This window comes from Anopheles ziemanni, chromosome 3 (assembly GCF_943734765.1).
Source record: "Anopheles ziemanni chromosome 3, idAnoZiCoDA_A2_x.2, whole genome shotgun sequence".
Taxonomy (NCBI): domain Eukaryota; kingdom Metazoa; phylum Arthropoda; class Insecta; order Diptera; family Culicidae; genus Anopheles; species Anopheles ziemanni.
Genome location: NC_080706.1, coordinates 40,331,956 through 40,444,577, shown reverse-complemented (window position 1 = coordinate 40,444,577; position 112,622 = coordinate 40,331,956). Strand labels below are relative to the sequence as shown.

Genomic DNA, 112,622 nt, shown 5'->3' with positions numbered 1-112,622 from the left:
CAAAACGTTTACCACCCGCTGCGACGCGAAAACTGTGAACCCTTAGGGGGGGACGGGGTGGTAGTTTAAAACACGGTCAACCGTCGAAATACAAGCAAAATCAATTAAAATTAGACCGAAAGCGGAAAGAAAATTGGACTGTTCGCTGTCGAAATAGTAGTTCCCGGTTGCCAGATCATGAGCCTGTCAAGGGAACCAGTCCGCACTCACACACACACAGACACAGGCTCGACAGAAGTGCATCTAATTAAATGGAAAAATAAAATAAATAATCCGAGCGACAAGCAGCACCGTGCGGATCGCCACCATTCTGTTGGCCAACGACGGTTGGCCTCGGGGCAACGACGAACCCGGGGACGAGCCCGAGCGCTAAAAGGCAACCCGGGGCTGCCAGGAAGTGCTGCCGTAGTGCGGACGGGATACCGTATCGGTTGGCTGCCATACAAGGCGAAAACAAGTGTGCTTCGAGTCCGAGCGTACTTGCGTCAAAGGGTGAGACCAGGCGGAGGCAAGCCTTATCTATGGACTGAAGCAGTCCGTCCGTCCGTCCGGTTTGCGGTCCGGACACCCGGAAAGAAGCGGCAGTTCGTAAAATGAAATGAAAAGTGCACCGTCCGGACGGAATGGACCGAAGCGCGCAGACATTTGCGACTGGCCCGGTGGACGGATTTTGTGCGGAGGATTGTTTAATTTGTGTACCACCCTCGGAGGCCTTCGCTCTTGGCGTCGCGTTTGCGTACGGTGTTCGTACTGCTGCCAAACCAGTCAACATTTTATCCAGCAGGGCACGTTGGGTACGATTCGCACTGACACTCTCCACTCCCGTGCGTGAAGTGAAAGATCTTGGATCTTATCGCAAACGACGACGTCGGGGTGGTTTTTTGGTGGGACGATCGCACCGATCCGATCGCAAACGCTCGGAAACATCCTTGATGGGAAACGAGGTGATCAACACATGCAACACACACACACACTCACACGCACACACAGCCGGTCGCGCATCAACCCACTGGATTTTGGACCGGTGGGGGTCGATTATGTTTCGTTTTTACATTTTGACTCGATTGGGCATAACTCCATTTTATCTCCCCCCGACCCCTTCGGCTTCCTAGTGCCAACCGAGAGGTCCTGAAACCCATCGAATGCACCCCGTCGTGCACGAGGCTTTCGATCGGGCGAACGAAGTGAAAACGAGTTTTAATTGATTTAACAAGTTGTTGTCGTTTGATTTTTCCTATGCATAATTTATGGGTCGTAAGCGTGGAGGCATAAAGACTTATTGAAAACCGAAAAATAAAAAAAAACATAACTAAGGGAACCTATAACGGGGACCAAGACACATTCACGCAACGCCTATGAGAGGTTTGCGTGGATAGAGAAAATTATTGCGGCGCATCTATCTCGTATCAGGTGAAAAGCAACCGAACCGACTCACACCGAGTGGTTGGATAGAAAAATCACACGTCTTCTCCAAACCCACCCCGCGGTTCGACGCAGCCGATTGGGAATTGGGAGAAGCAGCTCAATTTGCACCTCGCAACCGAAGCGTTTCACCTGTATTTTGCAAAAACCGGCCAGAGGCAGAAAGGAAACCTGTTCGGTGCCGAAGTCAAGTAGCTATTCGTGTTAGGGGTTGGATTTTTTGGGAAAGTTTCGGCAGGCGTATGTTTTGCAAACACATGCCCCCATGCACGCCTCGGACGCGTGGTGTCAGATTACCGCTTTATAAATGTGCGTTCAATTTTATTATACTTGTTCCTGCCCGTGCGCCATTCATGGTGTGCCTTTTCCTATCGAGCGTTGTTTTTTGAAAAGTAATTTGATTATAACACATTCGAACGAGTGCATACAAAACACAAGGGAGAGAAAAAACACAGATAGCTCGTAAAACATATTCCTTCCCATGTGAGGTTTTGCTGTTTTTTTCTGAACATGTCATGGGGGTTTCGTTCGTACCGCTGAGATGATTAATGGTCCTTCAGAACTGACACCGCTCGGCCAAGGGTGTTTTGTGCATCGGTCGGTGATCTTATCTTTTTGTCTAATGTTCAATCATTTTTTTTGTCGACCTTATCGCGACCCCGCCGCCACTGCCACTTCCACCGCCGTCAAGACAAAACTCTCGCCGTGTCATAATTGCTAATGATCGAGCGGCTGCAATTATGGCCGCCGCGATTATGTCCTCACACTGGCACGTCTGGCGAATGCATCATCGAACACGATCGATCCTAATCGCCCGCCGGCTCGTGAGGACATTCCTCGTGTTGCCAGTCTCTTGTCGAGTGCTGCGAAGGTAGTCAGTTATCAACGCACACGCAAACACTTTCACACTTTCCGGTTTCCATCCCCCTCCCGAAAGGGGCACTAAATCAAAAATCACCGAATGGAACCACCCCACCATCGGTAACATCCGAACATCCGAGGCCCGCGCCGCCGCCGACAGGACCAATAAATAAATGTCACAATTTATGTCCATTCGCACAAATGATGCATCGCCGGTGGACGGCCCGAAAGAACATCGAAACCGGTGGTGGAAAACCACTCCGATCGCTCCCTTCCCGTGGAATCTTGGTCACCTTCGTTCCATCGTCCCCATCGTTGGCGGTAGTGGACGTGGTAGAATCGGGAAAAATCGCCAAACATGATCACAACCGGTTCCGGTGGAAGGGCTTCAACACCCCGGATCGATGCGCATGCGCACCCGGGAGGTGAAAATGTACGCGCATCTTCTCGCGCCTGCGCATCGTTCGCGGACCCCGGTCCGGTTCCCGCGCATGATAAATGGCCGATCGATCCGCCCGGGCCCGGTTGTGCGAGATCGAGATCGAGTGGCGTTGCATTTACAACTGCACTTTGGGGTAACAGCACCACAGCCATGGACACGCCACCTGCCCTCCCACCTGCATTCGCGTTCGGTGCAATTTCGGTTGCTTTGTTTAACTTCTTTCATCTTCCGATTATTGCGATGTTGCTTCGCGTGTGCAGTTCTCTCGCCACAACTAGACGATAACGAATTCGACAGCGCCCACCGGACAGGTTTCCGTTGCGTGGTTCGAGAATGTTTTTGCAATTAATCATCATCATAATCATCATTATCCGCATTATCGGACGCACTTTTAATGGTACTCGTCGGTGGTGGAAAAAGGAGGCTCATGTTGCGAGTCGAAGGTGTTTGCCCGAAGAGTGCGATTTGTTTGAAGATGAATATACGTTCCATTCGTGGAATCCTTTTACACACACCCACATACATACGCACTGTGTGGCCTTTCGTCCTCCAAAATTGTCCCCACCCGCCGGAGAACCCGAAAAGTGGAGACAGTATAATTTAATCAAGAGCTTTTTATTCTCATGTTTCCCATCTCAATGTTTTACATTTTGCCCATCGCAAGCGATTGCTTTTAACCGTTGAACGGTTTTAACTTTACCCCCGGGGGAGGAGGGAATGTGATAAATATACAACATTTATACGCAAAATACCCACCACCACCACTACAGCAGCATCCTTGATGAAGTCGTCAAAGCAGGCCTCCTACCAGAACGGTGCACCAGAACAAATTTGCAGCTCATAACACGGCCCCAAAACGTCGGCAATCTTCGGGTACACCTTCTCTCGGGCTCGAATCCGGGAATCGGGGGGTCCCGGCCCGGGCCCGAGAGAAAATAATTTACGAGGTATTATTATGAACGACGATCGGGCAAAATTGGGCCATAAATAATGGCCACGCAGCATAGGCATATAAAGTAAAATAACCGAGCCGCGTAAGATATCTGGGGCTCTGCGAAAGGTTACACCGCGAGCCCTCCGGGGGCCGTCCGGAGCCTGGTCCAGAGCGAGAATCGCCCGTGCACGAAAGTTCAAAGCGAAGCTGCGTAGGGGCCAAGAGTTTAGGGCAAGCATAATGAGCCCCCAAACGGCTGCTGCTGCGAACGCCGCAAAGCGACACCAAACGGTGAGGACGACGACGACGAACGACGGGGACGCTCGTTAAACGCGTCCGGATAGATTACGATACCGGGATACACTTTCGCCCGGGATCTCATTTCCAACCCGGGTACGTTTTCCACGGCCTGCGCTCGGAGGCAAATCAGTTTTCCAGTGGACCCGCGTCGTTTCTTCTCCATTCTGGAACCCTGTACCACATTCCTGTGGTGCAGCGGAATGCAATCCAACACTGATCCCAGTGCGCAAAATCATCGTGCTTTCTCGTTCTGTCTAATTGACAATTGTTAACAACAAAACGAGATAGCATGACGATTTTGCACGCTGGGGATGTGCTGCGAGGAAAACTACCGCTGCACTTGTTGCGCCGGAGCGGATATATCGGAGAAAATATCTTTCCACACCGGGCACAAACGCCACGGTGTCGAATCGGGTCGCCCGATCGAACACAACCACGATCGGCCCGCGTTGCGTAAGACGCTGCAACTGGACGCAAATGCAAAATTTATGTTCAATTTCTCCAAGCAGGAGGCAGACCAAGCAAGTGACGCTCGGTACAAGTGTGCTTTATCTTCATGCCGAGTTTGGAGGAAAACACGGTGTGTGTACGAGCGCGCGCGCGCAATCTATCATCGCGTATCGTTGGCCCGGTGGTGGAGAAATCACATACACTCGATTGCGTTATGTTTAGCTGGCATGCTGCAGAAATTATCCTACACAGTGTCAGGGTTCGGCAAACGCCATTTCAGGTGCATTTCCTTGGAGTTCTTAATATAATGAAAGGGACACTTGAAAATTTGGTTGATCTATAAAGAAGTGCAAGAAAAATAACAAAACTAAATATTTAACAGTTTTAAAATTCAAGATCCTTTATGTCAAATTAGAATTCAAATAAAAACATTTAGTAACCCCGACTTACTCGGACGCACAGAAACGGGCACTAATGTTACAGATGAATGCGAAAAATCGAAGCCACGTAAGGTCCGGCAAATATGGCTCCAAATCCAGTATCAGCCACACCATCCATCCACCCCGAAAACGTCCGTCCTGAGGCCCCAGGGCACAACAGGTGTAATTTTATCTTCTCATGAACGTCCACGACGACGTGCAATGTGCGGTGCGTTGTTTTTCCGCTCGTTCTTCCTTGGCTCATGCACATTCACGACATTTTGACTACGATTTTACGTCTCAGGCATTTCATTTGAATATTTAATTAATGCAATCGAGTGCGGTTTTTTTGCGCTATTTTTAAGCTCAGAGGATCGTATGAATGGTGGCCGGGTAAAACTAGACCATTAATCTTGTGGGCAGATCAGGTGGTTTCGTTTCTTTTTCGAGGCACAAAATCGTGCACCGGTCGGTCGGTAGTCGCACATGAAAAATTAGATCGCTCTGTGATCAACCGTGCAACATCGTTCGACCTGAGGAGATCGATAAACCGAGGCCCTTACCCTGTGTGCTCCACCGGGTATGATGTTCGTACCTTGCGCATGCTCGTTACAACAAAAAAGTATCTTTTTTGATCATTTCCAAAACACCGAACGAAAGATATGCGCGAAAGAAACATGGCATGGGAAAACCCATTAAGAAAGAGTGGAATGTGGTTTTGTTTTTTGCGTAGAAATCAATCTGCACACGGTGTTTGCAAAACGAACGCGAATTGTTTTAGCGGACATTTCGGGCCACTCCGGAGTGATCGGCTTGTCGGTTCCATGCTTCAACTCCTAGTGGATGCCAGCTCTTTTGCCCCCACCCGAGCGAAAATCGGCGAAAATCCCTACACCAGAGCTCGCGTGAATGACTAATCTATGCGATACGCGCGGTGACTGTTGGCGGAAATGGAATTACCATTTTCTTCGCGCGCTATTAATCTTCTAATCGGTTTCGATACGGACAGGGCCACTTCCCCGTTTCCCGTTCCTACCGCCCGCCTTTATGGAAATTGCGTCAACCGATCGGGTCGCACGCTGGAGCGTGTAGAAACCTAGACCACTTTCGGGAGGGAACCCGTGACACAAACACACAATGCACGGCTACCGGAGTGTTGGTTCTAGTTAGTATGTTAATTGATTAAAAGTATCACTAATTGTTGGTGGTATGTGCACTTTTCTTCGTTGACCTCGGGTGGTCTTATTGATTTCCTAAGGCTTGACACAGGTGAAACTCCACCCGGCTTTGTTGGTTAATGAAGCACTTGGTGGGCGTGCAACAACTCACTCACTCCGGTGGCATTCTCGTATCGCTGGGTGGGAGAATATTGATTTTTTGTAAACCCCGACTGGCGTGACACACGCACCGACCCACATGTCAAACCTACTACTTAATCCCACCATTGATCATGCGATGCGATGTCTTTAATTAATTCGCCGTTCTGACCTCCCGTCTCTTGCGTTCTCTATTTCATTCCAGACAAACTGGCTACGGACAAAGCTACCAGCACACACCGACGATAGTGCAGCGAGCGTGGAACCTGTCCACGACTTTATCGTGACACTGCCACCGGACGCGTCCGCAGCGGAAATGACAGTCAGCGGCCGTACGACCATTCGAGCGAACGTGGATTCAAACGTCACGAAACGGGATCAACAGCAGCAACACAACAGCGGCGACAGACAGCGACCGAAACGGCGGACGAAAGCAACGCACCCGGTCATGATGGTGACCAGCTTTCTGTCCAAACCGTCCGCAATTCTGCCGTCCGCAATGGCGCACGGCACGCTGCTACTGCTCATGGCGCTTCTGCTGCTCGGGACGCACTTGACCCCGGGGGTCGAGGGGAAACTGCAGCTGTGCGAGGTGGAAACGGGACAGTCCAGCATCATTCTCGACATCGAGGAAAGCCGGGGCAGCTGTAAGTGTCTCCGATCGATTCTTTCGCTACATTCCTAGGCCCGACGTCCTTTTAAATCATCCCTTCCGGGAGGGGGCGCCCTGTCACACGGTACCTTTTATTTCTCTCCGTGGCCGGTGTTAGTGCAGGTTTAATACATGCCCGGCGGGGGACGTAAACCCGAACGGGAGAATAAACATTATCTGCGTTCTGCGGTCCCGATGGTTCACGTTCTACCGCACCCAAACCGAAAGGAAACAGTCAAAGCGGAGCCCAATTTTACTACCGTCGTGCGAGCGGCCTCATCCGGCCATTAATTGCACTGGGGGTTGGTGAGCCATGGACTAAAAAATAAAAACCTCAATCAATTAAAACCCACCCCGTAGGCAGGAAATGTAATAATAGTACACTTACTTGAGAACACAGTACGTCGTGACCAAGCGACGGCGCCGGGATCGATTGGGCCCCCTGTCGGCGGGCGACCGAACTAGAGCTTCCTACTGGGGTGTAATGTTTCAACCGTAACATAATCTGCGCCCAACCTGCGCGAGTGCAGCGTGCATTCCTTTTATTCGAAACCGACCCAGGGTTTGGCCACTAGTGCTATCAATTAAAACAATTCCTTCGCTGTGCAGCAAGTGGCGCTTTGACCGCACGCCTTATATGGCATTGATTCGTGTTTGCAAATCGTAGGACTAAGGTGCCCCATTTGTTCGTCGGGGTCGGGAACCAAACTTGACCCAAATTGCTTCGGCATGCAGGGACTTGCAGCTGTAAATAAAATGTACCAAAGCAACCAATTAGAAGGCATATTATGTCTCTTCCCAATTTGATTACCTTAGGTTTGGTCCAAGCAAGCCTGGTTTGAATTATTGTGAATGTAAATCTGTTTACTGATCATCTTTTCGTTACCTCATTCCACCGAACAGCAATTACCCAGCAGACAAGCCCACCGGAGCTACCGATATCTGGTGACCCGACCGACGACATTACGCTGGAGCTAGTGTTCCCGAAAGGCAAACCGACGTTCCTGCTCGATGGCAAGTCCTTGCGGCTGATCCATCCACTAGATCGCGACGAAGAGAACCTCAGCCACATTGTGTTCCAGGTAGGTTCACCCTCTGTCCACTGTTGTGTACTACCGTTGGCATTACCGACCCATGCTGACCGCTTTCTGCCTGTTGATCTAGATTACCTGCATGGTGCGGTCGACGCGTCGCAAGCGCAACATTCCGATCATCGTGCGAGTGTCGGATGTCAACGATAATCCGCCGATGTTTATCAACACGCCCTACGAAACAACTGTCCCCGAGGTAAGTCCGGCAATCACCTTACAACCGCCAGCGGTCGAGATGTCCAGATTTGTCCAGCTTCTAACACCCACCCAGTCTGACACTGCCCGGCGAGTTCGATGAATCATAGTTATACACACTCGGTGGTGGTGGTGGTGGTGATGCTCTTCGCTCGTGCATTATTTATGGCGCAGCGCCGTTCGGAGGCGTCCGAGCCTTGTTTGGTTGTGCGATTCGACCTCGGGATTGTCGGGCTGGCGTTCGATTCCTGAATTGGCACAAAGGAGAAGCATGGCACCGTCGAGTGCACCATACGATACAATCCGATCCGGGCTCCCAGGGCTGGGCTATATAATTTTACCGGCCTGCAAAAACTAACTCACCGTTTGCACTCGCTGCAATCGGGTGAGGCAAGGCCCGTGTTCATCCCGTAATTCGTTACGCATAATAATTGCCCTTCTCATTGTGGTGGTGGTTGAAGAAAGAGTTCTGCACGTACATAACAGTCGCCGGTCCTGCTTGGTATGGACTCCTGGTCGCCACCCGGCGCAATCGTTGCGATGTTCCCGATCTTCCATTTGACCTGCCTCGGTGCGGAGCGATGATATCATTTCATTTTTACAAAAATCCTCTCACTCAGCTTACCACCCTGGTGCATCGTTGTTGCTTAGGAGAACGCCAGTATCATTATCCTGGTGGAAATTGTATTCAATGCACAATTTACCTGAGAGTGGATGATGGAGGGATGGGGAGAACCGTACCCCACCCTTTCAGCAACGCCAAAGTTGCAGTGGGAACTTGTCACTGAGCCTGGGAATGGAGAGAAACATTAAAATGGAAGCCACTTCCACCATGCTTGTAAGGCTAACTAGATTTATGAAAGCATTGAACCCACGGCGAAGGAATGCGCGTGGCCCATTGCGAGTCCCAACAAACACCCAACGACGCGTTGGCTCGCAGTTTCTGTACCTTGCCGAGCTCGGACCGAATGCGATGATCTTGCGGTGTGCTTGCTGTTCTTGGTTTAATGAGAAGTATCGCCAATCGCCAGGTATCGTAACCTACTTATGAAATTGCATAATAATCCTTCGCGCCAATCAGTGCCAACGGTAATGGCCGTCGGTTGTGAGATTCATCCGTATCACCATTACCCTTCCCGCGGGGTGTCGTCAGTGAGCTGCCTGGGAGTTTGCAGTCGCATCGGTTTATTAATTTTACAAATGTCTTTATGCCATGCCGATGTGATCACGAGCCCGTAGAGCGCATTATTCTGCGCTATCTTTCCGCGTTCGTTCTCTCACTTTTTGTTCTGTAAAGAAGATTCCTTTCGCGCGTTTGAACTAGTTCCTGGTGGCTAACGTTTTCTCACCGCCCTTGCCCCCCTCCTTCCGCCTAGATGCCCCACCGACTAGCGCTCGGGTGCCTTCGGTCGCGCGTCAGAAGGTGGTATTTTATCGATCTTATCGATGCTTAATTCTTTGTTTGTGCAGCACAAATGGAGCTGAAACAGTTCGTGACTTATTTATTACCCCCAACCCCCAGCACCCCCGCGGGTTGCGTTCTAGATCGAGAGTTTGGTTTCGCCCGACCATTTTCTGAAGATGGGCACCATTTCACGATGGGGCCATTTTTGCCGGTGGGTAGATTTAATCGCTGGCCCTAGAGCCACCCTGGCGTCGCTGCGCCCGCGGGAGAAATTTAACAAGGTTCATCCCTCTCACGATTCAGTAGCGCATCTCTCCCCGCTGTCGATCAGCCGGCAACGTGGGTTTTTGTGTTTGTTTCACTACGCGGCTAAACAGACGAGATACGAACATCAGGGCCGCAATTAAAGCGCGTGACGTTTGCTTTTTCCTCCCCGGGCCAAGCATAAGATAAGCCACCCCCGGAATCGATATCGTTGGCGGAATGGCTCTCGGGGGCTGTGATTAGATTTTTAATTAATTCCACGCTAAATTATGCGTTGCCAGCGGTTGATCCTTCGTGCGCTTCTGATACTCCCCTTCGACCAGCGGAGTTCCACTTTTCGTGGGCGTACTAAACAACTTTGTTGTCTTAACATGGCTGAGGAGGGGGTGCACGAAAGCGGGCCAAGTGGGTCGATGCTTTGCAAAACAGTCAAACACGGACTTTCTCCGGTTCTTTGCCATTTATTCGTTTCCGAGGCGCTAGGCGTAGAATGAAAGCACTGCCACGGGGGGATCGCCGATCGCGTACGGATGAGGCAAAACCGGTCCAACACGCTGTTGGTCATCGCCGACATGGCTCACACCTCACCGTCCCAGGACAGGGCAAATAAATTAATCCGAAAAGCTTTTAGCGAAATTATTAGCACTCTCCGCGCAGCGCGTGTCCTCCAGCGTCACTCGAGCGATCCGTTAACTTTTCCCCTCCATTTGTGGCTCTTGGCGTCGGTGTTACTCCAGTCGCGATATTTCTGAGGCAGACTTGAGGCGACGGGAAGTTCTCATATACCCATACGCCGCCGAGAGTCGCCGATCTGCGAGGTGGAAGTGAACCGAGACACAAACAAAACTCCAAATGGTTCATCTAATGTCGCCGGAATTAATTGGGCACCCTTCTTCCGGGAAGAAAGTGTTTCAGGAAGAGAAGAAATTCCAGATCGATCCCTCGCGCGCGCGCGAGAAGACGATAAATTTTATTACCCATGACCACACTGGGCGACTAATTTATGTGACTTTGATCGCGACCATCTCCGCGAGTTGTGTGTTCGTTGGTGCTGTGAAAAGAAAAAAAACCTTTTATAATCCCAGTGTGTTCGCTTCACGCAACGGTATAAGATTTGGTCGTTCATACATTAATTTCTTTTTTTGTCATTTGATCAAACGCCCATCAACAATGTCTAATCGAGCAGGAAACACAAGCGGGAAGAAAGTGAGCACCAGGAACTAACGCGCTCGTTCGATGGGGTCAATTCAATTTGACCCCCACCTTTCTCCTATTGGTTATCCCTCTCTCTTTCTCTCTCTTCATCCCAACGTTTCCAGGTTCACATGCCCTAGCCTGCCCTATCATATTTTACGTCACTCCGGCAACAACTTGCACCAGCGAAGTGCGTACTGCCCGACGGCACAATTTAATTCGAAATTAAGTCCCGACCGACGCCGAAGCGGGCGCACGATAGTTTCACTGGAGATAATTAGAAAGTCGCCAGGCGGGATATATAATTGCGGGACGATGATATTAAGGTTAAAGATGCCCTGGAGGGAGTCTTACGGGTTCGCACTTTCGGCCGGGATCGGGTGAGAGAACGTATGAATCATCCATCCCGAAAGCGTTGCGGAAACCGGTGACATTTTAATTCAAACTCTTTGATCTTGGCGATGAGGAGTAATGTTTCAAATCAGCAGGCGGCGAACCCTTTGTGACCGAAGCTGTTAGTTGTTCACATATTTACCGACATGTCGAACATTGTTGGCAATTATGTAATTACAGCTTCAGTATTAAATAATTGTTTTCATTATCATACCCGTTTATCATACGTGTGTGATCGTACTAATCGGGGAGGTAGTCACTGCCAGTCACCGCTAGATCTCACCGTTTGTCTCAACCTCAGCGACACGGGATTGAAATTGATAACCCCCGGTGCCTTCGGTCGGCAACTCCCTTCACCCGATCTATTTAAGGTATCGCCTTATGGGTGCATTCGATACTTCAGCTTCATTTCAGTGCTCGACTTCAACGACTGTCAAATGGATCGTTGCCAACGGAAACCACCGAGGGTACTCGACCCGTCTCCGTGCAACGCCCTCGATGCGACACCCGTAGCAAACGTATCGATCACGCCTCCTCCTCCGACCGAACTCACTGATTTATGGGTGGTTAATTAATTGAAGCAAACTGTCAAACGCAGTACGATTAAAATTCAATAATATTACCGAGCTGATGCCGGAAACCGGGACACCCCTAAACGACACCGAGAGGGTCCAGCACTCCAGCCGAGTCTGCCGAGTCGGAAGAAAAACCAACCAACCAACTAACGGGCGGGTGACTTGCGCCGAACGCGCGTTGCCAACAAGAGACGAACCTGTTCTGCCACTCGTTGTTGGCGATCGGAATGATATAATTAACGTGAAATAAGCAATTCGCGATAGGCAGGAAAAGCCCACCGAAGGAATGAGGAAGCTTCGGCTTGGGCCCGCGACATCGCCGCACGACGACGCAGGTCTTGGCCGGTCCTGGACGGGGCCCGAGACGGAGCGTCCACTATGGGACAAAAAAGTGCCCCAGGAATTAGTTTCTAATGAGGGAGAAATTTTCTTCTGAATTGCATTATTTTCTTTTCGCTCCGGTGTGTGCACCCAGCGATGTGCGCGATTCGATGTCGACGTCGGCAGGGCCCTAGAACTGGATTAATCGATAACCATATTTGTGCAAATGTGATGGCCTACATGTTCGTACCGGTTTAGGGTTTTTGCTTGCAGAGGACGACTTTAAACAAAAACATACACAGGCACACAAGCCGATCCATCCACGTAACGATCAACGTATCTTGTCTCGGACGTGTAAGACCATTCTTTCTGGAATGTGATTAAATTGTGCATCCCAGGGACGCCAGCGAGAAGCCGACAGTAGTAGATTGAATCCGCCCAAACCATGTTCGCGCTAGTAATCGTGTGCTTCCTTTGCATATTACATGGGCCCTTAGCCAATTTTCTAAGCAAAAAGAAAAACGAACAGCAGAATAAAATGACCGTTAGGGATGCGAGGGAATGTGTTTACGAAAAATTAGCATGGAAATTGTTTCGTTTCGCGAAGAACACGACCAAATTTTGATCAAAAGGGTGTTTATTATTTCTACTCCCTAAGCAATGCGCAATTTACCACCATCCGAGGGTATGTTTCTTATCGAACAAGAGGAATTTTCGTAATTTCATCCTAATGGTAGCCGGACCACCTCGAAGGTTCGTCTCCTGAGGATCAACTGTGATAAGCTTTTTATTTTCCATTCGCTTCCAACGCTTACATTATCTGCTTATTATTTCTTCTTTTCGCTTTTGATGGAAAGCAGGATCGCAAAAGCGGAAGAAGCGAATCCACCACGATCGATCGCTTACGTTGGGATATGCACGTCGTCGTTTAACGACGGTGTTTATTTTGCCCCGGTTTGCCCGCGCTCATATTATTAGGCAAAGGAGGATGTGATTTCTGTTCCATCTTAAACTTCATCAACAAAAGGCCACGGCGCGCGTGGAGCGCGTTGAACACGCAAGTCAGCGAGGAAGCGCAATTTCATCACGACGAAAATATCACAAAATGTGTAAACGTTTATTACGGCGATCGGTTTCGTCGACGACACCGAAGACGACGACGACGACGACGATGATGATGATGATGATGATAATGTTCATAAAATTTGATGAGAATACTCGCTAATTATATTGTTGAAATCGAAAATCACTATAGTCTTCTTTAATGCGGCCTTTTGCGACCGTGCCAAACGACATTGGAAAGGTTGGTCGCTTAAAAATAATCCATTCGGTGGTAAAAACAGCAAGATTGCGGGGATGATTATGCTTCTTCGGCTCGGGCACACATGGAGCCGTTAAATTAAAAACCTAAACACACCTGGAACGGCAACGTAACGATGTGTGATATCAATTTCCTATTTGCATTTAACCACTGATCAAAGCGTCTACCATTTGGTGAGGTTTAATATCTACCTTTATTATGGCCAACAAATTGGATCGGTCCATTGACAGGCCGTATCATTTATCATGCCATCGTATTTCAGGGTCGGGCGTGTTGACTTAAAAGTAGCACTGCAGCGCCCGGTTTCCTTGAGTTTGAACAGTTCTTGAACGTCAGTTAGAACGGTGACGATAGGAAGCAAATATTTCAATCACGTCACAAACGACAACCGAACGGACAGAATGCAATCACTTTCCGCCCATTCGTAACAATAGCGGCACTTTATGGTGCACGAGTTAAAGTCTCAAATGAACCTGTCAAAAATCATAAACGGTTCGTGACACACCGAAATCGGTTGAAACTACAATTTGGCCCTCAGGAAACGGTAGACTCAGCGGTGCACAATACTGCGAACTGGGAATAAATACTTCCAACTCCAACGCAATACAAACAATGAAAACGATCGCCGACGGTCAAATCTTTGTATGCTCACATACTCAAAATTTGCCGACGGATCGGAGATTCGGAATATTTTGTAAACAAATTAGTTGGTATTTTATTCCATCCCTCTCGAGTCGAGTGTGTTTTATTTAGTTTACAAGAACAAGCGCCCACCCAAAAGCAAGCGGTGCCACTTGAAACCTGACGGATCGTGAGCGACAATTGCTTCATACCACCAAGACACCATGCATGCATTCCGATGTTCCTCTGTGTTTTTTTTCCTCCTCTGATGATCATTTACCGATCGATCAACGATCTGCAGCAGCCCGATTGACAGTTTAACCTTCAGACCGGCATCGCTTTCAGTGAGCGCTCGGCGAATCCGTTTCGAATCGACATTCAATCGATGGAAGTTTTGTCATACTTTGTACCGCTTGCCATACGTGCGTGTGCACCCTGCCATGGGCAGGAATTGAAGAATCTTTCTCAAGCCGCAATTGGCATACGGAGCACCAACCGGCTCGCTGGTGACGGTTTCATACCGAGGGCACTGATTTTCTCACGACTTTGCCATTAAACGGTGCGCTTGGCTGCTCTGGGAAGTTGCCTTTTTTCCCCCGCGTACCGGAATGCCGAAAAAGCTAATATTATTAATTCAAATTATCTGCTCCTAATTGATCACAGCCCGGCTGCCGATCGGATGCGATGCGTCTGATGCAAGCGACAGACTGTCGAAAATGGCGAGCAAACGGCGGGAACGTGTTGACAAACGTGGCAACCGCAGCCAACCGTCGACTGGCAGGCCGATCTCCGCCTCCGGTAGCCCTCCCCCCCCACCCGCTTTTCAAGGTCTCGCCGCGTCAGAAGACTTAAAATATTTGCAAGACGTGCCTACTGCAAGATGATGATGGTGGCTGTGTGTAAATTAGTGCGCATATTGAGCAGGTCCCATCGCCGGTTTGCACCGCGTTGCGGCCGGGGTGCAAAACCGCAATTATGAATCGTAATCATTTTTTGCCATCTCTTAATTCGTACCGTCGACAATGAAGTAATCGGTGGTCGTTTCAAAATTTTTTTATTGCTTTGTTTGAGAACGATGTTTGCGAATAAAAATACCTACAAGATACCCAAAAAGAGGATGGAAAAAAAAGAACGAACAAGCAAACCGCGCACACAAAAATCGAATGTACACCGTTTTTTGTTCCGTCTTGTTCGTCCCAGAAATCAAAGAAGAATCTTAAAACACACACTCCATTCGGTGACGTCTTAACTCGGTCGGAATCTCGAGATGCAGCACCATTCGTACCCGTTCGGGATGTTGCATCTCGGCGCACCATCTTTGATGCACCAATCGCAAACACACATCCGACAGCCAACGCATTTGAATACCGATCGGAGTCGTTGTATAATTTGCTTCCAGGAAGAAAAATGAAGAAAAAAAACCAAACGCGAATCGAATTCGCTTTCATCAATCCACCAAATTCCATCGATTGTGCCCGGTGGCGAAACAATCCTCGAACGTAATCGCTGAGAACTTGTATCGAGTTGTTTTAGTGTTTGATTTTTTGTTTTGTGTCTGTAAAATGCTACCTACCAATGGCGTTAGAATGTACGGTTTTTATTCGTTCTGGAAACCAGAAGGATTAATATCTGTGGTCGAACAAGTTTCACAATATTATTTTTGGCTCGATGTAATCATTATGTTGGATATGCTTACATACTAGAGTTGTGTCTTTCTTCGAGTTTGTAAACTGATCCAATTAAACAAAAAAAGTATTATGTAAACAAATCAAATTTAAAATAAATATCCAAACATTCCTGAACCTTTAAGATTCTTCAAAAATATATGTCCAAATATGCACCTGTAGACCTTTAGATAAACACGATAAAACCACAAACGCATACACCTTTTAAAACTTCATAAATCCCCAAACTTGTATCAATTAATTCTTCCAGACTTTCAGGACTCGCGATGTATTTATACATGTGGGAAGGAGGATAGCATCACCCAGCATTTAATTAGTTTTTTGGCTGAAATGTTATGAAAATTAAAAAATGTCGTAGAAAACGGGGTGATGTAATTTTTTTTCCAGGATTGTAAATCTGTTGATAAATCCCTGATTTGAATAAAAAGGCTCATTCATTCCTTTAAAATTCATTCAAATTCATGAATCTAAATACACCTTTTGTACCCGTCTCCTTTTCATATCGTAGAAATTTTCGACGGAGATTGATTTTCATTAAAACAATTTTAGAAAAACCTTCTTAACTACCGGATAAGATTCAGTCACGCTCCTGGGTGACCGCGGTGGTGAATAATAAAGCCCGTTGATTGCTTACAATCTCCGCTCCCTAGCACCTTGCATTTTATTCTTCATGCCCACCTCTTGTGTGTCAGTAATCCTGCACAATGCACGTCGTTGCCGTCGTCGTCGTCTCTCGTTGAAAAGGTTTAATTGCACTTGGCGATTCAACGCTCCCAAATTTGCTCGGGCTCTGGGCGGCACAAAACATTACCGGCCCCGTGCTCGGTAAGGTTTTTTTTGCACATTCGCCACGGTTTCAATAACGACCGCCAAACTTGGACACACGGGCACCGTGAAAGAAACTCCTATCTGGTTGTAATTTTTGCATGCTCTTTTCGCGCACAAGCAGGACTTGTAACAAACCTCGCCTCCTCCCCCATTGGACCGTGTGGCCACAGGGCGCCGAAGGTTAGGGTTTGTTTGATCGACGGCGATAGCTAATTGGCCGTGCAACGGTTTCGCCCGCTCCCTCACCTCCGGGATAAAAGCGAGAGCGAGAGGTGCGGGGCTATAAACTGCAGCGGCGTGATGTATGTAAACACACCGCGGGTTTAGCGACAATTTTTAGCCGCTCCCGGCAGCGAGCCATAATGAAGCCATCGAGCGTCGGTCGTAAAGCCCGCCGAATGAGCCACCGGCATATCATAAAACGAGTGATTTGAGCAGCGATTCGCAGCGACGAACCCCGCGACAATTGCGCGCGGTTCAATCCGCCGACCCTCGCGTATCCAGCAGGACACGCCGCGGATTGACAGGAATCCGTCCGTCGGCCAGCCGGCGGACAGCCAAACGCAGTGTGACATTTAATACCGGATCGCGCAACGAGGTCAACAGCAAGAGAAGTACTACTACTTAAATTGGAAATAAAACAAACTTAAACATAAAACAAAATCCCATCAAAAGGGTGAAGAACTACAGCAAAAGGACTAATGCAACTCAAAGAACAACGTCTCGGAGCCACCGACCGAAATGTTAATGAAATCGAGTATGGCAAGTGCTGGAGGTACGGCAATTATCCAACCCGGTCATCGCCATATTGGGAGCACTTTTGCCCGGTCACAACCAAAGCCCTTTCAGTGCGTCCTGTTTCGCTCTGGTTTCGCACTGCACTATGTACCTCTTTGCTAAATGAGGCCACGGGAGCGACGAAAAATTGAGTCACCACGGTCAGCACGAACCGCGGAAAGCGTGTAGCCGGCAGACTGACAGCTGGCACGTTTCGGTGAAACATTTCGCGAACAGAATACTGAAAAAAAAGCGAATCGGACACAGTTTTAACAACAAACAGCACACAACCGTGTCAGTACATCCGAAAGTGCATGTAGAAAGGGTCTCCGGAAAACAAAACCCCAGTTGGGCGGGGGTTCTAAATCACGATTCTTAGCTTCCCCTGGGATCGACCCCTAATGGATTGTCGGTGTCGCGACTTATCCGTTGTTCGAGGCCGGTGTTTCGCCGTCAATACCGGTAGCGTTGTATTCGGGCCCGGCAAAACGGAGTGCCAACCAGACGGCAAACCATTTGGTCACTCGCCAAAGATGGACATGAATTTCAGACATGCCGTTAGGTACGTCAGAAAAAACAAAACCGAAACAGAAGCAAACTCCAGTACGACGGACGAAATATCTGCCAGAATGTAGGAACAAAAACCAACCCCAACGCCACCAGTCAAAAGCGTGTGTTTGGGCAAGGCACGTTCGCGAGTGCTTTCTGTTCTTCCGTGTTCCAACCATTCTTTACGCGACCGAGCGAGATAACAACTTCAATGTCCGCCCTTGCCCTCTGTCGCTTTCTCCAAACGCCACTGACGCGGTTAAGAGAATGCATACCTATGGCATAAGCTTTTTTTTTCTTACACGATTCCCTCTTTTTGCATCGCTTCCGACATAATCCTCGCGTGGATTAATGGTCACCACGGCCCCGGCCTCTACGTGGAAACCTTCGATAGCAACCCGCTTGGACGCTCTATCGAAAATCTCGGCGGACAAAAAATAAAACCCCCGGTGGATCGGTGCAATCCGCGCGATCCGCGTGACCACGAACTGCACCGCACGTTGCATGGCCGGTTTGCCAGAACAAACTGGTAACCTAAACCCACCGGGCCGAACCTCCGGCCGGGGCGGGAGCGCTTCCGATGGAAGGAAATAGGAAAACAAACTTCCCAGGAACGGGATACCGACCAACGGTACACGCGGAAATGGCACCGACACTCTGAGAACATAACAATTTCATCTGACCGCAATTGTGATGTCGCGTTTTCCGATTCGTTTCCCGGTTCCTCCGCTCCGCAAGAACCGAGAACGTTGTAGGCAAGAATTTCCACTTCCATTTTCACCGCAGTGCGGGACGATCTGAGGATGATTTTCGAATTGATTTTCAATGGGTCTGTCGAGGGTGGTGCCGAGCCAGTTTTTCAATAACTGAACGAAGCACACGGCATAACGGATCGGCGGCGCGAAGATTCGATATTCTCTTCCGGGTTACAGAACACGAAAACGCTCCTGCATGAAGGTAGCACATTCAGATAGATACCGACAGACCGAGAAACTCTTTACCACACCCACCACACTACTAGGCATGTTTATTTCTTTTTGGGAGCTAGAATTAAGAATGATATTTCTTTTTATTTCACCACAAGGAGCGTCAACTTATTTTTCATTCGCCCAACCAACCTAGAGTGCATTAATCTTTTGACGCTCTAAACACCAAATAAAATAGAGGTTTCCCCCAGCCGCTCGCGAGCGACATGATTTGCCAAAATCTTTACGACCGTATGGCCAATAATAATAATGACTAACTAGCCCGACTTTGAAGGACAACACATTGGCCAGCTGAGGTTGGTGTCGCTGGAGCTCGAAACGAGACGGCCCACTATTAATCTACGCCATCGTGGCCAGCAAAAACCCCCAACTCACACACACGCATTCGGGAGTACAAAAAAATAGACTCCTTTCCAAAAGTGCTAAAGCTTAAAAACCCTGGTCCGACACAGCACTACGCGGATTTTTGCGGTCAATCGCTCTTTTGCTTGAACTATTTTCGTTACTTTTTTTTTCGCCCTAGCCAAGCCAACCCACGGACGGAACGGTAAGAAACCGTACCCGTAAAAGAGATTAGCCATTACGCAAAACGATTCGGCGGCGGCGACGACGGCGTTGGTAGGCTTGACATATGAGTTTGTGGTTCACCGAAGGCGAGGGTTTCTGTTACCCTTATGCCGCTGGTCGCGGTTTTTTTTCCACTCCCCCCATCGGACTCCCGCCTCCTTGTCAGTGTTTGCAAAGTTCTCTCGAGCACACACACACACAGTACCTGTACGTGGCTTTTCAGCGTCCATTCAAACGCGTCCAAAATTGACCATGAAATGTCACAACAGATTAACTGGTAGCTACCAACAAACATTCGCACCGAGCGAAGGATTTAGAGGTCAACGGGAGGGCGCGAGTGTGGGATCGTAATCAGATGATACGAATCTAGCTTCGAATCGCACGGGTTACTTTTCGAACAGGGAAATTTTCTTTACTTCGCTCTGCAGTTGTCAAGTGAAGAATGTTAAATCGTGCGCCCATTATTATAAAGTGAGCCCGATTGAAGATCTTATCATGAACCTTAATTTGACATGTTTATTGCCATTTTTAAAACCATCTTCAGAACGGATGGATGGTACCCTTGGAGGAATACACGCGACTATGTAAACACAAAACCAACCTAATTTTAACGTCAAACGTGCATCAGCTCGCCAGCATAACTCACCGAACTGATCGATCGTTGGCGAATAAATTACGGTGATTTATGCACTGCATGTGCGGCACGAACTCCATGCATCGCCACGGTTTGAACTTGAACTAATTTCGTGCTCCGAGCGGCGTCAAAAGGGACGTCGACGTGACGGTGCCCGAACGGTGGTATCCCGCTGATTTTGGGCAAAGGCCCTGACATGGGACTGACTCGTCAGGTGGGTTCAAATCACGCAACGGAACGAAGGTCAGTACGATACGGATCTTTGACGAGTGGCTCCCCATCGTCACCCACACCATCGTTGGGTTAGGCGTTGGATCGGGCAGTATGGGCGAACTTTGTCTTTGTTTTGCACGCAGCCAAACTATTACGACAGAGCATAAAAGTAAAAGTCAAAAGCATGTCAAACAAATTACCCCGTGCACATATCATTTTGCAAACCCCCTGCGAAACATGATCTACTAGCGCGATCAATCTTTGTAGAGCTTTTTGCATACTATCTGAAGAATCGCACAGGTTATAAGCTGGAGTGCAATCCAACCAACGAGGGAGGGAAGCGGAAAGGCGAAAAGTGAGGGGGGAAGAAAAATTACCATCCTTAACCACCCACCCGCGCGTTCCGAGCGCCCCGTGATCGGGATGATGGCGCAAACATTATCAACATTGTTGCAATTATATAGCGCTCACCGGCTCGGAAACCCGGTGACTCCGGCTTTTGCCGTAAAACAGAGAATTAAGATCATATTTCCCATTACCCCGACCTTCCTCCTCCTCCTTCTGTTGCACTCTCGATCGATGGCCGTCCGCGCGAGCTGTTCTAGCGCTTTCAGCATTGACGAGTGTTGATCCGTTTGCCCTCATCGATCGTTGGTAGATAAAATGTCGGATTAGCTGTCGGAAATGGCGCACGCTGCTTAAAAAGCCACGAGCTCGGACACACCCGCCGACTGAATGCGACGATCCTGTAGAAGCACGCTTGAGCCGGGAGGAGAGGAAGGGGACTAGAAACTAGTCGCGCGATCGTGTAATTTAACACTTAACACAAATAACGAAAACGCGCCATCTTGGAGTGGGACGCGAAACTACGGTGGACCACGCACGACGGTGCTCCTACAATGTACACTACCCGCAAATTAGTGCCGCGAATCGGTTGCGATAAATATAATCGCCCCGTTTGATAATGACTAATTTCTCACCGTTTCCCCATGGCCAACCCCGATGTTGTGGGTTCGGTTGAAGAAAACCGCGCACAGTTTGACGTTTGCGATCCGATCCGATCCGGGGTCGGTTTGCGCTCGAACGCACCATAACAACGTGCCCATTCCGATGGACATTCAGAGGCAGCAGAAATGGGCGCGCTCGTTGGACGTCCCAGGAGGCATTGCTGCCCGCGATGCCCTAGGACGGGGCAAACAATGCCCCGGATGGCCTTATTAGAGCGCTATAATTGATCGAAAAGGCGTTAGGCGCTTTTGTCACTCGGCTGCTGACAAATTGCCAAACGGGATCAACATCGCAGCCATTCGACGACGACGGCTTCGGTTTTTCTCTCTTCTCCGAGCACCTTGCTGTGGAAGAGCACAGAGATGGGAGATCGGCGATAAGCCTAGAATCGGCCGGCCATCGCTCCATTCTCGGAGCGATCGATATTCGACCGTAATTGGACCGATCGCGACAGGGATCGGCCATCATGTGGCTCTGGTTTTGTGTAACCGCACACAAAACAAGTGGTCTAACGGAGTGGGTCCCGTTGAGTTCCCCGCAACCGCAGTGATGGATTTCTGCAAGAACTCACGTCCACGCAGACGACTGAAGATGATGGTCGTGAAGAATGTTAATCAAGGCCCGCTTGCCCGAGTTTGTTTCATTTTCCATTAGGGAAACCTGGCAGGGCGTGAACATTTGATTGATCGTCCGGGAGTCTCGTCTTACCGCCGGGAGTACTACTGGTGGTTCCTCATTAACGTTTCGCCTCGGAACCCGTCGTGAAGTTTGCGCCTCCCAAAACAGCTGACGGCGGGTTCTGCGAAACACCTGAGACTTCGTTCGCGATCGTGCGATCGCGGGACATTATCTATCGAACCTCGCAAAACCGCACCTTGCAGATAGCTCCTACCACGGGCTTCCCGGTTTTGGCATGTAGATTTTTATAGGTCACACGCCATCTCCCCCAGTCGGTCCCCCGTTAGGTTTTCGCCATATTCCGCCCACCGAAATCAAAACCGCGCGCACGGAATCGATCAACCAGGTCGGAGCGGAGCCGTATCATAAATAATTCATTTTCCCTTCGCGTTGGCGCACGGTCGAGCCGTTTCGCGTGTCGGTATATAAACGGTCGGGGTGATTGGGCACAAACGCCGGCCTGACACCGGCGCTGTCCCCAAAACCCGACCGAGGGAACATCTCGCGCAAAAATCGGTTTATGTTTACGTTCTTTTCGTTTCCCAACCAGCTTACCCCTTTTTTCCCGAACCGTTTTTTCGCCTCCAGTCATAGTGGGTCATGTTTGTTTTGAACCGTTTGGAATTAAAATAAACTAACACCATGGGGATCCCGTGCGAACCATCCCTCCCTGCACGGTTCTAACACCTCCCCAGGGAGGGGTAAAGGGGACAGTGCCCGTTGTTGGTGGTCGCCCGTTGATTGCACTCCCGTGTCTTCGCCCGTGCAAACTTGACAGTCTAACCACCGAACGGGGAGCGTCTTCGGATTCGCCTCGACCGGAGCAGCCACTCCTTCCCGACCCAGTGGTCGATCATCGCAAACAGGCCGAGCGTTTCCCTCTCTTTTCCAGCAGCATTTCGGCAGGTGACTTATGGCAAACGATCCGCCTGACTATCATTTCGTGTAAAACAACTAACGACAGCGCGCTCCGGTCGCGTTCTGGAAGATAAATCTCGCTCCGGCTCGTTGATGGTTCGAGTGCGCGCGCCATCTTGCTCCCGCTCAATGGTGCCCTACAACAACATTGCCAGAGTTGTTTGCAGGGTGATGCACTCAAAGGCATTGAGACACGATCCACATCTCGGTGAGTGGAAGGAAACGGGAGGTCGTGTAAAGGCACAACGACAAGCCACGCGAATCGTGAGGGAGGTTTTTGTTTTAGGCAAATGCCTTTCGGCAACAAGTGCACCCTCTTTTCCCTTGTTTCCACCCTTACCACCTGGCTTGATGGAGATGCTTTTAAGGTGCTCATCCCTGGATCCGACCCGTCGAACGCTTTCATTAGAAATTCGCTAATCGACATGCAGACCGAAACGTAAATTCACGTACCTCTCGCCGCCTGCGAACCGGTTTGTTTCCTTTTGCTTTTCAACCGGTTGACGGTATTAATAAAGCAATAAAACCCATTATCCCCGTTCGACCCCCGTTCGGGAGGGTACATATTACTCTTGCCGAGCGGAACCGCGCAAAAGGTGACGACAGTCCCCCGGGTTCGCGAAGCGTTAATGTCTGCGCTCGCTCGCAGAATAGTGTCGTTCTGTCTAGTCTAGGTTTGAGCCGAGGGTTTCTTTTTCCCTCCTTTAAAAGCACCCACCTGTAAGGGTGCGGATGGTAAACCGCCTCATCCCCTACCCAGGAATCAGGAGGCCCGACAGGCGATAGTGCTAATTTTGAGGTTATTTATTGCCCGCACTTAAGTGCCAAGATCCTCGTGTGTGTGCGCGTGTACACCGAAAAGGTTGGGACGCGATCTTGCGTGTCGTCAGCTGGTCAACCCCGCGAGGTAACCCCCTTCACACGACGTGTATGTGTAGCCGTAATGTTCCCATGTGTGTGCCCCCGTTCGAAAATGTCGGTCGAGATAAATGGCCAACACCACGGCGCGTGCACTTTGGCTAGAAGTAACGGGCCGATTCTTACCGTTTCGTGCGTGTTCCACCACACTCGTGCTCGGAAAAGCAGGATAAGTAAAACGAGACTCCTTTACCAGCCAGTCCGGCCTGTAAACTCGTCGATATAAATGAGCGGGAGTAACAAGCCTGGAGAATGCGATTTTTCAATTACCGGCACACCGGACCTGGGGTCCCGGTTTCGGCGCGGCCAGCACTCTTCTGTCCGGGCTGACCTGACCTTTCAGGCCATCCGAGGTGCGCATAAATAACGTCAACACACCAATATCCCTCCCAGGTGACCCGCGTTCGATCGTTCGGAAATAAAAAGCACTCACTCTATCCACCTTTTTTGCCAAGACGCGGACTTTGTCCGTGTTCCCGGGCTGGAGGATCCTCGAAAGGATCGCGCAGAATCTCGGGAATGTTTGCCGAACGAATGGAGGCCGATGGAAGATGGAGACTGCACATTTTGTAACGCAAGAGAAAGTCGCTGGTATTAAAATCGATCGATCGCTCGATCGAACGGTTGCGTCGAACGGTACCGGACCATCCCTCCCGTATCACTCGTCACAATCTCATTTATGACGATTTACGATAATGGACGTAATCGAAGGAAGATTATGAGGGCTGATTCCACGCGATCCAAGCAACTTTGTAGCTGCGCTTAAAAGCCGCTTCAGCTTTTTTTAATCCTTTAAAAACCCCGTAATGGCGATTAAAGAACCCGCCACCGCAAACGGGCAACACACATTACACGCCGTCTTCACGGCCGGTGGCCTTCCTCTACCCACCCCTATTACACACACACACACACCCTTCTTGCCCCCGGGGATACGGTAGGAAACATGCTAACGTTTGCCGCACAATTCATTAGAGTGTCAACCGCAAAAAGCTCTTTCGACAGCAATTAACCCATCCGCAGCATAGGTCAGACCCCTCGAGGGGGTCGGGGGAACGAGTCATGCCTCCGTCTCTCACCTGGCAAGCAACAACTGGGTGCATTAATCTTCGTCCCGGGCGTGATGCGAACGGCGAGCCGACTGTCATCATCGTTCTAAACGTTCGTGACAGGAGCGTCGGAAGGGATCGGGACTTGCGACGTCTGCTTCCCCGTGGCGCTTTCGGCCATGATCCGAACGTTCTCGCATCTCGGCGGAATTCGGAGTGCCACGAGGTAGATGAACCGGTGTTCTTCTCCACCTCCAGAACTTGTTCTCACGCCGGTTCTGTAAACTTAATTTTCTTTTTTCCGCCTGATGATGATGATGATTCTGGAGCAGTCGGGGAGTGCGTCAAAAGAACACTTACTCCGCTGTCAAAGGAACGTGAGTTTCCTGGTTCATTTTTGCATACCGACCACCGACTCGTGCTCGTGTGTTCACGAGCTGGCAAAAGGTCGCTATGGATTCGCCTTTATGCCTTTGGGACTTTTGTGCCTTTTGCCTACGATCTACTTCAGCGCCATGAATCTTCAGCTCCCAAAGACCCTCGGACTCGTTCCTCGCGACGGTTCAGTCACGTACGCTTTCTTCGGCCCGTCGCGGGTTTGCCGGTTTGACGGATGAAAAAGAACCGGCCCGTCAGAAGAATGGGTGTACCGGGCGGAAATCGTTTATCGCAATCGCATGTACGAATCAAAAATCTCCGTGTGTATCCGCCCGGCGATCGTTCTTGCTGCCCGCCTCGAGCTACACATACCAACCGGGATGATCGCAGTGATTGATCGACGCTAGCGCAAACCGATGGGGATTCCACTTTCGATCGTCAGGACCTCACTCGTTTCCGAATCGGAGCAGCCGTATCGTTCCCCTGTCAGCCTGGAGGGTGGAAAACTATCCCCCACCAAACCTGAGCCCTGCTTGATCAAACTCTCGTTTGAACAAAACGAGAGCGGGAGATATAGAATCAGTGGAGGAATTGGTAAACGCGAAATTGTTTGCATAAACCCCGCTAGGGGAAATTATGGAACATGATTAATTGAGGCGCAGCGGAGGGCGAGCGCCACCGCCGTCGATGGTGAAGCATCGTGCAGGATCATCGTCCTCACCACCACCGACATCACCCGCACAGGGAACATTTATGACAAGCAGATGATGAGTCTCTGCATTGCTCCCGTCGAAGACGCCAAGCACACGAACCACGACGACGACGACGACAAGCAATTTATTTCTGCCACCTTCAACCTCGCCATTGACTTGCATTTTTGCCTCCCCCCGCCCCCTAACATCAACAAAAATGCACCCCAACATTTGCATCTAACCCTTATGCACGTATGATTTATGATGTTGGTTTTAATTCAATTGCATTGATCTCTCTCCCCTCCTCTAGTCAACGCCCGTCGGGACAACGATCTTCCGCAGCATCCAGGCGACGGATAAGGACGCCGGTGTCAACGGCCTGGTCGAGTACTTCATCGTCGAGGGTTCGCAAAACATCTCCGACATCTCGCCGAACACGCTCACGGCGGCGGACGGATTCGGCGTGTTTGCGATCGCATATCCGCACCAGGGACAGGTAGGTTGAAATGTAATAAATATATTATGTTTCCCGGTAAAATGCTTGCGTCCCATCCAAACACTCTCCAAAATGCAAATCAACCTTCGCGGGTGATGGAGGAAGGACCAAGGAGTGTGAAGGGTGCTCACGTATTCGAAATAAAATAAAGTAAATTTTAAAGTATGCAAGTGTCACACGATCAACTCGGTACTATATCTTGATCGTATTCAGCGAGGCACAAACACACGGTTGATGATGACGACACCGTTGTTTATGGAACTGTCTGATGGACAGCCCATCTGACAACCGGCCGGGTCGAGCGCAGGGGAGGAGTGAAATAATGACAATGGGAGCCGCGGCTGTACATTCCTGTCACGCTGCAATCACATTCATTTTGTTCATATTTCATCCTGGCAAACTAACACCTTCCGAATAAGAGAGAGAAAAAAAGAGGTTTGCACATTGTCAGCTGAGAGTGAAGGTTTGAAGTTTCCAGCAAAACTGTGCACACTGGCCAAAAGACGTCGCGTCCCCAATGCTACCGAGTTGGGGGGGCACAAACAAACGAAACCAACAAAAATAATGAAACATCTTAAAAAGCTCCCCACACTCCCCTGTCGTTGTCACCCCCCAGCAAAAAAAAAACGTGAGAGGGTTGGCCGGAGAATCGTCTCCCACTTCGATCGATCCGACTTCGGAGGCTTTGCGGTGTGCTGAAGCGTGGCGAAGGATGTGGTGAGCATTTACTGCACGTTAGGAATGCCGTTGCACAACTCGAAACGGCAGCCAGCGCCATTTATTGAGCAGCGGAGCGGGCGAAGGAGCGGGCGGGAGGCTGCGAAAAATCTCCCCCAACTATCGCGGAACCCTAAATCAGGTCGGGGCAAAAGTAAAACACGACAAAACAGGTCACCACCGTCGGAGGACGGCGTTGCACGAACAGGTGAGAGCTCGACCACGGCAGGGAGCAAGATGGAGCAACTAATCCGGAGCGGGAGTGAGTCGAACGCGACTGTGTGGGAGTCGTCCGCCAGCAGGTTTAGGGAAGGATTGTGTACTTTTCTAACCCCTTCTCGCTGCGGGCTAACGGTCCCACCGAACATTGTGTGTGAGTGTGTGTGTGTGCGAGTAAGAATAGATACAACAATCCACAGCCAGCCGTGTTGCGGCTCCGTACCGAGGAGGACAAAACCGACGCTGTGCGCTCCATTACTCCGCCATATTTTATCGCTAATTTCCATCCGGGAAAGATTAAGATAAACCCTTTGCGCCTAACCCCCCCTTTCTCTCTCTCCCTTTGCTGAGTTTGCGATGGATATCCCGGCGGGAGAGTGGGGTGCGCAAAAATGCGGAAAACCGTTCCAGTTTCAGGCCCCATTAGACTGCGTCCGCACGAGAAAGAAAGAAAGAAACAAAGAAAGAGGGCAAAGATCACAAAGATCGGAGAGAAAAGCGACGTTTCGAAGGAAACAACCAACGGGCATTATGCAGCATCGGATTGGACGCATCGGTTGCAACGCGCGTAACGAGATGAGTTGTTATCGCTGAGCATCTAATTGAAGAAGTAAACGGTGTCCAACGGGTTTCCCCCCATCGACGGTGAACACGTTTTGCCGCAACGAGAAAATGCAGACATTTCCACCCCGAGCCCGAGAGAAAATGCAGCGAAAATGCATTTGTACAGATCGACATTTCGCAAGATCGAATTCGTAACTCATCATTAGCATCAGGTGTAAACAAGTTTGGCAGCGTGCCAAAACCACTTTACGGCGGGAGTGGGCACCGGAAGCCACCCTAAACCTTCATCCATTATGTAAATGTGTTAATTTGTAAACGATGCGTTGAGTGGAAGGATGAAACAGGATGGTGCAAAATGGCGCGGGAAGTAGTGTTGAGATAGATCAGCAGAGTGCTCAGCCTGCAGGTTGATTTGCATTCCGCAATCCGCTAACACGAGCTACAAAAACATCCAGCTTCATTAACAACAGGCAGACCTGCCTGCTGGGGACATGCGTCTGCATTACGGGGCGCATTTTTCAGCAGCAAATGATACGGCATTAAAGCATCAATCATTTCACATCGCGTCGTTGTTTGTTTGTGCGTTTTTCCATCCATTTCTTCTTGTCACCGGAGTGCATCACAACATGCAACATCTCCAAGGGTGCAGCTTTCGTTAGTGCCAGGATTGCGAACCCGACGGCGTAGGATGCACGGTGAAGGATTATTTTCATCCCAAAGTGAACCGAACATTGCAACGACCATGTTTTACTCTTCCGTTCCCTTGATGCTCGCTGTCCGGTTTAATTTTCTTACTTGCACCACCCTTTGGCACGATCGCGTATCGTACGCGAAGCTCGGCATGTTGCGAACTGTTTTCTTATTGTTTTTTCTCTCCATTTTTCTTTTTTCTTTATCCCTGCACTAACAATTAGGTCACCGTGGTCAAGACGCTGGACTACGAGCGGACGCAGCGGTACTACCTGACAATCGTAGCATCGGTAAGTACGAAATTTATGCACCTTAATCCTACCACATGCAAACAAACACACGTACCCGCGCACACAAGTGGCACCATTTTTCATTCCGTTCGCGAACGGAACTTACCGGCGGACGGGGCTTGGCCCTGGAAGCTCTCCTTCCCCGGTAGTATGTTGGGTGTGTAAGCGAACCACAACAACAACATCGGGAAAAAAGGTGTCAAAGAAAACAGATTCCTGCGGTGTGGCGAGGAAACGAGAAAGAATTGGTCATGTATAAAGCGTAATGCTAAATTACATAAATGTTGATCTTTAAGCTTAACTTTAAAAAATACTCTCACACACACGCACACATTTTCTTGCTCGGATGAGCGATGGAAATCATGGACCACAAGTACCACAAATAATCGGGCCCATGGCCACTGGGCAAAGATGAAGATTTTGATTGCAACACTCCGCGGAACACTCCCTTCCACGGGGAGCTTCCATACGATCGCAGTATGGCGTCGTGTGGGTTCGCGTATGTCTTTGGGGCATTCGGGAGCATAATTAGACTGGTCATGACGGATGATCTTTTAAGTCGCACTTAAAGGAATCCCAAAAAATACCTCCCTTGCGTGGTCATGTTTTAATTAAAGTAAACGAAACACAATATTATGTTATCATTGAGAGTAATCAACTCTTTTGGTGGTTCTTTTTTCACGCCAAAAACATGAAGACGAATATTGTGCCACTAATTTCAGTTAAAATAGTTAATAACGAAGGATCTCTTTTGCTCGACCCGCAACCCTTCCATACCGACAGCCATTTTGAATGTTCCTCCATAAACTTCCTTAACTGGAAAAGCGTAATCGTAGCCTGTGCGATCATCAAAAACCACTCTCATTACCCACACAATCGATCGCACCATCTTCAGCGGAAAGAAGCTGACAACCCATGCCCTTTTGCCGACGGGGCTTAAGTAGTAAAATTGACGTTGGCACTTTACGCTTTCGCTTTTTCGCGCCTAGTTTTGCCACCCTCGCATCATTATTTTCGGTTTTTACCCTTTTTTACGTCGCAACGTGCAATCAACGATCGATTGAACTTCTGTTGTGTTCACTTTCCCATACGACTCGCCTGCACGTCGGAAGGCGATTTAGCGGACTTCTTACGTTTTCCTTCTGCCCCGTCTTTCGTTTCTCACGTGAATCATCTTCGCTGCTGGTAGTTCGAAGTACATTTTGTGGGTTTTTGCTCATACTATTTTTTTGTTTACATTGTATGTTTTTTCTTCCGTTTACTTGTAAACTTTAGATTTGTTCGCCGATTGTGCTCGCTTTGCAGCTTAATAATGCGATGCTAAATATTCAATTTATTACTGCTGCTGAGCTTTTACGTTTCCGGTGGTTTGCTAATCTTTTGCTGATCAGTTTTCGTTCTTACCGTGTTGAAGATCGCTTATCCTGTCCTTTTTCATACTAAATTAATGTAACGCAGTTTGTAAAAACGGCATTTACATTTGCTCATATTAAATTTTTACTTATTCTTTTTTATTCTACATATTTCATGCCTCGATATGGTCGATGATTAAAGCAAATTCATTTAAATTCTCCATTTATATCACGCTGGCTACACGGCTTCAGAGATTTGCGTTTTGCGCCCCGCTATTCCTCGGTGGAATGTGGCGATTGGCCAATTCTACCCGAACCGGAGGAACATTCTTGATTCCAACATCAACTTCTCACCACTCATGGCCGCCCCGTACCACACAAACACATACGCATACGGGACTCCCGCTACTGAAGTCGGGGTTTTCGAGGCATTCGCAAAATGTCGGCAAAGTTTGGCCCTTAATAAATCAAATTCAAAAGGTTTCCACAGGCGGGCGCAGGCGCTTTTCAGCGGCTCAATCAAACCCTGAATGCTAGTAGCCAGGGGAATGGGTGGAAGGGAGACAGGTTGAAGTAAGACGAACAAACATCCAATCTTACGCCTCACCCACCACCACGCGACCGGCGTAGTCAGTCTCGTTGAGCGTTTGTATGGCCTTTTATGGAGAAAAGTATTTGCCTCGGGACTGCGGCATGCCGAGTGAAGGGATTTTGGAGACCCTCCGTCTCCAGCTGAGCTTTCGTAGGACGTGTGATCCAGCTGGATCGGTATCGACATAACCGAGCGCGCTCTAAGGACTTCAAGAGTGCCTTCTATGATTTCTTCCGCCTTTACCCTACGGTCAGCATAAAAAACCACCCCAGTTTCAACCAATATGTTCTTATGCGGCCTGAAGCATTCTTTTTTCATTTTTTTTAAAGAAAAAGACCTAACACGTGCGAACATTATCGATTATTCTTGGTTTCCATTGGGGTTATCGTGGTTCGGGTCCCTTCTTGTATCCTTTGAAACGTTCCTATCCCTTCACGGCGAAAAGAAGAACGATTAAAAACCCGAAGAAAAACTCGACGTAGAACTTCTGCACCCTTCCACAACGTGTGAGGGAAAGGGGGGTTGGGAGGGGGTGAGATTGTAACAACCCGTTCTTCCCTTCCAGTTTTGTTTCTGCCAGAGCTGTTTGATTTATTAATGGAGCCTACATTCTTCTTCGGATACTACTCCTCCACACACGGGTTCTCGGGAAGCAAAGCACAATCTTGGCGCTGTTTGCATACGCTCCCGCTCTCCCCAACCTCGTCGTTAGCCTCCGGGAGCCTTTTGGCCAACGCGAGAACCCCTCCCACCAGCAGCGCCACCAAAGCGGAGAATGTGCTCCATCGTTGACATTTAACCCCGACTAGGCGGAGGAATGTTCTTTATCGAGTTTCCATCCGTCCGTCCCGGGGAAAAACATTCCCGCATTCCCGCGGTCCCTGCGCATACGTGACGGCCGAAGGAAAAAGAGCAAAAACCAAAAGGAAAATTAACAACAACTACCTTCCAGCAAGCAGACAAACGGCATTCGCCGAGCGGGCGGTGGACAGAAATTGGCATAAAATTTGTTCGCCACATTATTTACGGCGTCGATTTCTTTCCCCGGCCCAAAGTGAACAGCCCGTGATGGTGGTAGGAAAGATATCAAATAAATTTCTCACAACACACACACACGGGTACGGCCACAAGAACTGGAGCAGTCGGCAGAGACGTCGTTAGAAATCCGCCTAGGATTACCGGGCGAGATGGGCACGTTTCGCGCGGGGTGCGATTTTAAACCGAGCAGCATAAATGAACAACCGAAAACTCCATCCAACCGTCACCTAATGCTCCGCCGTGTGATGTGAAACGAAAAATGCAAAACCCGCTCCGAAATACCGAACGATCGTCGGTGGCGTCGGTGGCTCCGCAGGAGGAAATTAATGGTGTTGTTTACGCTAAATGGTAGCAATAAATTAATGCAAAAATTTCCACCTCTCCGTTCCCGCACACCCCAAAGCGGGAGGGCACCACAGTCTACGATGGATCTCGAACACTTGTCAAAAAACGGCCCCGACTGGAATTAGTTCCTTGATTAATAAATTTAATTCGGAGGCGTTCGAGGCAATCACGCAAGCACCGGGGGAAGTGGGAAAAGGGGAAAATCGAACGAGCAGTTGCAATAAGTTCTCGCCCCGCCGCATACACATACGAACAACCTGTCCCCGAGGGAGCCCCAGTATACGAAACGGAGATGCCAATTAGGGTGAAAAATAAAACTCCAGCATGAATTGTCCCCCGTCAAGCAGCAACTTCTCCGCGGAAAAGGGTTCGTTCGTCGGGGCAGGGAAATGCAATGTGATGGGGGGGGGGGGAAGGCACATTAACGGCACGACGCTGTATCACCAAACTTGGGCGCAACCGTACCGAAACGTCGGTGCAAAGTTGACTGTTCGGAAAATAATAAAGGCATTTAACAACACTCGAAGATAACTCACTTAACCACGGTGACGCACACGCAGCCATGCTTTAATGCTTTGCGCTACAGGTTGCAATATTTGTTCTCCCTCTTTTTATTATTTTTTGATGCGCCTTATAGCCTTTGCATCCCGCAGCGGAAATGCCACAGGGAACGGAGATTTCTCGGAAATTCTTGAATCTTAAGCTCGTTTGGTGGTAGCGTAAAATAAAAATCCCCGATCGCTTGCCCTTTCCATGCCGAGCCGTAAATCCTTCAATTCTAGTGTGTCTTCCTCTCGAAACTGGAAGCTGGATGGTAAAAAAAACCCCCCAAACGTCCGAACCAGGTCGTTCCACCTGAGCGAATTCGATCTCTTCCCGCCTCGGAATAAACGATTAAATTGATGACCGATTAAAAATTATTAATTGATACCGGATCGAAATAATTCTGTTCCGAAATCTTCGCCTTTAAAACGGCATAAAATGCGGCAATCCTGTATGCCGGACTGTATGTCAGTATTTATTTGTTTCTTTTTTTTGGTTGTGTGTCATGCACCTTAGCTCCGGTGTCACTTCGTACCGTCGCCAACCCCGCAGGCAAAGAGGGGGGTCGTTACGGAACGGAAACGCTCACCCCTTTCGCACGGCAGGAACGGGAATCCGGGGGCGAGACGGAAACGTGCCAAATCCAACCGTGCAGGATTTATTGCACATCTCAAGTGCCGCCGGTTCCGGCGCGGGCAGAGGGGAAAAGGCGAAAGGCCACAGGCCGAGAAAAGGCTCCGTTTTGGAAGTTTTGAAAATTAAAGCAAACATGAGCTTGATGCTGCTTCGTTTAGGTTTGGTACCGATTTTCTCCGCCACGCCGTTGACCGTGAGCCCGCGGAAGGTATCGGTATCGAAACGCGACGGGGTGCCATGCCATGGGCCCCATCGAGAACCTGTTGCACGCCGAGGAGGGAGAGGTAGGTCCTGAGGCGGGCGAAGGGAGGGTGAGGGTCCAAAAATGGTAGGTTGAAATTTGCACCACATTGCACGAGCGCGATGCGTGGGTGCCACGGCTTTGATGGCTTCGAAACGGGTCGGTTGTGTTGCTGTTGACACGATCGCTAATCGATTGGTGTGGTGTGGGTCAATCCGTTGGCCTACGCCGTGCGCCGTCTGGCACCGAATGCACCGCGACACTGGACACCGCGGGCTGGCATAATCGCGATCAGTGTCCAGATGAATCACTCGCACTCGCTGTGTTGGCCTTTGACTCGTGGTGAAATTTATTCGTTCCTCTCAATCGGTTCCCAACACGGGTTCGTCGCTTGTTGTAACGTCGAACTTTTTCACCTCCAACGAAAGCATGTTTACTGTATTTCTCGCACTCCTCGCGTGCGTGCGGTCGTTGATGATTCCAAAAGAGGATCGTTCGGTCGCTTGTTTTTCTGCACCTCACCCTAATTATAATGACAATCGTATCTCGACGAGCCTGACCCACGCGGGGGATAAAAAAAACGAAAACCCAATCGCACAACAATGAAACATCGATTATGATTAATAATGCGACATGTACCATTTAGGCAGACAACCCTTGTTGAATACTGCTGAATAATGCATCGGCTGCGTTTGCCGCCGGTCGATGAGTTCGTTCCGGGCGCAATTATCGACCCAATCGTCGCGGGCATTATTCAATTTCTTATCTTCCCCAAACACATCCGCGCGCCAAGCGGTGGGGTCCGAGCGTTCGGTATCATTAGCATCCGAAAATGCACCACTCGGCAATTAATTAGTCGCCGATCCGCTTTGGGAACGGTGCACGATTAAGTCTTTTCCTAGGCCGAATGTTATTAAGCATCGGTGAATTCGTGGCCCGAATGCTAAGTGATATCGATCGGCTATTGTTTTAAGACTTCATCAAACTCCACTAAGCGCGGCCTGCCCGAAGGCGACTGGCAGCCGATGCGATATTAATCAACGATTTTCCTTTAAATTTAATTTTGCTTTCCATTTCATCATCGTGTTCCGAACCCGGACCCGCGCGGGATGACGGTGCGGAACACTTTGCCATCCTCCCGGTGCGGTCGTTTGTTATCCCAGAGCAGCGAAACATCGGGAGGGGGAACAAAACGAAAAAATGCGGACTAAACGTAGTAGCACCCGGTCTCGGTGGTGGAGGGAAAAGATAAAAAAAAAACCACCCGGCTTTCGCTAGCTCCGGCCACGAGAGAAGGAACTATAAATCAAAGACGAGTTTATAGACGCGTTCGGATGTCGTCGTTATGGGGATGATTAGCATATTTTATTTACCGTCGCGGGTTTTGGGGCCGCAGGGAAAACAGGCTGCTGCAAAAGGCCGCAAGTCGGTCGGCTGCGAAATTTCGTGTTATCATGTTTAGGAATATGTATGAGCTGTTAACACCAAGCTCGGCATACCATTGGCGGAAGTTCACACCGCTGCGGGTGGAAGAAGGAAAGTTTTCTAGGTCAAGCTGGGCGTCTGGCAACAAGCTAGCCGTGTTGCAGATTCACGCGATCACAGCTGGCACGGAAGTACAAGTTAATTATGCACGAGAAACAACTATGCAGGAGGCACGATAACAGCGCGCCGAGTGCGGCTGGAGGGGTCGCGTACTCATTAAAATTTTCTCACCCGCACGTGGGGAGGGGTGCAGAAAATGGTCTGGGCGTAAAGTGTGTCTCTAGTTTACACAATGGCACACCACGCGCCAACGTACGCACGGATGAAAATGTTCAAATCCCCTAAGCGGTGACGCACACGACGCCCGCCGCGGTCACTCGATTCCAAGCAAAGCTGCTCCCAAGAAGCCAGAAGGGGCCAGCATTTTTCCCCACACCATACCATGGGAAAATGCGATAATCAGCCCGGGCTCGATTCATTCAACTTCACAACACAGCGCGACCGACCTTCTTCTTCGCCCGCAATCCCACATGATCATTGTGCCACCATACCGGAATGGGAATGCAATACGATGGGGAAAAGGAGAAGGGGGAAAAGAAAAACCAAATAGCTAAATGTTGCAATGGCACAACAACGGTAGAACGGGGCTCACATGGTAAACCCGCATAGGGCTTCCCCTCGTGTCAAAAGCCAGAAGAAACGATCGCGCAGCAAGCATTTCCAAAGATGTTGCTGAAAAGTTAAAGTTCACCGATGGGCCTTCTTCATCATTTATTTTTTTATCCTTTCGCCTTCCGTGCCCTCTTCCATAACGGAACTGTGGGGAGGGGAGGGGAGGGAGATGCATAAAGTTACCCACACACAAAAACGGGCGAAAAAAAACGCGGGTACATCTTCCCGCCCGATGCAACAACATCGCGGAGGCCAAAAGGCAACGACGTGTAGTTTGCTAATGTTAAACAACTAATTAATTTCGATTTAAAACGTCGACCGAACGTGGCGCGCGGTGCCCTCCCCGGTGCCCTTGCCAACCCGTAACGATCGCGGACAGACTCTCACGTGTGTACGACGACGAAGACGACGATGGCGATGATAATGGAAAGCTCAACACAATCCAAGATGAGATCCCGAGCGAGGGAGCGTCGCGTAGAGGTTCTGTGGACGACGACAACGACGACGATGATGATGACGCCGTCTAGCGCTGAAGATGCTTAGGTCTCTTCTTGGCTCCAGTAGATAACCTACTTGCATAATAACGGCGCAATGCAGGAGTCCCCCTCCCGCGATCGTCATATTCACACCGACCAAATACAAGGGGTTAAAGCGATGAAGCCTCTTAGGAAGCGATCCGTTTGTTTCGTTCCGCGGAGAAGAATCATCACCCCCCGGATGCCTGGATTATATTGGAGTGTGAGAAAACTCATCCCCTCCCCCCAAGCTCAATGTGCGCTGCGGATGATGCTTTGTGCTTGCGAAAAGGGCACAGCCGTGGAGATCCGGCCCGAGCGAGAAGTTCAAGGTCCAGCAGATGCTAGGTGATATTTCACGTGCCTTGACATATGCGCGATCTGCAGTTTCCGTCGCGCGGAACCGAACACACAAAACCCGAAATCTGCATACATTTTCGGATAGATTTATTTTTCTCACAGAACTAGACTGTTTTCGAGCTGCCTCCAAGGGGAGGGTTCTTCCACCCGGTTGCCCTCGCCTCCTTCGGTGTGATGAATGAACCAGAACCTAACGAAAGAGAAACCGGAATCCAATTAATGTAATTGATACTGTCAAACCTGTCGCAAAGGTGCCCATTCGGAAAAGCCTACCGAGGGCTGGTCGGGGCGGGCCTAAGGGGTGGGTGCTGCATACCAGCGCCTGATGCTGGACTGGTTACGAAGGTATTTGCCCCAAGCCCGACCCTCTCCACTCTTCTCGTCGAACGATCGGTACTTTTCTGCCGTAAATCGATTCAATTTATATTTTGGATCACGTTACTATCGGTGTGTTGGAGGGATCACCTTCGACTACGGGTTTCACTTTTTCTTATTTGCTTCCCTTTGCCTTTATTTTGAGCTTGCGAACCCATTCGTCGTCGTCGTCGTCACCGTCTCTTCGAAGTCGTTGTAGGTTGTCTATTTTAGAAAAACCCCGTGCGCTAGTTCTGTCTTTCGGGTGTGCTGCAACGCTTCAACGGCGGATGCCTTTCGCAGCTCGCCTAAACGAGACGTTTGCGTGGAAAAAACGCGGTTGGAGGAGAACAGAAAAAAACGTTTCGTTTTTGCGACAAGTGGCAAAACCACTGGCAACTACGGCAAAGGAGATTCTCGGGCCTGGCATTCGCGACGGCACAAATGGGCGAAAGAAAAACGACGAAAACTACGAGCTCGAGCCCGCCGGCTCGAGAAGACTCCCGGGGGCCAATGGCTCGGAGCGTTCGGAGATCGAAGATTAAGCTTAATTCAATACAGCAGGTTTCAGGTACACTCTCAATTAATGGATTATTTAATCATTAGTTCAGCAGACCCGGGGCCATCGGTGGTGCTGTGAGATCTTCCGAGAGGTGCCCTCTGTTCGCGTTTATTTTTCTCTAATTCCTCGTTTCCATGCTTCGACTAGGATTTCGCAATGATTAATTAATTTTTAAGGCGGTCTGTCAGCCCACCGTGTGTGATGTTTTGGGGTTTCGGGTTTTCTGTTTCTGCTCCACCGCACACATCCGCCAGTCATGCAAACGAGCTTACCGATGTTCGGACAAATCTTCAAACCTCCTCGCATGCGACGATCGCCATCTTGGAGAACGCAAACATTTCTGCTCACGATCTTCAGCCGAAAAAGTGAAAGCGACTTTGTCTGGAGGATGAGGAACAATAGAATGATCAAAAATTTAAATTTCTTCTCTCAATCGACCCCCTTTTCGCCTTCTTTGCATAGACCGAACCGAACGAACCCCTAATCGAAGGTTTTGAGGCGCATCTTCTAACCATCTTTTCGTTCGGAAGCAAAATACTCTGCCGCTTTCTGTTGCATCCTCAGCACGGTATGTAAATGTTAATATGGCTATATTTAGTTGTTTTCCCCTCCGGACCCTTCTCCCATTATGAAGCGCTTCAGCGGGGTTCATCTGCCATTCGGTTTATGATAGCGTTCGCTAGGCACGAACCTGGGTAAAGCTGACCTCCGCCGGCGCGACCAACAACTTTCCAAAGCCACCCCGAAGAAGATGCGATTTTTGTCGCCCTAGCGATTCTATTTGCTATTTGATTTGGTTTCCTGCTCATGGTAGTTTTGTTTCATTCAATCTGTTCAATGGTTGCTTCCATGAATAATTCATGAGGCGCTGAAGATGGTCACAAGTTTGGGCCGAATGAACGAGCCGCAATGAGTCGATGGGCAGCACAAACAAATGCGCCACTCGGGCGGGAAGAGGAAGCAATACCGAGCCTAGATAAGCTGGCGGGGTCCGAAACAAAACCGGCAAACCCCGGTACACTGAATTGCCCACCATTAGCATAATGATCGAAGTGTTTTGCGACGCGATCGCTCCGCTGACGCTCGATGGAGCGTTGCAAATAATTTGCACTCCATAAATGGTGTTTTACTCTGCTCCATCCAATCTGCTTACGGTCGTCCGCCCACTGTACACACACACACACACACAATGATAGACAAACGCCACTGGACCGTGCCGGTCGGGCAGAGCCGCTTAATGTCCTGCTCGATCCGATCGCGACATGATTCCGCCAGCATTTTGATTGTAGAGGAGGAATCTCGAGCAAACGAACCCTCGCTGCCGTGTGTTTTCCGTACTGCCTATTGCTTTGAAGTCGAGCGTTTGAGATCGCACCGATTACTGGCCGCCCCTCCAACGCTCCTCCCCAACGCGGAAAGCCATCAACCAAGGCGAATTTGTTCACTCCGTTGGCCTCTCGATCACCGCGGATATCTGGGTCACATCATGTGCACGCTTTTAGGCAGCTCAGTCGAGCAGTAAATTATCGTTTATCGATTTAAAAGAACTAGGCAACTGGGACACCTCAACCGAACGCCTCCGTCCCCGCCGACCGCGCGGTGGAGAAAGGGAGTGAAAGAATTTTCCGTTAACCCGTTGCTTCTGCCGGGATCGGTTCTCGATTTTCCCGACAGAAGTGTGAAAGGGCGCGAAGGTGAGGCGAGAACAAAGCGACCCACAAAAATCCTCTCCCCCCCCCAGCTCGGGTGTTCTTGCGCGTGCATAGCATCGCATCCGTGATTACCGCTAGCCAAAGTCGTGGCAAAAGGCATGATTTTCACGTTTCAATTTTCCACTCGCTGCGCATCCTCGCGTTTGGTTTAACACCTCGGCGTTCACCATCCCCGATTAAAGTCGTCGTTAGGGCGGTCCGATTGTTAGGGAAACGGGGGGAAATGTTAGGCGAGGAAACCACGCTGATACGAGCGCGCGACCTGTTTGCGCGACATACGAAAAAAAGGGCGGTTGGGCGCCGGATTCCTGTATTCGACCCTTCTCGATCGATCAGCCGCTTCTTACGGATTCGAATTTCGATCGCGTTAGTGCTGCATCACGCCGGTTCTCTCATGGCTCTTTGTCTTCGGCAGTGTTACGTTATCCCGCCGCCGCCGCCGCCGACGCCGAGGGAGGAAAAAATTGATTTTTCCTAGACATGCGATCGCCTTTTCGGTTCCGCCGATTCCGCCGAAGCTATCTATAAGGCGGTTGAGGTGTTTGTCTTCGGTCCGTCGTGCGAAGTAACGGATCGGGAATCAACATTATTACACGCGGACATCGGGCGAGGGGCGAGCTGGCCAAAGGTGGAAGTTCACATGCATCCGAGTGGCGCATACCGGCGTGAAATTGGTGCAAATAGATCCACCCTGGAAGGAGAAAGAAAAAATAGATAAAGAGAGTGAGGTACTGGGCGTAGTCTAATTATAGACCGAATGTGTCGGGAATCTCTCGAGAATCGGGGCCAACGATTAAGCTCCGATAACGAGTGCACGCGGGGCCACCACCCTCGTTCGATCGTGCCAAGAGCTATGTGTGAGACGGGGTCTATGTACAGTCAAATCTTCCGATCGTCTTCGCCTGCGTCGCCGGCGTGATCCGGCGTATCCGTTGCATAATAAGACGCTGCACCATCGTTCCTCCTATCGGCACCTCATCGGAGGCATGCATGATCATGCGCAACAACGAAGGGAGGCCCCTTGCCGATCGAGGAAGATGTCGAGCCATGGGTCGAGCATAAACGTTTGGCGCAATTAAGATTCAGTGCCTTCCAGCGTCAATCGGGCCTGGGAATAGGCAGCACTCCTCACGGTGGTCACGGCGATCATGTTGGCCCGGGACGGTCGGGCCAACAACTTAATTAGCTTTTCGCTTATCTTCACCTACATATTGCACGCCCCCATCCCGATCGGCTCCCGGGGGAGCCCGCTTGCGTGGTCGGGCGAGTCCGTCTCTGGCCGTCTTGGAAACCCCGGAAATGCAACCGTGGAAGGCTAGCCTTTTTTTCCCTTCCCCCTTCGTCCAACGTAAAGTTTGTATTTATAGGGATGGCTGTCAAAAGTCTTTAGCTAACTAGCACATGGCCAAAGGGACTTCCTTCGTGTCACCGTCGACCGGGTGCCAGAGCTCCCGATGTATTCCCTTCCTTGACGTAGCTTGCTTTCCGGAACGCAAAATACTCGACCACAATGTTACGAAAAGTTGAGCTAAAGAAAGAAAGTCACCCGCACACACTAACGGGCAATTAACTGGATACCCTACCAACACGGGAGGGTAGGGAAAATGCAATCCCGTTTCCAGCGGGAGTCGTTCACTTGTTTACATTTCCCATTTCGCCAATAATTGCAGAGGGCCCCGTCGCCGCATTCGAATGCACCCGGACTGCTTTTTTTTCAGTAACTTCAACCGATTCGCTTTCTTTTCCAGTGCCAGAAAATGCAGATATCAGACGTCTGTCACGGGATGGCGATAAAACTGTCCCCGTCTTAAAAGGCACCTACCTCCGTCTGCTTCCTGGCAACCGTCCGTTTCCGCTCGACTTTTTGCAATCCAATTCCGCCCGTTCGCTCTCATTTGCTCCTTTTGCTTTCTTTCCTGCAGTTTGCAATGAAGAGGCAATCATTTGCATGTGGAGTAACAGCATGTTTTCTGCAGCCCTCGGGCTCCGTTTTCCTGCAACATTTCGAAATCATTTTTTCCGTACATCATGCGCACTCTTTGGTTGGTCACTTGTTTTTTTTTTTGCGAGCCCTTAGACAAGTCGCAATTTGTTGCCCACAGACATACTTCTATCGCACGAAGGCTCGTGCTGCGTTTTGCTTTGGTTCGCCCGATGACCAAAAGTTGGATTGCCCGGCCAGTGTCATAACTTTCTGCTGTCCTCTTTTCTTCCCGGCGCCTCCTAGTTCTGGCACACATTTGTCACAACGAGCACGACTGTGGCCGGAGGTTAATTGCTGGAAACCTTTGCGGGTGCACCCTGTCATCTGTTTTCCGGGCTCCGAGGAGGAAGATAACGGAGAGCACCTACTTGTTTCCGTGAGCGATCGGAAAATCAAGTGACTCCATGGCCAGCAAGCATCGTGGAAGGCTTTCTCCCTTCTCTAGCGAGGAGAGTCGGTAAACGAATGCATCATAATGACAGTTACATGCGCGATGCGTCTCCGAAGAAAAGAGCACGCCACCGCGAGAATAACTTTAAATCAGAAGTTTGTTTGGAAAAAAAATAACATCCACAACAGCAGTTATAGTACCTTTGTTTCACAAACCTTTTTTTTAACACGTTGTAATATCTGTAGATTTGAAGTGTACCATATATTTGTCACCCATGATGTTGTATAGAAACCGATGCAGCAAAAAGTAATAACACAAACGAATTGCAGACAGAATGTGAAATGAATCAATTAGTGAATGTAATTTAATAACCCAATTTGATACATAAATAATTTTGGTGAACTTTTGAAATTGCGTCACTTTCATCATTACTTGACAAGGGTATTTTACTGTACCTTTTTGCTCATACTTATCGTTTCAGCATACAAAACTCGAACTATAATATAATTATGCTGATCGAAAACAATACATTAGGGTTTCAAGTTGTTTGTTTTATCCATTTCTGATAAAAGAACTTGATGAAGCTTGACAAGCATTTTGACTATTCTAAATTTATATGTGACTTTAATGTGATGCAAAACTAAATTTTATCCAAATAGGAATGGTCAGTTCACACAACATTTACGATATCTATTCGTATCTTACTGAAAGAGTTTGAATAGGTATTAATGAAAGGAAATATCAAAAAAGTATAATAAGAAAAATGGAAAAATTGCATAAAAATAAGCAGTTTAAGATTGAAAAATGACAAAATAAAACGAATTTTCACTGACCCACTCTTACCTTCTAAACGGAAAATTCACTCGTATTCATTCATACAGTTATTTCAACTTCTTGTAAGAATATGTTTGTTCACTTTACGTTTTTGTTTGTTTTGAATGTTTTACTTTTTGACTACTTTGTTTCAGAAACAAACAATCTACCAGCAACAGCGGGCCACTTACTTTTAAACCACCTTCTCCGCTATGGAAATCACACGGAAAAAAAACTAGCTGTATGCGTAGAAACCGCTGATGCAATAACCGTTGCATCGCGCCTCTAAAACGGCGATTGGTAGAAGACATTAAAAACCATAAGCTTCCAATCTTGCGTGTGCGCTTGCAAAACGATGCCATACGCTAAAATTGCCACCGACTTGCGAGCTGAAGATGAGCGCTCCCGTGGTTTTTGCACTTTACCACCGACTTTCCCGCCGACTGCTCGCTAAATGTCGAAGACTCGCGTTTGCTAATTAATGCCAATATAATCTTTACATATTGCCCGCGAGCCCCGGCAGGGAAGGAACGGGGGAGGTGGAGGGTAATTATAGGTCCACTTTACGCGCCAACCGGTGCCGATGACCGCGCCGCACAACCCGGCAATGCGTTGCGTAATGCGCAACCCCGCAAAGACGACCGATCGGCCGCCGTGGTCGACGTTTTCGGAAGAGTACCGGTTTTGCTGTCGGGTCGAAGGCGAATATTAACCTTCCTGCAAATGAAAAAAGAGCCGAGAAGAGAAGAAGAAAAAAAAACCTTCCGCCGGTTCGTCCGGATAATTATCCACCCGTTATTTAACTTTCATCGGTCACTTCCTGGGCGGCGCGAACGGGATGGCTGGCGGGGTCGCCGCCGCCAAATGAAGAGAAAGCGTAGCAAAATCGTATCATCGCGTGATCATCATCGACATTTTACCCGACCGTCGGCGGGTTTCCGCGTGTGACAGGTTGAGAAACCGCCGCAAGGTTGAATAACGGCCCTCCCCAGAAAGAAATCAAACCTTTGCCTAGCTGCCTGATAAACCATCAATTTTCGCCAGCCGACGGATCATTTTCGGCGTTGCCTAATATTGGCCCGCTCAAAGCTCCGAAAAAAGGGTTTCGGGCGTTGGAAAAAGCCTCCTTTCGAATCCGGATCGGATCGGATAGTAATTAAAAGCATCGCAAACAATTCCACCTCGGTGGCAATTAAATCGATAGTTTCATCGATCGGCCCCGGGAACGCCAACTAAGGACAAACCGGTGCAACACGCAGGGTGGCCCAGGAGGGAGGGGTTGGAGGGGTCTCTCGCCGCGAGTTCTGTCACGCGAATTATGCGCGCGCGCCTTCGTCTCTTGGCGTGCACATTGCGTCAGTTCAGGTGGCGTGCGCCGACGTACGTGTGTTGGGATACACACTCACACACACACACCCTACGGACGCCCTGAAACTCGGTGGGCCAATCCTAATTGGGTCGCAACCTGTCGCGGTGCTTCGGGTGGCCACATTGGTGCATTGTTTTTTTTTTTCTTCCTCTTCTGGTTTCTCCTCGCCAAATCGTTTCGCGGAGGAGACACTCGTGAAGAGATCTCCTATCTGAAGTGTTTGGACGCTGCTGGGCCGTGCTTCGATTACGCAACCACGTTGCGACTCCAATCCTAGTGCCCCGGCGTCGAGACCCACGGAGTCGATTTTCATTCATACTTCTACGCGCCTACTTGAAAGCGTCTCTCTCTCTCAAGACGCCGCGCGGAGGGCTCATTCAGTAAAATAAAATAATAAAAAAGGCTGACATAATCACACAAACACAAACACACATGTTATTGACGCAAAAGCACTCTGGTCGCACAAACAGTAGTTTGTGGCAGGTGCGCTGCCAATCCTCATCCACGCCGCAATCGATAAATCGTCGCGCGACAAACCGTTAGAAAAGATTTGAATCGTGTTGGCGACCACGTGTGCCATCGAACGGGTGATGAGGAGGGGTTTCGGGTGGGTATCGAGCCGGTATAATATGCGTGAGTGGAGTGTAAATGACACTATTTGCACAGCCCGATTCCCCGCGCGTCCATTTCCCACCCGGGGCCTTCGTTCCCCAAACTATTCGAATCGAATGGGACGCCGTTGGGGGTTGTGTTTACCCTGGCCCTGCCACGATACCCGGCCGATGCTGCCGATGTTTTCCATCTTTACGACTTCCTCCAAACCACTCCCCCCATTACCGCCTCGCCCATCGACGCAGAAGTTTGCTTTATGGATGTTTATATTGCTTCGCTTGTTTACATTTCTCCTTAACGCACCGAAGGGAACATATGCGAGGACATGTGTGCGACCGCGTGTGGTTCGGCAGGTTGTGTCCGCACGTACCGAATTCCACCCGGAGCGCCATTTTGAGCGAGCCCGTCCAAGTCGCGGCTCGTTGAACTCACCTGCCGGGCTGGCATAGGCGCATGCGAATTAAAATCTACGCTAACCGATCACTTGCGATCACCGTGAGTGAATTTGCATACCGTTGACTTCCGTACACACTTTGCTTCCCTTACAGGACAGGTACAACATTAAAGACATTTTTTTAAATTGTCATTTTTAGCTTCCCTCACGGGTGTAAGGTTAAAACTTAGATGGATTTTTGTTTTTGGTTTACTTCAAAAGAGTGGAAAACATGTTTTCCCAGTTTCGTTACTGTAGGTTTCGAATCTGGTTGCATATTTAAGAACCGTATTTTAGCGTGCATAAGAGCCCCCAGTGTATAACTACCCCTCTAGAACATTATTCAATGGTTATGAAAAAAATGTTTAGTAATTTCTAATGTACCCAATTTTAACAATTTTATTGTTTCAAATCATTATTAAAATTATAATTTATAGTTAGTTGCATGTCGTCCTCGCTGGTGTTTTCAAACACATTATCAGTAATGTATTCGTCAATGTTGCCATTCTTATCATCACTATCTGCATAAATTGCATTAATTCTAGCTTCAAAAGAGCTAGAATCCAAAATTTGCGTCCCTTGAATCGAACTTTAGTCATTTTTTAACTAAAAGGAGGTTGTTATGCACGCCAAACTAGATATATTTTCCTAATTTCGTTGTTGTAGGTCGAATCTGGTCGCAATCCTTCTCACCTTTGGTACAAGTAAAACATTATTAAGTATATTCCATAAAGTACTAAAGAATATATTATTGGGCATCTAACTACAGCTCGAAAGAAAATAACAGTGAATGTTATTTTTCTACGCTTTAAGAATAATTTAGCATCAAATGAGCCAGTATACCAATTTTTTAAATCTAAAAAATGAATTTTTGATAACAAATATTGCTAATTCGAAACACCAAATAACAACTTTCGATGCCGTTCAACAACAAAAAACATAAAATCTCTTCAAATTGCACGTTTTCCTCCTTGGAAGTGTTTAATTGGATACAACTTACAGCCCGATAAACGAGGTAAATTTTCATAACCCTAATTTACGGCTCGTCAATGGAACTAGCAAAAAGCCCCATCACCACGAGCCTCACCACGTTTAGCTGGTGAACAACATAAACGGCATCGAAAAGTTAATCCTTAGGAGCAAAACAAAAAAACAACTCAAATATGACAGCAAAAACAGCTTTCCCAGCTCCAGCGTAAACATTGGCGCATCACCACACCACCTGCAGACATCTTCATCGCGATCGAGATGAGCCTCATCATCACGCCGCCTCTTGGGGCTTGGCTCGGGCACGCTCGGGGAGGGCTGACATATTACAAAACCCACAGCGTGTTACAAGTGAAGAAAACAAAGCACATACCAAACGCTTTCCAAACGGCGATGCCGCATCTCGTCGGTGGTGGCATCTTGAAATGCAGCCACTGTCTGTGTGTGTGTGTGTGTCTTTGTGTGTACCTGGAGTTCGGGGCAACCGGGTTAATTTCAGGCATCAATCAAATGCAGCTTGCGCAACGACGCGGACGTCGGCACGGTCGCATCATCCGGCCGGTTGACGTTTGGCACACCGCCGTCGCCAAAGGTGACGCTCCTGCCTCCGCTATTCGATAGGACACCGGCAACAACCTGCACGTTCATCAGCACGAAATCACGTCTCGCAGCGGCTGATCGATCACCCTCCCGGTCCTCGGTTGCGGAGGACGTTCCTCATTGCTGGCAAGATGATGCACATCGTGACGAATGCAGCTTCTCACGCCAAAGCCACCCAAAGATGCACCCGGCGAAGATGTGTGGCAGATTGTGTGTCACGTTACACGCCAACCTTTTCCCTACGGAGGTGCGAGAAGTGAAAGGTTAATTAAATTAAACGCACTCGGACCAAACTGCAACGATTAGAGCTGCGATTTTCCGAGTAACTCCGATGGCCAAGCGTGTGTAGAAAGGTGGAAATCTTCACCTAGCAATTCATTTGAAACTGCTTGGTACTAGGCGACTAGGGAACTCCCAGTGTTGGTCAAGAGTACAACCACAAAAACAGAACGCCATGGTTCCACCGCCGCAGGGATTCCGCGATCCATTCCGATTTATTACCCATCGATTGTGCGGCAGGAGGTCGACCTCAATGTTTTGTTGCATCGCGACACCGCCTGCTCTCGAAACCATCGAAAAGGCACGTTTTCTGGTGTGAGAATTGCACCTCTCTGGCGTGATTTGGTATTTCGTAAGGTCACTTCCCTTTCCCCCATCGTCGAACAGGTACGGGGAAAACGAGAAACCCTTCCCACCGCCTTCGCTATCGATCGTACGGCTTGCGGGGTTAATTTTGTTGGTCAGCTCGCATCCAAACGACGCAACCTGTTCCCGGGGGAAGTGTGACTCGGCTGCGGTTACCCACGGTGTTGACGGATCCGCGATCGGATCGATCGGTCGCGTTTCTTGACGTGCTCGGTTGAATGAATGGACCTGCTGCAACTTGGTGGACCTCGGGAAAAAAAAACGCCCCATTTTATGTACCAACAGCATTCACCACATTCATGAAACCAAACGTATGTTGCAAATGTTTGGTGAGTTCCGATCCGATCCGCTCCGGGCCGCGAAATGCAGCATACTTTTGCTTTCCTTCTGCCATTTTCCCGAGGGCCGAACCATTTTTATGGACCAGAAATCATTGTCCTTCTTGACACACGACGTTTATAGCATAATTTATACCGATACTTGTCTCCGTGCCCGCCAGGCAACTGCGCCAGGTCGTGGGGAGGAGTTTGCTTTGCGAGCAAAAAGCGAACGAACACACCACATTCCGCGCTGTGCTGGACATGTTCCCGAACGCCACAGGAACGGGCACATCCGATGCACGGCAGCCCTTTTTAGTATTCCCCGTTCGATCTGATTTTTTCCCCAGCTGCCCTTCACATCTAGGTAGATCTCGCTTTCCGACCGTCCGCTTTGTCCCTACGCCCCAAAAAAGGGAAAGGAAACATTAATGCTAGTTTATTCGGATCGGATTTTTAAAGTCTGCTACGGTACCGCATTGATCCTTCTATCACGGTTGCCCTTGAACGGTGGAGGACGCAGTCCCACACACACACACACACACACTTGCCGAAGGTAACGATTGCCAATCAATGGTCATGTTTTCATTCGCCTATCGGCACGGTTCAATCTTCGCAACACCCCCAGGGTCACGGAGAGATCGACCGGCCAGGGGTAAGTCTTGATGCTGTGTGTGAAGGGGGCGGAACGGTGAGCTACCGCTGGTGCGCGTTGATTTGGACTTATCAGATTTCTTCTTCTCCAAAAATACCCCTACCATAAGGCGGTTGATTAAGAACGGCTGCTAACTTTTCTGAGGGGCTACAATAACTGACTATGGGGCTAAGTATTTTCTTTCAAGACATTTTTTCATGAAGTCATGGCTAGATTCCTGAAGTCATGGCTAGGCTTCACAGCCACAGTCCTATGCTGGCTCACGCTATACAGATTCAAGATTGGCACATACACACAGCGACACAAACGCGCACCTGAACCAGTTAGACACGGTGCTACGTTCTAGCTGATGCTGGCGACAAGTTCTTGCGCCTTCGTCCGAAAGGGCATGCAGGCGTTGTGGTACCGGCCGACAAATCAACCTGGTCCGATCGGGCGACTTCCAATTTTGGGCCTCCCGGGGTTTGGCCGGTGTGCCGGTAACTCGGGGTAGTTAACCTTCAATCGGGCGGCTTGCCCGAGTTGGCGCGGCTCCACTTACAGCTAAGAACTTACAGCCCGGTCGACGGATTGTGCTTCGTACGCAGCATTCAGAACGGAAATTTATATGCAAATGAGACTTCACCTTAAAAATGGAGCATGATTTTATCGTTCTCTGATTGGTTTGTTGTCGCTCAGACCGACGCCTTGCTCACTAATCTTCTATGTTCGTTTTTGTTGCCTCGGAAGTTCTGTCCCCTCCTGAACTCCGACAACTTGTCTACGGTGCCACACAGACGTCAACCGTATCGCAAAGCCACCGATCGATCCTCCTAATCGCTTCCCTTCCCCGGATTGGATCGCATGATCGATCGACGTTCGACGATCGTTTTCATTCACGCGCACCAACACGTTTTGCTGCATAGGCCCGGTTTGTGTAATGTGCATTTTTTGATCCAATCTCGCTACAAAATGCCTCTTAGTGTAAGTTTTTATTATGCAGTCAAACGGTTTCAAACGCTTAACGCACCGACCAAACGAATCGTAGCACATTAGCGGGCCTAGGCTTTCATAATTACATATTTCTCCTACGTTACCACGCGCCACCCTCCAGCGCCGTTTGCATTGGATGGCCGATTACACGCGACTCAGATTAAGTGTAATTTAAATGGCGCGACTTAAGTGTGTGCGATCTGGGCGACGTTTTCATTTGTACCCTTTTTTTCTCCCTTCCCTACCATTTTCATTTGCTTTTTAGCTGCACCGCGTCGCGGTTTCTTGTCACTTTGCTTGCATCGGGAACTGCGAGAAGAAATAACCTTCCACCGGCAATTGAATTGAGCGGTACCCGTGCTTTGATATCATCGGTAAGACCCACCGGTCCCTACCACCACCATCTCCGCACCCTCCTCCCTCCAGAGGGGGTTCGTAATTCTTCGAGGCGTTAAATAGTTTCTTGCCCACACGGCGGGCCGGTCAAGATGGAAGGCAGGCGGCTGTAAATGTCACCTAGCACGTTTAAATACCTTCCTGACAGGATGTTAACTTTTTTTTCTGCAGCTGGCAACCAACCGACCACCCGACCACCACCACCACCGCTGTCTGCGCACCTGATTCGGATCGGGCTTTTATATCTTTATGGCATTACTTGTGACCCCTTCCAAAAGGCAACCACGATGATTTGCTCCATTTCAGTCAACACAGACACACACTCGGTTGAGTGTCGGTTGGCCATGGGAGCCATTTTGACAGCGTTCTCCGCCCTCCCATGGGAGACACACACACATGTTTTCCCAACCCCCGGCAAGATGCTAGATACTGCGGCTGGGAAACAAATTTAAATACTCTCCTCCGGTCGGGTACACGAAATGGGATCCATTTGCGCGACCCATGGCCCCCTCTGAGGGTGGATAGGTGTCAGCAACTTTGTGCACCGGCGTTGCGTCCAAACGAGCGTGCAGTGCAATGCGATTACTAACCCCTCGCAAGAGCAGGGTGTATTTAATTGTCGTTGGACCGGTGTCACGGTGTTGCTCTAATTTTGATCCGGAGCTGGAAAAGCTTCTTATACCCCGTTCGCCATCACGAACAGCGCATTCGTATTTGGGTAAGCCACGCATTCCGTTCCGAATCGGTTTGCCGATTAATGGTGCACTTCATTCGGTTTCGTTGGTTTTGGTGTTTTTAATAAAGCTTATGTCTCAAAACTGCGAATCGAATACTGCACCTGCACCGATCGAACTGTTCCCGTGGTCGTCGGAATGGAAAACTACGCCTTTCCCTGTTGCCCAATACCGAAGCAGTCGGTGGGAGAGAGCATCGAGTACGAGCGGCACGGGAGGATTTATCACGATTTTTTATGAAATCTTGCTTGCCCTCCAGTCGAAAGGTGAGTGGTTGGTTCGTTTGTGGCGCATCATCGACAAACTCCCGTGACAACGGCAGCCGATGCAGTTGTCTGCAAATTTTCATCAGTACCGCTTACCGGTGTTCGTGTCGGTAAGATTTACAGCGTCCCAATCGTCTCGGAACCGGCGGACGGACGGACGGGAAACTCCTGGGACATGTTTTGAGCTAAGAGGCTACCGCGACACAATTCAAGCGCATCCGCCAGTACGCCACCACATCGAACCCCACACCCCCCCCTTCCTCGTCCTGATGAGGAGGTATCCACGCGAACGCGAATCAATAACAGCATAAATTCACATGATCATTACGCTACGCTGGGATCCCTCGGCCGTTCGTGGGTTCACCCCTTCGCCAACTCCTCGCGGGGAGCGCCGTTCTCTCCGCGACAGATGTTCGATCGATTGTGTCCCCCCGGCGGTGGGTGAAAGAGGGGAAAAAACCACCGAGCGCACAGAAGCGACGAAAAGAGCCTCGCCACAATTCCGAGTCATTTTAACATTTCACGATCACATTCAGCGTTTGAGGATTTGGCAAACGCTGTTAGACGTGATTGCACCACGCGACAAAGCTGAAGATGAACGCTGAACGATCGGTACGACGTCGTCACCAGGTGGGGGTGGGGGTGGATAAAGAGCGAGAGAGGTGGAACCCATAATGGTAGGCTGGATGGCGGAAAACAAAACGGAATCCAGATAGCATCCATACTCCATGGGATACAAATTCTAATTGGTGTGAACTGGTGTAAATCGCGGTTCGTGCGCATCCTTCCCTCGGCCTTTGGCCGTGATGTAACCCGTGGGGAAATGGGGCCGTAAAATGTTTTACAACGCAACCGAACCAGTGGAAATACCCCTGTGTGGGTTGATTTAGAAGCTGCCAGAATCGCACGCGCTAATTGGGGAGGAGAATGTATGCGGTGTACTGTCAAAGATGTCATTTAGATCAACTGCACATCAACACTGCAGTGTGTATGTGTACCTGGCTAAAGTTGAATGTCCCCAAAAACCCGCACTTACGGTGCACTCCTTCTCCTCCTCCAGAAGCTGATCCCATTAGTATTCCGCTCGACTGTTGCCCTCGGAAGACCTTTCCGCGCCATGTTGCGTTCGCCATTACATCTCTTAATTCAAGAAGCGTTCCATTATCTGCTCATATTTGCACGTAGTCATCATCGCCAGCGCTGCGGCGCTGTTGGCCATCGGTTGAAGCCTAGTCATCATCATCTCGTATCTCCGTCAAGCGGGTTGAGGCAGCGTGCGCATATGTGTGCCGGACTTCGCACGATCTGTATGCAAGCGAAGAACAAGCTCGGGAGATCGGCGACACGGACGATAGTATGGCCTACGGACACATACATAACCTCGCACCATCGCTTGATCGTCCCCTTCCCTGCGTCGATCGCGTAATGAAGATATCCCATCGCGCGCGACTTATCAACACCTCGCGGGACGCGGGCTGCAAAAGGGGAAGGGCACACTCACACAGGATAGGCCTTCGAGCCCTCAGGACGAACCATAACTCGCACATACAACTACGTCGGGCAGATATGATCGGCGCGCCCGGACGCCTTGATGATGAACCCCGGACCGAGCCCCGGTCCGATGACAAACGATAAAGGCGCACGGGACCCTGATTTATGGGAAAGATTTACGACATCGAGCTTAATTCTTGATCTGCCGGGTTGCCCTCCGGCCGTTCCCCGTGGGACACCCGTTCGACGGTCATTTTGTGCGGCTCCCAAACGTGGTTGAACTTTGCACACTTTTTCCACCCCTGCGAAACGCACCCTGGGTATTTCTTTTTCCTCTGTTTTCCACCTTCCATTCCACAACCAAGAGAGGGAGAGAGAGAAGCAGCTGACAAAAGGGCAACACTCGATGTCATCTCGTGTCGAACGGCGCGTAAATAATTCGCACTCACGCGACGTGACTCGGCGGGACTAGTGAAAGTTTTTCCTTTTTTTTCGCACCACACCTTGGGGAATTGTCCACGGAGGATAGAAAAATCGCCCCAAGGGAGGGTACGGGGCTGAATTGCAATTTCCCGGCCACTCCACACGCGTTTGAACGTCGTGCACCTGTAACGGCGGCGACGTCGTCATCGTCGGCGGCCAGCATCAAACGGTCGCCATTATTTAATCACTTAATAACAGCTAATTCATCATCTCGCGTGAGTGTGTATGTCGGCAACGATCACACACACACACACACTGGAGGAGTGTGGCCTTCGGTGGGATTCGATCCGATCCGGAATCCGGAAACCGTGCGATCGTGCGCGATCGTCATTCACACTTTCTTTTGATCCCAACCGACCGACGAGCGTTTGCGAACCTCAGGGAGGATTGGAAAAGAAGGAAGAAAGTGCGAAAACTTAGTCCTCGGTGGCGAGCCTTTAGTTTTGCTTCGATACCGATAAACCGGGATTCACTTTCGGCTCTTTCATGCGATCCACCAGCGGGCATTTCCTTTTCCGGCCCCGGGTTGGAAAATCGAGGGCGTCGGTTTAGGTTTTGTTTTATCATTTTCTGCGCCGTTCTGCGATCCCCCGGGTCGATTAAACCGATCTTTAGCTCTCCCATCACCTACCTACCTACCTACCTCCCTTCCCCTGGAAGGTAACGAATGTACGATCGATGTACTCCAATTAACCCCACAGCTCCAATCGGAAGTGATCTAATTTTCTTCGATTTTCAACCGGTTCTATCGCTATTCTGTATTTAGCTCCGGGTCGGGGCTGGGGAAATACCCGTTCGAAAAAGAAACCAAAGTACACACGCGGTTAAACTCCATGTAGCGGTTACCCCGCGTAGGGTTCAAAACCTTCATTCTTGCGCTTCTTCCGTATACTCTGATTTTTTTCTCTTCTTCTTTCTTGCACTTTAGTGGAAGTGCGCTTATCGTAGATTAGAATCTCTTCCGTACCTACTCCACACTCTACGCTACTTTCTTGCTTCTTGGCTCAACTCTGGCACGCTCTAAATGGTTAATCTCGCACACTCCCGCGGGATCGAGCGTCCGTTGATTGTTGCTGACCGCATTTAGGCTTCATTCTGTTTTTTATGCTTTTTTGAGGTCGGTTCAATCATTACCAACTTACAAGTCCCTTGTGGCATTCTTCTCCTGACCTTCCCTTTCACGATAGACGATCGATCGCGATCGAACCATTGCACAACTTTTTCAGCACAACAACAAAGCCAAAGAAAAACCCTCCCCTGTGTGGATGCAGTGAAGCTCGCGTGCCGCTTTTTCCCCGCCCCTCCTGGGCGTAGGGCGAACGCACGGACGCTCCTTAGTTTGGGCAGGGAGCGAACGGCAGCCAACGGGAATCTGTCGCCTTTCCACCACCCCGTCCCCGGCCCCGCCCGAGTAACTCCGGCATCCGTGCCAGCAATTAAAGTACATCGTTGTACCGCTTAAATGTAGATCATGCTCCCTTCTCGCTGGTAAAAGAAAAAAGAAAATGGTGCCAAGCTGAGACATAACAACCGGTGGCCGTGTGTGTGTGTGTGTGTGTGTGTGTGTGTGTGTGTGTGTGTGTGTGTGTGTGTGTTTGTGTGTGCATATTTTCGAACGCCGAATGGAAACGGACTACATTTTTCACCTTCGGAAGTGGTGCCATGCGCTTCGCCGGTACTCGCTCTCGACAAGCTTGTGTGCAAATCGTGGCGAGTGGGTGGGGTAAGACAGTGGCACACAAACAAGGGCACGGCGTGGAGCTCGTGTTTGGTGCAGGTTGCTGCACTAGATGCACTTTTGATGCTCTTGGGGGACAACAAACATTTATTTCAAATTCCTTCAATAAATTTTAACGCTGCAAGACATTCCAGTGGGTGTTCGAACAGCAATATTTTTAATTCCATATCCAATCAGTTCGTTTATTTCACTTCGTGGCGTTCACTACACCCAGGGCACAAATTCTATGTGCATTCGGAAAAGTGAAAATAATCGTAAAGCGACCCCTGAAAGAGTTTTTGTTTTATTAATTTTCTTTGGGGGATGTTTTCCTTGTCTCCTGTTTTGTTTTTTCCGTTCAACATGGTTTTCTGTTTGAATGTAATTTTAAAAATTTATAAAATCTTATCACCAATGAAAAATTTAAAGACACTAATGGTTAATAGACAGAACGTTGATCATTGAATGTCATTGAAATTGCAAGTTTTACATAAAAAAAGAAAAAACATCATGCTAATATGTCTAAAAAATTTGCAAGATGTAAAAGAAAGAAAACATAGAAAATATAAGACTAGAATATGTAGATATAAGAGAACCTTAAATCTGAAACTGCCTGTTAAATGATCAGTCGTTGTTGAAAGTAAGAAAAAATGCTTTTGATTTAAGAAAATCTTGTTATTCGATCGATTCATCAAACTAATCAACTACATACAAATGTTTAAAAAAGAGAGTCGAATAATCGTTCAACATGTATACCGATTATCTAACCGACTCTCTCGAGCAAACAATCTTAGGATATTTATCAAGAAATTGGTATACTATAATATTTACCAGAGAAAACCAATTTCAACCCTTCATTAAGCAACTGATATCGCGACACCTTTTATGATCACCACCGATATCATGGTTTCGACGCCCGTTGGATGATTTATAACAGTTCTGACACTCATTAGCACTACCGACGCTAATCCTGCGTGTTCACCGTGAGGTGAAAGGCGAATTACAAGCTCTATAAATCATTCCCATCGAATCCGTTTCAATCGGCAGAATGCTCTCGCTGGCCTAGGATTAATGTATTTTCCAATTAGCACCGATCTCGAACGGGACACGCTTGCACCGGGTGTGACAGGTTCACTTCCGCTCCGTAATGATCGTGAAGATCGATAGATATGAATGGTAGCGTCCGGAGTGCGCAATCGTCTACTAAGCAACTAATCAGGCGACCATCGTGGGTTGAATTAATTACAATGAAGTAATGTAACCGCGCTGTGGCATAACTAATTCACTCACATATATTTACATGTGTGAATAGGAATCAAGACGACAACGTTCCTAGACCTTTCGTCGTCTGTTGATGAACTGCAACGAAAGGGTAGACCAAACCGCACTGAACATATCCTTCACGCGAGCAAAAGCGCAATGTATAATAAATCCAGAACTCCTGCGCAAGAACAAATTGGGTCGACCTTTGAATTAGGGTTTCCGCCATTTGCGGCGGACAATAAATCGCAAGCGCGCAAGATGTCAAATCCCCGCCGGTTTCCAGGAGAGGGAAGGGAAGGGAAGGCTTAAAGCAATCTGCTACTACACGCAGGGCGTGGGTTGAGCGTTGCTTAATTTATTTTCTATTTACCCTGCCCTACAGTAGGAGCTGCCCGCGCGAATTGGTTTGGTCCCGCGGCGGGGGCTTCCACTATTTAATCAAGCTTCCGTACGCGAGCCGGTTTTTCCCGGCCCGCATTAAGACACCCCCCGGGCCAAAAGCTATTGATCGTTATTAGTGCGTTTGCTTTGGCAACTGGTGATAAATTCTGCCACCGCGAAGCTCGTCCTAATAAACATATGCTTCTGTTTGCAGGGGGAAAAACGGTTGCAGCGCTGCGGGAATGCTGTACACTTTCACCGATTTTTCAAAACCCTTCTAATCGCAAACATGCATGCACGTGGCCCGGCCCGGGTGGATATCTTAATTTGCCCCGTTCGCCCGGAGGCGTCCTTCGGTGGGCCAACGCGATAATAAATCGTCCCGCGCGGCGAGCCTCAAGCGAAATAGAGCATTACACTCCATCGGCATTCGGTTTTCCCAGCGATCGATATGCAACCAATTTTTCGGTCCATTAACACTTCCGCATCGGTTGGAAGAACGGGGGGAGTTTTCGAAATCCAACATTTCTACACCCATGTTCGGGGAGGTTAACCACGCGATGGGAAAAATGGTTAGTTATTAAATTCGATAAGCGTTCCGGTGCCTTAGCTTCTCGACAGGACCACGCGAGAGATGGAAGAAAGGAGAGGAGAAAGAATTATCAGCCATTTGATAAAGCAACCCTGCAACACCAGGGAAGGTGCATGTTTTCTGCAATGTGATCGCCCGGGGACAATTTCGGAGCACGCCCCAAAAACAACCAACAAGTCGGTAAGACTGGAAAAGACCCTCTAGGGGAGTGCATGAGGGTTTGAATGGGTGGTGGTGGCCATAATTATACACTTTCTGGCAAGTGTGAATTTTTTACCGCAACCCCCCATAGTTGCCGCCTCACGTTCCCCAAGGGAGCCGCGTGATCGTTCGTGTGAAATGTTGTTCGGAATAAAAGTAAAGGAAAACAACAGATAATAAAATCAACTAGAAACGCCTAGGCACGACAGTTTGCCTACGTTTTGACATCCCGCCCAGCACCGTCCAACCTCCCCACGATCCGACCTCCGGGTAGGAAAAGGCGTGAAAGTTTAACGACATCTAATCACTACCGGAACGGAACAGTGGTTCTCTCGCCGACAACCCGGGAGCGACATCCGTGATTTATGAATTTGATAGCCATTTGGCGAAACGGCGTCGACGGACCGCGGACTGCCGGTCCGGTGTCCGGTGGAATGATATTATGCTACCTAATCGCACCCGACAGCAGCCGATCGCGAGGCAGTTGGCCACAACGACCCATCGACGGGGTTGGGTCCGTTTGACAATTTAATTATCACCCTCCGCACGGCATCCAGACGAAGGGACTCACCTACCTGGCGTATGCCTTTTCTCGATATGTGTTCCCGTTGATGGCGTGATGCGTTGCTGCAGTGAGTCCGGCGGCGTCATGTAATAATTGCCATTTCCATATGCACCAGCCGATCGAGTTGCCCCGGCCCCGGCGGCCATCCGTGGTGCGAAGAAACGGTAACCCAAATACCAGACAAGCGCGGACACCCGAGACTGCGAGTGGCCAGAAAAGGATTTGAGCTCCCGATTGAGCGTACACACATCGCATGCCCTGCCAAAGCGCAAAGGATGGTCGTCGGACGGTAATTGGAAGCGATTGGCCATCGCGGTACCACGCCGGGTCGGTTCTTGGAGGGCCTACTCTCGGCAGCGACAAGTCAACCACGACCGCGCGACACGAGGGCACACGAGCGTTTCGGGGTGATGTGTTTGTTTCGCCAGCCAGCCCGTGTCGCATATTTGCATAAATATAGCCAAGCCAGGTAGCCGGTCGGAGTGCTGGAATGTGTCCGCTACTCCCCAAGACATGGGTGGTGGAGGAGCGAATGGTGGTGGCCTGCCGGTTCAAATGCAGACCCCGTCAAACATGGGCCCCTACTGCATTGGAGATTACATTACAGGGCCGACCGATCGATTTTGGTCTTCGCCGCGCGTTTGTTGTCGTTTGTGATGCAAAGCGGGACCGCGAGGCTAGGGCCGGTCGTATAAGGTGAAACAGATTAACTTTGCGCTGGAATTAGCCTACGAAATGGGTAAATTGTTTTTGCCCTTTTTTCGATACTCCGCGTGAACTCGCGGCTCCCTGCGACGTTTTATGGGCCGCCTCCAGCCATCTTCGAGAAGACGAAGCCTGTTGTGGTGTACCCTCATCGGTTTATTTGTTTTCACCCTGCCAAACCTCTGTGTGTGTGTGTGTGTGTGTGTGTGTGTGTGCTGAGGGTTGGTTTACTGCCGGTTAATTCGCCGAGCATTCCACGATCCCTCGAATAGACGAACTTTTATTGTTTCGACTCCGAACGGGAGCTTCGAAGGCTCCCCGGTATCTTTGCTGACACTTAACCTATGCTGGTTGAACATGAAGTGCACGGAGCACGGCCACAGCGAGCATCAAATACCGTACCGACATACATACCCACTTCCATTTTGCATTCAAAAACGATTGCAAACGTTCCATGCACCGGTTGACGAAAAGACATTTGATTTCCCTGCAAATTGCTTCATTGCTCCCGCAAGTCTTCTTCTGCCAACGATAGCGGCGCCATTTTCCGAATAAATGTTCTCGTTGACGCCAGCAGGAAAGTGGAAAATACTACGTGACTTGTATGTTAAATGAAGCAACGAATAACTTTATACAAAATTCAAACACGTTTTCTTTGTTGGACAACAATATGTTGTGACGATGAAATAGAAATCGCAAAATAGTTAAATTATAGCTAGCCGTGTACCGCAATTTATGCTCCTTTCTAGACATCTTCGACGTTCCCTATCTACATTGATGTGACGGAAGTTACTTTTAACTTCATTCCATTCGAAAAACAAATCAGATTTAGTTTTGGTAAAAAATCAGTTTTAAACTGAAATTATTTTGATCGAACCAAAAAGGATTGCTTCTGAAACGAACAAACAATATTCCACTTGAATAAAATAGATAATCGGAAAAATATTTAACACAGGGGATCAAAACCATTAAAAAACTCGTTGCAGCAGAAAAGAATTGGTTTTTATTTCACCTATTCAATTCCGTCTTAATGTGATGGTAACCTTTTATGGTGGAAATATGTTATCCATTTACACCACCATCACTCTTTGTCATGCTGCCATCGATAAACCGTATGTGCTACAAATTAAATGCCAAACCATAATAACCCTAAAACTATACGGGCAAGAATATTTTTCGATAAAAAGCCTCATGTGAAAAAGCGAAACAAAAAAATGGCTTGAAGCTGTCCGTTGGGTCATTATAAAAACCGAAATTCAATTATCATTCTATCGCTTAATTTTTTTTTTTGTTTTTTGCCTTCGATTGCAAGCTGCCTTCGTTCAGATAACGTATGTAACATTAAGGAAGTCAGGGTTAAAAACAACCCCGGTGGGATTCGGTCGGCGAACATTTGGTTCTCGCGCCTGGGTTTAGCATGGATTTGTGATGGATTTATCTCTTCACCTTTTTTTTATTAATTAAGTTCCATCACCACCAAGAGCACCAAAGGTGTGCTTCTGGTGCAGCAGAGATCACTCAACGATCGCGGCTCCCTCCAGGAAGAAGCAGGTGTAAAGACTTACGATAGCCTTGCCTCACTTTAACGCTCACGCACGCTCACCGGTCTGTGGCCTCTCGCACGAGGGCAACCCGGTGGCCAACCAAACGTAGACTTCACTTAAGCGATAATAAAGATTGTGATCTTAATTCGTGGTGCAACTTTTTTGTTCTTGTCTCTGCCAACCCCCCCGGGTCTTGCGTCATTTCCAAAGTGCCTGCCGTCGTTCCCGTCGTCGGTGCGTTGGTCACCTTGAGGCTGGCGAATTCTCAGCATGACCCCACATCAACAACAACAAAAAAACCATTGCCACTGCACTGTCGGCGGTAAAAGACTCCTTCGCACCATCGATTAAGGCACCCGGGCGCTGGTAATAGGCCGTTTGTTTGTGGCCGGTAGCCATTTACGGTAACAAACCATTACCGGGAACAGTCTGTCGGTCCGCCGTTCGTCAGGTTCGTCGTTCTGGCGCTCAAGATGGCATCAGTTCCGGGTTCCGGTGCTGACAACCCCTCTCGGGGTGGCGCATGAAACAAAACTGATGCAATCCACGACCAACCGGCCTAGGCTTCGTGTAAATTTCGTGCAATTACTTGCCCCCATGTCCATCCTCCAGCGGAGTCATCAGTGAGAGTGATCAACCACAACTGGCCGTTTGTGCCCATCAATTTCTCTTTCAACCGAACGCCAACGCCAGAGCCAGCGTCCGGCCATTGTCCCGGGGAATGTCCAGCCAAAGTGCAATGGCCTGATAGAAAGATTTTGCCTAGCTCCCAGCTAGGAGTTCCTCCTGCCACTCCTGCCACACCAGTCGGCCCCGTCCGTCGGAAAAAGTCGTGATCAATTTATTATAATTTTCAGCACCACCAACAACTATATCTTGCGCTAACGGCGCCACCATTACGTGCGCGCGCGCGCACACTCCGCAACAACGTGGATGGCCCCCCGGAGCACCCTTTTCGGTGCTAAACATAGTTATTTTCCGGTATTGTTCTCCACGGCCACGGGTCCTGCGCCTAATGCCCGCGCTACCTAGCTTACTCCAAACGGTACGTACGAGCCTCCCGTGCCCGGTAAAGCACCGTGCGTTGCTCGCAATTTATGCTCCTTTCTAGACATCTTCGACGTTCCCTATCTACATTGATGTGACGGAAGTTACTTTTAACTTCATTCCATTCGAAAAACAAATCAGATTTAGTTTTGGTAAAAAATCAGTTTTAAACTGAAATTATTTTGATCGAACCAAAAAGGATTGCTTCTGAAACGAACAAACAATATTCCACTTGAATAAAATAGATAATCGGAAAAATATTTAACACAGGGGATCAAAACCATTAAAAAACTCGTTGCAGCAGAAAAGAATTGGTTTTTATTTCACCTATTCAATTCCGTCTTAATGTGATGGTAACCTTTTATGGTGGAAATATGTTATCCATTTACACCACCATCACTCTTTGTCATGCTGCCATCGATAAACCGTATGTGCTACAAATTAAATGCCAAACCATAATAACCCTAAAACTATACGGGCAAGAATATTTTTCGATAAAAAGCCTCATGTGAAAAAGCGAAACAAAAAAATGGCTTGAAGCTGTCCGTTGGGTCATTATAAAAACCGAAATTCAATTATCATTCTATCGCTTAATTTTTTTTTTTGTTTTTTGCCTTCGATTGCAAGCTGCCTTCGTTCAGATAACGTATGTAACATTAAGGAAGTCAGGGTTAAAAACAACCCCGGTGGGATTCGGTCGGCGAACATTTGGTTCTCGCGCCTGGGTTTAGCATGGATTTGTGATGGATTTATCTCTTCACCTTTTTTTTATTAATTAAGTTCCATCACCACCAAGAGCACCAAAGGTGTGCTTCTGGTGCAGCAGAGATCACTCAACGATCGCGGCTCCCTCCAGGAAGAAGCAGGTGTAAAGACTTACGATAGCCTTGCCTCACTTTAACGCTCACGCACGCTCACCGGTCTGTGGCCTCTCGCACGAGGGCAACCCGGTGGCCAACCAAACGTAGACTTCACTTAAGCGATAATAAAGATTGTGATCTTAATTCGTGGTGCAACTTTTTTGTTCTTGTCTCTGCCAACCCCCCCGGGTCTTGCGTCATTTCCAAAGTGCCTGCCGTCGTTCCCGTCGTCGGTGCGTTGGTCACCTTGAGGCTGGCGAATTCTCAGCATGACCCCACATCAACAACAACAAAAAAACCATTGCCACTGCACTGTCGGCGGTAAAAGACTCCTTCGCACCATCGATTAAGGCACCCGGGCGCTGGTAATAGGCCGTTTGTTTGTGGCCGGTAGCCATTTACGGTAACAAACCATTACCGGGAACAGTCTGTCGGTCCGCCGTTCGTCAGGTTCGTCGTTCTGGCGCTCAAGATGGCATCAGTTCCGGGTTCCGGTGCTGACAACCCCTCTCGGGGTGGCGCATGAAACAAAACTGATGCAATCCACGACCAACCGGCCTAGGCTTCGTGTAAATTTCGTGCAATTACTTGCCCCCATGTCCATCCTCCAGCGGAGTCATCAGTGAGAGTGATCAACCACAACTGGCCGTTTGTGCCCATCAATTTCTCTTTCAACCGAACGCCAACGCCAGAGCCAGCGTCCGGCCATTGTCCCGGGGAATGTCCAGCCAAAGTGCAATGGCCTGATAGAAAGATTTTGCCTAGCTCCCAGCTAGGAGTTCCTCCTGCCACTCCTGCCACACCAGTCGGCCCCGTCCGTCGGAAAAAGTCGTGATCAATTTATTATAATTTTCAGCACCACCAACAACTATATCTTGCGCTAACGGCGCCACCATTACGTGCGCGCGCGCGCACACTCCGCAACAACGTGGATGGCCCCCCGGAGCACCCTTTTCGGTGCTAAACATAGTTATTTTCCGGTATTGTTCTCCACGGCCACGGGTCCTGCGCCTAATGCCCGCGCTACCTAGCTTACTCCAAACGGTACGTACGAGCCTCCCGTGCCCGGTAAAGCACCGTGCGTTGCTCGCGGGCTTTCGAGGCCAATTTAATTGGAAAATACGTACCTTCCGTAAGTTGGTCCAATTTGGTGCGCCGCGTTCGAAGAAAGTGGGAACGGAACCTAATGTAAGGGTAAGGGTTCTCAGCACGGCTTGTGGAAGCCTCCAAGCCAACGAGTCACGCAAGTGCAGCAAACTCCTGGCTGATTTTCACTTTCCGAACCGGACCCGCGGAGGGATGTATCGATTGACAACGGGCTGGTATTGGCTGTGTTTTGGGACATTTTGTGCAACAACCATTCGTTCGAATGATCGGTAAATTGATGTGCTTTTTTTTGGAACAAACGCCTACCGTAATTTCGAAAAAGAAAAACCCAAAAGAAGGGAGGGTATTTTTACATCACAATCCACAACCTCTCCCACATAGACGATGGTAAGCGTCCCTCCCTTGCCTTAATTCCACACTCAATTACGGCCACAATCATCTGGGGCCGCCCAGGGTGATAAATACACCGCATCGCGTTCGATCGTGGTACAATATTTCAACGGATCACAACGTTCCCAACGGTCGGTTCTTATGTTTATACTATTGGAGAACACAAGGGGTAAACAAAACGAAAAAAAAACCCGCCACCATCGGTGAAAAAACCCCCAACGGGTCGGCCAAAGGATTGTGTGATAATTAATAACGACCACGCTCGCTGCTGCGTATGCTGCGATAATTCGATTCGAAAACAAGGTCAAACCTTCAACTCTGACCAACCACCGCCAGCAGCACCGAGCGGGCAAGGAAAACGCACCGGAGAGCAGGACTATCGCGGAGCTCATTTTTCTTCGACCCATTTTGCTGCCCAGCCTCAACAGCAACCCACCCCTTCGGCCCCACCGATGGTGGCTGCAACCGGTGACAGCAACCTATTTCTCTCACGGTACCAAAAAGCTGCCGACCGTGGTCGAAATCACTGCCGCACGTGACCACACCATTGTTGCGCTCATTGTTTTGCCACACGGAATCGATCGCGATCCAAAAGCGGGCCTTCAATTGGGCAATTTTTCTTGGGGTTTTTAATTAAAATTTCGTTCGACAGCTTTTAAACAACAAAAAAAAACAGGCTTCGGTGACAGTGTGGACCGGCGGCCGCTTCCAAAGGGACGGATGATTAATGATCCTTGAGGCGCAGCGTATCAACGTTGGACCTCTCTCCATCTCTCTATCCCCCTTCCGTTTTCCGATGGCAATTACAATCAATTTACCAATGCATGACAAATGACGCCACGTAGCGTGTGGACCGAAGACGATGTGGGTAGGCGATGTGTCACCTACCTCGTGGGAGACCCGGGACTAATGCCGGTTGCCAGAGTGATCCAGAACTGCGAGCCGACAGAATGCAGACAGAAAGTGGAATTATGATGCATCACGTCGCACCGCAATTTGCATCTCGTTGATGACGATTTAGGGAAGATGGGTGTATGTGGATGTGTAGGGATCAGGGACACATGCCACTGATGTCAGTCCCTCGGGGGAATTGGAAGAAGATAAGGAAGGGGCGCTAGGAAACATAGACACGGTAATGATTATTGGACTGGATCGACCGGGAAAAGGAAGACGTCAGAATAGATCCCCGGTGCTATGCAGCGTACGATTGTAGCAGGGTGTAGATGATTCTCCGCAGTTCATACCTAGACCACAACAGAACTCATCCATCCATCCATCCAACTCACGAACGAAGATCGCGCCGTCATGCGAAGGCCAACCGATCGGGTTGGGATTACCGCAGATTCTCCGGAATGGGTGGAAAATGGAAGGAGAATGGATTTCTCGCATCAAAGGTCCCATTGATTGTGCTCTTCTTGGCCCGTGGCGAGGTGAACTGTTATTGATCCGAGTGCAGGCGAACGAAGATGATTGGCACAATGGCAGCGAGACACCATGGGCTTGTTGGTGTCCGTGTTCTGGCCGTCATCCAAAGAGTTGTGAGCCGCAAAGTTCAATGTTTGCTCGCGATCCGATCCCAGCGGACATTACTCTGACAACGCCCCCCCAGAGACATCCATTCGCTCTGTATTCTAGAACTTCTGCATGAGAATGATTGAACACGCACGGGGTAAGGCGATGGACGACGGGCTAGCCGAACAAGGAAGAAAGATTTTGCTTTGCACCTACAAACGAGGAAATGAATATCAAAATCACCAAACGCACCGGAGCGGAAGTAACAAACGTCAAGGAACATCAGCGTTGTAATTTAAAACTGGTGGTCGTTCGCTTGAAAATCATTCGTAAGCAGCTCATTAGGTGCTAGGTTAGGTCGATCATAATCAAATATGAAAAACGTCCTATGGTCCAAGAAGCCCCGAGAATTTAATTAAATTTGTCTAAGGAAAACTATTTCTCATGAGTTAGATTTGCACACAACTGCGCATAAGAGGTTTGATCCGGTGAATAACACAATGGGAGCCTTTTTTAAATCCACAATTACTAAACCGTCGAATAAATTTAAACAAAATGTTTGAAACTCTCTAGAGTCGCAATACTCGACAACGAAAAACAACATGACCAGGCAGTCTACATCTGTTTAAACGGAAATAGACCTCCGAAATCAACTGTTTTAAGATGCTCGTAAAACTGCACGTATTGACTCGACTCTGTCGAAAACGCTTTCGTTTTGTCCCAAAAGCCCCACACGACCTATAACATGAGACTGGAATTTTGCGATACCACTTTTGAAGCACTGCTATTTTTATACGACAGTATAAGTAGCAATTAACGCAGAATTTAGGGCAAACTTTATTGCACCGCTTCGTTTACAACCTATCGACCTGTGTTGTATGCCCCCTTGGGCAAACCTTACTGATCGGAAAGCGAAAACCCGCACGAGACGATGGGTGAAAGGTTCCAATTGATTTCAATTACACCAATATGCCAAAATGTGCCGAATTTCGATCGATTTCTCTTTCGGTCAGCATTTTAACGATCGCGTAAATCAGAGCTGTTATGGGCAAATAGGATCGGGTGGGTTTACCAAACGAATCATCCCGGAGGTATGATGATACGACTTCTTCAAAGAAGATGCAGAGTTGACTACCATGAGAAGATCAGATCTTTGAATGAGTAGTCGTTTTATTCTAATATCAATATTTTGAAACAATTTACACCATGGATTCATGATTATTGATGGGACATGTACAAATGATTGCAAAATTCTATCCAAAAGCCCAATAACTTGAGTATGCAACCTACAAATTCACATTACCAGCTATATTTACATTGCAAAATTCTCCAACTACGAACCAAAACTCTTTATCTTGTTCTAAATATGAACAAATCTTATATAACGGAAATGTCGGAAATATAATCGTTCGTTTGTTAGCTAAATGTATTTCAATATCATAGTTTGACTACAAAACAATTTTGCAATACAAATTTTAAAGGCCAAGTTTTACTTACTGATCATATTTCGTGGATTTTGCATTGTTGCGTTTATATATTCCATCTTAACAATTAATTTCAAAACTATCTGAACTTCTTTGCTAACAACAAAATGTTTTTCCTTTTCATTGTAGGATCGCGCCCGAAACGCATCGGAACGACTGTCGGCCACAACAACGCTGACGATCGACATAGCCGACTCGGACGACCAGGACCCATCGTTCATCTATCGGGGTTGCGAGCTGGTGGACGGAGCGTGTCTGAATCCCAAGTACAGCGCGTCGGTCCCGGCCGGCACCCTGCAGGGTGTGCTGACGGTAACCCCCGAGCGCATCCAGGCGGTGGACCTGGACACGATCAGCGCCCCGATACGGTACTCCTTCAAGGATGGCGTGCCGGGCAACTACGGCGACTATTTCGAGATCGACGCACAGACGGGCGTGCTGAAGCAGACGAAGCTGGTCGATGCGTCGGTGACGGCGAAAAAGTTCGACATCACCGTCCGGGCGGAAGAGGTGTCCGACATGAAGCGCTACACCGAGGCGAAGCTGGCGATCCACGTCAAGCCGGTCGATGCGTTCCCACCGGCGATTAGCACCACCGCCATGGAGGGTTTCGTGGACGAGAACTCCCCGATCGGCACGGTGGTGATGGACGCGAGCGGCAGCCCGATCAAACTGTCCACCAGCGACCAGGATCTCGGGCCGGACGGCGAAACCATGGAGTACATCTACGAGGTCACGACACCATCGTTCACCGTCTCCAAGGAGGGTGTACTGCGGGTCAACGAGGAGGGTCTGGATCGCGATCCACCGAGCCCGGGCAAATACCTGTTCCAGGTGGTGGCTCGGGAGGCGAGTGGGAATGCCGCCAGTGCACCCATGAGCCTCACGGTTCACCTACGCGATGTGAACGACAACGCACCGAAGCTGGCGATGGTTGCACCGGTGACGCTGATGGCCGGCGACGGACGCCGGTTGGTGACGAAGGTGCACGCCACGGATAACGACGCCGCGGAGAATGCCGTCGTGACGTACTCGATCTTCCACGTCTCGAACAACGGGGCGAACAAGTTCGCGATCGACGCCCAGACGGGAGAGATTGAGACTCGGGCTCGGCTAAATGCGGGCGAGCAGTATAGCATCACGGTGCAGGCGGCGGACGTCGGGGGACTGTCGTCGCAGGCCATCGTTGAGGTGACGATCACGCCCGGTCCGAACACGAAGCCACCCCGCTTCGCCAAGCCCGTGTACGAGGTGCAGGTCAGCGAGGGGGCCGAAATCAACTCGACCGTAATCGTGCTGAAAGCGGAAGATCCTGAGAACGATCCCGTCAGCTATGCCATTACGACCGGTAACGACCTGCGCCAGTTCTCCGTCGGCAAGGACAGTGGTGTGATAAGCGTCATACGCAAATTGGACCGGGAAGACCTAACACGCTATCAACTGATCGTGCGAGCGGAAGACAACGGCGGGTTGGCGAGCAGTGCGACCGTTAACATTAAGGTAACCGATATCAACGACAAGAATCCAGAGTTTGATGAACGTCAGCTGCCCTACGTGTTCTCGGTGGATGAAGGTCGAGAGAACGTTGCGATCGGAAAGGTCCACGCGACCGACGCCGATGAAGGCATGAACGCCGAGATCACGTACACCATCCCATCGGACATTCCGTTCAAGATTGACTCGAAGACGGGCGAGGTACGCACGAGGACGGCCCTCGACTACGAGAAGCAGAAGGAGTACCGTTTTGTCGTGACGGCGAAGGATGGCGCACCAGAACCTCGTTTGGGTACGGCCAGTGTTACGGTGAAGGTACGCGACGTGCCGGACGAAGTGCCTCGATTTATGGAGTCCACGGTGGAGGTGCGCATCCCAGAGAACGTTCCCGATCTGGCCGTCACCACGGTGCGGGCTTTCGATCCGGACACCAAGCCCGAGATAACGTACGCACTGAAGCGCGGTCCTGGGGATCTGTTCAAGGTGGACGCCCGCACGGGTCAGATTAAGACGATCCGCGGGCTGGACTACGAGAAGGATAAGATGCACGAGCTGATCGTGGGCACACTGGAGAACAACGGCACCAACCCGGGCGACTACATCAAGATCATGGTAGAGGTGGAGGACCGCAACGACATCCCGCCCGTGTTCGTGTCGATTCCCGAGCCGGTGAGCATCAACGACAACCTGCCGATCGGGTCGATCGTCGGTTCGATGCCTGCCGTCGACGGCGATGGTTCGTCGCCGGGTAATGTGGTACGCTACGAGCTGGTTGGCCGTGGTAAGGCGCTGAAGTATTTCCAGGTTGACGCCGATTCCGGCATTGTGCGTATCCGGGACGATCTCGGCAAGGAGGAAGACAGCGAGTATTTGATCGACGTGCGAGCGTTCGATATGGGCGAACCGCAGCTCAGCAGCGTCTCGACGTTGCCCGTGTACGTGGGTCACATTCCGGCCAATCCGAACGGGGACTCGGCTGAATCTCGCCTGGAGAACGGTGGAATCGTGAACCTCGAGGTACAGGGTTTGGCGTTCAGCGACGATAGTTACACCACAAGTGTCCCCGAGTCGACGGGTGTCAATGCCACGGTGAAACTCATCCAGATCATCAACTCCAAGAAGGCCACCAAACACAACGGTGGTTTCAGCTGCGAACTAACCGGAGGCAATGATGAAAAGCTGTTCCGCATCACCATCGAAGATCACGCGTGCGCGCTTGTGTTGAACGCCCCACTCGACTTTGAGACGGCCAGCAGCCACACGCTGTCGGTACGGCTGTCCTCGAACAAGTACTTCGTCAATCAGCACAAAAACACGGCCACGGTGAAGGTGATCGTGCAGGACGAGAACGATAACGTGCCACGGTTTGTGTTCCCCAAGGCGTACCAGCAGAGTCCACGGAACGACACCTACTACGCGGTCATCAACGCGAACGCCGACATCGAGACGCCGCTGATCCAGCTAAAGGCCACCGACCGGGACGTGGGCCCGTACGGCCAGATCAAGTACGCCCTGCACGACATCGACGAGCAATCGAACGAGATTCCACACGACGACGCACCGAGCACGTACTTTACGATCAGCGAGGACACCGGTATGTTGAAGACGCAAAAGTCCTTCCAGAACGTACACCGCATGCCGTTGGTGTTTCTGGTGGAGGCGCGCGACAACAACGGTAACACATCCGCCGGCACGGTGCACAAGGCGCGAGCCCGGGTCGTCGTGAACCTGATCGCCGACATCAACCGGATGACGCTCGTTTTTCTCGACTCCAACCCGAAGGATATGCGGAGGCATGCGCGCACGCTGGAGGAGTTGCTGCACGAAAAAACCGAAGGACTCATCACGGGCATCGAGCGGTTCAGCGTCCGGAAGGTACTGAACGAGAACGGCACGGTGGAGGAGGTGGCCGGTGCAACGGATGTGTGGTAAGTAGGAACGCACTTTGTGGTGCAAGTTCGAACAACAACACGAGTTAATCAATGTTCTCTCTTCTTCAAGGTTCTACGCCGTCGACCCCAAAACGGAGCGTATCCTCGAGCGCAACTCGAGCACGGTCGTGAACCGTGTCTTTGCGCCGGCAATCCTTTCGCAGATCAACTTCGAGGCATCGGGCATTGCGCGAGCGACAGCGCAGGGCATCTTCGGTCCGATCGAACCTAAACTGCCCATCCAAAAGATCAAGGCCACGATCGTTGGTAACGATGACGTGTTTCCGTTCGCACTGATCGCCGTTGCGATCGTCATACTCATCCTGGGATCGATCGGAATCGTCTACATTTGTATTTCATGGTCAAAGTAAGTAGGAAAACCAAACCTCCCTCCCTGCCTTAGTGTGGTCAATCCTGTAACCCCCGAACGGTATCGTTCCTTTCCTCCCTAGATACAAAAACTTTAAGCAAAGAATGCGCCAGTATACCGCACCCGCTAGCCCCGTACGCTATGACCCGGTCATGATCAACTCCCAGCAACCGCCGTCCGAGAACCCGACCAGCTTGAAGGAGTACGAAACGCAGGTCCTCGCCATGGCGGTCCCGCTAACCGAGGAGGGCGACGATCTGCAGCTCGATTTCAGTGCCAAAAATCACGCCTTCAGTTTGGACAATGTCAGCTACATTACGCACAAAGAAAATGGTTTGTGGAATTACCAACGGCCAGAGAAGCCGTCATTTGAGCTACTGGTGGTATTTGTTGCTAACACTAAACTGGGCATTTCTCCTCTTTTCCCTTTGCAGGTCAGCACAGTCCTACAAACTCCGACGCAACGACCGCTGTTGTTGGCACGCTCCAGCGGAACAATAACAACAACACGAAAAACAACATTAATCTTAACATCAACAATCGACAGAACACGCTCAACCGGACGCTCGAGATGAACCGAAACAATTACCTTAACCCGCTCGGTTCGGCCGGCAACGGTGCCGTCCCCGGGACGCTCACGCTGGGCAGGATCAAGTCGGAGCGGAACAACTACATCAATGGGTAAGATGGGATCCCTCCGATCCCGAATGGCGATGGTCCAACTAACGGCTTCATTTCCTCTACTCCAGCTACGGTGATACGTTGAACCGTAACAACCTTACGATGGCCCAGAACAACACCTTCAACACGCTTGGCCGAAACCAGCGTAACATAAACCATGCACCCGGGCACAACAACAACGCCAACCATGCCAGCAACAATCTGAATGCCAACGGTCACCACCATCTGCACAATGGCGGTGCGAACGGGGCGCACATGGGCACGGAGATAGTGACCAACACCCTCGGACGGAACAATCGCTACAACGATGTGCCAATCACCAACCCTCTGTTTCATATCAGGTAGCGTCGGATCGCGTCAAAAGCCACACACAGCCACTGGGGACAAATGTAACTAATCTGTACCGTACCTCGTTACAGGCAAAACGGAGACCTGCAATCGCAACCGCAGCTGAACCACATCAGTCCAACGAACGAAAACGTTAGCTTCGGGAAGCGTGACTACAATCAACTGTCGTTCTCCTATCTCAATGATCTTGATCGGTCAGATGCGGAAACCACCACCGAGCTGTAGGATGCCTAGGATGCCTCTTGTTATAAAAAATAAGGTCCAGGGCGGATGTCCCACAATGGTTCAGCGTTGGTCGGGGGCCGAAACTAGGATCCCTATCGAATCGACTTTAAGATGGTCTACCGTGTAAAATATTGTGACATATGTGGCATTTTACGTTCTACTATATTTCGTTTTCTTTTAGTTGGCAATTCTTTACCTTTAGTTTGTTTATAACTTTTTATTATTTTAACTTAGTATTCCCGGATGATGCAAGAAGCAAGTGAAAGAAGGTTTTACGACGCCGGTTGGAACCATCTATCTTCACTCTTCGGGGGTTTTAGACGTAGTATAGGTTGCAATTGGTAGATTTTTAAAAACGTTGCCTGTACCATAATAGAGCTATATGGTTGAGTAAAGGACAAACTGGGAGTTTGTTGGGCGGTTCGGGAAAAAACAGCGGTTTGGCCACGAACGCTCGATATTTATTCAGTCAACACTAGGACGGTGTGGGCCTTGGGTTGGACCACAACCTGCGGGCGGCAAGAAAGTAGCATAAAGAGAAGGCGCTGATATATATATTCGAAGGAGTTTACCACCGGATTTTAAGATAAAAACGGCCGCGTTAAAATAAAACAGCACACCGGAAACCGGTTTGCAAAAGATAAGTAATCTGTACATATTTAGTCATCTAATCAGTAAGCGCCCCCGTAGTAGGAACAATTTTAAGTATAGAATCCAGACACAGTGGAAACACGTGAATGAATGTCCCGTGCAACAGATAAGATCATGGTCCACCGGAATTCACAGGAGCTCTACCGAAACGAGAATAGTTGCAATGCAGTCGATGCTCCAGAACTGAACAATTTCGACCGGAAGAAATAAAACTGCCAAGCGTGTGGAAACGTGAATGATGAACTTATTTACCATACTTTTTTTTCTAACGGAATGGAATATATTACAAGAGGTACAGTTTTATAAGAGCTTAGAATTTAAACAACCAACAGCGAACAGGCAGCTCTCGTTCGTTCAATGCAATTTAATAGGCGAAACCGAAACGATCAAACAAGAAACTCAACCGTAAAAATCAATAAATACTTTACCAATTTGAGATTATTTTCAAATTTAAAAAACGAACTGTGTCCGCGTGTGTTCATTTCTTCCGCCTATTCTCCCCGATCGGTCGCATTTGGAGGATCCATGAATTTTGTCGGTTTAGTTCTCTCCAGGATGCTTTCAACCGTTCGATCGTACACTAATGGTTTTACCGGGAAGTCTACCATGTGACCGTACACAGGAACTCGAGGGAAAAATCGTTCGAGCTTGATGTCCCGCAGAATTGGTTCCTTGGAGGGTAGCTTTAGGACACCGGTGTTCAGAATTGGTTCCCCCAGAGATTCACCGTACGTTTGCATAGGCCGAGTGCGGTTTGAATGTTCCTTAGCAACGCCACGAGTGATCGTCGTCTTCAGACGTTGACCGTGATCATCGTTTCCGCCGTGTAAAACCTTCAGCGTGGTGAAGCTTACTTCACGCTGAAGATCCGGCGGTACACGGAATCGGTACCCGCCGGATGGTGGAAGGCTAGCCGACAATGGCTCCCAGTGCACGGGACTTCCCAGCAGCCCGATGTAGCGCCCTCCGAGTGTCCACAAACGAATGGTTCGATCGCTGCTAGCGCTGAGCAGCAGCTCGCTACCGTCCAGGTAAACCAGGCCCGTAATGCAACTTCGGTGACCCTGGTAGGAGTTCACTAACCAAGGTTTAGGTTGAACACGGACCGACCGTTTCGCCCGACCTGGGATAACATCGTGCAGGAGGAACGGAAATAGGATCCTCACCGAGGGTTTATTTACCCTAAATGTTTCCTCATTTGGGATCCTTTGGTGTTAGGGAATATACTTTAAATTTGTTCACAATCTATCCAATGAATAACCATTCGTGTACTTACCAGCAATTCTCAATGTACCAAGTTTTGATGTAGCCCAAAGCGGTGCCGGTGAAGAGAAAACGATTCGCAGCGTCACTCGTCATGGCTAGGACACGATCGCCCGCCATATGAACCGCATTAAACTGCCCAACAAATCCTCCCTCCGGGTGATGCGACCACACCTGTACGATTCCGTTATCAAGCGACCCAAGGAGCGTTCCGAAGGACGGCAACATCGGTCGGGTGGATAGGAACAGGAGTGCCTGTATGGAGAGCAGTCGCATTTGCTCCAACCCCGATGGCATCACAATCCTCGAAAGGCGACGCTGCAGGAATCGATCGGCTGACAGCTGAAAGATGGACCTTCGCGGTGCAATTTTTCGTGCCTTTTGCGCCCCGGACTCGCCCGGGTGGAGCTGAATCGGTATTCGTGAACGAGGATTAGTGGCATCGTAGCGCCTATACGGTTGACCCGTTTCCAGCATCCACAGTACCAGCTCTCCCGTGTAGCTGCAGGTGGCCATGACTCCCGGTAAACTTCCGCTCACCGCCGCGCAGAGAATGTCGTCCGAGTGTAGCTTTCGCCACTGCAGACCCCTCGGGTAGTCGTCCTTTTCGCTAAACGCCGCAAACTCGACCACACGATGGTTCCAGCCCATCGCAAGGATACGGTTTCCCTGCCAAAAGACCGCCGTCACCTCGCTGTCCTCCTCCATGTGAAACGAGCGTACGCACGTTCGTGCACTTATGTTCCAGATTTTTAGCGATCCATCACGCGCGCCGGTTAGCAGCAGTTGTTGCTTCTCATCGAAACAAGCGGCCGTGATTTCCACCGGTAGCTGCACCCCGTTCTTCGGCTGCGTGTGCGCTTCGCTGATGATGGTCATTTTTCGATTCATTTTATGGTCCCACACGATGATGAAGCTATCGAACGCACAGCTGACGATCAATTTGTACAGGCTGTTGTACAGCAGCACCGATACCGGCTTCGTATGGCTATCCCCATCGGTACGATCGAGTGCGATCGCTGGGCAGCAAGCCACCACAAACAGTTTGTTGCTGGCGACCACCAGCTCCCGATCGCGCTGATTGTAGTACCCACACGCCGGAAGACCTTTGGCTAGTACCGTGGAAAATTGGCTAAACGTTTGCAGCAGTAACCTGTTCCGGACGTCCCAAACTTTGATAATCTTTTTCTGATCCATGCTGTAGATCTTCTCCCCGGCATCTTGTACGAAGAGGAACGTGATGCTCGCCGTGTGACCAACAAGCGCTACAGTAGGTTTCTCGGGCCGGTGTATATCCCAGAGCCGCAAATCACAGTCCGGCCCACCGGATACTAATAGCTCTGTAGTTGGTTCGTAGGCAAAGCAGGTTACTCCTTGGGGGACAAAAAACATCCTCTGTTCGGAAGGAGTTTCTAGCGACTGAATGATCATATTACCCTTCCGCTTCGATTGAACTTGGTCTACGCGGGAGTTTTTGAGAGGATTGTTTTCCGAGACCGCTATGAAGCTGTTCAAACTGCCGACGAACTGAACCGATCGTACGATGTCCGGGAGTAGTGGACCGAAGTCAACACATTCCAGTGGACGATATTTCCCGCGGAGTACATCCGTTAGGCTAACTCTGACCACAGTCGTGAAGGAGATGCTCGTTGATGTTACCTTCCGTTCAGGATAAAAATAAAACGCTCGTATGTTGCCTTCATAGTCACCAAAAAGCAAGGCACTTCGCTCGTTTTCTAAAAACTGATACACCATGCACGTTACCGGGTGCGGCAATTTATCGATAACCAACTTGAGCGTAAAGGAGGCGGCTACAATTGCATAGAATCGGAGTTCACACTCCAAACTTGCTACACATAGCATGCTCTGGTCCGGCAGCGGAACCGTGTCCAGGATCCAGGTTTTCGATCTTTTTAAGCTGGACGGAACAGATCGACCCGCCATGGAAGGCTTCCAATCGTTCGTCCAGAAGTGTATTACTCCTTCGCGCGAAGTTGTTATCCAGTGTCCCTGGGTCCAGCTGATGCTTCCGTCCTAGGCGGGCGAAAAACGGTGAAGAAGGTTGCACTTCCCCGTGGGGTCACAATCCACTTACGTAGTAAACCATCGGACAAAAATCCACCTTCACGATGGTGTAAACCTGCCGGCTTAGCTTCAGTCCGAGCTCGTCCGCAATGGGAGGATCGAGTGATTGTTTCACCGCCAGCGGATCGTCGTCCTGGAATCCCAGTATCAGATAGTTAAGAAATTCGTCCCATTGACAGTACGCATCGTGATCGGTGTTGATCTGCAGGCACAACCCTCGGAACTGATCATCCGTATACCGTAGACCGATGTGGGAAAGAACATCGCGCAGCTCTGATAGTGTCAGCCGATCGTTGTGGGTTTGAAAATGGGAGTGTAGTAATTCAATCTGCTCGCGGGTCACAAATCGGTGAATTTCTTGTTCCATGGAAAGGGTTGATATTCTGGAAGCCATTTTTCTTGCATCCCACAACTGTTCACTGGATGGTAGAAGTCGCTTACTATGATTGCGGATATCTTAACCAATTATTGACTTGCTGGTCAAATTACAATTAAAAAAGCACTTTTGTATAGCTAAACCATTTTAAATTCATGAAAGTGGTCTTTGTCCCGCTTGGACGAATAATGCCGGTCAGAATCAGTAATTTCCGTTATTTTTTGATTACTCACGGAAGAATACTAGAGGGAAGAACAGGGATGAATGTATGTCAGTGGTACCATCTGTCACTTGCTTTTTTTGCGTTTTGCAAATCGTCAACAAAACCGAATTGCAAGAAGCTGAGCTATTCCCGGGTTGGCGTCGAGCTGATTAGATAACATAGCACAACAAACTACGTTTTGTATGCGAGAAGATTAATTGTGTGTGGATTTGTTTATATCGTCAACAAAGTTGCGGCGCGTGAGGTGGATCGAAAGGTACCGTTGGGTGTAAAAATAAAAATGTCTGCGAAGCGTGATCTCTCTTGTGAAGCGGTGGGTTTCATCGGCGGTGGCAATATGGCCATCGCCATTGCGTCGGGGCTATTGAACAAAGGTAGATTTTTTTGTCATTAAAACACTGCACATTAGTTGATACTCATCCGGTGTGAAATAACTTTCTTCCACTAGGTGTACTTCAACCGGACCAAATTTACGTATCGGCCACAAATCTCGCCAACCTGCAAAGTCGCTGGTCGCCGATCGGCGTAACCCATACTACCACCGACAATCTGGAGGTGCTCACCAAGGCGAGCATCGTTTTTATCTGCGTTAAGCCACAAATCCTTCCCCGCTTGAAGGATGTATTCGCCAACGCAAAGAACCTACCGAACTGCGAGCGTAAGCTGATCGTCTCCATCCTAGCCGGTGTCACTTTGGCTCGGTTGCACACCGATCTGTCCGTGCTGCTACCCACCACATTCGTGCGTACGATGCCCAACACGCCAATGCAGGTTGGGGTCGGGTGTACGGTGTTTTGTCAGGCGGAGAACAGCAGTAGCTACACGGAGCCACTATACGAGGACCTGAAGTACATGCTCGGCACACTGGGGCTTGCCTTTGAGGTGCAGGAAAGTCAGATAAACGCCGTCACGGGCTTGGCCGGTTGTGGGCCGGCGTACGTGTACGAATTCATCGAGGCGCTCGCCGATGGTGGCGTAAAGCAAGGCATACCGCGTGCCATGGCCCTACAGCTGGCGGCCCAAACAGTGATGGGAGCGGCCAAGACTGTTCTCGATACGGGCAAACATCCGGCCGTGCTGAAGGATGAGGTGTGCTCACCCGGTGGGGCAACTATCCATGGTGTGCATGCGCTAGAACAGGGCTCCATGCGAGGAACCGTTATGAATGCCGTCGAAAAGGCCACGAAACGGGCAAGCGAGTTGTCATAGACAACGGACTTTACTTACTGCACTTCTTTCCATCATTTAAATTAGACAATAATCTCCATGAAATATGTGTTTCTTCTCACTCGGATGGCCTAGCCAGCTGATATTACTTGTTCCAAACAATAAAGAATTGTGTTTGTCTTGAATTTACATTATAACATTGAAGTGCTATAATTTGATAGTATTTTTTTATTGAAGTACTGTTCAGGAAACGTGTTATCAGAAATGGGACTTAACAATTAAAATCATTAAAAAATATCCTTAACCTATCTTTCAATCTTGCATATCCTTTTTGCTCACATACTCGACACATCTCGAAGGATCGGTAGGGAAATATTCCTGCATTCTTGTCATCAATCGTTTCAATCCCTGAATGTATTTTCGCTGCGTTTCATCGTTCATGACGTGGGCCACATTTTTGGAAAAAATCTTTTCACGACCCGTACGGGCATGGATACCCACCATGGTGACACCGATCGGCCATGGCGCATTGCCGATTGCCATCGTAAGGTACGCATCGCTCGCATGTATGTAGTCTCGTTTAAGCAAACTTTTCGTTATATCCGTCAAGCTATCCAAAATATCCTCGGGAATGGTCTTGTTCTTGAGCTTGCGGAGTAGCGGTTTGAGGTACAGACGCGTCTGCTCGAAAGTGGCCCGTGCTATTTTCCCCTTGGTGGCCATCCTTTCCGCCGCCGTCGCAGAACTAAGTTGATCGTTCCACATCTTCAGCAGGAACTGTATGAGCGTCATTATCACATGGCAGTCGTGATCTTTCCCGCTGCGTCCCAACCGCACCGCCATTTCCTGTATCGATTCGTATGTCACACTGTCGTCGATGGCGTAATCCTCGTTGGATTTTTTGGGCTTTCCTAATGCAGGTTCCTGTCCGTTCGAGCTAAGAATCTCGTTGAGGTACGCTTCGTCCACCTGTTCCATCGCTTCCTGGAAGTCGTTTCGGAAGCCACGGTTGATCTCCGGCGCAGATATTTCCAGCTGATGCAGGCGGTAGCATGATTCCTTTTCCGTCTCGCCAAACAGTAGAATCGGTTCGCCGCGTTCCCGAAGCTTTCTAATCACTTCCGAGCGGGGTAGTTTTCGTATATCATACTTGGGATCATCGCCTGTCGAACTTTCACCATCTTTAGCAGCCGCCCCGCTGCTGGCTACACCGTTAGTATTGTTATAGCCACTTTTTTCGAGATATTCCTTTTCTTCCAGTGCGAGAAGCTCTCCCCGCTTGAAGTATTTCTTCGTGCCATCCTGCAGGGACAAAATGAATTTGATTACCCGGTCTCCAACTCGTTCCAGCCAAGTAACTTACCACTAGGTTCTTTTCCTCCAGAAATTTTCTCTTTCTATTCTGTTCTTCTTTTAAGGCTTTCAAGATTTCGTTCATGTTTGCCAAATTTATTTTGTTTACACAAGCTTTTTAGAAAAATCACAAACACCAGATGTGTCAATGCAGTTTGTTGTTTATTTGACATTTCTGATGAAGCGCCCCTTTTGGCAAAAGTTAGTACTGCACGCATTTGAAATTTAAATTTTCCGGTATTTGTTTGAACATGAAGGGCATTGCTGAGTTGAATTTATCGTCCACAGTAGCAGTGCTATCTTACGTTCCGGTATGAAGAAGCTTCATTTACTCCTTTTATCTCTTCTACGTTCCATCATTGCAGCAGATGTAACACTACAAAACTAAAATGGTCAAATAATTTCAGACCCACCGATGTATAGAAACTTCGGGGACCATCTTCTATAAGTCAATCCAGATCCTAGCATACGCTGATGATATTGATATTATTGGTAGAAGACTCTCCTATGTAGCAGAAGCATACCAAAGGATCGAGAAACGAGGAAAAAACCAAGATGATAGTGGCACCATCAGCGGCCCAGCCAACAATTGCCGAAAGCCTACGCGGGGGTGACGTACAAGTAGGTGAACGCATTTTTGAAGTCGTCCAAAATTTCACCTATCGTGGGTCAAAGGTCAGCACGGACAACAACATTGAAGATTAAATTCGCGCTAGGGTGCTGGCAGCCAACCGGTCATTTTACAGTCTGAGAAATCTCTTCCACCCACTACCTGTTAATACGGTCGAAGCTGGGACTATACCGGACATACATAGTACCAGTGCTCAAGTACGCCTCCGATACATGGACTCTGTCCAAATCTGACGAAACCCTCTTAGCCGTGTTCGAGAGGAAGATGCTCAGGAGGATTTTTGGCCCCGTATGTGAGGAGGGACAATGGAGAAGCCGATATAATGACGAGCTCTACGAGATCTACGGAGACCTCACTGTCGTACAGCGAATAAGACTCACCAGCCTCCGGTGGGCTGATCATGTCATGAGAATGGCACCGGACGACCCAGCCCGTAAAATCCTTTTAGGCTGTCCCCAAGCACAGAGGAGGCGTGGTAGGCCTAAATTGAGGTCCCGCCGAGAGACGAAGCAGCCAGTAAAGCCGGGATACGGTATTGGACCAGCGTGGCGAGCGACTGTGTGCGGTTTCGTCAGGCCAAGACCGCTCAGCGGTTGTATCGCCACATAAGTAAGCACCGACGTATCACGTGCGGGAAAATTTAAAAAAAAAAAAACATTCTAATGACTATAGACATTTAGTTAAACAAAAAATCGGTATGCTGAACCGAAAGAAACATGTGTAACGGGAGCAAGAGAAAAAGAAAGAGGAATATGCAATGCCGGGTAAATTATTATATTTATCTATCGACTTCAACGGTGAAATGCTATGGGTTATGAGATGGCTTGGTCTGAAGTTGCAATTACATGCAAATTACATGCAAAAATGCTGTGGTTCATCCAAATCAAAAGAATAAAGCAAGAATGGAAATGCATTGCAACAACTGTTATAAAAGGAAAAATGTTCTAAATGGAAGGTCCGGTTTTACCATATCCCGCAGTTACATGAAGGATATTTACTTTCAATTTTTTTGTTTACTGGCACTCCTGCAAAAGTTCGTTCAAATTCATACTTAGCTTGCTTTACTCATAAAGTAGTATCACCGTCTGGTATGCTAGCACAAAAAAAGTACATTACTTTTCGGACCGAATGTAACAAAGCATACAGTAGACGAACTCTTTCTTCCCACCACAGCTGTAAGGACTGTTGGCTTTACGGTTTTACTTTATTTCAGCCGATGGAAATTGGAACAAGTTATCAATATGGTGACGAAGTTCGTTTACTTCTTCGCTAACTTCTTCTCCTTCCTCTTGGCCTCCTTCGCCAGCTTCATTCTGAGCTTCCTCGGCACGCGCTCAACCACCTTCTTCGACTTCTGGGTCTTCCTGGCGACCCGCAGGGCTGCCTTCTTGGCGGCCTTCTCCGGGTTCTTCTCCGCAAACTTCGCCTTGCGCTTAGCGGCGACCAATCTCAGCTGGTTCTTGCGGTTCTTTTCCGACGCCACGAACAGCACGGCCTTGTCGCGCTTGCTGAGCGTTTGGTTGCGGGCCTTGGCGCGGGCGACGATGCGCTGACAACGGCGCAGTTTCGACGCCAAAATGTCGCGACGCTTGGTCACCTCAGCGTACGGGTTCAGTTTCACCATCTGGCGCTTGTTGGTGAGCGGATTCAGACGGCGCTTGTATCGGTGGACTACCTTCTTGGCCGGCTTCAACACGCGGCGGATTTCCTCCGACTTCAGCAAACGGGCCAGATCGGTGTTGGCCATGATCGGCGTGGGAAGGTTGTAGTCCTTCTTGCACGCGGACTTCTGCTTCCAGGTGCCATAGATTTCGTCCAACTTGGAGAACGCATCCTGGGTCCATACGCACAGACGACCAACGTGACCGCCAGGGGCCAGCTTCAGCAGATTAAGCTTGTTCACGTTCATCGTGTCGACGCCCGGAATGTTACGGAAGGCCTTGCGCAGACCCTCGTCCTTGGCGTAGATGACCAACGGACCGCGGCGCTGGACGCGACGACGGTTGCGCATCTTACCACGACCGGCACGCATACGCTGCGACTTGTACACCTTCTGCACATCGGCCCAAACCTTCGTACGGCGCAAGAAGGCAACAGCCTGCTTGGTCTTCTGGTACTTCTGGATATCGTTCGACACGACCAGTGGCAGCTCCGAGATACCATCGATGACATGGCCTAAAACAAGGTGGGAAAACAAAATTAATTTCAAAAACAACCTCTTACAATGCGCCGCGAAGCTATAAGATAAAACGTAACTTCCGCCACTTACCACGCGACTGCACCAGAGCCGGAACGCCGGAAGCGGCCAGGGCAGAAACCAAAGCATAACGCTTCAGGTTGATGTTGATCTTGCGATGCCAACGGCGCCACGGCTTGGTCGGGGCGAACATACGTCCACCACGGCACATGTTACCGTAGGCACCCTGACCGGAACGGTGGGTACCGCCACCACGAACACGCGGAATACGGGCCACAGCACGACCAGTACCCCACGATTCGGCCGACGTCTGGTGACCGGCCGCCTCGCTAACCGCGTACGGTTGGCGATGGTTGCGGCGCATCAACTGGGACACCTCGCTCACAACATCCGGACGAATCGGAGCCCGGAACACCGCCGGAAGGAGGATTCCCTTTTCCTTAACGGCATCATTCTTCTCAGTGTAAACACTGACCAGAGGGCGCGTCGCCATCAAACTCTGAAAAAGCGATATAAAAAAAAATGCATTAGCGTGAGAATTACTATAGCCCTTGTGACACCAGCCAGTTGATTTAAATACAGAAATTAAGCTGAACAGTTTAATCCAACACCATGCAGCAACTATAGAACACCGAACCGATAAACAATCTCGATAGCGGATTGTCACAGATCTCCGCAGAGCACGTTTCTTCCGTCTTCACCCTTGCCATCCCCGTTTCGTCGCATGATGAAATTGTCCCGGATCAACACTTGTTCGTTCAACCAGATTGCATGGAAATACAACCCATGGCGTAATTTGTCTGTCAAGTTCGAAAAGTTGCACAGTCAAGTCCTCTTTCCGACGGCCGCACGGGATGATCATAGCTAGCAGCGTTCAACATGTTCGTAACCAAACAAGCTCAAATATTCCCATTTTACACTGTTTTCCTCTAGGAAATCATACATCTCCCGAACACTACAGAGCATGGCATTCATTAACTGTTCGCACTTACCATTTTCGCACAAGTTTTCACCCGCAAATTCACAATTTATTTTGGCTGCAACTAATAAAGCACGTCCGCCATGCCACGGAGGACTGAAAAAGAACTATCCGAAGCGGAAGCACCTCGATGCGGCTTTTTCTTGACAGATGTCAGTTTGACGTAACTAGAGTTCAGTGGACGATCGGAAGAGGCGAAGGACTATTAGAGAAAAATGCATCTTTTTTTGATTATTGCACATCACGCATAATGTTATTACAATTTAAATGAATTGGAAATTTTTGTTTTATTTTTAAAGGTTAGTTTAACAAACTATTGGACATTCATTTCTACTTAGATCAATTTCATAGAAAGGTCTTTTAGATGTTATTCAACACATCGGAAAGCCTTTTCAGCTCCAACGTCAATAAATGACATTTTAGCTAGGAGAATTTGTTGTTAAACATTCGTCCGGTTTTAATTCAGCATACAAACGGATAAAATAATATAACAGAATGGCTGGTGAAGTACTTGTTGATGCGCTGCCATATATTGATTTAGGCTACGATGATCCTGGCGTGCGTGAAGCGGTAAGTAAAGAAAACTAACTTTTTCCATAAACATTGCCGTTAATCTACTCTTTCGGCGCCTTCAGGCTATCGCTATGGTGGAAGAAGAATGTCGGCGATATCGTCCTACAAAAAATTACCTCGAGCACCTGCCGGCCGTCAATACTACCGCATTTGAAACCGAACTGATGCGAGCCGAATTTGAACGCATCCAAAATCGTTTGCCAATGGAACCGCTGAGCATGAAACGGTACGAGCTGCCACCTCCACCGGCCGGGAAAATGAACGAAGTGTCGGCCTGGACGGAAAGTGTGGACAACTCGATGGCCCAGCTAGAGCATCAGGCAGTGCGTGCAATGAATCTCGAGCTCATGTCGGAGTACGGCTGCGAGATGTGGAAATCGTACCTCGAAACGCTGGTGGCCTTGCAGGCAAAGTGTCAGGCTCGGCTAGCGGAGGTGAAGAAGGAAATTCAAGACGTGAATTGGTCACGCAAGACCAAGCAGACGCAGGGAGGAGAAAAACTGCGATCCCTGGAAGCTCAGTGGGTCATGCTGGTGTCAAAAAATTACGAAATTGAACAAGCTTGTGTCAAGCTGGAGGAAAAAATATACCACAAGAAGATGGCACAGAACTCCTTGCAGGCCGAACGGAAACATGAATAAACTTGACTTTGATAGTAATATTTCGAAAGTAAAAACACCATTTCAGTGTGTGTCACATCGCTAGCCATCATTATATCTATTTCCGTTTATTTTAAAAATCACACTCTGTTACATATTTTAGAAGGTTACATGCAATATAGTTTGTTTCTTAAAACATAAAAATTAGCTTTACGAGCGAAAAATGCCATTTTTTCTGATCCTATAACGATGAAAATATGCAGTTTTCATCATGGGATAAAGCTCAAATGAATTTATTGCAACATCAATACCAATTGCTCTACTATAATATTTCACACTTTATATGTATAGCGAAATGGGAATATACTGCATCATAACTGAGATCATTTTTGCATATTTTGTAAATTCAATGCGGTCCTAAAATACATATTTTTACTTAATCCGGCCAGGACCCGGTTCGAAGTGTGATACATTTCAATGTTAAGTGTAGTAACTGGTTTGTGATTTGTATCTCGTACCGGTTCAGTCAGTGTGAGGTAAGCGTGCAAGGTACAATTACATCAAATTTGGTCGTATTTCAGGTAGCTTAAAGTTAGCAAAATGAAACGGCGGTCCGGATGGCGAAGGAGACCGGCTGCCATCGTTGCGTGGGTGCGCACGTTGTTGCTGAATGCCTTCGATTGTCGGCGTGGCTAAGCTAGCCATGGCCATATTTTCGTTAAGCTGCTGTTGGTACTGTTGTTGATTGAATGTGCCGGTCTGAAATCCGGTCGGCGGGTTCGGTTGGTCCGCCGGTGGCCTGTTTGACACGTTGTACGGTAGCATTGCAGCCGTTCGACCACGCTTTCTCCGCGGTAGTATACCTTTGCGAGCCATAAAGAATCTGTAATTAAGTAATGTTTTTGTTTTATATTGCGTTCATACAAGATATAGTTAATAATTGACTTACCGGATGGTCGAAATGGGTATATCGAATCGCAAGCTAACGTTTTGGAACGTTTCACCCCGGGACACATATTCGGCCGCTTGTTGTAAAAGGTCCTCAGACCGACGTACTCTTCGGCTCACCGTACCACTGTCCTGAGTAGATTGTTGGTTGTTCGGTTCATACTCGCAAGTCACATTGGCTAAAGCAAATTCTAAAAATAAGAAGGTGCGTATTATTTGGATGTAACCAATTTTCTCTAAAATGAACGCTTAAACTCTTCCTTAAATTAAACTTTAGCTTTGTCATCATTAACAGCACGTTACAATGGTGTGGTTCTTATAAATAATTTACTTGCATTTCTTTTTGTATGATTTTCTGTTTGGTTGCTGTATGCACAATGTATATATATATACGGTATATCCTGTCATAAGTTCAGTATCGTTCACTTTTTTATTCCATCCATTTTAATACCATCTCATGAAGATCGTCTTGTAAAAAAAGGGGAGAGCTACGAGGGCAAAAACATTCCATGTGCTGTGTCCGTATCCACGTGGTGCCCCCGGATACTCCCTACAATCACGACCTCCCACCGTCCCACTAACGCTCCCTCCCTATCTTGCCCTATCTCTCTGGTGAAATAAGATTTAGAAATATTCACATTCATCAACGGTGAGATAAGAAGATCGAGAAAGTTGTTATCATCGAATGGTTTACTGTTTTTTTTCTGTTACTATAAATTAATTGATACACACTAGCACAAACCTAACTTACGATCGGCACATCTGTTACCTAAGTACGACGAGGAGGAAACTCTCGCTCTCTTTTATGTTTTCTCTTGTTCTAGAGCTTAATTCCAATTTGTGTGTTTTTAGTTTTTGTTTTTTTGGCTACACGTTACGGTGTTAAATCAGGAAGGAACTATCGGACTACTGAATTCAAATACAAAGTCTCTAAACTGTACGAGATAAAATTAGTGGAAGTAAAAACGGTCAGATTTTTCAGGCGAATGAAATCTACCATTAGAAATACGCCAGCATAGGTCGTACACAATAACTGCCGTTCAAAGATCTATCTTATAAAAACAAACGAAAAACAAAATATTACAATAAGTAAATTAAGCAATCAATACCAACAAAAGCATGAAAACAAAAAAAACAAAAATATTCTCGCTATGAAACGATGACTAGAAATTTTCACATCATTTTTGTTTTGTAGGAAGCAAACTTAAACACATTTTCGTATTGCCACATAATGTTTTCAATTTGGCCATTTTTTTTTTTGTTTGTTTTTTTTTGGGACTTCGTGCCCTCGTGCTCGGAGACTTCTCATACTAGCTCCCCGATACAATCCATTTCGGGGGAAAGTATATCGCCGAAGACATTTTTGGCGCACATTGCGTTCACTGGAACAAGCTCGGCTCTTTCTGTTTGGAAATGTCGTTTTCCACACAGTTATGACACGTGTTTTTTTGGCAATATCTGCGTTGCTTCTTCAGTCGCAAAATACCGATACGCTATGAATCCATCGTCAGTATTTGCAACGTAAAATATGTTAATTAATCCTGCATTACAGCTTTTAAGTCTTCCACACACTTACCTGCGCCCATCCCTAAGAGGATGGTTTCGCTTGGCATCTAAAATAGTTACTATGACAACGTTAATGTACGATTAGTAAATGGTTCATTCAAACGGTATGGAGTGTGTGTTGGATTTGAAGATCAAAACCCGGTACGATTCAAATGCTACCCATGCGCCTACGTAAGTTGATCTTCTTCGGAAGAAAAGATTCTCTGTCCACCTACATTCAAATAGTTTCATTGTAAAATAATATATACTCTCTTAGTGTTACGCTTCCCTGGGTATCCTCTATCGCTATCTTGGCATCTATTTTATCTTCTGTTTCACTGCAACTCTCGTAACATTCGCCTTCTCATACATATATGTATATATATAAATCTAAATGTCTATATACTTTTCTGCTTGACTATATCCACAATCCTTGGCTTGTTTTGTATGTTTGTTGGTTTTTTTTGCTTTGCTTTAGTTGTTTTGAAAAGAAAAACGCCCTCCACCTTCTTGGGCATCGTTCTTATCATCCCCATATGATCGGTATGGAATTCGCCACAACGGCCACCGGTGCCGACGGGGAAGACGCCGCTAGGTGGAGAGTGTTGGTATAGTGGAAGGTGGACGGCGGCGGTGGCGCGTCCGATTGGCATATTTGTGGCTGCTCGAGCGGCACCGGCTGCAACGGCTGCTGCATCTGTAGTTGCTGCTGCTGCTGTTGCTGCTGATGCTGCTGATGCTGCTATTGTATTTGGGTTGTCAGTTCTTTGATGATGCGCTTCTTCTCAGCCGCCTCCTTCAGCTGCCTTGGCATCGGGTATGCGGACTTGATGTCCCATCGTTTCATCCAATTCCGCAGCGTCTTGCGAGGAACTTTGTGCATTTGTGATGCTCTGTAAACGGGTTATCGAGAAAGAAGGTTAGATTGTTTCGACTCACACCAGACCTGTTTCAATAGACTAATTTAAAAATGACCGTTAAATCACAAATTTGTTACTTGTAACTTGTTGTCCTTGTAACTTGTTACTTGTAACAATCTTATTACTTGTAATAAAAATCTTTTTGTGCGTAGTTTCATGAGAAGTGATAACTATAATAATTTTTTTAAATGAAAGTAATTTGTAGCTTAGCATTTTTACATAAACTAATTGAAAAAATAATTGAAAAGGAATGAACTTACTTTAAATTAATTAAAAAAAAAATAGGTAAACAAACCATCTTTCGTAATCTTCCCATCTGATTCAGTTCTATACAGTTCTCAAATAACGTGCTTACTTACCGATAAATACTTTCTCCCGCTTTAACATCCATCAGTGCTGCCCAAAGGGCTTCGGTGTTGTACGTGCGCGGCTGGTTGCCCCGTGGGTTCCGCAGCGTGAATGCGATCGGTGGTGGCGTTCCGTTCGATTTGATCAGTTGATGCAGGCCGCCCTCTTTCGAATGGGCCATCAGTCGGGGGCGACGGGTTGATCGTGTTAAACTGTTCGATTGAGGACCACTGCCACGGGCTTGACGTTCAATTTTACGGATCGTTAGTGTGGATGAAGTACCGTGTCCACCTCCGACCGTATTCCTTCCGTACGTTCGCATCGATGCCGACTTCGCGGATACCTTCCCATCGATGGCCATCAGTGGCGGTGGTTTGTAGAGAATCTCGTCTCCCTCACTGTCGCCCCCGCCGTTTCCTAGCATACTACTATCGATCTCCTCGGCCAGCAGCTGTATGGCGTAATCGTCACCATAGTCTTCCTCCTCATCTTCATCCTCCGCTTTGTATCCACCGACCACACCCGTCAGCTGGGGGAAATTGGGCGAACAGATGATGTTCTCGTATCCATCACCCTCCTCCTCGGTTACTGCCGAACCAGTTTCACCTCCGTTCGAATCCTGCTCCGGGCCGAACCGTTTCTGATGCTTTTGCGGCGTTACGTAGATATCCATCTCGTTCCGATTGTACACCAACGAGGACGGTACACCGTTGGCGTGTTCACTGGCACTCTCATTTTCACTGTTATTCCCCTCACTGGATCCCACTAGCAGCGCGGCTCGTCTCTTGTCGCGGGAAGACTTTGGTGATTGTTTGGTATGGTAGTTTGCAAAGAGATTCTCAATCGATTTTACTCGTATCGAACCGCCGGCACTGCTGCCGAACGATTTCGATCCGGTCAGGGAGTTTAGCGATGGCACCGCTTGATTCGATCGCGCACCGTTCGTACGCCGTGGATCGCCGGCTTCGGTCTGTCTGATCGTCGCGTTTACTTTGGCACCTGCACCGCACTCCGACGGAGCCGTTGCACCGACGATGGACAGTTCGTTGTTGTTCTCGGAATGGTTGCTGGTGCTGTGGCGTCTTCTTTTCCTGCGTGCCTCCTCCTGCTTGCCAACGGCGGCACCGTCCTTCGTTGCCGGTGTACCCTCTGTCTCTTCTCTCACCACTAACACATCGTCATCTTCATCGTCCTCTTGTCCTTCGCTTCCGGCAGCGTACTGCTCATAGTCAGGCATGGGCTCATGCTGCTGCTCCGAGCTCTGCCGACCATCTAATCTTTCCATTATCAATCGATTTTGCTTCGACACCCTGTCCTCTTCCTCCTCCTCCTCCTCCTCCATCAACTCCTGCTCGGGCACCTGCAGTGCTTCCCTTCTATTCTGATCGTCCACAGCATCCTCTACATCCAGCCCAGGATGAACATGGAGGAGCGCGTCTGCAAGTAGACACACAAGGAGAGATACAAAAAAAAAAGAAAATATATAAAGCTATTACTTTGGAAAATTTAAAAGAAATTAAATATGCCTCAAAAGGCACGTCGGGCGCCTTAAATAATGGATTGCGGACATGAATTTTACAGACGCAATGTGTGTATGTGAGACGAGTAGTGAGTGAGAGAATGAGACAAAAGTTCAAATCGACCGGACAAGATTGGACGGTTGGCCGAGAAGTATATCAAATTGGAAGCAATCGACAGCAAAAGAGCTGTACAAGACGGAACCGGCATCATCGAACGATCATATTCATATGTTACCATCATTCACTATTTAATATTTGTGAATTTTTATCAGGCCTCGAAGTAGCCACCAGGCACCTCCATTTGATATACAAAATTTTAAAAATTCCGAATTTTAATTGTTCTTTACAAGCATACGATATTCCACAGCTGTAACTGCTGTTCCGCTATCAACCATTTATGCTATTACAATTTAGCAATATATTCTTTAGAGGGAAAGCACCTTATTATTCAAGCAAATAAGGTTACACAAAACTTTATAGATACTATAGATACTATAAATTTTATAATTTAAATGCTGCTACACAGTGTGAGAAAAATTTACCGCCATTGACTTTACGGTTTGCATGTTTTAAATCATACTAACCAGCTTGAAGTTGATAATTTTAATTTTTTTCCACACTAGTTAAATAAATCGGATTCCATGGGTTAGACCATATTTGTTTCTAATTTCAGAACCAGTGAATATTTTGGCAAAATTCACACTAATTAGTTACTCCAAAATAGATTTTAATGAACTCGTGGTAATGAAAACTACTTTTGGCCAACCAAGGGACATACCTGCAGGCATTTTGTCGCTGCCATCATTATCTTCACGTTCATCATCCTCGTCGCACTGTTTGCTGTTGGTGTCTTCATCTGGAACGGAAATGGACGGTTAACACTGATGTCACAAAGACCCACACAACACCAAGTCGTATTAAGTTGAATAAATTGAATCTCATATTAGTATATTTCGAATCGGAATCGCAGTATGCATAGACAATGTACGAGCAATGTATATTCTTTGTTGCATATGATGCCGATTAAGAATGTAATACGGCTGATGTATATCGTAAGTCGTATATGATCACGACTTAGAAAATATACGACTAAACATATACATTTTGAACAATGTACGGTTAGCGCCTCCACTTTTGTACGTATAGGCATTATTTTAGCATCATTTACGATTCAATCATATTGCATAGAAGTACGATTATTTCAAGTTGATATTCGATTTACATGCATATGTGTTGTGTGGGGAAAGAGCAGGTAGGAGGTTAGCATACGCACCGATCATTAAATCTTCTGTCTTTATGCATATCTCATTGCCACTATCCCCACCGTTATCACTGGTGTTGCCTTCGTCCTGGTGGTGCTGTTGCTGCTGATGATGATGACCCCTCATTACGACCGGTCGTAGGTGTAAGCTGCTCAATAACTGCCCCTTTGGTCCGCTTGAAGAACTGTTTTGTTGCGATCGCGAGTGCTGATCGAATTGAGCTACGGATGAAGAGTGGTGATCGTTAGTGTTTGTTCTGCTTCCGGATGGACGTGAGCACACACTGCTCTCTTGGACACTTACGTTGAAACGCGCCGCCTGTTTGTGTTGCTGATGCAGGACTACTGTCCGATGGCTTTGTACTGGCACTAGTGTTCCCCGAGTCGCTACCGGCGCCATGCTGCTGCTGGTAGCTTTCCGTTGGGCTGTGGATTTGATTCAGATTCAACGCGTCCGAGCCGCACAGTCCGCGAATTTTCAGTATTTCGGCACACTTCATCAGGTCCGGCAGACCCGCCTGAGATACGTTCACTTCTCCTTTGTACATGAAATCTACCAGCGCCTGGATGGCCCAGAGCTTGATGTCGCGCGGGAGGATGATGATTGGATGCTGGCACGGGTTTTCGCCGAGGAGATTTTCGAAGTACGTCGAGCACGCGGCCAGTACCAGCCGGTGACAGTGCACCTGGTGCCCTTCGCATGCCAGCGTCACATCGACGAACCTTTGGCCGGCCAAAAGCTACAATGGAAAAGAAAGAATTTTAAACCATTTTGCACGAACGGATGGGAACAAACTTATACGAAATCAGTATGATAAAAATTAATTAAATTGAACCCCATTCCTCAGTGTCCGACATTTGTGGGGTAGTTCACCTTTCTTGTACGGCTTCGTTGTATGCGTTGAGCACGAACACCGCGAAAGGGACCCTCTCTCCACAGGAAGGATGACAACTTTTACGTTACAGGAACGTTCGATGACCCCAGGCAGGGTGGACGCGCTACAGGAGCTCATCCACCAACAGAAAAAAAACCTAAGGGAATACGGTTTCTCCGGGCGCAGACTCAAAAGGTGCCCTTTGTGTGGGCAAGGACGGGGTGCAAGACAGCAACAAGACAAAAAAGGTTCCAATTCAACCAACCTTACACGATGGGTTGAGGGGTTGCTTTACAGCAGAACACTTTTGGACCGACGAAAAATAGATGCGAGGGCAAAGCCATTTTGGTGAAAGTATGTGTTTTAGGAACAGGAATGGTGTAGTATTCCAGTTCGGGAGTTCGTTTGGTTCATAGATTTATTCGGGTTTTAATTAAAAAAATCTTTACATTGCGCAGACTGTGGCATCCGGTACCACTACCATGAGCGACCCTTGGATTTTAAAACCCTTTAAACGCAAGGATTCCTATTATCCTTCGATTTGCGCCTCCGCTGCTTGATGGAACCTGCTGATAAAGCATGTTGGGCTACCGAAAGAGAAACTGGTCTAGTCTAAAAAGGGAAAGAAAATGCTATTTTGTTGTAGGGAAGGGTACCGACAACGAGCGGCGCATGATCACGTTTCATGGAACCCCTGGTGGTGTATATCTCTTGGCAAAACGCGTGCCGTAACGGACCACCGTGAACCAATGTGGCTTCCCGCCGTACACGATGCTGTCGGGTGCAGACCTCTTCTTCTTCGCGCTGGATAAGGCAAGCCAGGGTGGCGAAACAAGGAGGAAGAACCTTTGCTACGCAGCAGCCCTTTAAATCGGGGGAACCCTTCGGTTTTCCCAAATGCACTTTGCGCTCGGCTCTGCGCCCTTGGTTACGGCGCCGCCTGCGGTCCGTACCGATGTATGCTGCTTCCGGGCTCGAACGGTCAACCCCTCACGGATGGTGTTCAACCCCTCGCGGCGTATGTCGCATCTTTTGCATCATTTGTTTGACGTGCCTATTACTACACCAGCGCGAATTATTGGGCCCCTCGCACGAATATTCCGTAGGCCTATAGAGACGGGAAAGTACACGAAACCTCACCACGCTGCCGTCCAACGCACACGCGTGTCTTTTCCATGCCCCTTCGCGTAAAAGTACCTAACCTTTGAGCAAAACAAACCGACCGCTACCGCGATCCTGGTGTACTCTTCTTTCCCAGCAGCCGCATGCTACGATGCGTAATCACGACCCCATCCACCGACACGCGTAAAAAATACTCTAACGCACACCAGCGCCATAGCGATTGGTTACCAATGACAACCGACCAGGATGAGGCGCAAGGATGAGGAGATGAAAAATAGCGAGTCTAGATATCGCACGCAGCGCGCATAAACACACACAGCCGCCTTTCGTGGGTGTTGTACCATCTTCGTTCGTCGACGTTTGTACCGAGGGGAGATTAGTTAAGACCCTTTTGTTGCGTTTTTAGCAGTAAGCGTTGTAGGGATTTAAAAATATTATAAATGTCGATGGCAAATGCTCTACGTACCTGTGGAAAGGCTGCTCCCAAGCTGCCCAGATGGCTGTTCCAGCGAACACAGAATTGCTGCGATTGTCCGGTACTCATGTTTGCGTGTATGCATGCACCGCACGCACTTTTTATCACCTTTGATTAGTTCATGTGACTAGTATCCAACAAAATAAGCCGCTATCGCGTTATGGCAATGCTGTAGAAGAAAAGAAAGGAACGTAAAATTTGACGAAGCCAAAAGCCTGCAGATCGAAGACCACAACCCAACGACGACCTCTTCTCTCAATTAGCACTACACAACCGTCTGCGAGAAGGTGAAGCGCACGAAACGCTTCGTTGGAAAATCGATAAACGTGTAAATAGAAAATGTTTCTTAGTGTGTTTGTTCCCTCCGCACTACCTCTATGTTTAGGACCACAAAAAGATGTGACGCAAAAAAAAACTCACACACAACAAGAACACTGAAAATAGTCCACAGCTAGGAGTCACCAATTCACTAATAGTATACTAGGATGAGCAAATCAAACACCCATTCGCCCGAGAGTCCCGTCAGCATCTATTTCGCACAAAAAGTCCCCGAAACCCTTCATCAGTGTTTCCGATACACAAACACACACTCGCGCGCATTCGGGGACGTTCTATCCTGAGGTCAAAGGTTCAAAGATCCCCGCCGAGGTATAACCTCCTAGAACGAATCCCTACTTATCCTCCCGCACGCACACTACCGTACACCCACCCCCACCCCAAACATACACACACAAACACTCACAGACGCACACAGTCTCCCTGCCGTACGGGGTTGGGGTGTATCGTGTAACTTTGGGTGAATCTTTTAATCTTTCATGCCATATCGTCCTGCCTGCGCGCCCTCCCTCCGCGCGGCGAACCAGCGCAGGGTCGTGCGTTGGTATTGGCCGCTGCCATCCACTCCCGACTGAATCATAGGAACCTCAACGACGAGCGCGCCGCACACACTAGCAAAAGGCAAAGCAACCTTTACACCACCCGCTTTACACAGCACAAGTTAGGGGTGCGCTACGCCCCCTTCTCGGGTGCCATCTTCAGCCCAAGACCACTACTATATAGCGCGCACATCCGACACGACACACTGCGGTTACGAAATGTCACTCCCTGGTTTCGTCTTTTCGTCTTGTGCCTGGCACTTTATCGATCACCGAAAGTTTGCGACCCCAATATTCTGGGAGCAGTAACACCCCGCGAGCGAGAAAAACAACGTTCCCGCTGCGTCGCCTGGGGGTGACTTAACCTACGGCAGGGGGTTGAAAACACTCTGCTCATCTCCAGACGTCGTCTACTTATTGATTATTTCTTTTCCGATGGAAGAGTGTCGTATGAATCTATCCATTTTTCCCCATGTTTGACACCTTGTGAACACTATTTCACGTACGCGTACCGAACAGTGGATTCTGGTTCCTTATCACCAGACAGTGTAGCTCTAGTGATGACTCCAACACGAGATGAAAGATGCACATTACGCGCATTGTATGCATGTGACGTTTTTCACGTTCGACCCCCCGACATCTCCCCATAGAGACTTTATTTATTGCACAACACTTACTACTCACAGCGCTAGTGCCGCACCTCTTGCTACTCCCTTGCACTTGCTGCCACTGCTGGAGGGTTTCCTACGCGCGTATCGGAGCGACCCTCTTCACACGACCATGGTCGACGTTACTCTGACGGACTCTTGCGACGACGACTACGACGTCCGATTCGACGAGCAAACAACGGGAAAACTCGCGCCGCCGCTTCGAGCCGAACAGAACGACGCGATGAACACGGGGTGCCATTGGCAAGCACTAGGGCCAGAGGAAAAGAAAAAAAAACACAACGCGGGGATTTTTCCCTTTCTCGCCGCCAGGGGTTGAAACCTAATCCCTTATCGTTGGCTCTTTTTCGAACAGATTCGCCAACATACACCACACGGCAAGGGGGTCGTTGTTTTTCCACGCAACCCCTCCGCCTTGCGGAGAAGGTGGTCCGGTTCTTCCACACACAGCGAAACGGGGCGGGTGGAAAATTGGGAGGTTTGTTTTGATTACCTTCTTCACGTCGTCGGTCGGAGGCTGCATGTGTTGGTGCGCCAAGTGATGGAGCAGCATAGTGATCCATATGGTTTTGATTATGCACGCGGTCAACGAGAAGAATTTCACGCTAAACAATTCCGTTGCTGTATGTTGGAAAACATAAAATATGATGCATAAAGTCATAATTTACGTACAGAAATTAATCTGACAAACGAGGATAGGTGAGTTTTCGATTGGTAATCCAAATGGGATAACTAAGAGCATTTAGAGATTGCCGTCTGAAACGAACATGGCGAAACAATGCACAATGTTTAAACCTGTTAAAACGGAAGTTTGACAGGAAGTATTGTACAGCGGGAAAATTTTAGGCTGAGTATTTAGCTGTAATTATTATTTTTTTCTTCTATGTAACTTTTTATGAGGTAAACTTTTAAAAAAATTAAACAACCCGCCCGGTTGACAAAAATGGAAAAACTTGCTGGTACTACATGACAGCTGCAAAAAATTTGAATTTTTGTCAACCGGGAATGCACTTACAAATTGACATGACGACTGTTTACATCTCCGCATTCAGTACCTTAATTGTAAGAAATATATTTGACAATGCGGTGAGAAGGAAATAAACGCCTGCGATCGCAATTCCCCGTTGATTTCTTCTTTAAACGGATACAGTTCAATCGTTATCCGATTTTCCTTCAAGCGGTTGAACAATTTGTAATTCGACGAACATCGGGTAGGCCAAACTGCGATGCCCACCTAAGGTTGTATCATAACTATGACCCCCAGTGTACCGCCTACCGGCTGTTTTTGTTTGTAAATATTGCAAACGGAAGTTAATGCGAGGCGCGCTTTTTGAACTCGCCGTAGAAAGAAAACCGACCATATGTTGACCACTCAATCGAATCCAGATCGTCTCAAAAGACTCGCTATCAACGAGGAGCAACGAAACATTAAGCCAGGAAATTGTAACAAGTTCCTGCATGTTACGATCGATCCAGAGTTCCTGAAGGAATCATACGGTGCCCAAGTTTTACCCAAGCTAACCGAGCTGGGATGCAAGTACGAAATAAAACCGCAACCCTGCGCATCCACCGTTACATTCTACCGGACAATACCCACCAAGCTGATCGGCGATGGAGCGATGACGGAGAAAACAGCTAACGAACCTTTCGTGGTACATTTGCTCGATGGTGGTTCGTTTGTGGCGTACGTGCGGAATCATCAACTGCTCGCAGTAGTACGCTCTCTAAAGGAACTGTTTCCGGGCCGGCGACTAAGTTTGCTAGTGTTCGGTTTGGTGAGCTATTGTCGCGTCCACCGGGGATGCGTGGGACGTCGCGAAACCGAACATGCCCTAACGGAAGTTCAACTGTACGAAGATGTGTCTCACCAACTGCTGGAAACGGACGAACAGGTGGCCAACTTTGTCGCCCAGCTAGCAAGAAGCATCGCCGAGCGGCCCTACAAGCAGCAACAGATGGACAAGTACAGCAGCGATCAACTGTACCTTGGGAACGAGAAGAAAGGATGCGTACGGGTAGAAGGGACGGCCGGATTGCAGCAGCTTTATCAGGCACAGCTCATCAAGATACCGTCGGTCACGCTGGAAGTAGCGGAAGCGATCATGAGTGTGTATCCAACGTTGTACGATCTGCTTCAAGCGTACCGGAACGCTGACCAGGACGCGCCAAACTTGCTGGCGAATATTTCCATCCGCAGGGCCGGTGGGCCTGTCACAACGAGCAATAGGAAAATAGGGCCAGAGTTGAGCAAAAAGATTTATTTGTTGTATAACTCAACGAATGGTAAACAGGAGCTTTGAGAGACTATTTGTTTTTCTTTAAGGACGAATAATATATTTCTCAAAAGAATTAAATCTTTTTAATTTATCAGCAATATTATATTTAATTTATCAGCAAGATGTATACCATCTTATTTTCGCTTCAAATTACTACTACTCAAATTGAAAAGTTTCTGCGTTTTCTTAATTCCTTTAGCTAAGCGACTGTTCGGGTGAAGCTGCTTCGATGATTGACCCCCTCCGGCACCGTCGTGCATCAGTCCCGCACCAGGAGCAGGGCGTTTACCTTTGCGGTGAACCGGTAGCGGCTTTGAGCCACCCTGAAACCTGCCGAAATCGACCTGACTGTAATCGAACGGCGTGACCGGTTTGTTCGAGCTCTGCTTTGCCCCTTGTTGATTAATGGCCGCCTTTTGCCGGTTGCGAGTGCGCTGTTTCTCCCGCCAGCGCTTGCCTGCCTTCCCACGCCAGTCCGCTTCGTCCATTGAATGGTCGTTCGCCGTGGACTTCGCTGGATCCACGAACGGTTCCATGTGTGGCTTACCGTTGAACGATTTCTCCTTGCGCTCGTCGTTCGCTCCTTCCACCGAGCTAGTCGAGACATTAATTTCGAACGGAAACGATTTGCGTTTTGGCCCGTCCGCTGGCTGCTTTTGGTTCGCAGCAGTTCCACTGAAGCACAGTTTTTCTCCGCTTGCTATATCTTTCCGCAGTTTCGCGTCCTCGAGCCGTTTCAATTGCTTTTGAGTGAGCAACCGGTTGTTGGCGGGTTTCACCTTTTCCGGACTACCATCCGGCACGACAATGATCGTGGCCGGAGCTGGTTGCGATTCGATAACTTTGACGTCCTCATCTTGACCAACATCCTGTCTAACAGCAGGGATCTGTTGCATCTCCAAATCCTTCTCCGCTTTCTGTTCCTTAAGGATGCGTAAACGGCACGTTTCTTGGTACCGCTCGAACGGTGTGTTGAATTTATTTCGCTCGTAGGGGCGATTGGTTTTTTCACCCTCTTCTACGGATGTTTTCTATGGTGCGAAAAAACAAGGAAAAGGAACTGATAAATACCATACATTTATTGCGTGTTTATTTTTACCCTTACCTCTTCATTGTAGTGCAGGGCGGCCAGTTTTGCAAACCTTTCACTCCCGATGTCGTTTTCATTCAACCCGATTTGGCCGCGAGAGTTGATCGGTGTCTATGCAAAAAAAAAAACATATATTAAGCTACAATGCAACATATTTCGGCAAGAATTGTGTCGCGAAAATAAAAACTTACAATTACATTACCAGCAATTACACCCATGTTAGGTGCACGCTTCAGCAATGCCATATTGATTTGTGGGACCCATGCGAAACCATGGAAAACGTTGGTCAAATCACCCAGCAACGTTGGCATATTTGCGCCCTCCCCGGTGATCCCCGCTTGGCGGTTATCATCGTGCGGACACACGAGCGGATTGTTGAAATCGTACATCGTTTGTATTTTGTGGCGTGTGTCCGCCTGCTGTTCAACATTCGGCTGAATCTTCGCTACCGGGGCCAAATCACGCGCCTTCAGTACGATCTGATGCAACTGGTGCAGATTCTGACGGACGAGCGACGGCACAGGCGTACAGCAGGCCAAAATTCCTTGCATTTCCCGCGGCAGCTTGGAGGCAATGTCCAGGGCCATATGCTGCGGCAGCACGTACCCCGTCGATTCGTCTTCCTCGCGTGCAATCTTGTCGCGCCAGTAGAGAATCTCCCGCAAGGCGTACATCTGCCGATGATCAAACACGTACCTCGAACGACGGTAGATGTTCATGATTGTGTCCTCGTTAACGATCGGTTTCGCGTACCGTTGCTTGCATAGGAGCGTTGACTTTTCGTAAACCGTCGCGAGCAGATTTTTGTCCTTCTCGAGCAGCTCGTTCCGCAACCGATCACAAATGTACAGCAGATAGTGCGTATCCTTCCGAGCGTACTCGATGAACGTTTCCGGCAGCGGACGGATACGCCAGTCGGCCAGCTGCAGCGCCTTATCAGTGTCAATTTTGCAGTAATGTTTCAGCAGAAACTGGAGCCCAATGCGGGAAAATTGTAGCACACGGGCCGCCTCGGCCGTGTCGAACATGTTGACCAGGTAAAGGCCCAGATCACGCTGCAGCCAATCGACGTCACTGAACGCACCGTGTAACACCTTGAGCTTCTTCCGGTCGGTAAAGACCTCGTTCAGCACGTGCAGTTCATCGCGCAGCTTCAGCGTATCGACGATGTAATCCTTCGTTCGCGTAGAGAGTTGCATGAGACAGGTAAAACCCTGGAAGCTGCGATAAGAGTGATGCTCTAAATCGATCGCAATTTCCTTCGCCTGCCTGAGGTCGCTCAGTAATTCCGCCAGCTGGGACTCCTGGTCGATGAACACCAGTTCCGTTTCCTCGAGCACAAGTGGTTCTTGGGGCGTCACCTTTTGGTAAGCTTCCTTCGTGGGACAGAATCTATCCAGCTCAAGCTCATACGGATGCAGATAACTAACGATATTGCCGGCTTCATCGTACTCGGGCAGTACGGCCAGGGGCTTGAGGGAATTGGGCTTTTCACGAATCTTCGGCACGAAGCAGTTCAATGGGGAGTTATCTACCGGTACCTTAAAGTTCGCCTGCGGACGAGCAATGTTTGTGCCCGTGATCAGAGTGGCTTTGATGGGATTGGCATTTTGTTGCTGCTGTTGCTGTTGCTCGTTCCATGCCCCACTCAAACGGTACCGAGGAACCGGTGCCACCTGTACCTCCGCTTGAACCAGCACGGTCGGTGCTTTCTTCTTGATGCCAGCCATCTCATCCAGACTGGAGTGTATACGCTCTAGGATATTGTCGTTGAATTCCTGTATCATCTCTATCTTTTCTTCTGAATCGCGCCTAGGGGGGGAAAGAAATTTGTGTTAATTTTTCACAAGTCATGCCGTTGTCGCTCGCAACAGAGCTCTACTCACTGCTGAATGTTGCCTTTGACTCCCTGCATCTTCAAAACGTTCGATATTATATTCAACATCTTATTCGCCTGCGAGTCCATGATTTTGATAAACGTGGGATGAGTTGCATATAGGTCGCGCGACTTCCCAGACGGCATTGCGTTGACCGCCTTCATCCCTTCCAAGATCACCCTTTGTCCCTCCTGCAAACATGAGTGAGCCAAGCGAAAACAGTCAACAAAAGGCAACGTTTTAATCGGTCACCACAACCTATGTCTCACGGGGCACTTTGCAACATGTGTGTTGAAGGGTAAACGAACGTCGGAAACGTACCTCGCAAAGTTGTTCAATATTACTGCTGCTGCTGCTGCTCGGCGTTGGTGACCCCATTTCGGAAGTGTTACCTTCATCGGCCGTGAGGTCGATGCATTGCGTTTTACGTTTCTTTTGTGTTTTATCGGTCATTTTTGCGAAATGACATTGAATTTATCTACGGCACAAGAAAAGGAAACCACACGTTGTTTTGCGGAGCTTGACACGGTCGCTTGACAGGAACAATGCTTGCTTTGGTAGGTTGGACCATAGCATGCTTGATTGACAATCATCTTTGACGTTACACCCGAATGGGCCATTTTTATTCCAACATGGGATTCGAACATCTGCTATTATTGCTTATTGGATGGCTTTAGCTTTTAAAACAAATTGAATCAATTTTATTGCCTTAAAAATACATCTTTTGAAAGGGGTTTTGAAAAAACCTGCATAGAAATAGAATTTGTCCGAATATTAATCGCACAAGTGTGAACCAGCATGAATCTAGTCTCCTTTTGTCAACTGTCGGTTGCGTTTCCTACCTGTCATCGAGCACGGTAAATTTGATTTGTTTGGGTTGAATGTTTTCTGGAGGTACAAACAAGCGTTTCGTGGTCAAAGTCGTATAGAATTCTACAAAATAGTGCTTATATTTGTGACCTATAATGCCGAAAGTTCGCCGCAGTAGAAAGCAACCGCCAGAAGGATGGGAACTTATTGAACCGACTCTCGAAGAGCTTGAGCAGAAGATGCGAGAAGGTAAACAAACGTTGCTTCATCGCGTCGTGCGTCTCCTAAGGCAGGCTTGGTTAAGATTTTAAATTGATCCCATTTGCTTTTTTGTAGCCGAAACGGAACCCCACGAAGGCAAGCGTATTACGGAATCATTATGGCCCATCTTCAAAATTCATCACCAAAAGTCCCGCTACATCTACGACCTGTTCTACCGGCGAAAAGCTATAAGCCGCGAGCTGTACGACTACTGCCTGAAGGAAAAAATCGCGGATTCCAACTTGATAGCAAAGTGGAAAAAGTCCGGTTATGAGAACCTGTGTTGCCTGCGTTGCATACAAACCAGAGACACCAACTTCGGTACAAACTGTATTTGCCGCGTGCCAAAGTCCAAATTAGAAGAGGGGCGTGTTGTGGAATGTGTGCATTGCGGTTGTCGCGGATGTTCTGGATGAAGAAGACGATATGTAATTACAGTAACATTCACCATATGTAACTAACGACGTTTTGAATCATGTTTGGATAAAAAGTGATTTGACTGAAAATGCTCTCCAGTTTAGATGATATTTTGTCATTTTTTTCGTTGGATTCTTTGTCAGATGAATGGTAGATTCGTCTGTGATATGGCAATGAGTGGTGAACAGATCCAGTTCATTGGCATAGCTGGCAATCGGAGAAGATTGTCGTCATCCAGGTAAGTTTTTCCGGTACTTTGAAAAAGAAATATGATCCGAACGAAACTGTATTACATTTTTCTCTCTTGAAACTGCTAAGTCGACCCCTTGCAAACATCGTCTTTTTTGTATGCCATAGCGTGAACAAACAAAATTTCCTGTTTTGTGTAATTGTGTAATTAACTTCACTGTTAACATGTTAAATTCAGTTGGTATGTCTCTATAAACAGCTGTTTTTTATTCTTCAATATCGAAATCTAATATCTCATCGTAATCAATCGGTTTTAACTAACACTTCTCTCCTTCTTGTTGGTACACTGAATTTAAAAAAATTAACTTGTTTTTCTCCCACCTAGTTAAGAAATATATCCAGTACCAGTAGGAAATTGTTATTTTTAAAACATGGAATCCTTGGAAAGCTGTGGTACTAAAGAATTATTTCCATAATTTAAATTTTTTTGTGCAACTTGTTGATTTTAAATGGAAGTTGGCCAAAGTTGGGATGGCCGTATCCGTACACATTTTCTATTTTCATCATCAAACGATAGGACACATTTCTGGATAACGTGTGACTTGATTTCAGGCTGACCGATTTTAAGACCGATAACTCCGCTTAATACTCTTTAGCAAAAGGGAAAATCTGAGGCTTTTTTGTGGCATCGAAAGTGATAGTTATCCATGAGAGGGATCTGCAACCGATAACTTTCTAACAAATCATGCCTGCACCTTGGCCTTTGGACTAAATTTGCATAAACGGACTCCACAAATTACCCTAAGGAGCAAGAAAATGTTTATTTCAAAATTATGCTATGCTGTACACAGGAATGTAACATAATTTGGGTATTTTTGAAAGCATTGATTAATTTAAATCATGAAATTTGAATTTCTATCTCTCCCAAGAAGAGTGGGAAAATATGAAAAGTTAACATAAAGCACCAACTCAAACTAGGAAGAAGTAAATTACGATCGGATTTAGATTAATAGAAATAGGATTCTTTCGTGAAACAAAACCGAGAAACAAATTAAATAACCTGGGAAACTATTTAATGACATATGAGCGTAGATTCTCGAACGCGCATAAAATCGGTTGATACACGGTTGTTCCGGACACCGTTCACATCAGTGTTTTATGTCCTACCATGCATATCAACAATTGTTTAGGGACCCTCCATGGAAGCATTTTCTCCAACGGTTGAAACACCCGTAAAGCGTTACGTAAGCGTCAACACAATTCCGGTGGTATCTAGGACTCAGCCTAAGATAGCAAAGCACATTGTTTCATTGCCCATCCATTTCCTCCGGTCCGGCTTCCCATCGCAAACAGGAAGCTACGATACGACAGCGCCAAGATTGTCGCAAGCAGCGTATGGGGAGGGTGATGAAATTGTGACGTTTTGTTTCCGCTGAACGCCGGTAAAACGATGGTTTCATCATTGTCACTCGATTGGTCAATTTAACGACTTACCGCCCAATCCCCGCCGGATCAACATCGACAACCCACCAGCACCGGGCCCTGCGGGTCATTACTTATTTCCGCATGATGTGAGTGTTTCTTATCGTTCGCCCCTCCTCGGTGTCTTTGGATTTTGGCGGGAGCATTGGCCAATCTTGGCTGCCGAGAACGAGAGAATGTGGACAATGGTGTGTTTGCCGCGGGAAGAGGGAGGAGGTATTAGTAACGTGAGGCTTCAGGACCGGAGATGATGGTCAATATTTGGACAAACTTCATTATGGCGCATGTGCCCCCACGTAGCTCCCCCGTACTAAGCTTGCTCTCGGCAGGGCGATCGGTATTAGTGGAAATCCTTCCCATTACCGCAAGCTTTTCCCAGCTTGCATTGCATTTGCCATCGGTGCGGGGGCTGATGTAGAACAAACAAGAAGAAAAATGTGTGACAACACTGAGATAAAATGTGTGTGCGCCGACGTATATTTGTCGAACTAAAAAATTGGAATGGGACTTAAGTTATCTTTAACCGAGCGATGTTTTTTTGAAAAACTGCGTTGATCTTTTTTGAAGGAAGATTTCATATGGCCGTTTATATACCGTGAAACTCTAAAAAAACTATGCAATGGTAAAATGCACCCAAAAAATGTACCCATAACGGAAGCGTGTATCGGGAAGGTTCCAACGAAACACAAAAAAGGACTACAACGTCCGATAATGGTTACCGATTACGGTACGGTGGACATGCCGTCATCCTCCACAGTGTTCGCTCATTCGATGCTTCTGCCTTCTAGCCGACGACGCTCCGGATAGAGTGCTCAACGGGACGTACGGGATGGAGGGAGTGTGACCGAATCCAAACATTTTATCATGATCCATAAAGCTAACTAGTTCCTCAAACAATATGAAACAGCAGTAAAATTTAGGTCATATCACATACAATGTGTTACGAACCACGTTGCCGCTCACTACTATTCGCCGTATCGTGCGCCGATGACGATACAAGCGGGTGGCCCCGGGCGGGGGGACGGGGTACTGAGCGTTCAAATTTCTTCCCCCGCCCATCTGTGTGCATTCTGTATCAGGCTCCCGTCGCGTGAAACCGGAAGGTCCCTTTCGCCGGCCCTCTCCAACAGCTCGCTTCCCTATCGGTCGTTGATCGTCGTTGGTCGATTTTTACGAAACATTTTCTCCGGCTTCGTCCGACGTGCCGGCGGATGCAGTCCAGTCCCGGGCTGCTCCGTTTACAGGCGTCCGGTTCGCATTTTGTTACATTCTCGTTTCTGCTGCCGGTTATGGTAATATTAACTTTTTTATCGTTTCGCTGCTCGTTCTCGATTGGGCTGCGTTCTCGAATGCTGGTCTTCCGGGAGGGTGCACTGGGTGGGTGGACGATTTTCTTTGGCCCGCTCCGAAGCGTAGACGGTGGATGGATTGGAGGAATCGATCGAGATCACAAAATGGAATGTAGTGTTTTTTACCACGTGCAATGGAAGGTTCATGAGTACCTTGGTAGGTTATTGTGATCAAAAACATTTGAAAAATAATTTAGTTTGCTTAATACTTTGTCCTATTTGAATGATAATTTAATTTAACCTGGGATCCACGAAGCAAATAAAAAGATTTTTTAGAAATTTGAAAAGCTTTGTCACAACATATAAGTTAGTCTGTTGTTGAATCCGGTTTTATTTTCTCCCTTTATAGATCCAACAATCTAGGCTCCGCTACTTGTTTGTGTTGTGTACCGGTGGCTTCGAACGAACCTAAACCACATTTTACTCCTCACGAAGACTGTCCCTCTTCCGGTAGAATGTATCGTCCAATACGTCGAGCATGGTCGAGCGCTGAACGCCAATTGAAGTCATTTCCGTCTACGATTTTGACGATGTTTATATGCGATTTTTCTTTGACGGTGAGTCTCTTATGAGCCCACGATGAGAATGGCGCTTGGGTAGTGCCTCCTATCCGTGCCTTCAACTTACGGTCCCCCGAACCCCCCGGCGGTTATATCAAGTGTAAAGAAATCCACGAATGTCATCATCCGATGCCTTCTTGGGGCGACTCGGCTGCTGTGAAAGGACAGAGCGTGCAGTTGAGCCGGTTTTCAAGACGCAAAAAAAAAACTACAGTGCCAAAGACCCACATTCATACACGGCCACATACGTCCTTCTTACGGGATCCAAGCGTAAGCTCCGCCACACTTTTCGTGTACACACTTCCGTCTCATCCGGGGGCCATCCAAGGAATTATAAGCCCGCCTGTCTGGGGTCTGACCATCCTTTTTCTTGGTGTGATTTTCCAAAGTGACGCTATCGCTGGGTAGGTTCGGTCGGACAAAAAATAGCCATAATCCATTAGTTATTGAAAAAGTTGGATCAATGTGTGAGAGTGCGTGTGTGTGTTTTTTGTTCGCTTTTCTCACCCTTTTCTTACCATTTACCATTCGCCAAATCCTTCGTGGGCGCTTTTCACCTCGTTCCTCGTTGCCCAATTGCAGTTATGATTTCAGCCACATTCGAACGTCACATTTGCGCCGGATGGTATCGAGGTTGCTCTACTTTTAGTTTCAGCTTACTTTTTTTTTCCTCCAACCGGATCCTAAGAAGCAGAGGACAGATTTGAGCTCGTTCGTTCGTTCGTTCTTATCTTCTTCGGGGAGACACCGGGCTGGGTATGGATTGGTGGCCCCATTGATTGGAGCACCTTCTGGAAAGGGGGTGGGGAGAAGAAGTTGACCATCCATGAGGATCGGTTTCCTTTGCACTGTTTCCGTGGGATTACTTATTGGCATTCGGTGGGTTGACGGTGGTCCGGCAGGACCGTTTCGAGGGTGCTGGGACATCACCGTCTGACGATAATGCGTGGGTTCCAAGCATGGGCCCTTCGGCAATGAGCTAAAGGGGAATCGGGGTGGGCACGCTACACGCCAAAGCACAGCCTTCGCAGACACGGCCAATGTCTCCGCAGCAATGATATTAGCTATTGTCAATGGGAGAAAGGATTATCGAATGTTTAACTGGAATGTTTTTCCTTCCTTCGTTTAGCAGTTTGCTTTACTGGGCCGTCCGAGCCGGGGCCCACGTTATTGTGGAAGTGGACGAGAATGGAAACGACGGAACAGTTCCTCAAACCCACCTCGAAAGGCGTAGAGCAAACATTGATAGTCGGTGATGGAACTATTGCGGAAGCAATGCTGACATTTTCTCGGGAGGCAGCATCCTGGCTGCGGCTTTGGTGTATGATTATGGCTTTGATTATTTTATTTGGAATTCTTATTGATTCAATAAAAATACATTAACGGTTATTTATTTCGCATGTGTGATCGGCAATCTTAGTGCATCTTTCCGTGAATAAAATATGGTTGATGTGTTGATGTTTCCGGCATTGTATCAATAATGCTTATCTTTGGTAAACAACTTCGTCAATGTGGAATACTATGTTTTGTATCGAATTCTGAGAAACATAATTCTCTGTCAGTTCGATGTAACATATGAAATATAGTAAATCCTTTTCAACACACGCCTATCTTTACGTCTTCGTGCGGAAAAAGGTGAAAATTATAGCCTTTTTCTTCGCTATTACATTAGTTAGTCCTTCGACCGGTAAATATCACTGCAGTGACTGTCTGTGGAAAAGTCTTATAACTTATAAATGAAAATAGACTGAAAATGTATAGTCCACATCTTTTTAGAGTTTTTTGAACAAATAACAGCAACACCTCATACAATAATTTTGATATTCATATTGAAAAAAAAACAAACCTGCCAACGTGAACAAATCCGGCAAAAATTTAGATGGGTTTTTTGTATGAAGCACTAAAATGTTCATACAGGCCGGATAAAATCAATTGGCGGTCCAGACTTTGCCGATCCCTGGTCTACATCAATCATCATTCCTCTGTTCCATTATAAATAATTCACATTTGAAATCTGTAATATCTTATATATTGATCTTTTAAAATTGAGAACACATTGTCATTTAATTCAGGTTTATTAATTAAAGGAATTAATAGTTTCACAGAAGATTACTTACATTCTATATTGTAAAAATTCAAAAAATGTCGTTAGAATGGAACGAAGTTAATAATCATATTGCACATTCAGCTTCAGTTTGTGGGAGTTCAAGGAACCGGCAGGAAAACTGCAACCAGTAAAATCACAGGGAATGTGCATAGCAAGCGATAAAAAGGGTAGAAAAAGTAGCATTCGTTTTCACAAATTGTTTCTTCGACAATTAAATAATTTCTTTAGCGGGTGTTCATGGAACAACTTCCGTTTCCTGATGGGTTTCGATTTAATTCAATGTTAACCGTAGATGGACGCGTATCATTTGAATGCTTCGCACCATTTCACCGACACAGACGGAAGGATTCGTTGTACTTTGTGGATCATAATGGTATTCATTTCCGTATTTGACAAATCGAACAAGTTTCGGTGCATGTCATCTGGAGATTTGTCTTCACCGAGCACTTTTCTTATATACCAAAGTCCGGATACTAGGATGTCTTCACCGTTGTTCGCGTGGAAGACGTAATAAAATGATCCATTCATAATCCAATCCATCCCGCACGGTGCGCGGGGCGTCGCGTCATTTGGCATATATCGGGTTCGTTTTACACTTCCTTGTTCCGCTTCCGGGAAGACGTGGCTTTTCCGTGTTCCACGACTGCTTCCAATCAGTGACAGAATGTGCGAATTTTCCTATTAGCACCGTACGAGCTGGTTCGTGAGTGAACGGGTAGTATCCATCCGGGGATGATGGGTGAAGTTGATTCAAGCGTTCATAAAATATTTATCTCTAATCAATTTAATAGATTAAAACATTATGCTCCCCTTCGAACGAACGAGTAGCGGTAGCGCACGATCCGCAGTAACAGTAAATCATTTTAACAGTCTACCGTTTTTTCGTCAATCGTTTTTGGGGAATGTCATTCCGAGCACGCCGAAGACGGGATAGCGGATGCAGTGGAAAACCTCCAAACCTTTCCCGCCTTTCGCGTTATCTTGCAAGTTGTTAATTTTTAGGGTATTGCGATACTGTGCTGGCGGAAGCGGAAACAAAATGCCTGAAATTCCAGTCACGCCGGCATAGATTATGGTATTGAGATTATGTCCAACATTAAGGAAGATAGCTGAGACGTTTGGACATGGATTAATCCGGAGGTTTTCAATTTTGCTTGTTTGAAAAGGATTAGACTGTCTTTCATCGAAACCTTGCTAATGTCTTAGTTTTGCAGTGGTTTCGATCTAAGGGAATCAATTGATGACGAGTGCCATGTGGTTCTAAATAGGCACAATAGTTGCAAACCAACGATTTATGTTAACAATTCAAATTCATAAAACTCGTTCATTGTATACTTATATTATATAGCTTATATAAAAAAGCCATAGATGAAGTTACAATATTGTTAAAAAAAGTTTGAATTTACCATACAAATCAATGTACCTCCGGGTAAATTGATAGTATGTAGAAATTAAAGAAATTAAATGTACTAAAAATTAAAGAAAAAATGTTTTTGAACAATACTGTAAATTTTTATTCGAAACCATTAGAATTTCTCCTGACATAATTGAATTCTTATGGCTTTGTAACGTTAAGTAATTGTTAACATTTTTTATATATGCTCTTAACCTAAACATTATCTAACATTATAAATAAAGGGGTATATTTGCGTTGAATAATTATCACTGAACGATGGGTTTTTAAAGGTATACTGTCGTGGAAAATGACTTGTAATGGTGAAGGTTGACTTTTCTTTTAAATGCTACCGAAAGCAATTAATCGAAACTAAAATATTGCTCCAACTCGATATCGCTATGCAGTTCCGTCACGATAGGACATCGCTTTGCAGTTTCGTCAAGTAAGGACATGCAGAGATCAACCTTTGATTGGCCCGAGAGGTTAAGCGGTTTCGTTTACGAACAACACTTTATCTTTCGCCCGAAGGAAGACGTAGTAAAACAGGAAACACATCAAGCTCAGCACACCGCTGGCAATGATCGTATGGTGTAGAAAGTAGAACCACCACGACTCAAACACGCCCAAATTGAACCACACCACCAGCATGGCCACGTTTTCCAGCAGCACGATACCGATGTAGCCGATGTACCACCAGCGCACGTGAATGAATCGTATTTTGAACTCTAGCAGTGAGAAAACGTACATGTAGGCCAGGAAGAGGTAAAAGAAGTAGCGCTCAAGCTTTTCATGCAACCGAACCTCGTACACTATGCAAGCGATCATGAGCAGGTAGTGGTTGACGCACAGCATCCAAAAGTAGAGCGGAAAGAACACGTAAAACGTGGATAAGCTTAGCATGCGCATTAGCAAGAACATGACCCAGCCGACGAACAGCACCGACTTGCCAGCAATGTCGTCCTGCTCCAGTCCCACTATGGTCTGCCGGCGACAGGGCAACGATATCGCATCTCCATCGGTCTGATCCGCTTCGGTCTGATTCTTACGCGCGGTCTTTTTTGATACTTCCTGGTGGTGTTCAAACATTCCTTGAGGCAATCGTGGAACGTTCTCCTTGATGAATGCTTCCGCGTTGTACAGTAGCATGTGGCGGAAGACGGACACTCGCTGGAAGACGCCGGCATCCGGTGTTGGAGGTGCCGGCCGCTTCGGGACCGCATCGAACTCATCCGGCTTGAGGTACTCGTCGTCGCTGTCGTCGGTGTAGTTGCGTATATCTTCCGTGCTACGCAGGTAGTGGTCCATTTCGTTTAACTCCTGCACCGTGTCCTGCACCTTGAAGCTAACGCTGCGCCCCGTCGTTCTCGGTTTGAAACGCTCCTCACCATCCACTGTGTCCGTGATCTCCAGCTTGGCATCGTCGGTAAAGTTGGCGTACGGATCCCGGTAGCCCTTCGATTGCTGTCGGTTAAAGTTGATCGCGTCAACATTCAGTGTCTTTCGCGGACCAATCGATCCATCGTGACCCGATGGAGCGCCGGATTGCGACTCGAACTCGCTACCATAGCGTGAGTAGAAGTTACGCATAATGTTCGGCACGACCGGATCTATTTCCGGTGCGATCGATGGTGTTTGGGCGAGGGCACTCTCCGCCGTGCTTGTGGTGCGGAGTAGTTCCTTCCGCCGGCAGACTGTCTGCTCGGGTGTACTCCACGGATAGCAGCGGCCCACGATCTTTTGACTCTCGAAGCGCTGGTACGTGGTGATAATGGTGGCCATCGTTAGGAAGGAGAAGACGACACTGATCACTTGCACCGTCACCGTGTCGTAGTTGCGGAAGGTACCGTCCCGCAGCAGTATGTACAGCTGGAGCATCATCTGCGGGGCGGCCTGTAGGAAGGCCTGAAGAAAGTGGTACAACTCACAGGGTGATGTTTCCAGTATTTTCGCGATAGACTGCACGCGCCCGTATGAGCCCTTTTCGTGAAACAGTGCTTCAATACTCCAAAAAATTCGTCGATTGAATCTACGTCGTCGGAGAGAAGGGTTTGATTTAGAATGAGTCATGCGACACTCTGCTTAAGATTACAGCCGTTACCTGTACAGTGCCGCCAGGGGAAAAAGCAGAAGGATGGCAATGTTTTTGAACAGAAACTGACCGGTCCGTTTGTCGCAGCCGATCTGCTCGGGCCAGCGCTCTGGCGTAGACACGATGGAGCAGAAGCAGACGACCGAAGGCAACCAGATAAGCGACAGCGTAAACCAGCCCCACGACGCGTTTCCATTGCGGAAGTGTTCCACGGTCACAAGAACGTCCGCCGTGGTGAGCACGATATAAACCATCATCTCGAAGATCACCGGCACCAGAAAGGTCATCACCACTTGGGTACGCGTCTTCACCGGGTACCCCAGTACCGAGCACGGCACGCCGTCAAGAACGTCCATGTTGTCCAGCGTCGGTCAATTGTGCGTACACTAGCCGTTCTGCACCGTTTGTACCGTGCCCTGACAGCAGCACTCGGACGACCACACTGGCAATCTCGCCTCGGTTTCTCACAGAACCTGTACGCCTTTCGCAACGCGCTGTGTATCGTTATCGCAAAAAGCAACGAGTTTGCGTTGACTCAATCGTTGTTGTGCCGGGCGTGCTTTACGCGATATGATAAGACCAACACCGAGGGACCGGCACAGGTGCGTCACCTTGTTACGGTGTTTTGGTTCAGATAGTCGGCATGGGACGCGATAGCGTTGGGCACGATGCGATTTTACCGTTCCGCGGGTCGAATAGTGTGGTGAAGAAAACGAGAGCTTCGCTAAAAAAGCAACATGGTGCGAGGCTAACGTTACCGACCAACAAACATTCATTGCGAGAAGATTGTTGCAATACGTTTAACGTGTTTTATGTGCGACTTCTCGTGCTAAATGTTACCACCGCAAAGAACACTGCACCGGTCGATTGCACATCGACATGAGCGCCGGGAAAAATACAGAAAAAATCCATTTATCATTACACACTTATCGCGCCGTGACCAGAGACTAGGGAATGTATTCCGGTTGAGGACGCGAAATAAATGAAATCAATAAAACAACCATCTTCTCTCGGGCCATCGATGTCGCGGCATTTTGCTAAGTAATAGCGCGTTCGCTGCAATAGAAAAGATGTAATAAATTGTGGACCTTCGCTTGGCTGGGGTTTGTCTTTTTTTTTGCTTGGAACAAGCCAATAATTTCTGGCACGAAGGGTCCCGGGTCGAATAACATTCACGTCGTTTGATCTTGAGAATGTAATTTACGGTGCAATAAATATTTTTATTTTATCATCCCAATCAATGGCATGTGTTGAGTAGGGGGATGTTTTTTTATGGGATTAAGTGATTCGAATGAAACACAATTCTGTATGTTTAACAAATGATTTAAAAATTAGTTACTTAATATTATTCGAAATTTTGTATACATTTTGCTATATGATTCACATAAAAACTGTGCGGATGAGAACATAAGAAGTTGTAGATATTAGCAGGTAGATTTAAAAAAATGAATTCAATTGAAACAAATATCATACGAGCGTATTGTGAAATACCCGTTAGCCTTAAAATATCTATTTCAGTTAGTCACGTATTAAGGGCACTGGAAGCTTCAAGTATTACACATAACAATAATGTTATCTGCATGCTTTTATCATCACGCCTTTAACAACAGCATCGCGTAATTTAAAAGCATCACTATGTAAATGTTGAGTATTAGTTGTGTTAATTGTTCAATTTGTCTAAAATAATCCAAGAAACTAAATAATTATGATTTTCCAACATGCGCCTCAATTTTTTTACACTAAAAGGCATCGTTTGAAGCTCGCGAACACCCATTTAACGCATTTAGTTAATGTTGACAAACATTTTCCCAATCGTATGCTATTGTTAAATTTACAGAAATGTTTGTGGTATTACTATGCGTATCAGTAGCGTAGACTTATTTCGTAGCAAAATAATCAATAATTGGAGGTTTGTTTCACTACATCCTCGTTCTGTCCTTAATTCTCTAGAATATTTGGTTAATTTACATTTGTAGTTTTCAATGTTATGTATTTCGTCTTTCTCAAGTAGCTTTTTGAGCGACATCCTAATACTTAGGTCTAGTTGTAAGTTTTATCAATAGCTATTAAACGTTTTCTTCGTTTTGTAGGTTGTTTAGCATCGTCGTTTTTTTAACACTGGAAAATGAAAAAAATATTGGATAAATTATACTAGGAAGGCTTATTCAAGATTCATTACAAAACATGGCTAAAGCCTTGTGGTACTGTACCGGAGCATTAAAACGTTTTTACTTAATAGAATTAGCATTTAGTTGATAGTATTTAGTACACATTTTGGAGGGCTTCATTTGATCTGAAGTTTAGAATCAGCATATTCTTCATCATATTACAAAAGGCTTTTTCGGATCGATGATATGTAAACGACTCTTTAATCGACTATCGAATCAACAGAATTGTATGTCGTGCCAGCTAAATACCGCCCAAACGGATGCTTTGCTTCAAGTGTAACAGGTCAGTAGGTAAGGTTATTGAGGATGGAAACAGTTCTAAATTTGAGTACACTTGTGGCCCGTGATGGCTCTAGGCCCACTTTATCGATGCAGCTGTTGCGGGGCCTTTAACAATCATCATAAAGCACATTCGAATTGGAATTTAATTTCGATAGGATTCGCATAAGGGGAGGTGGGTTAATTTTATTTGCCTCCCCGGAAAATCCACCCTGGCTGGCCAGTGGCTGGGTTCCAGTTTCATTTAATTACTCGACAATCGGTGTGCCCGAGTGTGCGCCGGAAGAATGACACCGGGCCGGGTCCCAATGGTTCTCCATCCATCGACATATCCGACGGCCGTTTGGGAAAACGATCGAAATGGATTTTGATTCCTTTGGGGGGGGGGGGAGGAAAAAGTGGGATTGTGTGCATTTTACATTCCTACCTTTCACTGTCTGCTCCGGCCCGGGTCTACCTGTGCAACAGTTGTTCCCGGAGCATTACTGGCCGTACCCTGGAAGTCCTCTCTTCGAAAGTGTCCCCGTCGCTTTCCGGGTTTACGCAGCCGGCTTACGTTGGCTCTGTTACGCAAATTGGTCATACTGTGATCTCTGCTAAATCGTTGACCATCGCAA

At 48.1% G+C, this 112,622-nt stretch overlaps 11 protein-coding genes across 11 annotated transcripts; 5 read left to right on the top strand and 6 right to left on the bottom strand.

Annotated features, from left to right (window-relative positions):
- The first annotated feature begins 6,460 nt into the window (after positions 1 to 6,460).
- LOC131286265 (cadherin-99C) lies at positions 6,461 to 71,001 on the top strand. The gene is made up of 11 exons (XM_058315196.1): positions 6,461 to 6,791; positions 7,700 to 7,878; positions 7,961 to 8,083; positions 26,364 to 26,549; positions 28,964 to 29,029; positions 66,082 to 69,374; positions 69,448 to 69,744; positions 69,830 to 70,080; positions 70,182 to 70,428; positions 70,497 to 70,769; positions 70,848 to 71,001. Exons 1-11 carry the CDS (start codon positions 6,461 to 6,463, stop codon positions 70,999 to 71,001), a joined length of 5,400 nt encoding a protein of 1,799 aa, XP_058171179.1.
- A 1,142-nt stretch (positions 71,002 to 72,143) lies between these two features.
- On the bottom strand, positions 72,144 to 75,394 carry LOC131284732 (WD repeat-containing protein on Y chromosome). The gene is made up of 4 exons (XM_058313593.1): positions 75,011 to 75,394; positions 72,929 to 74,949; positions 72,763 to 72,775; positions 72,144 to 72,716 (listed from the first exon to the last, which is right to left on the bottom strand). Exons 1-4 carry the CDS (start codon positions 75,392 to 75,394, stop codon positions 72,144 to 72,146), a joined length of 2,991 nt encoding a protein of 996 aa, XP_058169576.1.
- Positions 75,395 to 75,737: 343 nt separating this feature from the next.
- LOC131289749 (uncharacterized) lies at positions 75,738 to 77,009 on the top strand. The gene is made up of 2 exons (XM_058319058.1): positions 75,738 to 75,973; positions 76,048 to 77,009. Exons 1-2 carry the CDS (start codon positions 75,880 to 75,882, stop codon positions 76,806 to 76,808), a joined length of 855 nt encoding a protein of 284 aa, XP_058175041.1. The 5' UTR covers positions 75,738 to 75,879; the 3' UTR covers positions 76,809 to 77,009.
- On the bottom strand, positions 76,952 to 78,204 carry LOC131284730 (pre-mRNA-splicing factor 18). Its single transcript, XM_058313591.1, has 2 exons — positions 78,130 to 78,204; positions 76,952 to 78,068 (listed from the first exon to the last, which is right to left on the bottom strand). Exons 1-2 carry the CDS (start codon positions 78,202 to 78,204, stop codon positions 77,079 to 77,081), a joined length of 1,065 nt encoding a protein of 354 aa, XP_058169574.1. The 3' UTR covers positions 76,952 to 77,078.
- Positions 78,205 to 79,905: 1,701 nt separating this feature from the next.
- LOC131284729 (large ribosomal subunit protein uL4) lies at positions 79,906 to 81,892 on the bottom strand. Its single transcript, XM_058313590.1, has 3 exons — positions 81,866 to 81,892; positions 81,020 to 81,446; positions 79,906 to 80,925 (listed from the first exon to the last, which is right to left on the bottom strand). Exons 1-3 carry the CDS (start codon positions 81,890 to 81,892, stop codon positions 80,009 to 80,011), a joined length of 1,371 nt encoding a protein of 456 aa, XP_058169573.1. The 3' UTR covers positions 79,906 to 80,008.
- A 466-nt stretch (positions 81,893 to 82,358) lies between these two features.
- Positions 82,359 to 83,157, top strand: LOC131287582 (pre-mRNA-splicing factor SPF27). The gene is made up of 2 exons (XM_058316644.1): positions 82,359 to 82,496; positions 82,562 to 83,157. The coding sequence occupies exons 1-2, from the start codon at positions 82,422 to 82,424 to the stop codon at positions 83,138 to 83,140; spliced, it is 654 nt and encodes a 217-aa protein (XP_058172627.1). The 5' UTR covers positions 82,359 to 82,421; the 3' UTR covers positions 83,141 to 83,157.
- A 2,474-nt stretch (positions 83,158 to 85,631) lies between these two features.
- On the bottom strand, positions 85,632 to 92,181 carry LOC131284727 (protein tramtrack, beta isoform-like). Its single transcript, XM_058313589.1, has 6 exons — positions 92,104 to 92,181; positions 89,945 to 90,380; positions 89,653 to 89,862; positions 89,158 to 89,235; positions 86,871 to 88,296; positions 85,632 to 86,484 (listed from the first exon to the last, which is right to left on the bottom strand). Exons 1-6 carry the CDS (start codon positions 92,179 to 92,181, stop codon positions 86,334 to 86,336), a joined length of 2,379 nt encoding a protein of 792 aa, XP_058169572.1. The 3' UTR covers positions 85,632 to 86,333.
- A 2,822-nt stretch (positions 92,182 to 95,003) lies between these two features.
- LOC131287873 (crossover junction endonuclease EME1) lies at positions 95,004 to 95,955 on the top strand. Its single transcript, XM_058316962.1, has one exon. It carries the CDS (start codon positions 95,017 to 95,019, stop codon positions 95,953 to 95,955), a length of 939 nt encoding a protein of 312 aa, XP_058172945.1. The 5' UTR covers positions 95,004 to 95,016.
- Positions 95,956 to 96,045: 90 nt separating this feature from the next.
- On the bottom strand, positions 96,046 to 99,404 carry LOC131289992 (exosome component 10). Its single transcript, XM_058319368.1, has 5 exons — positions 99,220 to 99,404; positions 98,908 to 99,089; positions 97,213 to 98,833; positions 97,037 to 97,132; positions 96,046 to 96,962 (listed from the first exon to the last, which is right to left on the bottom strand). Exons 1-5 carry the CDS (start codon positions 99,349 to 99,351, stop codon positions 96,066 to 96,068), a joined length of 2,928 nt encoding a protein of 975 aa, XP_058175351.1. The 5' UTR covers positions 99,352 to 99,404; the 3' UTR covers positions 96,046 to 96,065.
- A 357-nt stretch (positions 99,405 to 99,761) lies between these two features.
- On the top strand, positions 99,762 to 100,475 carry LOC131287766 (protein BUD31 homolog). The gene is made up of 2 exons (XM_058316849.1): positions 99,762 to 99,957; positions 100,045 to 100,475. The coding sequence occupies exons 1-2, from the start codon at positions 99,864 to 99,866 to the stop codon at positions 100,383 to 100,385; spliced, it is 435 nt and encodes a 144-aa protein (XP_058172832.1). The 5' UTR covers positions 99,762 to 99,863; the 3' UTR covers positions 100,386 to 100,475.
- A 7,477-nt stretch (positions 100,476 to 107,952) lies between these two features.
- LOC131284726 (uncharacterized) lies at positions 107,953 to 109,914 on the bottom strand. The gene is made up of 2 exons (XM_058313587.1): positions 109,568 to 109,914; positions 107,953 to 109,495 (listed from the first exon to the last, which is right to left on the bottom strand). Exons 1-2 carry the CDS (start codon positions 109,912 to 109,914, stop codon positions 107,953 to 107,955), a joined length of 1,890 nt encoding a protein of 629 aa, XP_058169570.1.
- Between the last annotated feature and the right edge of the window lie 2,708 nt (positions 109,915 to 112,622).

Coding starts and splice junctions, on each gene's coding strand:
- LOC131287873 (XM_058316962.1), top strand. CDS start 95,017: ATGTTGACCACTCAATCGAATCCAGATCGTCTCAAAAGACTCGCTATC.
- LOC131289749 (XM_058319058.1), top strand. CDS start 75,880: ATGTCTGCGAAGCGTGATCTCTCTTGTGAAGCGGTGGGTTTCATCGGC. Junction 75,974..76,047: donor GTCGGGGCTATTGAACAAAG/GTAGATTTTTTT, acceptor TTCTTCCACTAG/GTGTACTTCAACCGGACCAA.
- LOC131287766 (XM_058316849.1), top strand. CDS start 99,864: ATGCCGAAAGTTCGCCGCAGTAGAAAGCAACCGCCAGAAGGATGGGAA. Junction 99,958..100,044: donor TGAGCAGAAGATGCGAGAAG/GTAAACAAACGT, acceptor GCTTTTTTGTAG/CCGAAACGGAACCCCACGAA.
- LOC131284730 (XM_058313591.1), bottom strand. CDS start 78,204: ATGAACGAAATCTTGAAAGCCTTAAAAGAAGAACAGAATAGAAAGAGA. Junction 78,069..78,129: donor TGGAGGAAAAGAACCTAGTG/GTAAGTTACTTG, acceptor TTGTCCCTGCAG/GATGGCACGAAGAAATACTT.
- LOC131284727 (XM_058313589.1), bottom strand. CDS start 92,181: ATGAGTACCGGACAATCGCAGCAATTCTGTGTTCGCTGGAACAGCCAT. Junction 89,863..89,944: donor AACAGGCGGCGCGTTTCAAC/GTAAGTGTCCAA, acceptor CTTCATCCGTAG/CTCAATTCGATCAGCACTCG. Junction 89,236..89,652: donor GACAGAAGATTTAATGATCG/GTGCGTATGCTA, acceptor TTTCCGTTCCAG/ATGAAGACACCAACAGCAAA.
- LOC131286265 (XM_058315196.1), top strand. CDS start 6,461: ATGACAGTCAGCGGCCGTACGACCATTCGAGCGAACGTGGATTCAAAC. Junction 69,375..69,447: donor GCCGGTGCAACGGATGTGTG/GTAAGTAGGAAC, acceptor CTCTTCTTCAAG/GTTCTACGCCGTCGACCCCA. Junction 70,081..70,181: donor CATTACGCACAAAGAAAATG/GTTTGTGGAATT, acceptor TTCCCTTTGCAG/GTCAGCACAGTCCTACAAAC.
- LOC131284729 (XM_058313590.1), bottom strand. CDS start 81,892: ATGTATGATTTCCTAGAGGAAAACAGT. Junction 81,447..81,865: donor ATTTCCTAGAGGAAAACAGT/GTAAAATGGGAA, acceptor TCGCTTTTTCAG/AGTTTGATGGCGACGCGCCC. Junction 80,926..81,019: donor GGCTCTGGTGCAGTCGCGTG/GTAAGTGGCGGA, acceptor ACCTTGTTTTAG/GCCATGTCATCGATGGTATC.
- LOC131284732 (XM_058313593.1), bottom strand. CDS start 75,394: ATGGCTTCCAGAATATCAACCCTTTCCATGGAACAAGAAATTCACCGA. Junction 74,950..75,010: donor TTTGTCCGATGGTTTACTAC/GTAAGTGGATTG, acceptor TCGCCCGCCTAG/GACGGAAGCATCAGCTGGAC.
- LOC131284726 (XM_058313587.1), bottom strand. CDS start 109,914: ATGGACGTTCTTGACGGCGTGCCGTGCTCGGTACTGGGGTACCCGGTG. Junction 109,496..109,567: donor CCCCTGGCGGCACTGTACAG/GTAACGGCTGTA, acceptor CCGACGACGTAG/ATTCAATCGACGAATTTTTT.
- LOC131287582 (XM_058316644.1), top strand. CDS start 82,422: ATGGCTGGTGAAGTACTTGTTGATGCGCTGCCATATATTGATTTAGGC. Junction 82,497..82,561: donor ATCCTGGCGTGCGTGAAGCG/GTAAGTAAAGAA, acceptor CGGCGCCTTCAG/GCTATCGCTATGGTGGAAGA.
- LOC131289992 (XM_058319368.1), bottom strand. CDS start 99,351: ATGACCGATAAAACACAAAAGAAACGTAAAACGCAATGCATCGACCTC. Junction 99,090..99,219: donor ATATTGAACAACTTTGCGAG/GTACGTTTCCGA, acceptor TCATGTTTGCAG/GAGGGACAAAGGGTGATCTT. Junction 96,963..97,036: donor CCCTGCACTACAATGAAGAG/GTAAGGGTAAAA, acceptor TTCGCACCATAG/AAAACATCCGTAGAAGAGGG.